The sequence below is a fragment of the Caloenas nicobarica genome, chromosome 7 (assembly GCF_036013445.1).
Source record: "Caloenas nicobarica isolate bCalNic1 chromosome 7, bCalNic1.hap1, whole genome shotgun sequence".
Taxonomy (NCBI): domain Eukaryota; kingdom Metazoa; phylum Chordata; class Aves; order Columbiformes; family Columbidae; genus Caloenas; species Caloenas nicobarica.
The window spans coordinates 9,403,636-9,547,814 of NC_088251.1; the positions used below are offsets into that span (position 1 = coordinate 9,403,636).

The 144,179-nt window shown below is 41.1% G+C and overlaps 2 protein-coding genes across 5 annotated transcripts; one reads left to right on the top strand and one right to left on the bottom strand.

Annotated features, from left to right (window-relative positions):
* The first annotated feature begins 698 nt into the window (after positions 1 to 698).
* On the top strand, positions 699 to 53,506 carry NRAP (nebulin related anchoring protein). 4 transcript variants are annotated; one of them, XM_065638718.1, is made up of 42 exons: positions 699 to 968; positions 1,234 to 1,328; positions 2,049 to 2,136; positions 5,256 to 5,360; positions 5,904 to 6,008; positions 6,665 to 6,772; positions 7,622 to 7,726; positions 8,309 to 8,416; positions 9,982 to 10,086; positions 12,815 to 12,919; positions 14,798 to 14,914; positions 16,669 to 16,773; positions 17,697 to 17,804; positions 18,498 to 18,602; positions 20,886 to 20,984; positions 21,507 to 21,611; positions 23,183 to 23,290; positions 24,082 to 24,183; positions 24,691 to 24,888; positions 25,111 to 25,215; positions 27,466 to 27,564; positions 29,454 to 29,558; positions 30,037 to 30,144; positions 30,715 to 31,026; positions 32,083 to 32,187; positions 34,350 to 34,448; positions 36,279 to 36,383; positions 36,778 to 36,885; positions 37,653 to 37,766; positions 39,186 to 39,383; positions 40,503 to 40,607; positions 41,677 to 41,775; positions 42,558 to 42,662; positions 43,021 to 43,128; positions 44,793 to 45,104; positions 46,754 to 46,858; positions 47,536 to 47,634; positions 47,747 to 47,851; positions 49,420 to 49,527; positions 50,255 to 50,566; positions 50,820 to 50,972; positions 51,923 to 53,506. In XM_065638718.1, exons 1-42 carry the CDS (start codon positions 897 to 899, stop codon positions 52,022 to 52,024), a joined length of 5,214 nt encoding a protein of 1,737 aa, XP_065494790.1. In that variant the 5' UTR covers positions 699 to 896; the 3' UTR covers positions 52,025 to 53,506. The 4 variants fall into 4 exon arrangements, with proteins under 4 accessions (XP_065494790.1, XP_065494791.1, XP_065494793.1 ...); XM_065638719.1 differs by having other exon boundaries at positions 2,049 to 2,127; XM_065638721.1 differs by lacking the exon at positions 36,778 to 36,885.
* Positions 53,507 to 53,546: 40 nt separating this feature from the next.
* On the bottom strand, positions 53,547 to 75,782 carry HABP2 (hyaluronan binding protein 2). Its single transcript, XM_065638722.1, has 13 exons — positions 75,714 to 75,782; positions 67,287 to 67,323; positions 62,124 to 62,252; positions 60,872 to 60,982; positions 60,275 to 60,391; positions 59,789 to 59,908; positions 58,632 to 58,803; positions 58,104 to 58,198; positions 57,728 to 57,974; positions 56,740 to 56,882; positions 56,258 to 56,392; positions 54,607 to 54,752; positions 53,547 to 53,708 (listed from the first exon to the last, which is right to left on the bottom strand). Exons 1-13 carry the CDS (start codon positions 75,780 to 75,782, stop codon positions 53,547 to 53,549), a joined length of 1,683 nt encoding a protein of 560 aa, XP_065494794.1.
* Positions 75,783 to 144,179: the final 68,397 nt, after the last annotated feature.

The window sequence follows — 144,179 nt, forward strand, 5'->3', positions numbered from 1 at the left end:
TATTCTGATGTATACCAGCCTACTCTCTCTGAACATTATTAAATAGCTGCTTTGTTCATTCTATTAAAAAGCAAATGGTTCCTTTCTGAAGTTTTCCCTGTAGGAGATAGATGTTTGGTTTTGTACTTATCAGGTTTAGAGCTCTTTGAGATAAGAGGCTCTGCCCGTTTCGCTGTGCATCCTCCTACACCCGGAGATGGAGTGATAAGTTGATGACATGGAAAGCCATGAGAAATGAGTGTGCTCTGCTCTGCTGCCCATGACATAAGAGGTGATACTGAGCTGGCAACAAGGGAAAAAAAGTGACTTTCCTGGGACAATGGTGGTGTAGCTCTTCTAAATCCAACAGCGGGCAGGAAGCTCCAAACCCATCTCTTGTGGTTGCTCCTTCTGATGTGAGTCTGCTGCTAAACACAGAGTTAGTCCTGTGTGAAGTCACTTGCTGTACATCAGGATGAGGAGAGACCATAATAAATTCCTGCTGCTGTATATACTTTTTTCTTCATCCTGGGCTTATGACAACTGGCTTGACAGCGAAACGGAAATACTAAATGATCAGACTCTAACGTTCACATGAACGTGATTTGTTTCTGTGAGTTCATTCTTCTATTTAGAGAAAGATATTGCTGCCCTCCCTTACGCACTGACACAGTTGCCAAAATAACCGCTCTTACTAACTGGCAGCTTTAAAAGCCAGCCTGCAGCTGACTTTGAAACAGAAGGTCAGCAAACGGAGCAACAGACTTCAATTCAGAGCTTTAATGGGAGCCATTGACCACAGCAAAAGGCCCTGACCGGAGTGTCTAGAGTGCGCTTTGCACAGGCCAAAAAGTCACTTTCATACTCTTTGAACCTTTTGTATAAACCTATATATTTTTCACTCTGTGGATTTCAAGATGAATGTGCAGCCGTGTGCTAGATGTGGCTATGGGGTTTACCCTGCTGAGAAGATTAACTGTATAGATCAGGTCAGTTCTCTTTCTTTATTATTCTGGACTATAATAAATGTATGGATTGGCACTTTTAACACAGTGCAAATCTCTTGGTTCCAAAAATTCTTTACTCATAACTGGGTTCAGAACTGAAATTGGTTTAAACAGACAAATATTTGAAGAAGAATTCTTCATATTCATGAAATGAATGTTAAGGATCAATACTGAGATTTAATACTCAACAGAATAATAATGGAATACCATATAATGTCTTTTCGTTTCTGTTTTGTGGTGTTTCCAGACATGGCATAAAGCCTGTTTTCACTGTGAAGTATGCAAGATGATGTTAACAGTAAACAACTTTGTTAGCCATGAGAAAAAGCCTTACTGTCAAGTGTAAGTGTATTTCCGTTTACTTTTCTTTTTTCTATTTTATTTTTATTTTTTTAAGACAAAGGTTTAAAATGCCAAGTCATTTTAATGTAATAGAAGATCACAATTTGGACACAGCCTGGTCCCATGTATGTTGTGCAATTATGTATTGTTGGTGACTTTGTGCATGTCTTTGGATTTATGTGAATCACAAATGATGGGAAACTCTTGTTACTGTACATAATGCTTCCTCATTTGTCCAGTGTGTTAAAAGATACTAAAGTTCCCTTTCAGTATTGTGGGAAGAAAATAAACCCGACCATAAAATTCAGTGCTTTCCAAATGAATATTTAAGAGTTAATAAGGTTGAGCTAATCATCAGGAAAATGTATAAAATGCAGATTTTGGAGTTGGTTTGTTGTAGGAAGGTTTATTTTATAATGATCAATTCTTGTCAAATTTGTCAGCAGAAAAAGGAGAGATGACAGTTGGTTTTTATTCTATTATTCTCTTTTGTTATTAGAAACACAGCATTGATATGACGATCATTAAAATTAATTTTGCTCTAGGCACCTACTCTATACAATAATAACTTCAATGTAATCTGAAATCTGTGTATGACTGGGGGAAAAGTTATGTATAGAGGGGTGGAGGCTGGTATTGTGTTTTTGAGTGCTCAAAGAGAAGCTTTATGATGGGCTGTCTGGTACATTCCTGATATCCTTTTACACTTTCCTTTTTCAGGCATAATCCAAAAAACAATGCATTCACAAGCATATTTGAGACACCAGTAAATATGAATGCAAAAAAACTGTCAGAAGTGGTAAGTGAGGTAAGAAACTTGAAGGCCAAATGTATTTAGGTTTGGTTTACATGTTGATATCATATTCATGTCTTGTTTTAGAAGTGTATTCTTTACATAATGTAGATATGTATTCTTTACTTACCCTCCTGTTTTCTTTTAGAGCAGTAAAATCTCAGCTCGGGTTTGAATCACAAGTTTTAAAATGCATTCACTCATAAGAAAGAAAGGTTTGATCTGAATTTTTTCTGCTTTTAGATAGAAAAAGGGATAGCACTTTCTTACCTGCCGTATCTGATAATCTACATGGAAGCAGTGTTCACATAAACTGCAGGAGATATTTCCCAGAGCTACGTAAACCTAGTAACTAAATCAGAGGGGTTTATAGAGCCATTTGAAACAGGGATGACCTACTTACTTATGGTCTCTTCTGAAATTGACACTAAAGGGCATGAATAAATTCTGTCTCAGTAGGATCTAGGCAAAAGTTCTCATAAATACTTTGTTAAGTATTTCTGGCAAGCTTGAGATGGCATTTGGCTTTTGTGAGAAAATATGAAGTCCAGGGAACTTTACATGGTTTTGCTGAAGATGTTTTGCTGGAGCATTTGGGATGGAATGGCTTTCCATGCCCTTTCAACTGCATCAGTCCTCTAAAAGGCTGCTGTGCTCCGGCAAACCTCCAGGGGTGCTCAAAGTCTTCTTTCTTTTCAAATGCCATTCTTTTCTCTCTTGCATTGTTTTCCTCCAGATACTTTTTTTTTTTTTTTTCCAAACTTGCATTTCTAAGAACTTAATGAAATGAGAGACTCAGGAATGGCCAATGATTGATTGATAGCTCGCTCCTATGTGTAGTACCGTTTTTTTAATGTCATGTCTTTTGATACTCTAAAATCACAGAATCACAGTAGTACTATTCATTGCGTGACTATATTTAGTAAGTAAACCAATGTGTTTCGATGTATTAACCATCATTAAAATAAAAGAAGGAATTTGTATTTCTTAGATTATAGTGTATTAAATTCATTCTGATGTTCTGTATTAGCTCTACAAAGTTAATGTACATTAATAGCCTTTATCAGACACTGTATCTTTTATCATTCTTGTACAGTATTCTTATGCATCAGTTTTTGCAATATCATGGGCAGTAACTATTTCAGCAGTGACTATCACACTTACTTTAAACTGTGTGTGACAGATCTGGTCAGGAATGAGTCTGGGATTACTGAAGGTTCTATTTCTGGTTTTAGGCAGTGATATGAGACTCTGATACTTCCAGTGCATGTGAATATACACGCCAGACAAATTTTAGCTCAAAGATCACTTTCCCTTGTTTTGTACACCTAAGGCACCTTCTGTCCTTTTCAATCACATAATGAGGTTCTGCTCCAGAGAGAAAATTGCTAAGGGTAGAAAAGAAGCTGATTCTGCAGTACATACTTAAAGGGAGTACTTCTGTAGAAATTTTGAGTGCAGGAAAACTTTTTCATTGCTAAATGTATAAAATAATGCTAACTCGGGAAAAGGTTTCAATTGCTATTGTAGTTCGTTGGAGTTTTTCAGGTAAGATTACTTTTTATGTAGAAAATGTAACACATTTCTTCAATCCTAACATGGTCTTCTCACATAAGTCATGTTGAGATACTGACTGAAATGTAGAGATAAAAATTCAGCTCGCTCCCTCCACACAAAGTTTCTATGTGAGCAGACAAATCATGCATGTCTCTGTACCTCTGTTCTTAATTCATGAAATGGGAATAAAACACATGCTCAGTGGTTTTTCTGTCCAGACAGTTTAGATTTTGCACTCTTCAGGACAGGAACTGCTATTTTTTGAGTCTCTAGAGTGAGTTGTATTACAGAGCCGTGATTTCACTTGGGTTTCTGTATGCTGTAATGATAAAAGTAACAGCAGTAAATGATGATCCAGGACTAAATATAGTAGTTATTTACACAGTCATGATACTTCATGGACACTGTGCAGTGAAATAGGAGAGTAGAGTATTGCCCACTAGGTAATAGTTACTTCATCTAATGCTGCATTGATATGTTCTGCTTAAGATTTCTTTGAGGTTTCAATCTTCAGAGATTATTTCCCCAAATGTATTATGTAAACACCAAATTATTCTTTCAGAACTTCATGCCAGATTTCAGGTCTTATATGCTGCTCCTTTACAGATGTGCAGCTCCAGTAATAGCAGAAATCTTAGGTAGAAGCTGGATGTGGATTGGAGTTTTGACCTTAGGGCTAAATGCAATCGTCCATGAAAGCTCCTTTGCCAAGAACGGGTGGCATGGAGGAAGTGCTTGGGTAGTTTTTGCATGGCAGAGAGCTACAGGCTATGCGACCTTTTTGTACATAAGCAGTGTGTAAGTGGTGTTGGTTTAAAGAGGGAGGAGGAGAAGATGGAGAATTTTGTAAGTTCTTAGAAGGTGATTGGTATTTTCTTGTGGGCTGTGGAGATTTGGTGGATCAGGTGTGTTTGTAATAGTCTCTTGCTTTCTGCATACATATAATATATATACATATGTGTCTTCAGGGTGGATTTATGAGTTGGTGCTGAAAAATAGGCTGGTCTGTAGCAATTGGAAATATAACACAGAGACACAGACAAACATTACGACAGAGTAAATTATCTTAAACTGAGTTGTGTTGATGCTGCCACCCACAGAATTGGTTCTGTGCAGACATGTTGTTAGTCTTGTGTAGATATTGATAGTTTTTGCAGTGAGGCAGATGAAGGAAATGACATAACTGAAAGCTAACACAGCAAAAGCCTACATAGTAATTCTCTGATCTAATTTGCCCCATGGCCGCCTGTCTGATGGTGTCGGTGTGTGATAGACAAGAAGGATCACCCAGCAGGGCTAAAGGTGTTTTTGGAAGAAGCCTTCCTTTAGGCTGGCTTAAGGTGCAGCCACAACTAGCAGGCACTGAAGTGGATTTGTCATGGTGGGAACTGTACTGTTTTTGTTGGTTTGTCTTGCATTCGTCTCCTTTTGTTGCTGCAGTTTATGCAGACTCCATATCACTATGGACTAAGAGACTGTTCACCTTGTTTGTCTCACTTCTTGTTCTTCTCCTAAGAGGGAGTGTGTTAGTCTGTACTAATAAACTACTAATACCAAGTCCTTTATTATATTTTTAGATAAAATATCGAGAAGAGGGTGAACAATTAAAATCAGTCTTTCAGTGGGATGTAAGGTCCAGAGAAATGGAAGCTGCTTATAAAGCCCAACAACTGGCCACCCAGGTAAGAAATGTCCCTCAAGTCTCCAAGCCACTGGCCTGCAGGAGACCAAGGACTGGCCTTGGCATTCCTGACTGTTAGGGTTTTACTTGCAGCATTTCGAGGCTAAAAAACCCATTGCTTCTCATTTGGCTAAACTTTTCAAGGCAGCATAACTTGATTATAGCTTAGGGTGCAAGAATCAGAAGATGAGGAAGGAAGAATGTATCTATACAGTTAGCTATCTGGACTGCTGCATGTACAGCCATAGTCAATGTGTCTTTTTTCTATTGGCACTGAAAGTTCAGAACAAGTGGTCTGATTCCCAGGGGGGCACTGTTTGAGTCTCACTCCAGGATCCTAGATCCTGACATCTTGATGTCAGTTTTTGTTATACAAGCTCTGCCCTGGCATTCTGAAGGTATGTGGAGTGTACACCTGTATGTCTGCAGAGAGTAAATTTCACTTCCACAGCATTGTGTGTGTTTCCTTATTTTCTGTCAGATCAGCTGTTTCTGTATTAAAACAAGGGTGAAGATTGGTAGTTATTTAATTTTTGTTTTGTAGAATGCTTACTATGCTGCCTATGAAGAGGGAAAATCATGGTACTCGGGAACCATCCCAGATCCTGAGATGGTCAGGATAACACAGGCACAGAAGACTCTGAGTGATGTAAGTGGGCTGATGTTTGGAATAGTTTATTTTCATGGGCTATCATATTCTGAAGACTTACCAGTGCATCAAAGCCAACCTTTGGTAAGATGTTACTAAAGAAGAGCCTGACATGTTTATTTCTGTCAGTAACAATATTTAACCACGTAAGTGGTTAAAGTCGTGTAAGGATGCTGTTGCCCATCCTGGAAATCATACATTTCTGTATTTATGTAATTGAGAAGGACTTCAACTACTGACCAATGTTATCAGAGGTGAGCTTGGTTATATCCTCATCTAGCAGGCAGTGCTGTTTCCCTCAGTAGAGCAGAACTCATGATGGAAAACCTGTCTTATTTGCTGTGGAGTAGACTGTATTTCCATGACTGAAGAAAATAACTTTTGAATTATGGCTGATTGTATATGCCCAAACAATGGGTTAGCGACTCAGTCAACATAGCCAATTAACAGTGGATAATTAATATGAATGAGGAATATTTTCTGTTGTATGTAGGAAATATTTCTACCTAAAAAACTTATAAGGTATAAGTTATTTAATTTGTTTACTTTTAAATAAAGTGACACATACTTTTAGGAAGCAGGCATTAGAAGAGGAATCACATTAAACTACAGTGGGTTCTTCTGTAACAACAAACCAAAAAATGTTCATTTTCTAGTTTCAATATACAGAAGAATATGAGCCACGGAGAGGCAAAGGCAGCTTTCCCGCTATGATCACTCCAGGTTATCAGGTTGCTAAGAGAGCCACCCAGCTAAGCAGTAATGTAAGTCTCAGATTTTTTTAATTGTCTGTTAGTCTTCTGAATTTGGAAAATCCTGGTTTAGGTCATTCACTTAGGCAGTAGGTTCCACAAAGACTATTTGTTGTGCTATTAATCCTACTGAGTTAGAAAACTTTGACATGATGCAGGAAACAGGGTTAACAAACTACTTGGGTTGGGAAGACAATCATAAGGATAAATGATGATATACATACTTCCTGAGAGATGTAGCAACTTTTGCTGTAATTTATCACAACCTGAAAAAGATTGTGAATCATTCTTTAATTCATTTATTTTTTTATTTAATTCATTACCTTTATTTTCACCTCATAGTTTTATTAATCTATTCACATCTGATGATTTTTGCTTGCTTTATTATTTGAAGCTAAATACATTCAATATTGAATTTAATTAATATACCTGCTACTTTGAATATATGCACAGAAAATCACTTATTTATAAAAATAACAATTCAACTGAAAAAGATTAAGTAAAAAGAAATCATGTAGAAATGATTTTAAAGTATTGCATTGTTTTCTGGAAACACCGCATTGTCATTGCAGTATGATCTTAGTGTTCTGGGCCATTAATGACTATTCTCATAATATTTTAATCAAATGTATGGCTCACATAAGTCTAGTATCATTTGAAAATTTGTTTATCTGGGGCCATTTCTATCTGCTTCTGACATGCACTTTAAGGAAATAAGACCTTAAGTATACTGATAGCTTGACTGTACAGTGGGTGGTGTCATGACTGCTGTTGCTCATTTTCTCTTGAAGCCTTCTGATAGAAAAAAGATATTTGCTGCTTATTATTTGTATTATGTATTTTATATGTTTTCTCCCTCAGGTAGAATATAAGCGGGGACATGAAGAGAGAGTTTCGAAGTTCACCTCTGTTGTAGACACTCCAGAAATACTTCATGCCAAGGCTGGAGGACAGCTTTCAAGTGATGTAGGTGAAACTGATGTAGGCTGACCTGTTTTTGACTCTGCTCTTAGGACATTTATAAATCACTTTAAAATATGAGCATAAAGAAAAATAAAAAACTAGTATTTGAAAGGCAGACTCTTGAAATGTGCATTACCTTGAAATATTCTTGATACATTTTACCATTAATATTTAATACTTCCAGTTGGAAAGACTATATTAACTTCTAGGTCACTTTAGGGACTAGCTGGCTGCCAGAACTAATGGCAGAGAACTGGTCTGTTTTATATCCAGGAGGTGGGTGCCGTGCAAAAGAAGAAGAAAGCTACCTGACTAATATAAATAGAGCAGGGATCTTGCAGGCAACTTTAGTATTTTCTTTAAAAAACTGTGATCCATCCTATATCCTAAATAAAACACAGAGGTTCTGCACAAGATGTAGTGTAGTTAAAGGCTACATTGTAAAGATTCAGACTTCATGGTTCATCTTCCTTTTGGCAGATGACAACCATTGAGTGCTTGACTTTGCAACTTTAAGAATTGATTATGTGTGCAATCAAGATGCATTTGATCTAATTGCTCCTGAACTGTCTTGGGTTTTTACAGTTGAAGTACACGGAAGACTTTGAGGAACAGAAAGGGAAAGGCAGCTTTCCTGCTATGATCACTCCAGCTTATCAAATAGCCAAGAGAGCGAATGAATTAGCCAGTGATGTAAGTGTCCAAAGCAAAGTCTCTTTTTGGGAACAAAACAATACATTCTTACACAAATTTTGGATTAAACTATTTACTGGTAGAAATTCCATGAGCATTGTGGAGTTATGCTAGCAGTATACTTCATACACAGATTTTCAAGTGACTGTCTTTTGCAGGGACAAAATTGACTCTCTGCACAAAGAGAAAATTAGGCATTTTATTTGCGAATCAACACTGTGGATTTTTGTGGGCAAAAGCCTCCCCTTTACCCAGCCTTCTCTTACATACGATCAAAAAGGAAGAAAATAAGGAGTCAGCTAGAGGTCTTTGATTTCATTCTGCCCAACCCAGTATGAGTTAAAGGGGCTGAAGTGCAGCTCTAATGTACACAGCCACAATATTTCTGGGTGACCTTGTATCAGGGGAGGACTGTGTTTGCAGAGCTCTGCTTTGCCATGACTTTCCATGCTCCCAGTGGGGCCTTACAGTTCATTCTCCCATTCTCTCTTTTGTGTTGTTGCAGGATGAGGCTTTTAAGAAAGTAACTTCTTGAATAGCAATTATATATATGAAGTATATACACACACATACAAACACATGCATACATTTGACATAGATATAGATTTATACAATATGCCTTTCTATTCCACTCATTTCACTCTTCTTATTGTTGTTTTTTATTTGTTTGTTTTGTTTGTTTGTTTGTTTTAACTCCTTGGTCTACTGATCTTTATTGGCTTTCTTTTCCTCTCCAAACACAACAAAACCACAACATCATTGTATTCTTTAAAAAGCATTGTAACAGGACATCAGTATTGCTTCAAAATGTCTGGTTGATTGTGTTTTGTCGTTGGAAACTGAAAGGAAAGCTCTTTTTGTTGGAGAACATATTGTGGTAACTCAATGGAAGTGAATTTATAACATTAAGAGTCATGGAGGAGAATAAGAAGTCTGTAATTTTGAAGGCAAAAGCAACTGACTCTAAAACATTTAAATACTTTTGTTTGCCTTTGATCTGTGGAAAACCTCTCATTTCTGTCAGCAAACACACATGGTGATTAAAGGGCAGCATCAGGTTATAGGCATTATTTTGACTTCAGCAAAGGTATTGCAAATCTTGGTCTAAACTTGAAGGTCAAGTACCTAAAATTCCCTTGATCATTGGGGCTATCACATCTTTAAGAAACAAATCCATTTATTAATAGTGGTCAGATGACCCTGTGGTAAAAGAAGTGCTCTGTGGTAACCATGAATTTACATTACAATCAGTTTGATTCTTTTAACCTTCTGGAGCATAAAGTGTTAACCACTGACAATAGGGAGTACTGAACATGCTGAACTAAAGGCCTGGTTAAAATGGCAGGTCCCATGTTCCTAGTGCGTTATTAAAAAGTACACCACTATTTTTGGTTTTGTATCTTCAAGTGACATGTTTGGCTTCTCTAGATGGGTGGCAATGGGAATTTTGGCAATATTTAATTGTCAACATATGCGTGTCATTGATGATTATTTATTATGCAGCATCTGTGTACCAGACCAAACTCATTTGGATGATTCTTTTCCTTTTCTTTTTTTCCTGTTAGGTAAAGTATCATCAAAGATATGAAAAAGACATCAAGGGAAAAGCCAGCTATACAGCTGGAACAGATGTTACTTTTGCAAGAGAAAATGTAGATCAACATGGCCAGGTATGCAACATCTCGAAGATACCCATGCTGGTGATCATTGCTATGGCTGATTGCTCAAGACTTTAGAAACGGCAGTGAGGCCTGTTTTCCCTTTGCTTTCCTATATGAGAAAGCAAGATCTCAAAGGAAAAGATGGTGTGCAACAGCACCATGCTCTGAATGCGTAATATATTTGGCATTGGCACTTACAAGATGAGACTGCAGAGTGCGTGCACTGTCACTGCATGATCCTTATGGTAGGGTCACTTCAAAAGGTGAGTCCTACCTTAGCAAATTTTATCTGTGTACATGTATGCACTGTACATTTCTACTGTGATGGTGTTACATATCTCACTGAAATGTGCTTACTTGTGGAAACTCCCATTTCATGAGAAAGAAAATGTAAATTCAGTTAGAAGAAAAAGTGAAAGGGCTGTGAAATGGTAGAAAGTTAGTAGGTAGTTAAGTGTGTTTTCCCTGCCATTATTTTTAGAAATCTTAAAGACTTTGCAGCTCTAAATATGTGCAAGTTGCACTGAAGATCATACACAATCTCTTAGATTTCAGTTATTCTACAAAAATGGTACTGTAAGCTTGACAAGTTGTAGTTCTGCTTTTGTGGAACCAAATAGACTTTAGATTTGTTTTGGTCTGTGGCATTAATTTTGCTTTTATTTCATTTTTAAGAGAATGCAATTAATTTTGTCATCTCCTAAAATGCATCCAAAGTTCTATTCCAATTAAGCTAGGGAAATAGTACAGCTAAATAGAACTCAATACAGCTAAAGGGAATTTGAAAGGAATTGAGTAGTGATTTTGTATAAACAAAACTGTATGGTTAGTCTTAGGTTTTTCATCCTACCTCCTCATGAGATTCATATACTTTGGAGAAATTAAGGAAGAGTGAATACATTGTCCTAAGACAATAGGAGTTTTAAGTTTCTTCACTTCTGTCCAAAGCTACATCTTGCAATGTGTGAAAAGCAAACCATCCTTCATGAAAATTACTTTAGAATATGCAGCAATGAAGCCTTCAGTCAGTTTCTGTCTTTTGAACTACTAGAAGTTTTAGTAAGAATAAACAAATAAAATGAATTTGAAAAAGTGCTAATTGCATTTTCAGGGATTGGAATGCTGCTATCTTTAGAATTAATTAAAGTTTTTTTTTCTTTGAAAGTATCTTTGAAACTTCAGTCACAGACTTCAAATTTAATTTGAGTTTTAATCTTCACAGATTGAATTCTGATATTTTATTCAAATAAAATTGAGCCACTGAAATTAATGGATCTTTTTGAGTGAGGCATGACTTAACATGGGTAAAGGGATTAGATCTCTAACTGTTGAGATCATGAGGGTACATCATATAGATATATATATAACATGAGACAATTTAAGGAATCTGACTGTAAAAATCCTTTGTGCTGAACACCTGTTTCATTCATGTTTAGAAATCTTAGAAGTAGCTAAAATTAATTATCTGCAACTTTGAAAATACTGTTTTGTAATATGAGCAATATTACAAATTATATAAAAATGTATTTGAGAAAGTTAGAAGAAAAAGAAAATGGCAAGTTAGTCTGAAGAATTCAGACTCATGAATGGCACTTTAAAAAACTAACTCAGCTGATTAGTCAAGGATATTTTTCATGTTTTGTGCCTCTTTATAGAATAGTTTAGACGCAATAACTATAATTACAATATATTGTTCACAAACTTATGACCTGACCTATCTTATCATGTGACATTGATGATGCACAAAATGACCTACAATGGATTGTTTTGCATTGAGAAGTTACAAGAAAGGCCTAAAATATTTATAGTCCTTTCTATATGTGCTCTCCATTATATTCTTGACATGCCACACATTCTTTTCTCACTTAAACTGGCTCTTTGCTACAAAGGATTTACAAAATATTACAGAGAAGACACATTACACTATATCTTACTTGTTTGTATCCTTACCATGTTCTCCCCAGATCTTGCCATAGAAAGCTTTGGGATGGTCATTGTATATTATTATTTTAGAAAAAGCTCCAGTATTTTGTTATTAAGTTATCAAAAGGCTTTTCAAATTGTCAAACATTTACACATAAACTTACCCGTAGATAGATTTAAGAGTATTAATCCCAAAAAGATTGGGTTTTTAAATCAAGCAAATGGGACTTTGTTCCCTAAGGAGTTTACCACTTTAATATCTAGGTATTTCTGCTTCATTAAGGAATCCTTGTTCAAAATATATCACTGCACTAGAGAAATATTATTTTGGGTCAGTTTTGATGTGAGAAATGGCCATGGAGAGATCGAGAGACTTCTGTCACATCACAGAGGAAGGCTGACCATACACTAAACTTGGAAAGTTTAAGCAAATCTCTTGGCTGCCCAGACCATTAGTAACCATATGTTTTCCAGGAAAGCATATATTGAAAAAGAGAAGTGCTAGTAGATGTCATCTCTGTAAGAACAGAGGTGAAATTAGAAGGATGTATATTGTTGTATACTCAAGTGTTCTCGTGATAACAGCTAATTACTACTTAATTTTCTCTTACAATGCAGAAAAGTAATTTTACAGGCATAGTTAATTTAATGGGTAATTTTATTCTTGCAATGAGTCATTTTGTTCTCTTTATCTTCAAAAAAAAAAAAAAAAAGCAATGAACTTTCCTAATAACAGGGACTATGGAGCTTTGTGAAATCACCCAAGGCCCCACCTGCTCATGTATAATGAGTAAACACTCTGAATTTTCTTCAGGATTATATGGATGACTATGAAGAACAGAGAGGGAAAGGAAGCTTTCCTGCTATGATCACTCCAGCTTATCAAAATGCCAAGAAAGCAAATGAATTGGCAAGTGATGTAAGTATGAAACCTGAATCAATACAATTCATAAACAATTAAAAGCAGCAGTTTGTCAGAGCAATGCCTGGGAGGAGAATGCTAAAATTACACTTGAGAAGTAAACAACAATGACATTTCACTGCATTCCTGGGAACTGGATAGCTCAGGGGATTAATAATATCCATTAATAGAAGAGGACACAGCTCTGGTTTGCATGAGGGAGGGATGGATGTAGCAACTAATGGGGATCCCTACTGTTAGGTTAACCCTCCTGGCAAATCTCCACCTGTATTATTAATGAAACCTTAATCATCCTGTGGACTACTGTGGTATTCCCAGTAGTGAATAAATGGAGGATGAATGAGCTGAACTGGTTTTGATATTTTGATGTATCGTGCCTCTAGCACGAAGCAAGTCATATGGAGGAAAAGAAAACAGAATACACCATTGTCACTTCACAAGCCCAAGCTTATTTCTAGGCTGGGAATTTTTAGTTTTGGGTGGTAAGCTAAGGAATTGGCAAAAAAGGTGTTGATGTGTGGGATTCTTGCATGCAGCCTGTTAACTATAGAGCCGCGGTCCTATTTGAATCTGTTTCCAATAGTGACAAAAAGTGGGTCGGTCTGTAGGTCACTACCCTGTTGCTGATGAGAAGGGTTCCTGCGAGTGACAGCCTTTGTAGTGTGGACACCTGTCCCCCATGGGGCCATCCGAGCTGATGGGCTCAGTCTGTTTTCTGGGGAGCTAACAGATGGTTGAGTGTTTCAGCTTGTACTAGCCTAGACTAGACACTAGCAGTAAACTAGAGTGAAAGGATAATCATATTCTCTTACTTGAGCTTATGACTGAGAGAATATAAAAACCCGAAACCTTCTGTGACCAAGCCCTATTTTGATGACAAACTCAGTGATCCTCTGTTTAAACACAGAATATTTAACCTTTTGAGATAAAGATGGCAGTTTCATAGGTTTTAAAAATGCTAATGGTCAGTAGTTTCCTTATTAATTTGTAAAACCTGGAGCAAGGAGAAAGTTCATAGCAGTAACATTTTCACACTAGAGTGCTTATCAAGCTGCTTCATATCTTTAAAGCCTGAGAAACTGTGTGCAGTTGGAAAATGAAAGACCCAAACACTGCAATTCAGTACATTTAAAATAGTTTGTTATTTTGTACATTATGAATCTGATTTTTGAAGCAGTAACATAACATGAAGAACATAAGCATCTCCTTGTACACAAGAATTACTGAAATGTATTCCCAACAGGGTTTTTGCTGGACAAAGTTTGGCAAAAGGCCAATATAAGTATTCTCTCACTTCACCCATCTGAGCCCAATTTAAGTCAATCACCTGATGTCTAAATTAATTTAATATATCACTTATTTAAAGCTTGATTTGGTACAGAAGTATAATTCCCTAAAAAACACTGCAAGTGCAAAAAGATACAGCTTTTTTAAAAAGCTGGTTTCTACAAAAGGAAAAGTTTACAGAGCACTGGATGACTATCTGTAATTCTCTGACTAGAAGTCTAAAATTAAAGTACTGAAAATTAACTTCAGCAATAGAAGAGCACACATGCTCCAACCAGTCACTAGCCAAGAATCTGCTAATTATCTGTTCAAGCTATGAACAGCAACCATTGCTGTTCAATCTATGTAAAAAATGGATTAAAAAAACCCCTCTGTCTAGTGAAGTGGCCAGACAGGGATTGTTAGGGCTGTGATTTTATATGTGGTTTATTTTGGGAAGTGACAACTTGCAGTATTTCAATTTAGCATGTTCTATTTGCTTATCAGAGCAAGAATGGGAAAAGTCTTCTGCTGACTGATGAAGCCAGTCTAAATAGCAATGGTGAAAAGGCAGACACTTATTTTATAATTTTCCCTACTTCTTTTCAGATAAAATACAAGAAAGATCTTTCCAAGATGAAAGGTGCAGCTCACTTTCACTCCCTAACGGCTGAAGACAACTTAGTCCTTAAACGAGCCCAAAGTGTTAACAAGCTTGTCAGTGAGGTAAGGGATTAAATCGATCCGTTAACAAGTTTGAGAGCAGCTCATACAAATGTTTGTGTCTGATGGGTAAGGACTACAAATAGAAAAAGCTGTTGTTCTCATTGCCTCGTATGAAACAAAAATGATCTGTGTGTAGCACAGGAACTGGAGAGAAAGGTGCAGAAACAGATCTTTGAGTGCTGTTATCTGGAATTTCCAATGATCTGTATGAAAGTATGAGAAATTAACTCCAGAAGAGTAATACTGTTCTGTCCACATGAAGAATACAAATCTAAAAAAACACCCTGAATTGTGCTCTTAATGTGCTGTGAACTTATAACCATAAATGATTGAAGATGACTTGGGTGTGTACCTTACAATATTTCAAAGAAGGTTCTACTGATAATTAAAAAATGACACAAACAGAACCAAAATTTGTACCATTCTGTTAGTGCAGGTTTCTGTTTTCTTCTATCGTGCGAAGGACTGTGAGTTATGGATAATGCATTCTTCTGCTTGGCAAGGGAAGATTGCTGGGGAATTCTCAGTAGATTCTGAATTATTAATTTATTTATAGTGTCATATCAGCTATAAAGCTATTAATAAAGGTAAGTTTCTAGAGCTTCCCCATGGCAGTTTAAAAACTTACACTCTTGAGATGTCAAAGTATAAAACCTTCAATAATGAAAAACCCCTGGAAGAAGGACTGGGAGGGGCCTCCTGGGCCAGTGATTCCTGGCTCCTGCTATTTCTGCACAGTATCATATAATCCTCTTCTTCTAATTTCTAACCTACATCTATTCCTGTCCGCTTTATTACTATTGTGTTTTATGCCAACGTTGTTCTTTAGTTTAAAAAGTTCTTCGCCCTGTGTGACTACATTTCTGAGATGTTTACAAGCAGATAAAATTTTTTTCTCTCTGCCTTTGTTTTCCTAGACTAAGCAAGCCAAATTCTTTTCATCTCTCACAGTCTTTAACTGTAGCACTTACAGGCTAAGTGCATGTTCCTTAAACAGGAATGACTGTGAAAGCACATAAATTCTTGATGAGGTCTTGCTGGAACCTGGGACACAGTACTCGCGCTTCCCAGTGCCTGCTCACAAGTCTCCTCTTGCTCCCACCTTGGGCTGCATTTGTTTTTTTCATGGCTCTGTTACTTTGGTATCTCACCATGTTTCTGTGGTCAGCCTCCATAGGAACAGTTTTCTCTTTCTTAGTCTTTCCAGTTGATGAGTTCTTATAGCTGAAATTTTTATGACTGCTCCCTACCTATATTAACTTCTACATTGCTGAATTTAGTCCCATTTCTATTAGTCCTTTTAATATCACTCACAACATTTCTACTTCAGAGCAAAGGTACTTAATGAAAATATTAAACCAGTTCTGTATTTAAACTTTCTCAGAAGAATTCTGCTGGTAAACTTGCCCCTGTTTAATCCTTCGTGTTGAAGAACACCCATGGCTTTTTCTGCTTTCCTTTGCTCCGCACTCACCTTAAAATTCCTTCATAGATCCTTGTTTTTGTTAACAATTTTCCCCATGGCACTTTGCTGAGGTCCAAATGGATGAAAATGCATTTCTTTTGCCTATAAAATGAGAACTGAGCATATTAAAATAGTCTTCATATTAATTTTCATCTTATGCCATCTGATGAAAGCCATGTATCAAAATCTCTGAAGAGTGGGTCTAGCTAATAAAGAGTGTGTGGAGGAACTTGACAGAGCCAGGTTAAGGTTTTACCGTATCTTTCCCTTGTGCATGTTTGTCTCTAAGGTGGAGTATAAGAAGGATCTTGGAAACAACAGGGGCTGCAGCATGAACTACTGTGATACTCCGCAATTCAAGAATGTGAGCAAGATCTCAAAATTCACCAGTGATGTAAGTTTTCAGTACCTTGCTTAATGCAGTAGCTACTGGAATCACAATTTATCTGTGTGTGTGTTTCAGATAAGCATGTGCTGGGAATTTGAATGTAACTGATTTTACCACGTCTGTCCAGCACCTATCCTAGTCTGTCTTTACTGATCATTTTATATAGGATTATGAAAACAGCTACCATGATATATGGAGGAGAGGTTACTTACAATGGACTGCTAATCTACACAAGTAGCTGTCAGTTTTTACTGTTGTCTATCTTAATAATTACTTATTTCATTGTGTATGTCCATTTCCTTGCTGGAGAAGGAGGCAGAAGATACTTTACCAGAGTTAATGTCAGAGAGGAACATGTTTACTGCATGCAAGTAACCAATAAAATAAGTTGTGATAAACTACTACTTGCATCTGATGATACTGAAGTATAATTTTACTTTGTACTGCTTGCTATCATTCTCTGAAATCCAGGAGGAATAAACAGAGATGAGATGGTAGAGTGGTTAATTTACATTGTTGTTGAACTTGCTACTCTGGGCTTGGTGAAAGCTGCACCAAAACACTCCAGTTTTGGTAGATGATTATGTGTTCATTTGTTAACATACAAATAACGCATCCCTGCTACTTTGTTCTAATATTTATTACTGATGAAACAATATGCAACAAAAAAACGTGGCAGTATCTCCTTTATGTGGCATCCAGGTCATCTGAAGAATATGTAAGTGACATCTTTTAAAATAGGAAACCACAGGGGGTTTTAGTTTTTATTTCTTAAAGTACCAACGTTGTTGTGGACTCATGAGTTTCTGTAGTGGTGCAGCACAAGTAGAACACAGCTGTAATAATTTGTCTCACTGCTGTAAAATAGAAACTCTTAGAAAAACTAAATACATTTTCTCAGAGTATTTTTACTTTTTTTTTTTGTACAGCTTAAATACAAAGAAACCTACGAGAATGAGATGAAAGGTCGTTATGTAGGTATCGGCATGGACAAGCGAATGCTACATGCCATGAAAGTTGGCAGCTTGGCAAGCAATGTAAGTCTTTTTTAATCACACTTGTATGGTTTCTTACTTTCTTGTCTTTAAGTTTTTTTCCAGAACTAAGTTGATAGGAAACTTTAGATCATATTGTACCAGGGATATGAAGGATAGATCTGTTGAGGGGAAATTCTGGAAACCCTTTTGTACTGATTTATAGCTCACTGTGTGGAAGAAGTTAAAATAAGCAAATTCAGTGATCTGGCAACATACTGAGCTCCTTCAGTTTTCTTTGACATCAGTAGGATGCTGAAGGTTGCTTGCCTCCACCCCCAGGGACCTTTGCTGAAAAAATAGTCTTTAATGAAGATTTCTGGATTCCAATTTAATTTACTGGGTTAGTCAAGAAGCTATTTTGTTACATACCATTCCTTCAAGTACATTATTTACAAATCTGTAAGAAGCTTGAGAACTAAGCAGAAAGATAAAAGAGATGTGTCATAGGTGGAAGTTAAGTTAATACTCCCACTGTTGGCATTGGATTAATTGAGGAGCTGAAAAAGAATCAATTAGTGGCTAAACTATGCAAATAATTTCATTTTCTTTGTCACTTATGACATTGAACTTACTTTGTTTCCTGCATTTAATATTAATATTATTGTTTCTTCTTTCCTCTTGACTGATAATTATTCAAACAGATGACAGCTTAAAAAAAAACAATGATTTTTTTCTTTTCTCCTTGTGTTTCAGATAGCCTATAAATCTGATTACAAACACGACGGTGTTGACTACAATTACCCAGCTACACTAACTCCTTCATATCAGACAACAAGGAAGTTGGTCCCTTTGAAAGATGTAAATAATTTTATGATTTATTTTTTCTATGACTTGCATGGCTCATCATCTTTCTGTAGGACAGACTGTGATAGATTGCATGTGTCAAATGATGATTTAATCATGGGAGCAAATAGGTAGCGATAGCAAAGTTAAAGCAAATAAGTGCAGGGGGTCAAGAGGGCTCAGAGGAATAGAAAGTCCTGCCACCTCCTGTCTTTGGCTTCAGTTCAGCACAGATAGTACAGTGATGTGAAATGAGTGAGTTCTGCCCCATCCCTACTCTGTGCTGTAAAACATCTCACCATCCTGCACAGTTTCAACAGCATCGTCAAGCACTGAAAGGACAGGGAGACTTAAATAGGCTTCTCTTTCTTTGTGAATTCCCTGAAGATGATATAATAGGTGTTCACATTTGACGGGAAACTAATTGGTCACGTAACCTTCTTTAGGCCTGTGGTCCATGTGAGTGAGGTGCCCTCTGTGCTTGGGGCTGAGTTGCTGGTGGAACAGTGTGAAGAAATTTGTGGACTGCTGTGGTTATATGTGCTCTACGGCTAAATGAAAGACATCAGGCTGAAGGCTTGATTGATGTCATCTACCATTGGGAACTTAACATGTGCCTTAGTTAGGAGCACAAGCACCAGGCATTCTAAAATCAACAGGAATACAGTAGCACATCCACAGGGCATTTCTGACTGTCCAAGATGTATATAACCTGTCTTTATTAGGGCCTAAATAGCTTTTCCAAGAAAAAGATCGTAGCGTGAAGAGGTAGAATTGAGAACTGTGATGTTTTTGAGGAAGTACTTGATATACTTCAACTGTAAGATGCGCTATTGCCTCTTGAGCAGCAATTTCAGCTTTGTTTTTGAAAATGCTTTAAAAAAAGTAAAGTTCACTGTTTGATTGCTTAGTGAGAGAGTTGTATTCTTAAAGAGTACAAAGTAAGCATGACTTCATGTCCAAAACGTGCAAATTAGTTTTACCCACTCTAAACATTTCAGCACTACTTATGGCTCTAAAATTCATAGTCACCATCTGGGTTTGGAGCATGTAAATCAATTGGCTACAGAGACTAGGTTGCCCTAGTCATGATCATCATCTACTAGTTTGAAACAGTCCCAGGGCTCATCTGCTCACTGCTAACCAACCTGCTTACTTGGAACTCTGTAAGAATGCAACTCTCTCACACACTAAGCAATCACAAGTAGCAGCAAATACATATTTTCAGCCCAAAAGAAATGATCCCTTTCTGTGGAAGTAATATTCTATCTCTGTAAAGAAGTAGATGAACTGTTTTAAGTACTCCATCACTTTGGACCTGTGGGATAATTCAGGCCTTTTTTTTTCTCTAGTTTTTGTCATTATGGCAGAAAGAACGAAGTTTACGTGCAGATACCTGAGATAAGAATGTTCACATTAAAATAGTTTCAGTAACTCAAAGTCTCTAGAAATATCCTCTGCTTTACTGGAAAAAAAGTGATCTTAAGAAACTAGTTTTAAGCAGTGTGATCTGCAATGTTTGTGAAGTGGTTATTAACTACAGTGAATATTATTTAGGGCCTACAGAGAATAGTAATTGTGCCCTGCAGTGTAGCACTGAGTCCTTTAGCAGTAAGAGGTCTGAAAGAAAGCTTCTCCATGATTTTTTTATCTTGCATAATTTGAGGATTTAAGAAATTTATTTCATACCTTATTATTCCTCCTGCCATGTTAATGTGTTAGGAATTTAGCGGGCTCCAGTCCTATACGTTGCTGACCTTAATATGACGTTTTTGTACCATAAATATGTATTTTTCTTCTATCATAATCCACACAAACTCTTACCACACAGGGAAATACTGTGGTTAATTATTATGTGGTAAAGACAAAGTGTGAGTTCATTTTCTCTGCACAGTACTACGGTGGGCAGACCTCTTAATAGACAATGTTACTTTATAAAGATAGTCTGATAAAAATAAAAATAGTCTGAGTGATGGTTAAGGGTATCAGTTTGATAGGAATGCTTTGGGGACAAGCTGAATCTGCATCTTTTTAAGTATTTGTGGTTTTGAGGGGAAGGAGTGAATTTCGTTTTCAAAGTGGAATGAAAACTGTGACCTCAGACTGGGAAAGTTTCAGAGCATTAACTCAGATCTCATCCAAGAGATCCTGGTGTTTTTCCTTACCTCAATTTATTATGGTTTAAGTAATGCTTTATCCAGGGTATTCGATAACAAAACCTTGTCTACTCAGTCTCTCATTTTCCAGTCTGAACATTTCTTCCTTTACTAAATTTTTTAAAATTTTCTATTAAATTAGGTAAACTACAGGCAAAGCATAGACAAGCTGAAGTACAGCTCTGTTGCCAGCACTCCACAAATTGCTCAAGCCAAAATAAATGCACAGCAGCTCAGTGATGTAAGTTTTGTCATCATTAGCCATCATTGTTTATTAGACTTATAAGATAATTTTATTTTATAGCATTTGTAGAACTTAACTGTTTTTATTGTTGATAGTTCATCAGCAGATTTACAACCAAAACAATAACACAAATTGAATTAAATCACTTCCAAAAATGTGACAAGCATACCAGTAGGTTTAATATTTTCTTCCATTTTTAAGAGTTGTATTAGTGTGCTTTTTTTAGGAATTTATTTTCTGTGTATTTATTAATGCATGCTTTTTTAATGGGATATTTTCTACTTTTAGACAATCAATAACTATTCTATTTGTATAATAATTATTCTACTTGCTAGTACTAAGGTAAAAATCATAATTGCCTTATTGCCCTCATATTTGTGTCAACCATAACTATGAATATATCTATAACATATGGCACTAATAACCTGAAAATCAGCAGCAGTCAATCAGTGTAATGGTCATATTTTTAGTGACTTAAAAATAACTGCGTTTGTTGTTGACTTTTTCAATATATGGCAGCTGAACTACCGAGCCCAGTACGAGAAGACAAAAACAAATTACACTCTACCTCAGGACGTACCTCAGTTAGTCAAGGCAAAAGCCAATGCTGAGCTATACAGTGAGGTAAGCCAAGAAATGTGGAAATATTGGTATTCATGATGCCGTTAATAGATAGAAATGAATGTAAAGATGATGACACTGTTTCTGGAAGCATTTAGTGTTTACCATTGGTCTTTAGTAAACAGCGTGAGGTATGGTAGCTAGAATAGATAGGGATACGATCTCAAGCACGGTGAAACTGAAGACTTCTTTTTTGCAAAACCAAAACCGTTTCAGATTATTTGAATTGGTTTAGTAAATCAGCATCCACAAAATTAACTGCTTCTGACGTGGCATTTGTATGAAGAACCAACGTTTGCACAGTTCTAATAACTCAAAGCCCACTGAAGTCAATGGAAAGAAACACAGTGACTTCTGTGAACTTGAGTCAAGCCTACCGTTGCTGCCATTCATAATTTGTGACAAAATACAGTGATTTGCTTAGAGACCTGGGTGTTTAAGTCAAGCACTTGCAGGAAAAGTTTAACTTCTATTCAATTTTTAAAGCATTTTTCAGGCCTCCATTGTCGTAGATAGTTTTGGAGGGAAAAAGCCCAACAGGAAAAATAAATGCAAAACCAGAAAAAACCTCCAGACTTATTGCTGGTGTGACTATTATTTTTGAGCCAGTTTCCTAATTTTTCATGGGTTTGAGTTGACATTACTCAAAGTTTTTCCTGGCATATATATACCTTGTGTTCTTCCCCTAAGTTTTATTTGAGCTGCATTGGTGAAGTGTTGTGGAGCAACGCTCTTTGTGGCTATAATGTGTTGGGATGCACGCTCATTGTTAGATATTAGTAAAATATAACCATATGTAAAGCCAAATCTAGAAATCAGGGCTTCCTGGATACTTCATTAGGTGCATGCATAGTATGCACAAAGGCATACGCGATCCTGCTCCACCAGAATTTCAAGTGGAAGCTTGAAAAAAAGCTTAAACAACTAGCACTTCCATTAATTTTCAGAAGATAAGCATGTGATTCTCACGTGTTTCATCTACGTTTGTGATATAGTGTGGCTCATGAGTGTGCTTTTGAAGCAAATCTGATCAGAAGGGTTGCTTCACTGAGCTTTGCTTCACATTCTAGGGTGGTCTCAGAGCACATGAGCTGGATTCCTTTTGAATGCAGCCCAACTGAAAGGTGCTCTCCAGCAGTGCTCATAAAGAACTGCAGCTACAAATAGATAATCAGTGCATGGGACCTGACTAGCTCTAGTTTGGTGGGGGGGAAGACAAAACCTGAAATGAGTGATGTCTGATTCTGAGCACCAGCTGTTCCGCCTTATAGATCAGCTCCTATTAATCTACAGTATTTGTGTATGAAGACGTAACCACAGGCACTTTTGAAAAATCTTCCTTTGCCCACGCCTGTTTAAAATTAGAGAACTATTGGTGCATGTGCTGGGATTTAAAGTGTCTGTAAACTCCAATAATAAAATTTTTGACTCAATCCTGGCCAGTTAATTAGCTCAAAATGATAATGAACTCTCACCTAAGAAGGTTCTACTTTGCTCTTAAGTCATTTTCATGTTCATTTGAAGATCTTGTGTGTTTATGTGTCAGTGACATGTCGCTGTCTTTGTTTTCTCAGATTAAGTACAAAGAAGGCTGGGAGAAGAGTAAGGGCCGGGGCTTTGAAATGAAACTCGATTCTCTGCCTTTACTTGCTGCCAAAGCTTCAAGGGATCTTGCTAGTGATGTATGTTATATTTAAGTACCTAGGAATTATTCTTTATATAAGTTGCTAAAGCATAGGGAAATAAAGCTTAGCGCACTTCATGTGGATTTTTAAGTCCTGCATTTGGCTGTTCATCTTTCTGAATGGCTGATGAACACTTGGAAGGTTTCTTAGACTCTGCTATGAAATTTCACTCTGTGAAAATTATTTTTTTAAATACAAGTGTACAGAAGGAAGCAAAATCTGCGAAGTGACAGTGGCTCAATGCTCCCATAGTAAAATTCAGTGTTTTGAATTGTTTATAGCTTCAAGAATGCTGTTATCATAAATACATATATATAAAATATTTTCCAAACAAATTCTTTCTAAACAACTTCTGTCGTGATCCTTAACCTGTGGAGAGGCAGAAAGGAAGAAACTTTTCCTGCAGCTGTCAAGTGTTCAGCAATAATGGTGGTTCCAAAATCCCATCTCATTAAGAAAAACAAATCTTGAATTCCTTGCTAGGTTTTTACATGATCACTTTTCTTATCTTTTGGTTTAAGAACAAGATAATTTAGCTAATCTAAAGCCTTTATAAGCATATCCACCTCAGAGGAGCGAGCCTTAAAGAATGAGGTTAGAGACAACATAAATTAAACCAACCTTGCCTCTTTGGGAATTTCTGGGAAAATCTGGGAAATCTGAAGTGACAAAGTGAGAATCAGACTAAGCCCTTGTAAATTTTGATCAGCCAAATTGCCAGTGAAAAACATTTTGCTTATCTTATGGGTAACTGGAAATGTTCTTTGACCTAAAGTATTTTTCCACAGATTAAATATAGAGAAGAATATGAAAAAACAAAAGGAAAAGCAATTGGAACCAAAGATTCAAGACTTTTGCACTCTCTGCAGGTGGCCAAGATGAGTAGTGAGGTAAATTATTTATTTCTCTTACTCAAAAGGTATTTTTCAAAATTATTAATCTTTTAGCAACTATATGAGATCTATCACTGTTACTTCTTTCAATATAAGAAATTCTTTGAAGTGTTTAACAAAGAGTGGTTTCCTTCCTCAGTCTGTTAATCTGCCATGATTGTACAGTATTTTTGTTCTCACAAGGAATTTTGGGTTGATGATGACCTTATTTTGGGGCAGGAAAATAGCATCCTATTAAAACCCCAATATAAACACTTCTACATAAAACTTTCAAACAGATAAAAGTATGTTTAAAAGTAAGATGTACTGTAATAGAGAAGATATCTCTAGAGTCTGCAAAATTCATCCTGCCATCTGTTTTGTGTATCCCTTGTAGGACCTGATTGTCACATGTGTTTTTTGCCTAATCTGCATAAGGACCCAAAGAAGAGAGGAGACTTAAGATAGCTTTGGCTCTGCAATACACTGATACAAACAATTTACTTTAATTCCTTCTATTTCTAGATTGCCTACAAAAAAGATTTTGAGGAGAGTAAGACACATTTCCATCTGCCTATGGACATGGTAAACCTGAGACATGCTAAGAAGGCCCAGGCACTTGCTAGCGACCTGGATTATAGAAAGAGGCTCCACGAATACACAGTGGTTCCAGAAGATATGAAGACCAAATGGGCGAAGAAGGCTTATGGTCTGCAGAGTGATGTAAGATGATATATACTCAGCTTAACTGTTACAAGCAGTATGAGTGTTTATAGACTTTTTCAGTTTGACATTATTACTCATTTCATCTAGACGCTTTTTGATTTGCACTATGACTTTTTAAAATGTCTTCAGAATGGATTGAAACTAGAAAGGATACGCATCTTCACATGCAAACATTGTACCTGTGTGCCTCATGCCAATAAATACCATTTTCCTCTACAGCTTCGATATAGGGCAGATCTGATGTGGATGAAAGGAGCTGGGTGTATCACAGAAGGAAGTCTTAATATACAACAAGCCAAAAAGGCAGGAGATTTAGTCAGTGAGGTAAGCAAAGTGCTCAGACTTCTGTCTGTTGTGTATTCAAAGCTTTATGCACTCTTATTCCACTAAATTATGTGGAATAGGTAAGGAATTCCTAATACAGAAAATCTGAGAAATGGAGAAACTGATGGACAATGTTTAGGTATTATACAGTTTAGGAGATCCTGGGTTAGAGGTTAAAAATATGTGTTTCCATTATATGATTATCAATTTCTGTCAAGTTTGTGAAGCAGAAGTCTCCATAACTGTGCTTCCTTCTCTTTTCATTCACCTACCCATTTTGCAGAGTAGCACTGAAAAGAATCAGAAATTCCTATGGTACATGCTACACAAAGTGCATAGAGTTTTAAGGAACAGTGCTGAAAAATTAGATATTTGTTAGCCATGTTTGGAAGTTTCCTAGGCTGTCGGTAAAGAAGGGATGTGTTTGTGCTGCTCTTTATTGCTTTCACTTGATTAATTCAGGGTTTTGCGCTACCATTAACCCTATGGAACTCTTCCTCAGCTGTGTAGCTATGATTGAGTTGTCTCACTAGTGCTAGGAAAACTAGAGGACAGGTAGAAGAATAAATTAGGGGAAGTTTGACAAGAAGGATAAAATCCCACTTAGTGTTGGAGGAAGGAACAGAAGCCAGTTAGTTACTGGAGATCACACTCTCTGATACCTTGGGTCTCTGACATGCTCTCAGTACTCCTGCAAGGGGAAAAAATACATCTTAGAAACAAAAGAAGAGCAGCTACTATCAGATCCAGTGTCTTGCTAGGGATAGACTGACATCTGCTGCTGTGGTCTGCTGTAGTAATAATCGCTTCCACAAATATTTAATCCATAATGATCTGCCTTTTCGTTCCAGTGCTGTGTAAGGCCGAGAGATGGCTGACAGTCACTTAAACTGGAGACTGGTGGATATTATTTTAGAGATCTCTATTGCCATACAGAGCCTGGCATTTTGTCATTTCTTTGCAGAATGTCACTACATGGTGTTCCATGCAGTGTGACAAAACATGCTGTTTTTAAACTGCCTCCCTCCCTTCTGGTTCCTAAAATAAATCAGTGAGCACCTCTTTGAAGTGCTGTGTGCTTTTTCAATTTGTGTTTTGTGTTCCCTGAGCAGACCCACAGCGTTAACTGATCTGTTCACCCATCAGTTCAAACAGAAGGATTTCTCTCCTGAAATGCCAGATAATGATAAAATTAATTTATACCTTTTCTAGGTGGAATGCCCCACTTCATAGGCGAACTGTTAGAATACGAATTCCACTAAAGTATCTAAGAAGTGTCTGCCTGGTCTCCTGTGTCGTACTGTGGTCTTGAAACAGGGTGCTGCATTTCCTTGTACTGTCTCAAAGATAGAAAGAGATGCTTAGTTTGCTCTCCAAGGGATGATGCAAAAGGCTCAGGCAATGACATTTGTTCAAAAGAGGCCAGATCCAAAGCCTGATTAAGTCAATGGAAGTTTCCCATTCACTTTGGTGTGCTTCAGATGTAAAGTAAAAAGTAAGATGGACTAAAAGTAAGGGAAGTCTTGTTTACCAAACTAGAAATCTTAGTCTCTATGCAAATTTGTCCGATAAAACAGATTTTATATAAGTACTAGTATCAGAGGATGAATGGAGCACAATGTTTCTTCCCACATCCAAGACTTGAGCCTTGCGGAGGGCTCTCATAGCTCTTGCTCCCAGGAAGGCTTGACTGCACTGTCTGTGCTGAGCTCTACTTTGAAAAGAACTGGGAGATGGTGGGGAATATTTTCAGTTAAAGTTGCTTTCAGGCCACTGAAATTGCTTGTTATCATTTAATTGATAATTTAGAAATATCTTAATAATTTAGAAATATCACAATAACGCACATTCAGTGATTTGAACAACATGGGCATATGCTTGAGAAGTCTCATGTAGGAATATGAGATAGTAATACTGACTCTGTAGCTCATGAGCTCTCTTGGGCCCTGACTTAAGTCATACATAGTTTGTGAAGATACTCATAGTTGGTGTGCAGCCTAGACTTTGTATGATATGTAGCTATTAATGGTACACTGGGCACCAAAGAGTATCTCTGCTTGCCATGTCAGCAGCAATGCATTTGGCAAACTCTGGCACTACTCTCCTCGCCACTGGCGTCCTCCCAGCACATGTGCTAAAATTGTCTTGGGATTCTGGCTCTATCAGTTATGTAGTTTTTGAAAGCACTACATTTTTGGAGAAGGAAAATATTGTAGTAACATTTGTGTAACCTGCTTTAATTTGATCTAGAAAAAGTACAGACAAAAGGCCGATGCTCTGAAGTTTACCAGTGTGGCTGACAGTTCTCAGATCAAACATGCCAAGAAAAGCCAGGAACTACAAAGTGATGTGAGTCTTTGATTGAATTTGTCTCTTTGCAAGTAGTTTAGTCATAATGTGGTCATTCCTGAGATACGTGCAATGGGAGGTGGTGGTGGTGGAAGAGGACCCAGTCATGAAATGTTTCAATATATGAAATCTATTGAGATTTATTTCTGAGGGGTTTTATTTGTTTATTTGATGAATTCTTCCATTGAATTCTCTGAACTAGAACAACAACAAAAAAGCAAACCCCAATACAAATGGAAATAAGCAAGTGAGGCTTCTCACAAATGATGTCAAAAGCCAGAGAGAAATGGGGATGCCTCTACAAGACAGTCCTGGCAGCAAACTTGTGGGTGATGCAGGCTGGATTCAAGCATGGCTGAAAAGCTGCATGAGAGGCTGCCTGAGTATTCCTGAGACATAACTGTCATCTACATGAAAATTGGTTATCCATGAGGTAGTAAAAGTGAGGAAGGAAGCCGGAGGGAAAAGACAGTATTCCCAGCTGATCCTCAGGCAGTGCTTCAAAGCAAGGTGGACATTAGCACAGAGACATATATATGTGTATGTATATATATATATATACACATCCATCCCAGGTTCTGTGTTCCTCTCCCCTGAGGGCCCTATCAGACTACTTAAAGCTATATGAGCCTTTTTAGACCACACGTTCTTCAGCTGTTGCTGTCAAGGTACTTTTAACAAAATTATAAAATAGGCATGTTTTCCCAGACTGGGTGCCTTCAGAATGCTCCCTATTGTTCCTTGGGGCTGGGCAACCCTGGCAGATGGTATTTCAGAACTCCTTGGCAGGACCTAGCTGACAGCAACTCACTTCTAAGTTTCCAAAAGAAGGGGAAGCCATTGTTAAAATTGCTGACCAATTAATTTTGGAACAGTAGTGACTTGCCAAGTTTTTTTAAATTACTTTCAATATGTTGTGACTTGAACTGAAGATACCATCATCTTCTCAGTTGTTATGTGAATGAAGCGTTGTTGCTTCTTGATTGGTCTTTTTCAGGCAGCTACCATGTTTCCTTTTTTTGCTCCTTTTTGTCAATAAAATCCTGGCACTTACTTGGATGAGTTTTGTATGTCTCAAAGTTGACACCAGATTGAATCAGAGGAGAACACTGGTGTCCCATGTACTGGACAATGCTGCCTTTTTGTATGTGTGTTGAAGTCAGAGTAGTAACTATGGATTTAGAGCTTTATAGTAGCGACATTTTTTTTTTCTTTTTCTGTGAGATATGAGAAAAGCAATACTTTGTGAAATGGGACCTCTTTCCGTAGCTTTTTAACAGCTCCTCCAACAGCTTTATGGGCTTCTCACAGGATCACAGAATGGTTGGGAATGGAACAGAGCAGTTCATTTCTCTGTTGACGTTGCCATAGGATATAAAGAGGAGACGTTTGCTACTTGGATCATTAAAAGTCCTTGATATTTTCATTTAAAGTTGGAATGTTAGTCCTCACTGGTGTATTATGTCAGCAATTACATTTAGGTCACAAATTCTCTCTGCAGATTCGATTGGTTAGTTTTCTTCATTTCATGCCTACAATTCACTGTTTCTGTGTCCTATTAAAGACTTTCATTCCACCTAAAATATAGCTGCAGTTTAATATTGGATGAAATATATTCTTGCATACATTTTGTAGTGTGAAAGTATCCTGATATGTACGTTGTTTCACTGCTTCCCTGAAATTTAACCATGAGTAATTTGGTCGACCTGACACTGTGGGCCAGCTTTTAAATTCAGATCTTGCAAAAAAAAGTCATGATGCTAAAGACTAACTCACCAAATAAATTAACCCTAACAAATCCTTGAATATTTGGGGTGTTTAAATCAGTATTCCTTCAACATTAAACATGGACTACTGCTGGTTAACCACGCTTTGCTTTCTGTGGACAGGTCATGTACAGGTCAGGAAAAGAGCAGTTTCTTCACCAGTACACCATCAGCAAAGATGAACCTGTCTTCCTGCTGGCCAAAGCAAATGCTGCCAATATGAGTGAGGTACTGTGTGAGACAGAGGTTGGGTTCCCTCACTCTTGTGAAGAGTTATAGCTCCCGTTGAAATGTTTGTTCTGTAGGTAAAAGTTAGGTTGCTTCTCTGAGAAGGTCCAAATGTCTTAGATGTAAAAACTTTATATCTAAATTTAATTACTTGCTCTCAGTTAAATACTAGTCGTATCTGCTGTTCTGAAGACCCTGTTCTGAGGAAGTCACTCCTGGAGTTTGAAGCTGTGTATTTGCCACATAGTTCTGGATGAGTGGCACATTGACCATTTCATTGGAACCAGTGAGATAGTGGGGCTACAGTATCCACACTTACAGTACCTAAGCAAAGACACCAAGATCTGATGATCCTTAGACATATGGTTGGTGGGCGTGGAGTGTTTGCTGGTCTGATGTTACTTGAGAGCTTTCACTGTGACTATAAAACAAATATATTGATAGTAACAAAGAGGCTGTGTTATTGTCATCTTTTTAGAAACTGTACAAGAGTAGCTGGGAGAGGCAGAAGGAGAAAGGATTTGTGCTTCGTCTGGATGCTTTGTCATTCTTGACAGCTAAGGCAAAGAGGGATCTGGCAAGTGATGTGAGTATGGACTTCATCAGTTTTCTTTATTCTTAGGATAGTCCAGGTTGCTACCAGAGTGTTCGGGATGTGTCACATATGTCTCAGTGCCCTCAGCCAGCCTCACTCGATTCGTGCTAAGCAGCAAAGGAGGAGTCATCTGGATGACTGGTATTCCATAATTAGTCAGAAGGTTTGCTCTGAGCAATTCAGAGTTTTTCCCCACATGCTGACTATGTTTTCCTATTCTCATTTTGACTCAAGGACAAATTTTGGAACTCAAAATGAAGTAGAAATCTCCTCTGAAAAATCATAATTTAATACCCGAAAGAACCTTCCGGCTTCAGTGCCAAAAAGAAAAGATCTCTTATAGCTTTTTGTGAACACATTATTATTGAGAAAGGATCTATTCTTCAAAAACACTTACTAATTTCTAAGGCATTCCAGTTCTCTTTCGGAAATGAACTTCTTACTTGCTTGTATGAAGGACCAAACATGTCACAGCACTGACAGACCGTTGCTTTGCTACCAGCAGATCTGTCAATTTGGCAGCTTAGATGATATACTCATGGTATATTTTTTTCTTCACAGATTAAATATAAGGAAAGTTACGAGAAGATGAAGGGTAAGCTAATTGGAGTAAAGGCTGTGCAGGAGGATTCGCAGTTGGCTCATTCCCTTCAAATGTCAAAGTTGCAGAGTGATCTGGAGTACAAGAAGGGATTTGAGGACATGAAGAATCAGTTCCACATCCCCATGGATATGGTTAACCTTGTCCATGCCAAAAAGGCCCAGAATTTGGCGACAGATAGAGGATACAAGACAGCTCTCCATCACTACACAGCTCTGCCTACTGACATGAAAGTGGCGTGGGCCAAGTGGGCCTATGGATTGCAAAGTGATGTAAGTCCAGAGCTTAATGTATTTTAATACCCTTTAATCCAACCCCTCAGACACTTGGGGATGAGTTTCTTCAGATGTTTATGCTTTTAATGCCGTGACATATTTATGCACCTAATTTTTCAACTATTAAGCAGTTAATATTAAAACAATAAATATGAACCACTTATTTGCTCAAGAGACATATTTAGGGTGTACAGTGGTTTTGAGGAGTGTTACAATCCTGTTTATGAGCATGGCTTCTTCAAAGCCTACTTCAAATGCTAATAAAACACTAGGATTCATATATGATGTACATTTATTATATTTACCTAATGTGCAGGGAGGTTACATAATTTATGGTAATAAAATTGGTAACAAAAATTGATATGGAGACCACGTGCTCAGCTGTAAGCATCAGATGAACTGTCTGATACTGTAAATGGTTACTGTAAGTCAGACCTTCCATTCTGAGGTTTTAAGTCAGAACTTTTCAAGAAGACTAAGATAGATACGTGTACAGGTCTTGTTGAGGTATAGGTGCTAAAACCCTTCTGGCTTCTTTGAGAACCCCAGCCGTAGTGCTTGTATAAGCTTCTGGAATTCGGTAGACTATCGGTAGGAGAGATTTTGTGAAGAAAGTGCTCAGTACTGTACTCTTCTTCCTTAAAGACACATGGAAAAAACAAAACAAAATGCTTTCTCTGCATTATAATAACACGATAGGGGTTGCGAAATGCTAAGTATCATTTTCTTATCATTGCAAATCATTAATGATCTTTTAAAAAGTACACTATGTACAAAAAAATGGAAGTTTTTGCTACATTAGAGTAAAAATTATGAACCACAGTAAGGTGTAGACCAATTTTAAAAATTGCCAAGCCAAGCATATTGCTCAAGTGCTAGTGAGTCCTAATACTTCATTCTGTAATTTTTTTGCTTTCCTTGCAGCTGTGCAATAGTGAATAAAACAAAAGCAGACACTAATTTGACTTGGTTGTTGTTCGTGAGATGTCTGAATCCTTTAATGGTATTTTAAGTATATGAACACCAACAATAGGATTTTTTTTTCTTTGTCAGAACCGATACAGAGCAGATTTGAACTGGATGAAAGGAGTTGGATGGATAGCCACTGGGTCATTAAATGTGGAGCAGGCTAAGAAGGCAGGAGAACTCATTAGTGAGGTGAGATTTCATGACAGCATGTAACAGAATTTGCTGCATAATGTGTGCAAAATGTCTGTATAAAATTAAAATAATTTCCACTCAAAGGGGAAAGAAAAAGGCATACTACATGAAAGCCCTCAAAACCAGGGATGGGACTGGTAATTAGAGAGAAACCAGATACCAAACACGCACCAGTAGGAGTCCATATAGCCTTTGCAAAAACAAAGTAGGTGACAAATGATATTATGAATAATAATGGCAATCAAACAGTGCTCAATTGCTACCCACTAGCCTACCTTTTAATGAAGCAAAACAGGAGAGATGATGAAAAGATGCAGTCATTGCACCCAGAACCTTCTTTTGTCATAGATACATGTTCCTTCTTGCTCCTTTTTCGTATAGAGTCACCTTAGCTATTGAAATTCACATAGATACCTCTGTCTGTAGCTATCTATAGGCCCCCAAGTAGTTTTCATCCTTATTTCTCTCTAAAACCAAAATCACTTGCAGGTAAAGCTGAGCTCTAAAATCCTTTGCGCCAGTTCCATGAGGCCCTCAAAGGAGGCTGTGGTGGAAGTGGTTAAAAGTTCCATAGTACTCTGTTTCTATTGTTTCAGGAGGAGTCTTACTGGCCAAATCTGCTGCAGTAAGAGACTGAATCCTGTGATTTTTTTAAGATAGCCACTGGTGATGCAGGAATCACCTGTTAATTCACTCAATGAGAATAACAGCATTAACCACTGGTGTAGTATCTCAGAAAAATACAGTCATCCTTTCACATCTGCCTGATTGCTAACACTATTTTCTCCCGTGTAATCATCTACAATGAAGAAAGATATTTTTTTTAGGCACCATAACTAGCTCCTCAGCTAGTGTAAAGTAAGGTAACTTCATAAAAGCTGGTACAGCAATGCTGGCTGGAGTAGTAACTGTGAATCTTTATGGGTATACCATTTTGAAAACTGCCAAGTAGAAATTTGACCTGCTAGGTTGCTCATCTCAACTGTTTTGTGAGTACTAAGTAACTTTACGTGGCTATGAGCCTCCTCCCTTCTTACATATACACAGTCTCTAGCCCTTGTAATATTGGTAAAAAACAATTGCCAGAATATAATTTCTAGGAATTTTATGTAGAGATGTTCTGGTTGACTCTTATTTTTCTCTTCAGCTGATCAGGACAAAGCATAAACCGTTTTTGTCTCTAGTTAAACTTAGTGAGATTGCTCATTTTTAAGGGATTTCTTTCTGAAACCAAAACATTGCTCATAAGCTTGTAATACCCTAAAAGAGTTGATGTGTTTTACATTGATGTTTTGAGTCCCCAAAGAATCAAGATGTTGCCTCAAATAAACTTCTGTGTATCACAGCTCAATTTAAAGGAGAATGACATGCCTTTAGACTCGAACACTGAGATAGAAACAATTTCCAGAAGAGCCAAGAACATGCTTATTGACTTGGGAGTTGATCACAGGCACCGGGAAAATTTAGTGTGCACTATCTGGAGGAGATATAAGAGTATTGATGGGTATAGGACAACTCATGCAGCAGGAGAAGCTTTTAGTGACCTGGCCTTATGGAAAAAATATCATTTTGCCATCAAACAGCCTTCATTTTAATTATGTATATATAACAAGAACTCTCAGAAGCTACTATGGGTCCTTTCAAGCAAGCAGAATTAATATAATTATCTAGAAAATATACCACAACAATTAGGCACAGCTTTAATGACTGCACAGATTTGCTATAGGTGTTAGGAGGAAACCTAAACCCTGAAACAATAAGTTAAATGGTTGCCATTATTAACACACTAGAATTTTATATAATTTCTTGCTTAAAGAAGTATGAATAAAAATATACTCATTCATACTGTACTTGAAGTAATCTGGAAAAAGATTTTTTTAAAATCCCGAGTTCTGGAGTATTTATGTAGGCAGAATCTGATTTTGAAATGTTTCCCTTATATTTAGGGAGAAATATTTTAATATTAATCAGCAAAAGGTTATTGTTAAATTGAAACAAATATTAATCTGAGAGTACCTAGGACATAAAGATGAGGAAAGAGGAATAATAATTATGTTCACAAATTCACTCTAATCTCCAGCAACCTATGATTTTTCTCTTTCAAATAGCATGAAAGAGCAGCACAAAATTCACAGCTTTGATCTTTTTCTGCTCAACAGAAGAAGTACCGTCAGCATCCATATGCTTTGAAGTTTACCAGTATTAAAGACACTCCTGAGATGATCCAGGCTAGAATTAGTTATAACCAGGCTGTGGATGTAAGTTATAATGTATATACATTATGATTATAAGAGTGGTATCCTCTTTGAACGACCTGATTGAAGCACTGGCTTTCTCTCTCTTTCTTTCTCTGAGATTATCCTTGGGAACCATGAAACTTTGTGTTCTGGTGTGGTGCATCTCACAAAGAGCATGTTTCTAACTTGGAATGAGAAGTCATAGGGATCCCACTGAAGTGAATGGGAGTTTCATGCCAAAAGGGCCTTCTGCCTGATTTTTTTTTTCAGAAGTAAAATTTAGGAGTAAGACTGACCTTTGCCCTTTAGAGACGTTTGGCCTTTTGAGATTCATTGAGGAAGAACACATTTGGGGTTCTTTCTCCTTTTCAAACAGATCTTTCAAATTTCAGTTTCTGCATGTTCTTTGGAAACAAAATGTAAGGCAGCATGACAAGGAAGAAAAAATAAATTATTTCAAGCTGTCATCCTGCTGAGAGAGAAATCCAGGAGGGGAAACCTTAAAGGGAAGAATTGAGGCTGTTTGGTGTTTAAACATGTTTATTTTTAATAGAAGAGCGATTTAAAAATATTGTAGACTTAACTGGGATAATACAGAAGTGAATAATAAGCAAAAGTCACTCAAAAAAGACAAGTTTCAAACATGAGAGGATGTTTTATGGTGAAAATAGATATTTTTAAAGTGAAGAAGAAGATGAAAGACACTGTGTAAAACACATGCTATTGTAATACTTATAGTGTCTATGTCTTTGGTTTAATTAATAAGATCCAAAAGGCTGACATCTCAGGCAGGATAAATATAAGTCATTTTGTTCCGCTGAGCCACAGTCAAAGTCAGTCTGCTGCTCTACTTCTTCACGTGTGGAGCTCTCATTAATTTTTCTCTCATGGAGCTGCAGTAGAAGTGGACCTACTTGCTAAAGAAGGTGGCTGCAGGGTGAAATGGAGAGGTTTGTTCTGGAGGGTCTCAAACCCTCACACAGAAATAAGAACCTGGGAAAGGCAAGTGAGGCAGTCAAGATGTGGGTCATATTTAAGGCCAAAAAAACCAGCGGCAATCCATACTCATCTGAAAATGATGGTGTCAATGTAAGAAGAAACTATAATAAAATAGGAAAGAAAGATAATGTGGAGGAGGTGAACTCTGCATGGCCGTTGTAGGGGAAGTTCCGGTTAACTGTGTAGGACTCCTCTTATGTGTCTGCAGACACTCAAATGTCAGCTAGTCCTGGGCCAACCCTATGTTCTTCCTCCAAGGACTGAGATGAGTAACCCACATAGACACCTATTTTATGATGTGATCAGCCACCTTCTGAGTTTTTTTAATCTCTTGCCATTGACTGTTGAGCAGCCCTTTTCAACTAGCTCTGGAAACAAATTTGAAGTAATTGCGCAGATAATTGTCATCGTATTTGTCTGCTAAAAATTAACAACTTTGGAAAGATGTGTTTGGGAACTTCAGCTCCCCAGATTTCTGTGGAATTTAGAAGTGCTGTTGGGCCATCATGGCTGCACATCCTTAATAAATGCTGTTTATTCTCCCTTTCCCTATTCACATATGTTGGAAGTCTTATCAAATGAATATTCAAATATCTGAATTTTCATATACATTGACTTATACACTCAAAACTTCAAGGAGTTCCTCTCAAGCATGCTCTAATTGATAGGTGCATTAGACTCCCAAAGCTTTTTAATACTTTTTGACTGATGCAATTGCGTGCCTTTATTAATGCTTCTGTCACTTTTCTGTAGTCTTTGCTTTTCATAAAACTTATTTGTTAATGCTTTTGTCTAAGCTACTGATTGAATGTATAGTGAGTACTTGCTTCTGAAATTCATCTCTTTTTGCAGAGGCTCTACAGGGAGCATGGTGAGAGTGTAAAGCATCAGTATACACCAACGACAGATCTTCCTGAAATCCTTCAGGCCAAATTAAATGCTATGAATATCAGTGAGGTATGAATCTGACCTTTAATATTTTAAGGGAAAGTTAAAATGTTGATAGTGCTTTGCTGTTTGTCCTACACAGGCAATCATAGTAAATTTCTCTCCTTTCCAAAGTATACAAACATTCTATGGTCTAAATATTTCTGAAGTAATATGAGAAAACAATCTTCTTATTAAACTTATCCTAAGTTAGGAAGATTAAGAATGAACAAACAAACACATTTTTATAATGGACATTTGTAATGTGATTTTTCCTGTTGTGTGATGATAGTTTCATTTATGTTAGCCTTTTAAGTTAGAATACAATGAAACTAGTGTGGTAACATTGCTAGGATAGCAAAAAGGCTGCAGTGTCAACCCTCTGAACAGCAACTTTGCTTCATTCCTCCTCCATATTTCCTAGATTCGCTATAAGGAGTCCTGGGGAAAGATGAAAGATGGTGGCTATCAACTGAAACTAGATGCCATTCCCTTCCAGGCTGCAAAGGCTTCGGGTGAAATCATAAGTGATGTATGTCAACTTACTGCTGATATTGTCCAGTAGGATATGTCAGTCACTCCAGACTGTTTCTGCTCTGCTGAGTGACTCTTGATGGAAAGAGCATGTCCAGCTAACTCTACGTCTGGGAAACATCTGACCTCAATCTAGTTAGTTGTACTTTTGGAGGTGCAGACACAATAATGTGTTATTGGTAACTAAGCAAAGGAGGGTTTGTGAAAACAAACACCCGTTAGCAAAGCTGACCAACTTCCCTGCTGTAGTGACTGGGCGATCACAGAGACTGTTCAGGGGCTGTCACCCACTGTTAGCTGGGCAAGTTTTGGAAGAGAGAGCTTACTAAGGAAGCTCTACCCTTCAGGGTTTGTCTTGGGTGTCCTTTACAGGTTGTGAAGATATACAGATTAATTTCAAATGTAGGAGACAGCTAGAGAGCTGAGGTAAAGAGGCTCCTTAGAGGTTGATTCTGAGCACCTGCACCAAGTTCTTGTCTTCCACCATCTGTGTAATAGTGGGTAACTAACCCAAGCTATTTGTAAGTGTTCATTGGTGCATTTTTTTTCCTCTAAATAGGATAAAATTATAAAATGTTTGCACAGGTGAGGTCTTCCTAGCATCCACTAAATGTTCATTCAGATTTATTAGCATACTGTGTATAGCCAGAATTTATTGTCCATCGTTCTCTTTCAGTAACATGAAAATCCTTTTATTGAAGTTTTAACAATCTGACTAATACTTACTTCACTTCTATCCACATTTCTGTTGTTGTTCCTTTTTAGCACAAGTATAAGGAGGCATTTCAGAAAATGAAAGGACAGATGGTTGGCTCATGTGGCCTGGATGGTGATATTCATATTGCTCATTCAGTCCATGCAGCTTCGCTACAGAGTGATGTAAGTACAAGCAAGAAGATGGGGGCATTTTGGACCTGGTTTCCTAACAGTGAGTAGTTCCTTATGGAAGATGCACTTAGCTGTGGACTAGCTGTGGAATAGCTTACTGTATAAAACTTAGGGCTTTCTCTCCCACTTTCCAGATATTTTGATATAATCATGATATTCTTACCATTTCTTTACATTATTTACACTTACTATTATTTGGCAATAAAAGAAGACTGTGCATTCTTGCACAATCCCCTGCTGCAGCCACTGTTGCCTAGCACAGAACATCTTAGTCTGTAAAAGTATCACTCAGAGGCAGGTCAAATTGTGAATTAGTAGTGGTCTTTGTACAGAACTAAATTAAATTTGATAGAGGTACAAAGTTGTTTGGCGATTATTTTCAATTTACAGTATTCCTGAAAGACTAAAGGATGAATGAGTTTATGGATGTTTTTGTTGTGGAATGGTTCCCACTCGGTCTTGGGAATCACGTCGTTTGTTCATTGTCTATAAGAATTGTAGCTATTCAGCACATTTTGAACACTGTGGCTTGATCCAGAAAGCAGTCAAATATTTCTCTGAATTCAAGCACAGAAGTAATCTAAGAACTATTTCTCTTCTTACCAAAACTGTCTCTAGTGAGCCTGATTGTGGATATAGATGGGAGAGTGTTCATGGATTTCAGTGAGTGCTGGGCTTGTCCTGGGCTTCTCCCTTGTGTGATGGTAGGCTTAGACATACAGGTAACAGTAAGGGTCTGAAGAATTCATCCATCTGTCAGCTTACTCTAAGTCAGTTTCATGATCATCAATAACTCTGGATGTTCATTATCTGGATGAACAGCCTGAACATCTCAAATTTGCATAATCTGATAGGGAAATGTCATTAAAAAAAAAATCTTTGGAGATTTCCATGGCTTTCTTTTCCCAGACAGAGACAAGAAGTGAAAAAAAAAAAACCGCAACACTAAAAATAACATTTAAAACTATGAAGGGAAACTGGCAAAATTAATAGAGACTAACAAATATTTTGAGCGAGAATTTGTACTAATTCTAGTATAAATATAGCTTTTTGCATTTTGTCCTCAGCAAGTAGCTTCACCTTTTTGCCGTGCTTTCTAGAAATGCAGTGAATTAAGAATTCATTAATCAGTTTGATTTTATAGATTCAACATATCCAGTTTTAACAAAAATAAAAATTATAAATAATATCTCAGCTTAATTGGATGTTGGATGAAGAATAAGCTGCCACATCTTCTAATTATAAGTATTGATCATTCACAGTATAGTTAAACAAGTTAGGGAACTTACTTTTAAAAAGAATAATTTACACCGGAAACTGGAAGAAATATGGAGAATGTCTCTTCTGATCAAAACCTGAATTCGTATTACCATGTTGTGATATCTGTGTGATCTGTTTTTAATTTGATAGGTGAAATACAAGCAGGGTTTTGAGGAAACAAAGAGTCACTTCCACCTGCCACTGGATATGATAAACCTGGTACATGCCAGGAGAGCCCAGTCTTTGGTCAGTGAACAAGAATACAGACAGCTGCTCCACCAGTACACTTCTTTGACTGATGATGTGAGATTGCGGTGTGCCAAGAACGCGTACAAACTACAGAGTGAGGTAACTGCAAAATGTCCCAGCAATGTTTCCCTGTTGGGTCTGATGCAAGATAGTTCTGTTCCAAATCATGCCAGCTGACCATATGTATTTGAGCAGCGGCTGAGGGATAAACAAGGGCTCTTCCCCCTTGATTGCATTCAGAAATGAGACATTTGTCTTACTGGGCAGTTGTACAACATGTGTGAGCACACTATACCAAAAGATAAGTAGTCTTTGATGATCGGGCAGAGAAGTGTTTGCAGATGAGGATGATGGCACTGTTAGTGAAATACTCTTTTTAAGATCTTGCTAATCATCCAGACTGTTTATCAACTGGTATTTGAGTTGTTTTGCACCTGGGTGAAATTCATGTGTACTTCCACAAGAAGTTTATTAAAAATCTGATTTATAAGAGACTTATAAACTCTGGCCCAAGACATAAACACTGAAATTCTAGGAAGGATGAGTTTAGCTCCCTACGTAAACATGAGTAAAAGTAACTGGATAATGCCTTACAAATTCAACATTAGGATGTGTCTGTAGGCAGAGCCTTAAGCAAAGGGGTTTTAATAGATTACGTTGCCTCCAGAGACCGTGGGAGGGGCTGTACCTTAAAAACATGTCTGGCCCCAAAATGCTACTGTATATCACTTGAGCTCTTTCAGCCAACAGTCTTAAAGCTGGCAAACTGTGTTCAAACAAGTGTAAAAATCAGCTGCCAGATAAAAATTTACCTACTTTTATTTTAAAATATTTTCATACACTTTTCTAAGCTACATATATATTTTATATATGTTTCTAAATTACTATATAGTTATGTATTATATGTGAAGAAAATTCATGTATCTAGGAAATGCTTTTTCAAGGTTACAGATGGAAATTAGGAGTCCAAGTATCATTCGGTGTTCATGGGACTTAGTGCTCCTTGGAATCTTGCATCTGTACTGTAGATTGGTCAGGGCTGTTTGCACATGAACACACACATAAACACAAGAATGTGGGGTACCATATATGAGGTCTCTGTGGTAGATACTAATTTTAATGGATTTATTGGAATACCGTTATTGTGTGGTTTTGGATGAATAAATATAGGGTGTCTCAAATGCAAACTTGTAATTACTTCTGCTTGGTTTTCCTTAGAATTTATACCGATCTGACATGAACTTTATGCGAGGGGTTGGATGTATTACTGCAGGGGCCCTAGAGATTGAAGGAAGGAAGAAAGCTTCTGAACTCATCAGTGAGGTAACAAAAGAGGGTTTTGATTTCTCCACTACAAACAAGAGTATGCCAGGTGTCTTTCCATTAAACTGGGCTGGCAAAGTGACTCACTGGATAACGCTGGGCTCCCTCCCCTTGTGTTTGATCATTCCATTCATCTCCTAACTGCAAATGGATGAACCTGATGGAGTTCAAGGTTTTTCAGACTTTGCTAACTGTTTTTGGCAATCTTTTCTCCTGTGTTTCAGACCCAGGAGGTTGTATTTTATGTTATTTATTTTAGATTTTAAATGATTTTTTTTTTCAGCTAAGAATAAGGCTATGCCTATCTCTAATAAGTACCTTGTACTGTTTCTCCAAAATTAAACTGACCTGCAGAATGCTCAGTACATTACCCTGTTCTCAGCTCTGCTCCTGCTTCACAGTCTTCATCTATTTTTCACTTGCTGGTATTATTTTTCCCCCTGTGTAACTGGATTTTTATTTCCTTTATCATGTTCGCTTCTTACAGTCTCTCCTAGTTTCAAATCTATTGCCCATAATGACACAGATAGTTTCAAATCTATTGCTCATATTGACGTAGATGTGAAATTAAGAAAAAAAGAGTACTCTTCGTAGTTGCGCTCTCATGGATGGAACCCCGCTTGCAGTGATCTTGCAGTTATTTTGTTCACAGTTCTGATAAAGGACCACAGGCCAGGTGGAATCTCATTTTTCTCACAAAAAATTACAGCGGGCTTGTGCGGCACCTTCTATCTGGATTGGGTTGCCTTTGCTGTAATTCCACTAGCCAGGGTTAATGACACCAAAGACAGAATGAATTCAGCATGGCAGCACGTTTTTGGGGTTTTTTGTTTTGTTTTGTTTTTACACCTATTTCCTATTTTACTTTTAATTTCCCCTGTGAGTCTTGATTACACCAAATTCAGAGTAGCAAAAGGTAAATTAGTCTAATGGTCAATAGACACATACCCTTTGCAAAGTAGAGTTTTAAGCACAAGCAGCACTACTGGACCACTGGTATTGGAAAAAGTCCCTTATCTGACAAGACAATTTAATGATTCTGTTCATTTTTCTTTGTGTGTGAACTCAGAGTAAATATCGTCAGCAGCCACATTCCTTCAAGTACACATCGGTGACAGACTCTCCTGGCCTCCTTCATGCAAAATTCAGCAATATGATTGCTAATGAGGTAGGCTCTCCTAACGGGAATCAGAAAATATGCTTTTCAAAATGCAGCAAGCTAGGGATGGAGAAGTGGGAAAGAGACAAACCTGTTCTGAAGGCAAAATGCATCGAAGAGAAAGCGAGCATCACTGATTCGTGCTTTTTCACAGTTAGATCACATTTTATTATTTCCAAACATTTAATATAATTTTCAATTCAATTGCTTTTAAAAAGCTTAAGTAGTACCCATACAATAGGGTCCAGTTACCAGGTTTTTATGTGAAACAGAGCCTCAAAAGATCAAGTCTGTGAGGTGTTCTTGAGGGAGCTCATTTGTGTAGTATGGTCCACTTTAGAGGGCTCCTAAACAAAGAATCACTTTTCTAATTTTCAAAAAAATAGGACAAAACCCATAGAAAATTATCAAAATCATCTTTAATAACAGGAAGAAATATGCAAGCTAGAAAATATGGCCAGTCTAACCAGAAACGCCTGCCCTTTTATTTAATACACATTCATGATGCCCTTAATGTTCCTAGGTCTACTCTTGGCCTGCTGGGAACGTAACAATGCAGGGCTAAGAATGTAGTGGGTTGGCATCATGATATATGTATAAAAATTAATGTAAAAGTTTTTTATGCCCAGAAAGAAACCTCATGCAATTGCAATTGCAATGATATATTCTTAGCTGTTTTTTGTGCTGGCTGACTATAGTTGTCGTAAGCATGAACAACTAAAGTACTGCCGTTGTATTATTGAAACAATAGAGAAGGTTAATTGCAATTGTCTTGTTGATCTCTTTCCTAGCGTCTGTATAAAGCTGCGGGAGAGGACATTCAGCATCACTATACACCAACGCTGGGTCTGCCTGAGTTTACACGGGCAAGAATAAATGCAGCCAACCTCAGTGATGTAAGATTTTTTTTTCTCAATTTCTTATGCTTATTTGAGTGAAGGATGAATTGTGCGGTGGCAAGGAAGATGCATAAGTAGAGGACTTTTAAGATCTATTTATGCTTTCCTTGATTTGATTACAATGATATTTATCTCCATTAGCATATATATGGTTGTGAGTAAATTAGATCTACATAAAAAATGAGACATGTTTTGTCTGAGTTAGTAGGCTTTCCCAAAGATAATTTTAAAAAATCTTTTGATTATGAAGAATGAGACTGTAACGCAGAATAACAAATGAAAGAGGGTTCCTTTGTTTGTTCCTTTGTGCATTTAAAAGTAAAACAGCAATCTACATGTGCCTTTCCTACTTTAGGCAAAATACAGAGAATCTTGGCATAATCTACGTGCTCAAGGCTACAAGCTGACAATGGAAGCACTCCCGTTCCAGACTGCCAGGGCCTCCAGAGAAATTGCCAGTGATGTGAGTTGAATGATTCAACCTTCCTTCTTGCCTAATTTCTGTTAACTTCATGTAATACAATGTCTAAAGCAGGTTTTACTGAATTAAAGCAACTCCATAACCATGTGAGACAAGTGTGAGACAGAATATATTACTTATGAATGAGGTTCTTTGTGTGAATTAAAAAAAAAAAAAGAGAAGAGTAAGAATCACTGCTAATCGGGAACCAAGCTCTGTTAAACATCTTCCAGTGGGAAATAGCTGGTGAATTTCAGTATTTGCAGACAGGCAAATCAGAGGGATTCTCTTCCTTTCCAGACTTTCAGCTCCTCATATTATAAAGTGCCCGCTAATTCTGTCCACCTTGCTTTGAGCTGATTTTTGGAAGTGCTTAGTGCCCTGAGTTGAAAAGAAGTCAGAAGAAGCTGAGTGTTCTTTGTATCTCTGAAAATCAGGACCTGCCTGTCTGGTTAGGGAGTGAAAATCAGTGGATGCTCCTGTAAATATGTGTCCCCTTAATTTCTGAAACAGAGGAAACAAATCTTCTTATATTTAAAATTATCTTCTTGTCTGGATCGTTGTTTGCAAAACACTCAGACATGGTGGTATCCATTTCTCAGAAAGCCCAAGTTCATCCCTTTCTCACAAGAAATTGAATAGATTCTAGGAAAAACTGACAATTAAGCTAAATTTAGTTTAAAAAGTCTTTATTTTGGGCAACATTTAGTTGCATATTTTATCTCTAATGTGATAAAATATGAATATATTTCATGTGTATTTGTTTTATGAAGTGACTATCTGTAGCTGTAATTTATAATATACACTTAACCATATTTTGCAGAGTGCTTTTGGTTACAGCTTCAGATCTGCTCTAAAGGGTACAAGTCCATAATAGAATTACATCCACTTACAACAGATCTGAATTTGGCCCTTCATCTTGGAAGCACTTTATAAACATTAGCTACTGTAATTTAATCCCCACAAGTCTCTTGTGTGGTAGATAAGTGTTATTATCCCATTTCAACTACATTATGAACTCTTCAGGGCCCAGGCCTTCCCTTTAAAGTTCCAAGCACCCTGTTGATGCTGTATAAATAATCATTATCATCATCATCATCACTATTTCAGAGAGAGGATAAATGCAAGATCATAGGGAGAGTCATAGTCCCAGCTAAAATGAGAATGAGGGGTTGCTGGTGCTTATTCTTGTCCTCAGACCACCATCTTAGGCTTCTCAACATAGTTATTGATCCAGGAAAACTGAATTTACTCTTTAAAAGAGCTGGGTGGCATTTGCAAATCTGAAGGCTACAGAGTGCATGATGTTTCTCTCTTGTATAGATTTTTTTCTTGTGTCTTTTGTTTGTTTCTCTTACGTTCTAATTCCTAGTGATAAGAATAAAATTCTATGAGAGATGATGAAAGTACATGATCTGAGGTTAAACATGATCAATGCTTCGGGAATATTCAGATAATATATTGAGATGCACTTAACTTTAATGTTGCAACTACTGTGGTATTTAAATTTGAGAGCAATGAGAGATTCAATTATTTTCTAGTCCTGCGTACCTTGGCTGTTTTTACAGAAGGCACAGGTGTTCCAGTGACTTTTCCTAAGCTAGTAAGCTAGAGTATCCAGTCTAAGTTTTGCACTTTTTCACTTTTATCATTTTATTATTTTATAGTACAAATATAAACACAACTTTGTGATGGAGAGAGGAAGGCACATTGGGGCCAGAAGTGTTCTGGATGACACCAGGTTGCTGCATTGTGTGCATGCTGCCAAATTACAGAGTGAACAGGAGTATAAGAAGGGATCCCAAGAAGTGTGGTCTCAGTACCATCTGCCCATGGACATGGTGAATCTTGTCCATGCCAGGAAAGCCCAGGCCTTAGCAAGTGATCAAGATTACAGAAAGAGACTCCATGAATTTACAGCACTCCCGGAAGACATGAAGATGAAGTGGGCCAAAAGAGCCCACATGCTACAGAGTGAGGTAAGGACTTGCCTTCTGTTAACAGCAAATTGAATTTAGCAATAACAAAGCTTTGACTGACTGGCACAAATTGTATATTGACATTGGGCAGTGTTTTTTGAAAGGGCATTTATAAACTTAGGTATAGGTAGCAGCAAGATATCTGATTGCTTCTCACATATGGAATATATGTGAATTGGAGGTTCTCGTGTTGTACACCTGACAGAAAATCACTGTGGTCCATGTTATTTATTCTAGAGCTGAGGAATATTCACAATCATCTGTACGTGTTTTCAAATAGACATAGATGTTGAGCACATGCATGAAAGCTGCATGGGTGCAGGCAGCTGTATTTGGATAGTTTATGGTAAAGTGTAGCTGGTCTGTAGCAGGAAGCTCTGTTTGGATGTTTTTTGTTTTGCGAAAAAAGAGACTGAATGATTCAGCAGGAAAGTGAAAAAGTTTGTTCAGGAAGTTATGCTACCTCTTTATAGGTCTTCAGAGAGCTGATTATCTGCTGAGCTCAGGAGTTTATTGCGAGACATAGCAATGGGACATTTGTTGGATTCAGTCAGATCTGATGAGCAGAGATTAACACATATTCCAGCTATAAAAGTCAGTGGCAATCAAAGCACCAGAGAGCTTGTATCTTTCTTTCTTACTCAATGTACTTGCTACCTGGTATCCCAGATGTGCTCTTTGTTGCCAGAACTTTCTGGAGATATTCTTGGGATGGTATAGGAGCTGTTGCTAGATGCAGTTCTTTGCCTTTCCAACTCCCTGCCTTCCTTTGTAAGGGCTAACGGATGGCATACAGGTAGGTAGATCCAGGAAGGCAGGATTTTTTACTATTTGGTGATGTGAGGTGGTGGCTCGCGTGATGGGAGAGTGACATTTCCAGGGACTTAGTCCTTAGACCGTAACAGCATGCACTTTGGAGCTTACCTACAAAGGGACAGGGTAGGAGATGAGTGAGAACCTCAACACTTGGCTTTTTGCCTTTAGACCCCACAGGTTAAGTATCCTGAGAAACTACGAAAGTGGTTTTATCTGCTACCCTCACTATCTAGTAGCTTGTGCTACCTGGCTGTTATGTCCTTTTGCATATAGGGGAAAAAAAAGACCCTGAAAAAATGGATGATTGGATTAAAGTCATAGAGTGAGCCACTGTCACTCTGAAGGAGAAGTCAGAATTGTTGGGATTTGGGCTATTTACTGGCTTTCACTTTTTATTGGGTCTGCCTTGTTTTCTTTACTGGATTAGGAGGCAGAGTAAGCTTTTAATGTGAGTAAAGAAAGAGTAATGTGTCCTCCTAGAAATGGGGTTAATGAAGAAGCGTGCACCAGATAAAATAATTAGTATTCGTGACTTGAACTCACCTCAGAAAATTATTTCAAAAGGGGTTCTTTTACACCCAGTACAAACAGGTTATTACTTACTGCTTTGAGTCATACTAATTCACTCGTGGGGCCTTCTCTTGTAACTTGCATATGATACATTATTTAATTCCTAGTGGAATGAACAAATGCAAACAGTTTGGCTTTACGATATGATACGTGCATGGCAAATGAAAAACCTCAAAATGTTAATATGAATCAGGGAGTCCTTTTAAAAAACCTTAATAGCTGTGGATATAAAACTGATAGCTAACGATTTTCATTTTTAACAGCATCGCTATAAATCAGACCTGAACTTCATGAAAGGAGTTGGTTGGATGGCTCTGAGATCTCCGCAGATAGAAAGTGTAAAAAAGGCTGGAGAGCTCATCAGCGAGGTAACTGATAAATCTTTCATGGAGTAGCACATCTGTAGGAATTGTTTACCATCAAGACTCCTCGTTACATGACACTTACGAATGTAGCTTATCATTTCCTTTTGATGTGGGAGCCTGTTTATACAAGGTGTAAGTTACCAAGAAGCAGTATGGGAGATGCAAGTCCACTGTGTGACACCTGCTGAATATTTTCCATTCCAAATGAAACACAAGAGTATAAACAAAACATGTAGCAATAAATAAATGCAGTAAACTCCATTATGAATTTCTAAGCAGGTGGTTATGGAAGTGATATACAAAGATACAACATTGACAACCACACTGAAGGGGCATTTTCCTGCTCAATATCATACATTAATGGAGAAAAATTATAAGCTGTCAAAAGTGTAGTGTTCAAAAGCTTTTTACATGTGAATTTTCAGTGGGAAGTCCTTCTTGCACACACACAAACCCAGAAGTTTAGTGCCTGGGCACTGCAGCAATGATGCAGCAGCATCCCTGTTCCCTAGCTGAAAGGGCAACAGAGACTTAAGCAAAAGAGTATGTTTTTAATACTGCGGAAGGTGGCTTTTATGTTTTACTGTAGTTATCACACTCTTCGAATTGTGATATATCATTAACAGAAACATCCTGTGGTTTTTTTTCGTTTATTTTTGTTGCATCTCTCCCCATCTCAGATAAAGTACCGTCAGAAGCCAGAAAGTTTGAAGTTCACTGCCGTGGTTGACTCTCCAGATTTGATTCATGCTAAAAACAGCTACCTCCAGTGCAGTGACGTAGGTTTCATTTTACTATAAGTGACATTAACTTATAGTTGTACTATAATGCATAAAAGAATTGATCTCAACATTGCTTCCAGTATCAGTATCATAACTTTCAACTCCACAGAGACTGTACAAGGCTGGAGACTCCGAAGCCAGACACAGGTACACCTTGCCTCCTGATCATCCGGATTTTATCCGAGCCCGCCAGAATGCATTTCTCATCAGTGATGTAAGTTAGCCTTTTACTTTGGGGAGTTGACTTGGTAACTGTCATCAAGGAAAACAAACTTGCTCGGGAATTAAAAATTTTCATGTATATGCAGAAGCCGGGTTCTCTGCGCCTGACCAAAACTGGAAAAGCCAGAGGCTGTGGACAGCCAAAATGTTGCTAGGTTTGGGCTGGAGGGATCAAGAAAAGTCTGTTGATTTTTCTTTTGAGATTCGGTTCTACTTTCTATGGCAGGAAGCTATTAAGGATTTCAGTCCTTCAGTATAGGTACAGTTAGTTACAAGTTTAAGTATTTTTACTTTTGTTTGGGTGAGGAGAAGGGGGAATCCTCTTTCCTTGACTATATAATCTACCGTCATGAAGGTGCAACACTGTGTTGAACTGATCTCTTAGGCACAGTTCATCAACCTGAATGCAACTGAATCAGTGAGTGGAATTAGTTTAAAGGGATTTTGTTTCCCCATTCTCCCAGACAGAGGCACTGATTCTATTCCTAATGTACTGTTCCCTGATTAAATAGCTATTGTCCTTAACTGTAGGGTCAGAGTCACCTTAGTTTGTAAGAAGCTTTGAGTTGCTTGTTTGGTGATAGGTGCTCTGTAGGTGAAAAAACCAACTAAGATTTATATTCTTTGAAGTGACAGAGGAAAAGGTAAAAAAGCAAAGGAGTGATCGCACACAAATGAAAGATCAGACCTAGGCCTGTTCGCAGGATGTATAGTAGTGCTTGCATTGCTTCTACCCCAGCTGTGTTGCAGGATTTCTGACATCTCAGTTTACCTTCTAATTAAGCACCACCTAGCACTAGATTCACCAGTAAAACAGAAGAGGATCTTTTGAACTATGAAATGGATTTCGTGCTTGTCTTCATATGGTTACAAACCCCAGAAAGGGTGAATCAAAGTCTTACAGAAAGCAAAGGAATAAAATTGGGAAGAGACAGCCGAAAGTGTCAGCTAAGATACCATGGCTGTGTAGCAGGACCTGCAGACTGGTAGCTGTTTTAAGAAAGCTACTAATGGAAGAAGAACCAAATCTAGCGCAATTTCTGTTCAGGATGTAAATGTATTTCACATCCTCAAAGTCACATTAAATATGTTAGAACTGGCTGTTATTCCATATGAGTTAATGAAGCCACATGTGGCTGGGGATAGAGACAGGGATCATTTGAAAGGCTTGAAATAACTGTTATTGAAATTATGATGCCATGAAACCCAAGACACTGCAAGTAGATGCATCAAAAGAGAGAATAAGGGCAATATCAATGCAATATTGATGTGACTGATGCATCACAGTTTCTAATAGAAATTAAATCACATCAAAACCAACCACATTCAAGTACAAAAGGAAACCCTGGTGACACTTTTCAGATGAGGCATTTTATCATTATGGTGAATAGAAAAGAAGTTGAAGTGCTATGGAACTGGATCAAAACCTTGGAGATGGTACTGATGACTCTTGATACAAATAAGCCCAGTAGGATAAAACATTTATTATTGCAGTTATGAGACTGCATTTAAGAAACTGCAGGGGGAAATGACTGTTTTGTTCTTTTCTTTTCAACACAGAAATTGTATAAAACATCTTGGGAACAGACAAGGGCATCTGGCTATGATTTTAGGATTGACGCCATCCCATTCCAGACAGCAAAGGCTTCAAGAGAGATCGCTAGTGATGTAAGAATTGTTTCAAACCCTTCCCAACCCTCTTCCCTTGCCACCCCACCCGACAAAAATGGTGAATTCTGACCTAAGTGAACCTTGTTCTGGGTTGGAAAATTGGTGAGCCAGTGAAACCAAATGCTGGTTAAGTGCAAAGATTTACGACTAAAGCCTTCCATTAACAATGTCCAATACCATGCTGCTCTGCTTTACTTCGAGGAGTTGTTCTTGGGAAGGAGGCAGATTATGATGTAGTTAAACAAAACAGGTACTAAGCTGTGAATAGCTAAAGCATGGTCTAGAATAAAGTGGGTCACCTTCGAACACAGAAAACCACGGTTGGCAAGAAAGCGAAGATGGGGGAGCTCCATTGCTTGAGCTGTGTATTGGGTGGGCCCAAGAGTGCAACAATAAGAGGAACTCTTTAAGAAATGAGTGTTTTGGGCTCCCTAAGTCTTTCCACTCCTTTGAAAATTAGCACAAAGGGCATTCTCCTAAAGTGTTCTTGTTAGATTAGGAGATGTATAGGGTGTTTCAAAAAGATGTATGCAATTTGACCAGGATTGGCTTTGAAATTGGGTCCATCTTTTGAAACACCCTGTAGTTTGATATGAAACAAACCCTTGGTCTTTGTGCACTAGAGGAAGCATTATTGATAGCTAGGGGAGAGTAAGTTATATCATAGCAGAATTTGGACGCAATCTGAATGTGAAAATGAGATTTTCTTCTGCACTTCCTGCAGTACAAATACAGAGAAGCCTTCCTGAGAGACAGAGGCCAGCAGATTGGATGCCTCAGTGCAAATGATGATCCCAAAATCAGGCATGTCCTCAGAGTGGGGAAACTCCAGAGTGACAATGAATACAGGAGTGGATATGCCCAAAACAGGGCACAGTTCCGGAGTCACCTCAACCAGCCGGGATTCATCCACGCTAAGAGAAGCCAGCAGCTTGCAAGCAATGTTAACTACAGGCAGCCTTTGCACCAATACACTTGGGATCCTGAGCAGCTCAATGTGAAGCATGCAAAGCAGGCCTACAAGCTGCAGAGTGATGTAAGTATAGCTGAGCAACACTGTCCTTCCAAGTGCTAGGAGCTCTCTTTGGCAATGTTCTTTGCAGACCTTCTGTATCAACAAAATCACTTTCCTGAAAGAACTACAGTCTGTTTGCTGAAAATGAACAATTTGTTTATTATCAACCCTGTTGCTCTTTATATGCCCTGTCTTGAATATCAAACGACAGGGCATGTCGTTTGATTAGAGCCAAACAAAATAATACATGCTGCTGTATGTTTCATTCTCTCAGGTAAAATACAAGTCGGACTTGAACTGGCTCAGAGGCATTGGCTGGACTCCCCCAGGTTCTTATAAAGTCGAAATGGCAAGAAGAGCTGCTGAGTTGGCGTACCTTCGAGAAATGGGATTGCGAGGTGCTTCTGCTCAGTATGGACCTGGAGTTGTAAGTAGAGTGAACTGTTCTCACAAATCCCAACAGCTCTGCTCTCTGGAAGGCAGGCAGGCATACATCCTCTTTAATGCTTTTGAATGCTCCCAGAACACTACAGTCCTCCTTATTATTTGAACAGAGTATGTATTGTTCCCTCATGAAGCTTTGTGGCTTTGTGTACACCTTAATTCAAAGGAACCTCTCAGGAGAATTCAACACTGTCATGGCTGAGGAATTCCTATAGGGACTAGGAAGTGCCATGGGACAGGATTTACTTATACTACGGGATGTGTTTCCCTTAACTTGTGGATGTTTTCAGATCTCCAGACGACTGCCAGTCTGCGGTGTCACAGCACAAGAAAGAAAAAGTCCATAAAGGGAACTTGCAGCCTCTGCAGTTAGGAAGCATTAAATTACAATAAAAGAGAAGCTCTGCACTTAAAGTACTTGTTTAATATAAGTTTTAACTTCAGCAACAAGTCAAACAATAATTCAGCCCAAGAGAAACAGGACATATCCATGATTTACATTCCCATCTGAAAAGCTACTCAGGAAATAAATTACAACTATGGTTGAGTAATGCAGGCAGTGGGGAGTGTGGGCAACATCATCTTCAGCCCTACGTGTGGTAATGATCTGATGGTCCCAGGGAACTCTACAGGTGTGCAGTCTGCCTGGAGCTCGGATGTTTGCTGATTTGCACGTTATTTAGGGCTCAAATTAGAAATCAGAACTTGAACACATTCAGTCTTTTGATAGATGTAGTATCTAGCTTACATGAGCGGCTCAATTTTTTGCACTTTTCCACTGTAGACATTTGCTCAGTGCAGTGATTTAGATTTTGCTCATTTGTTTGCCAGTTGTGGTGATTATTAATACACAAATATTTTTATAGATTAATAGCTAAAACCTCCTCCTGTCCACCAGCTGTCCTCACAATTTACTTCGGTTTGGTTTTACAGGACCAATTGCAGACAGAAGGATCTCAGCAGGTCACAGTCAACCCTGATGCTTCAGAAATTCTGCAAGTCAAGAGAAATAAAATGCAGCTGTATCAAAAGTAAACAGAAACACAACATAACACATATTTTCATCTTGTCCTGCAAATCCTGTAACTTTTCAGTTTTCTGGGAAGCACAATAAATGGCATCTAAAAACTTTTTGTTTTAAAAAGCAACCTAAACATCACAATTTCTACCTGATCGTTGTATTTTTGTGTGAATACTTTGTGATTTATCACTGTATGTATTCCAGAATCTAATATTTATTTAAAGCTTTGTACTACAGATGAATGAGCCTGACTGGTAGAATATAATCTTATTCCATACTTATAATTTTTGGAAATTTTTATGTTCCTGGATTATTGGCACCATTGGCCTAAGAGAAAACAAAAACATGATTCAAGTGGCTCAACAGATGAACAGGACAAAGTCCAGTGGAAGCAAAATTGTCATTGACTAACTAAGTGCATGCCTTTGAGCAGACATCAGACAATTTGCTCTTGGTTAACAGGATATATCAGATTGCAATTAGTTCTTCACTCTTTTCCAAATCTTCCAAAACAAAAAAATCAGAATTAGGTTGTTAGAAATTAACACAATAGGGGTAGCTATTGGTAGATTTGGTAGCTGCTTAGAGAAGATCGTAAACTGTGGAATTCAGATGAAAGAGACATTACTGTTTTGACTCTTCATAAACATGTCTATTCTTTATATCCTGATTTAATACCAATCCCCTGTTTTTCATGTCTCTGTGCAGAATCATTGGGCAAAAATTACACACTTAGGCTTGCAAAACTTAGGAAAACCCAAGAATTATCCAAGACCTTTAAACTCATATTTTTTAATGAGATTTAAGACTTCCTAGATCTCAGTGGTATTAAAGTTAAGCAAGTATATACCATTGTAGATCTGGAGCGTAATAAGTAATTATCCTCTAATCAGGAATAAAGTAGATAATTCCAATATTGATTTTTTTTTCCTTTTCAATCTGGAATGCATCACTGATGGTATTTGTGGTTTTTGCCCTACAGAAGTGCTTTTAAATATAATTCTCCTGCCTGATCCTCCTTCCTCAGATACCAATGGCTGCAGTCTTGCAAACACAGGCATATGATGATTTTTACGTATGTGAAAAAGGGTACTGGCATTAGGAGCACACAATGATAGCTTTGAGGTGCAGAAAAAAACCACACCCTTAACCAGGGACATGAGGGGAAGAAGGAAAGGGTGACAGCGGCTGAATCTGCAGAATTTTCAGAACTTGAAAAGCAAAACCAGAGACATTGTCAATTGCAGCTCTGATTGTTTTGGGGAAAAGCTGGTGTTGCTTTACTTTCTGATTTGTTTTGCCTACAAAATGTGGGCATATTTCAAAGCCCCTAACAGGAAAACTGTCACTGACATTCTAGCAAATGCTCTAAGGTTATTTTCAAGATGGTGATGAAGGATGCCCTGTATAGGCCATGAGGAAATATCAATAAATGTTTTTGGTCAAAGAGGAGGCATTTAGGGAAATAATAAAAATAAGCAAATATCTCAAGCTTACCAATTGTCCTTCCAGAGCTGTCTCCTAATGAAGTGACCTTTACTCAGACTGGATTTTGGATTTAATCCAACTGAGAAATGTTGTCACCTGGGTATAGACTCCTGGCTTGTTTTGTAACCCGCACTCCTCACCCCAGCTCACAAGGCCATACACATAGTAGAAGCCATTTACTACACACGTTAGTGGGCCTCCAGAATCTCCCTGATGAGAAAAAGCACACATGTTCAAAATATGAGGCAAAACATTAACCAAAACAAAAATCCTCCTCTCCCATCATAAGACTTTGGAGCTGTAATGTTTTTTTTTCCTATCAGATGTGCCATCAAGTGCTGCCCAGTCCCTGAGTAGGCTTGAAGTCCTGGTACCAGGTTAAACGATACCAAACTTTTTGCATGGAAGTTTTTGGGTTTTTTTTCAGGTCTGTGACATATATCTGACAAGGCCACATGAAATTTCCCAGGCACAAAAGTGCCAGGCATTAAGAACATGAGCTCAGAAAGATGAAGATGTGATCTTTGGTGTAAATGAAAACACGATCTCTCCCACCCCCCTCAAAATAACTATTCTGAGCTGGTTGGTCTCATTTTTTGTTTTATTGGTGATTTCTATTTTGAAGTACGTTTGCAGTGGTAGTTCACACTTAGGAAACATTGTGCAAACTCTTCCCTATCTTACACCAGTATAAATACAAACTTGCTTCACATTTGCACTTGCTGCGATGAAAAGAAATATCAGTCCCGAGTTTCCCTGCAAGTCTTAGCTCTGATAGCAAAAATCAGATTAGAACTGGTGCTCATGGCAGAGGCTGTAATAAAATTGAGATAAAAAAGGCAAGTTTTTAGGTTATTATGACAAACTGTCTCAGAAGCCAAACTTTCCAGGCTAGTCTGTAGCTTCCACAGATCTGCCTGTGCCTGACAGTGACAACATTAGCTCTAAGGATACACATCTCAAAGTGTACTGAAGAAAGATGATGGCTGTTGAAATACACTGATGGGAGAAACAGATACATATGCAGCACTCTGCCACAGCTATTACTCTGCACAGCCTGATTATTTACACAAAAAATTAGGGTTCAAATACAGAAAAAGCAACAGACCTGACAAGAATCAACACCGGGTCTCCGAAGATTTCCTGCACAAAACATGCTTTCATCCAGTTTGCGGTTGTGTGCTCTGGGTTCATTGCATTTCTTCTGCGAAATCAGCCTGACACTGGCATCTAACAGCCGACTAGATGCCTCACCTGTGGGATGTGCACCAAAAAAATGGAGTCACTTCCCTCCCAATCCTGTTACGCGTTGTCTTTGTCCAAAATAGGAGCTTCCCTGCCATTTGGATGGGAAGGGGGAATAGCAGGGGGAGGCATGTGCTAGCTTGGGAAGAAAAAAAATGCCTGTCTGGAGTGATAAGGGGTAGAAAGGGTGGAAGGTTCACTCAGGACACTGAGTTATTGCCTGAATAAAAGCAAAGTCAGGTATTCAGAATTTGGCCCCGATCAGCTCTACCCATGTAATCCTGCTTTTCAAAGGTGCTGGTTTTCTGCAGCTCCCACGGGTCCCCATGGGACTGCAAGCTGCTCAGCACTTCTCAGGCTGGTGCCATTAGATGTTTTAACATGCAAGCTAATGAAACAGATGAAAACTGAAATTCATACAATATTTAAGGGCAATGATTAATTACAGTGAATCTAAAGACATAACTTGACATCTAAAGGCAATAGCCAGAGTTTCAAAGCACTACATCTGTAGATAATTAAAGGTGGTTTATGAGTTTGGTTCTGCTTGAGTTTCAGGAAATATTCCATTTCTGCAGTGATTTCCTGAAATGCTAATAATAGCTCTGCTCAAAGGAGGAGTCATCTAGTTTGAACACGTACAGGGTACTTGATATTCTTTGTTGGGGAAAAAAAAAATTCCCCATACCCTTTTTAAGAGAGGCTTTCTATTTGGAACTTTTAAAAAATGTCCATTAAATTCTGTTGGTGCATTCTGATCAAATGAACACACTTGTCTCTTGTGGACTTCAATAAGAGTTACATCAGAAGGAAGAATTTGGTCCTATGTATCCTATCAGGCTGTATCAGTCACAAAGTGCTAGGACACCTACTGCAGCCTCAGTGACACATTTTCCTTCTGCTGCTTTACAGCAACACATCAATCAGAACATGAGAAAACGCATTTTTCAGAAAATTGCCATTATCTTTTTCAAGCATAGTAATTTCTCCCCTTAGGATTTACTGCGGGCAAGAAAAGTTTTGGATAGAGCTGGTTGAACTTGAAGAGCTTTGGATATTTTTAAATTTTTTTTTTTTTTCTAATTTTTAAGTTCATCTGAGCTTCTGAAAAGCTTTATCTGACCCAATGGGCTGGAAAAACCTCTGAAAGTTCTTGTCTTCCTTGGTCCTGTCTTGAAGCACACAAACTATACTATAGCCTCTCTCTTGATACATTCTTGCTTCTACTGCTGGCTTCAGATGAAAACATGACATGATGTGTCAGATGGCAAGCAAGAAAAAAAAATGCACCGGGGATTTTTTCAGAACTCTGAAAGGCTTGGTTGGTCTAGCAGCTGGAGATTTCTGCTAATGAGTATCTTCCATGGCAGGGTTTAGCTGTCCTTAGTTTTGAATTCCGTATCTTGGTTTCACTAAGTGCCCAGGTCCGCATTCGGGTTTGGCAATTGCTACTGAAAGTACCAGCCCCCTTTGCCACGGACTTGCCCACCCAAAGCCGGGTAGCCCGCCGGTACCTGTCTCTGTCATGCCCCATCCTGCGATGAAACAGTCAGTCCCAGCGGGAAGGGAGAAATTCGGCAGACACGCTGTTTTCACGTACTTTGTTTCCACCGCACAGTGACCATTAACTGGCTTCAACTTAAGTAATGCTGGAGAGAAGATAAACAACAACAATAAGTATTTTCAGCTAATGTTAATCTCTAGTCTTCCTTACCAGATTGCGGCCCAGCTCTGCAAAGCTGCATTTACCTGATGTGCTATTTGCGCTACGTGCTGGATCCATCACTATGTTTTTGCTTCCCCCTCACAGCAACTTCTCCCTGCCCACCACAATTCACATCCCAAAGATTCAAATAGATCTAAATCATAATTTGGCTTAATTATTTCCAGAATATATTCTCAATGGGAATTTTATGTTGACTTTGGTTGGAGAGAGGTGCTTCAAACAACAGAGGCTGGAGGGGAGCTACGTGAATATTCAATAAAAGGAATTTACCAATATCATTGTGTGGGACACAGTCCTTCTCTCTGTATTTGTCATGTACGATGATCTTCTCCGCATCAAATATTTGCTCTTGATTCTCTCTCTTCTCGAGGTCTTGCTTTCCAAGGGTGACTTCGAAATGTCCTGCTGGCTGACTGCAAAAAGAAAAAAAAAAAGTAAATTACATGCAGACAGTGTCTATCAGTGGTGGTGAAAACTTGCATCTTTAGTATCTGGAAGTCAAGATATTGCTTCCTCTTGTAGAGCGTGGCTGGAAGATTTCCTAAGATCGTTACAGGAGTGCTTAGTCAAGGAAGTGCTGGTGTTGGACAATACATGTGCTCTTAACTTGTCGCAGTCATGAAATAAAATGATTTAAAGCTTCATGGATACTCTTTTCTTTGCATTTTGGGGCAGAATAACCATGCACACGCAGTCTGTTACTGTGGCTGTGGTGAAGAGTGCAATTGGTTGCTGTTGTCTGAACATAAAAACATCTGTGCTGGAATGATCTCCGGTGTGTAATTTACTAATTTCCAAGGATACTGGTTTGCAACCTGTTCAGCAAAACTGTTAAAGGAAATGTCATATTCTAAGCTAGCTGGGACATAAACAAATGAAAGCAAAATGCATAGTTTGGCTGTTCTGGAGATCTTAATTATGATGCAATATGTGATGTTGCTTATGGCATCCTAATTTCTGAAGTTTTCATGGAATGCCTTCTTTCATACATTGCAAAACCTTGTTACATTCCTCCTCTTTTCCTCTCACACAACTATTTTAGCTCATTTTAGGTGAGTAGGGGGTAAGTTTGTTTTTTTCAGCAAGCACCATTTTCAAGTATATGTATATTTTCCTGTTTGTGTTGAATTTTTCGTGTATATGTTTTCCTTTCAATTTGATTCCCAGCCATTGCAAATAACTTGGATTCCAAACTGTCTTTAATAACCATCCTGTTTTTTATCTGTTTATCTACCCAAGGCATAGGACGTGCACCTACGTAATGCAGTGCGCAGCAGTAAGAACCCAGCACGCTTCGATTAGCACTCCACCACAGTGATGTTCTCTGCCTTCTGTAGTCTTTATCTGCAGAGATGCCATCCAGGGATGTTTGCCAGCTGTAGTTTTAGCTCCACCATAGATCCTCTTGAGTGTCCTTTGAATTTCTGGCTGTCCACATGTTTTGAATATTTCATTTGCCTCAGGTGGGTGTGTGAGGCTGTGTGTTAGCCACGGTCTCGCTTCAGCTGTGTTGGAAGAGACAGCAGATGTATAATGCAGACATAACATCAGACTGGAGGAGTGAAGTAACAGGGAGTCACCTGCTGCCCTGGACCACCTACATGCTGCCAAACAGCTCACTTCTAATTCTTTACCTGTTCTTGGGCAGGATGAAACGTCACAGAAGTCCCATTCCACTTTGTCATTTTTTCTGATGTAGCACCAGGGTTTTTCATCCTCATCGGGATTCCTGCAGGAAACAGCTGAGCTTCAGCCAGAGGGAAAGGGGAAATCTCCACGAAACCAGTGAAGGAGCTGAGGATGCTTAGGTGAGCAGCCCCAAGCTCCCATATGACAGCCAAACTTCCAAAGATACTCTTTCATAAGATTTGACAAAGAAGATGCCTGAGATAAGAGAGTGGGGCTTCTGGCTTTTTACTATTCCCATATCTATCTTAACCCTAAGAAAAAATGAGGGACTGATTCAGGGAAATGAGGGCTGCTTCTGGAAGCCTAACTTCAGTGCAGTGACTTGCAGAATGCACCTCGAACATCCAGGTATTTTATAGACAGGCAGTGTCTAGAAAGATGTGAGATCTTACCATCAGTTTACCCAATGCATGAGCAATTTGTCCTCAGTGTTCTTTCTGATATAGATCTCAGTTGCTTCTTCAAAATATTACCTGCAGAAGTTATGTTCACCAATGCCATGAGAGTGAGCATCCTCCATAAAGGCATTAACCGGGTAGTCCAAGAGAGCTTGGGAATTCCAGTGCAGGCAGGTCTTGCCATTCACTGTTTGGTTCACTCTTCCTCTGTAGTTAGAGGAGGCCCCTTCATAACAATCATCCAATCCTGTAGGAAGACAGTGCTGATATGAAAGTGACTTTTATGTTGTTCTTTGCTCAAAGTGGTTCCTCTTTCTTCCCTTCTTTGCCTGACATTAATTTTATGGAGGATCGGAAGGGCCTACTGGGTCATGTAATGATATTCCTTATACTACATACGCCAGAAATAAGGGTAACACCTATCCAAATTGAAGCTCGATTGACTTCAAATGCCTGAAACCTCTTTGCGTGGTAAAGATCTAGCAGCTAAGAGATGTCTTAATGCCAAAAGCAGAGTCTCTCCGTCAGTGGCCTGGCAAGAAATGGCATTGGCAGGATTAGACAGAAGTGGGCACAGAGCTGCTATCACGCTAGCGCAATGGATGTGCCAAAAGGAAGGTTGGAGAGTTATGAAATGAACCTGTAGGTGAGGTGGAGGAAGAGTCACCTGCAATATGAAGCATGTAGTGTCACATGGAATTTGAAGTGAAATCAACTTTTAAAAGAGAAAGAAACAAATCTCTCTCCTTGGAAACACATGTTGGGGGTGGTGGTGCTGTGACGGCAGAAGACTCTGCATGCAGGCCGGGGTAATCTCACACCCTTGGCCGCCCATCCATGTGTCAGGAGCCGTCCCCTCAGCCTGGGCAGTCAGAGGCAACTGGACAAGAATCTCCACTACATCAGCTTTTGAGTGTTTAAGGAAAGCCCGGCATTTCTTCTCCATGGGACACGTGCAACTTCTTGGAAATGTCTGCTCACTCATTATATACTAGTGGGACCTTGCTGAAAGACACTTAGAAAACATCAGTATGGGAACTCTTTTGAGTCCCTTTGCCAATGGTGGCTGCAGAAGTCAGCTGCTTCTTCTGACACTCTCCCCAAGGAGGCTGGTGGCCTAGGTATAGTCAGACACTTGGTGGCAGCATCAGTTAGTCTGGCTGTGGGGTGAAGCCAGCCCTTGAATGTCTGGAGGCTTCACCCCAACCCTCCCCCCCAGAGCTGTGACATACCAATCTCGCAGAATCTCCCTCTGAAAGGTTCGGGGCACTGGCAGACAAATCTTGATCGGATTTTGTTCCGTATGCAGATACCTCCATTTTTGCATGGGTTTGGCCTGCACGGTGAAGATGCTGTCAACGTGGAAAACACAGAACAGCCTTGTCACTCTGCTGAACGCTGTACAGCCACTCGCACGCCCAACGGAAACCAGGGCGAGCTCCCACTCAGCCTATTGGCTTCGAGTTCTTGAACTCTTGAAGAACCCTTATCACTGGGGGTTTTTCCAGTGACTGAACCACCCCCCTGTAAATCAAGCTTAACTCATCGCCGACCAGCCCCATGGGTGGGAGCTGTAGCAGACTCAGGCTGGACCATGAGGGCAGGACCACTCTCTGCGGTGGGCTGTGTGTGGTTTCCCACCGCTGACCAGCCATGGTGAGGTGACCTCACCGTGCTGTCCCCACCACAATTCATTCAGCGCCCTGCTGAGTGCTCACCTCGCTGGCAGTCGGGTTGCTTGTAGGGATGATGGCAGCTGCACTGAAAATGCGGTGGGGCAAATGTAATCAGGCAGTCTCCCCTGTGGCACCTCTTCTCCTGACACATGTCCTCCACTGTGGAAAACAGAGACATGAGATACTTCATCGACATTTTTGTGTTCACAAGAGCTGTACCCTCGCAGGGATCACAGGAAGACACGCTTTCTCCTGACACTTCGATGATGCTTTCATTCGGCTGGTACGAACTTGGGACTTCACTTCTTGTTCATGATATTTATGGCAAAAAATCTGCAGGACCAATGAGCAGCTCACCACTGCCCACCTGGCAGAGGATAGAGGAATGCATTCTGCACACCTGAAGTCTATTTTAACAGACACTGCTTTAGACAGACCTTGGTCTGGATGAGGAGCTAAGTGAACATGACTGTGTTCACCTATGAACATGCCTGTGACACCTATGAACATGACTGTGGTGGGCTGTCAAAACCAGCAACAGAGGTTTTATAAAGCCCCGTGTTTGCTTCCATTGACAGAGCTATAACAGTAACATTAGTTACCAAAACAAGGAGCATAAGCTGGCAAAAGAGCGATTACCTTTCTCACATGTGGTCCCAGTATATGGCTTCAAGCAGAGACAGCTGAAGTCGCTTCCTCTGTTTACACACCTACCGGAGTTCTTGCAGGGGTTGGAGGAGCATGGGTCTGCTGGGGTAAGAATGGAGATCTTTTAGTTTTACTTTCAGCTTCTCCACCTCCATCACCTGTTTTTTCTTGTCACGTTTTGTGACAGCAGAAGGCTGCCTTCTTGGGCACAGCATCCCGTGTAACACGTACTGCGCTTATACATCAGCTCGGCAGCCACAGCAGCAAGTTGTAACAGCTTACTGCAAGCTGTAATAGCTCATGGCTTTGGGCGTAGAGCTCCTCAGCTCCCTTTGTCAAGTCTATGATGCAGCTATGATGGGGTAAGTCCCTTCCTTTGCTCAGGGCCAGTTTTGCCTCCACGGCAGTGGCAGAAGCAGATGCCGTAAGAGCCAGAGCTGGCCCTGGGCATCTGCCTTCACGCACTTAGTGTGGAGGTATCTGGATTTGGCATTGCCTTGGTTGCAACATGGCACTAAATTTCCTCTGGAAAAGCCAACCACTGCTCTTACCCTGCATAATACCCCTGGGTGGCTCTTGGTTGCTCCAAGGGAGGCAGGAACCTCCTGGGAGTCACTTGAGTGCTGGTCGTTACACCGTGCTTACCCTCTCCACTCCATGCTGCCAGGAGCAATTGGTACTGGGGACAGCCACACACCAGCTCTGCTTTCTTTGTACCAGGGGGTGACCCAGGGGATGTTACAGGCAGCTTCCCTGTCTCTCCTTTTTTGTTCCCTGGGCAACCTCAAGGATCCTTTCCTGCTCTCCTGAAGTTTGGCAGAGCAGAAAAAGACAAAAAAAAAACCCAACAAAAAAAACAAACCCTGCAACTGAGAAAAGAAAAGAAAAAAAAAAAGAAACCTGCTCTACATTTGGTTCTCAGCCTAACTACAGAACATATATCCCATGAAAACAGCAATTACATCTTACAGTGTCTATAGACAAATAAGTCTGTGCTTTTTTGTAGTAGCAATCAGAAATGTTCTGCATGATCAGAATCCATCCTGTGAAACCCAGAGATAAAACACAGGCTCCTTACAAGAGAAACACAAAGGAGAACACTGCAAACAATCCTCCTAACTCATCCCTTTGATGCAGGCGTTTTGAGCGGAGGCTGGCAGCCGAGGCCTGCCACGCTCCTGCTGCAAGCGCAGGGTTGGGATTTTACCCCTTCCTTGCCTCCCTGCTTGCCCCTCAGAGGTACCTGTTCTGGTATCGCTGTAGCCATAATACTCCTCAAACCAGTCGGGGTCCTCCAAGGGCTGCTGCTGGCTCAAGGACTTCTGCTCTGGCTGTACGTACTCGTCATAGTACTCGTAGTCGTCAGCCTCATCTGCAGGGAGGGGTGAGAAGAGGGTGGAAGAACAGAGGAATTAAAGCTGCTAGAAGGAGAGAAGGCGTGAAAGAAGTTATTCCCTGGGATGGACAGGGCTTTTTTCCTTCAGTCCCTTTGGGATGTCAGTGGGTCTAGAGCTTGCGTCATCTTGAGGACCAAAGATGCTGTTCAGCTCCTCGTTGGCATGGGCAGAGCTCACCCAGTGCGGCCACCGCAGAGAACCGCTGTCCCCAGCTCTATCCTCGCTGCTGCTCCCGGGGTGCTGGGCCCCTGGATGCTCAGCCGGCTCCTGCGGTGGTCCGGCAGCCAGGACACCCCGGAGGGGACACAGCGTGGCTCTGAAGGCATGGGCGCGAGCACCCCGCTTGGCACCACAGCCAGGGGAGATGCTGGTGGCTGTTGCCAGCACAGTGAGAAAAGGCGATTTAGATTGCTACAAGAAGAAGTTTTCCTTGCCTGGCTGCTTTGATCACCAGCATCACCGCTGCCACAGCACGAGGCACGACCTCCAGCAGGCAGGTGCTTGCCGCATGTGGGGACTGAGAAACCCACGTCGAGGGAAATCGGAGGGGAACAGCAGCCCAAGACACCTGCACATCCCCGCGGCTCCCTGACCACAAAACCCTTTTCGAGGGGTGAGGACCTGGCGCAGCAGACACATGTTGGAAAGCCCGTCCTCACCTCAGCCGAGCCTGCAGGCACCCCGCAGCCAGTGTCCTCCCCGGGACCCCCCGCCAGCGGCACCCCCAGCTCTGCCCGCCCATGGTTCGGGGGGTGGTTGATTAAAGAGGGCTGGCAGCTCCTTGCACAGGTACGGCTGCTGCTGGTGGAAGTTGCTCTGGTGTTTCAAAGACAAGCTATGGTAATGAGCAAAGCTAAGTTACATACAGAGACATTCTAAAAAGCTCTCCCCTAGGGCTGGACTGATGGCCCCATGGATAATGCTCTGCCTTGAACTGATTATCGACTGCATTATCTTAGTTTTCTCTCCTCAATCATTCGCTTGCAGCCTTTATCTTTATTCTTTCCTCGCTTCTGAAAAAAAAAATTTCCACTTTTGTACAATGGGTGTTTTATATTTCATATTAAAATAGAACAGTCTTTTTTTCCCCCCTCTTTTTTTTTTTTTTCTACAAGCCAACTCTCATTTCTCACCAAAAAAAAAAAAAAAAAAAAAAAAAAGGAAAGTTTCACCTCATTTATTGCTATGTCAAGTCAAGACTCCTTTTCCTCAGCTCATTATTTCCACAGGAGCTGAGTCTCGACAGTGTGCAAGTGTTGCAGAAGTGTGTGCCTTGCTGAGGAACAGAAGGATCTCGCTGGAAGATAAGGACATTGTCTACAGTGAACAAAATTAAATTTAATGTGATGTAGTTAAGAAAGGAAAACAAAAAGAGGGTTTTGCCTGAAATTCAGCCTGCAAGCTCACTGTGATGGAGGGGAGATTTGGCAAGCGAGCTTGAGTTTGAGGGAATTGTCTGAAGTAGTCTGATTTTGTTTCCTCTGTTTACTTTCAAAATCTTAGTGGGGAACGTTGGCTTTTATTCCACAGAGGCTTTAAAGAAGTATTCTGAGGGACAGGGTAGCCCTTTTTATGGAGAAATATACCTGCTAAAAGTTATGAGGGACGAACAAGGGAGTTACAGCTGCCAAAAGCAAACTGCAAACATGCCCAGCGTGCTTTACAGAGGCTGGCGAGGACTCTCTTCAGTTGTCAGAGGAAAAGCAAGTGCTCCAAATGAGCACAAATAGCTCAGCCATTGTAGAAGCATCTACCGTGATTTTTAAACCAACTGCTCAGTGTTCAGGAATGACAGCACTGTCACTTCATTTTGTTACATTGGCATTATTTCCTAGCAATGGATTAATCATTTATTAACTACACTTACAAAGTTACTTGTTGGTTCATTATGAACTGTTTTAAGCACATCTCTGTATTAAAACCCAGGTGGCCAAGATGCAATTCACGTTTTGCATCTCTGGCGTCTCTGCCAGGCGGAAGAGCACAAACCCCTGTTTGCACTGACGTGGCAGATGACCCCCGGGCAGTTTTTGGGACAAGCTAATGCACCCCTGAGGCCAGGCTGGCACCTGGCAGCGTGTCTGGGTGTCCAGGGCTGAAGTCAAGTGGGCAGCACCGAGCGAACCCCTTTGCGGGGTGCCAGTTACCGTTGAGAGAAACTTTATGACCAAGCCATGGAGTTAAGGGCGCATGTGTAAAGGGCTCGGAAAATGTCATCAAACCCTTTTGGGTACCCTGATTCCCATGTGCATATTGGGGGTCAAGAAGCTGAGCTGCTTGGCTGAGAGACCAGCCAAGGTGACATGAGAGGGCAGCCGACCTGAGAAATCAGCAGCATCCCTGCTTGCTCCATTGCCATCCCTCTTTATGGAACTATGAAACAGAAATAGCTTCTACAGGACACATGAGTGATGCTTCTCATCATCCAACTGCTGTGTGTCCTCCCCAGCCGCATGAAGCAGTGAAAAACAAAGAACAGAAACCCCTGACTTGGATATATGACATCAAACTAAAAGAAGTCTTCTTATTTATCATTGCTTCTACACTAAATAACTACTTGGCTTCCACATCTCTTATTTAAGAAGTGCTCCCATTCCATTTTTTTAATTATTCATAACAAGCCATAGGTTTAGTAAAGCAAAAACAACACTTTTTAAAATCTGAGCACATAATTAGTGCACAAAGTCTGATACTCTGGTTGATTTAAACATATTACTAAATCAGAGTGTTCACTCTTTGTAAGTGTTGGAAAACCTTAACATGCTTAAAAAAAGCAGTGATCTGACATTTGTCACTGAAATGTGACTATTACATGAAATTAAATTAGACATCCTGCATGCAAATTTTCAAAGAATAACTTTCCTCTGTGTAGTACAAAAAAGTCCCCCCATAATTGATAGGCAGAGATTGACTTTTAAAGCTTCAAATCAGCTTTGAGGTCTGGGTGATCTTTTAAACTGCTCAAGCTTTCATCTGCAGTTTTTCACATTGCCAAGAGCTGTCAGTCAAGCGATGGATTTCTGATCAATATCCCCTTGTTCATTAGCTTACACGGGCTCTCTGTTACGGAGAGAACAGATATCCCAACACCAGCAGTCACACTGTTTTCAAAACCTTCCCTGGATCAAGTCATGACTAATGTTCCGAGTGGGAAAGTGATGCATTAGGATGCCATCGAGTGACCTGCATGGCGAGGTAACTTTGTTGGACTGCAGTTGTCAAGATGAGTGATGTGCAAAGTTAAAGCCTATTGCCAACATACATCAAGAGCGCCAGAAAGTACCCAGCATTTATTCAAGCTCTCTGAACCTCTGGGGATTGACTGAAATCTGGCCTAATATATACAGGATGAGTTTTCCTGCCACCTTTCTAAATACTTTTTGTCTCCAGCTCTGAGAATAATGTAGTGTTATTTTTATGAGGCCTGTATTTTAAATAATGAGATGTCCCCCATTTAATTCTGCAGAGACGAGACCTCACAGTATTTCCTCCCTTCCACGCTGGATGTGGCTGGGAGTAGCTGCGACTTCAGAAAGAAATTGCGAAAGAAGAGAGACCAGCTAACAACAAAGCCAGCAAACCTTTCAAATAGTTTTGTGGCTGTTACTTAAAAGTAGTTTTGCAGTGCTTTTCCCTCAGAGGGATGGCGCTGGGAGAGGTGACCGATGGCAGCTCAAGGAGCGGGGAATCGCAGGAGGATGGGGAGCGGGAGATGCCAGGGAAGGTGGAGGGTTAGAGTTGAGGACCTCAGAGCACAGGAGAGAGAATGACTTAAGAAATTGTGAAAACTCGGCCACTCAAAAGAAAATCAGCCAGCTTGCACAAAGCTCGTGAATAAAGCCTGAAGCCAAGTGCGCAGACTCTATGGCCAAATACTTGCAGAAGCCAAATACTGAGCTCAGATGCACAAATTATTTGGAAATTTGTTTTTTGCACAAATCTCATTAGAAGAGCAACATTGATTTGGTGAAAGAGGCAGTGCTGTATGAGCTACAAGGCTGCTGGACTCGCAGGTTTGACCCGGGAGCTAAAACACCACTGGAGTGACCAGGAATGTGGCTGAATAATGAGTGCATAGTAAAAGCCACACTTTTTTTTTTTTTCCAGGAAAAGAAACAAAATTAATTTAATACTTCATTAGCTATAAATTATGAACTCAGATCTAAGAGCCACTGAGATTAAGAGAAGGAGGAACAGGGCTTACGCACAAAAATACTAAACTTAGCAATAAAACCATAATCCTCCATGTGGACCAAGCTGGCTGCAAAAGGATGTAAAAATCCCCACACAATAGCTACAGATCCTCACACAACATTCATCACAGCTTTTCTCTTATCAACATCTTAACGCTACATAGCTTTCAACGATTTTTACTGGCGTAAGCTTGTAAACACTTTTTGAATCTTCTTGCACTTTGGACAGAACCTTGCAGAAATAAGTTCCACAGTTAGTTCTATTTTGCAAGGGAAAGATAGCCTTCATTTATTTGACCTTCAATTTGCACACACAGACAGACTCTTTGCTTATCCTTCTGTGAGGTTTGCAGCCCAGCACCATGACTTGTCCTCCAGCCCATGACCCACCGTGTCACCCACGGGTCCCCAAAGCTGTGTTGAGCACAAGAGGCCACAGAGTGGCAGGAAAGTCCTGGCTTGGCACAGGGCTGTGAGTTACAGGTGCAGCTGAGCAGCACCCCATGATCAGCTGCAAATTGGTACTGCTGCCAGGCCTCTGGTTTTGGCTCCAGGGTACCAGACACACTCCTGGCTGGGACCCGGTGCAGTATTGTCTCCTGCACCGACACAGAGCACTGAAAGTGCTCATCATACTACTTGTCAAACGTCACACAGACTTTCTACACGATCACAGGCTTGATTTTAAGCTCAGAAAAACTGTTCTTGAAGTTATTAAAACTCAGTGCTGGGCACTAGCAAAGGCTATTGATGGACCAGGTCACCAGCCTCCCAGTTGTATGTAGGAGTTAAAATTAAGAAATGGAAACCACTTACCTGTCAGCAGGTCGGACAGGGAGAAGAACTGGGAAGCCTGCATGAAATTAAAAAAAGGCAGAGTCAGTATCTGAAATCAAAAGCCAACACTGAGCTTGGTCTATGGCACAGTTTCCCAGTGCTGGACATCCAGATAAGCTCGTTACGCAATTTGGAGGTAAGTGGGCTGGATTTTAAGAGTTCTTTCAAAAGATTATCAAAATGTTTTAAAAAGCCCACAACCCGTGCAGGATCTCTGGTTTTTCTGAGCACCCAACCCAAGTTGCAGGGCTGGTGTTCTTCGGAAAAACCTGTCCTGAACGAGTTAAATTGCCTTTTTGCCTATTAAGAGACCACACACCAACTATTTGTCCAGCTTCTCTGAGATAGCAAGGGAGGCCGTGGTCCAGCTGGCTGCCAAAGCCAGAGGCGGGGACAGGGCAGAGGTGGGTGCTGCGGCACAGCAGCCTGCGCCTGGTGCAGCTGGTGGGATCTGGACCTCTGAGCTGGAAGGTTGTCGACAACCTTTGCACAGTGAAGAACATTTCTGGCACTTCCCATGAGGAAATGCCATGTGTCCAACCTCCAATGTGGGGCTCTAGCCTTTCCTGTTTGGCTCGTGACCAAGGGCAAGTGACAAAAGGGGACAGAAAAAGAAGGAAAACAGCTCTCAGGCTTTGAAGAGCGTGAGTGATGTTTGTCTGAAAGGAGATGCACTGACTCCACACCGGGACACATCCCCTGTATGATGATTTCAGCTCATTTCCCCTCTTGCTCTAAATGCCAGCTGCGGACAGGATTACCTGCCTGCGATGAGACTACACACGCTAACAGCAAGCGTAAAGGAGATTTGGAGCTGATATTCTTCATCCCTTACATGACTTGTCAAAATAAAACATATTTCCAAGCAATTTAACACACGTAATAATGACAGCCTACATACACACACATTCACACATGATCATTATGTGCACCTACGCACTGATACAGGTACAATTAACTGTAAATATACACCCTCTTTACTTGTGTATTATAGATCTATAAACAGCATACAGGAGAAAGACATTCTCAGTTAACTCTGGTTGCGGCTAAGAACAAATGAATCAGAAGCAATGAATAAGAAACAGGACAAAAAAAGCTCAGAACTCACATTCGTGAATATTATCTGGAATATATAAATGAGTTTTTGCTTCAGGCACATTTGTGTCCCTCTTGTGTTTGAGCCAGGGAGAACAGACACTCCAGTACTCCCTTTCCCACTGACTTTAATAACAGCAATGTCCCCTGAACCCCTCAGCAGAGCCCCTTTCCAGGTGCACTTAAGTGAGCCACACACAGATAACTAAATCCTTTGCAGCTGGGAGGACACACACACTCACACAATTGCCCCTCTGGAGCGAATGCAGAGACAATGGTAAATGAGAAGGCTGCAAAAGCTCTGCCCTTGGTGTAGCTGTTTCCTGAGTGCAGGTACAGGGTTCGTCAGATCCTTTGCCAGACTCCAATGGAGACTGTAGAAGGAAAAGGTCTAATTGCTCCATTTACAATTAGTGGTAGTGTTCATCCATAAACACAGACCAAAACAAACCCTGCAAGTGTGCTCCTCTCTTTTGGATGAACAGATGAAAGAAAGAACAAGGAAGCAGCAACGGAAGCAGGATGAAGCAAGAAATATTTCATCTCCCTCCCCAGCTCTCCGAGGTGCCCTGTTGTGTTGTTTGCCTGATGGGGTCGGAAAGGTCTTGGGGGCAGAAGGGTTTGACTTCGGCAAGATTGCAAAACCCTCCCCGCACTCGGGGCACCTCATGGGAACGCCAGTGGGTTTCAGTCCAGGCAGTGAGGTGTGGGGCATGACTGCATCGTGTTCTTCTGTGCCTCAGTTTCCCTCAGCTGTAGATCATAGTCTCACGACGCCCAAGGGGACGGCTCACACACTAAACAAAAAAGAAGAAAGATGAGAGACCTAGCACTTTGCTACACTACTTTCTTTTCCAGGTCACTCACTACCCCTCCCATCCAAGCACTCCTCCACGGGCAGAGCTGACTGCGAAAGGGCAGATACCCTAAATTCCCTCTTGCAGTAAACTGGTGCCCTAGAAACGTTCAGGTTTCCTACAACATCCTTCAGAGCAGGCAGTGGCTTGTACTCTAGGGTGGCTGAGTCCCAAATGCTGATTCCTGCTTTTGGATGAAAGCCTCTATCTGCTGCCACAGTACAAATGTTATTGGGAACAAAATCTCCTGGAGCACCTGGGACTGAGATTCCAGGAGTTAATCTTTATTCAAAGGCTCCGGTGTCTCATTTTGTTCTGGAGCTTTTCCTCCTCATGTGCCTGTCAAGAGCTCCAGCAGCAGAGCCATGGGGGATATAAAACCCCAGGCAGAGCCAATCTCTTGGCGTGGAAACTTCTCCTCCCTTCTGAGGTCCACTGGACCACTCAGCAGCCCAGAGTAGTCTTGAAGCATTTTCACCCCTGCTAGCCAGCACAGGGCCAAATTTCAGCCTTTTGGTTCCCTACATGAAGCTTTCCATGGTGTTGTGCAGCAGGGGACAGAGAAGTGCTCACCCCTTCCCTCCTGCCCGTTTGAGCCCACCCTTTCCTCAGCGCCATGAGGGGCTGTGGGATGCAAGACGCAGGATGAGGGATGCAGAATGTGGGATGGATGATGTGGGATGCAAGATGCAGGACCCGGGTTACAGAAGGAGGTTGTTAGGAGGGGGACACAGGTTGGGGACTGCAGGGTCAGAGGTCCAGGAGGGGGCTGCAGGTGTGGGGGCCGCAGGAGGGGTGCAGGCAGGGGCAGTGAAGGCAGAGCCCCCTTCTCCTGCCGTGCCGTATTGCTCATGGCCAGCAGAGGAGGATCTTGTCCTTCTGACGAGGTGCAATACTGAGCCCAGCCAGGAGCAGGATTCAAACAAAAGGAGGAGGAGGAGGAGGAAAGAGGGGAGAGAAGAAATTAGATTGTGAGGCTGGTTTCACCGAACAGTCTCCTTGCTGCAGCTCGACACCGATACTTTGTGTGCTCTCTCAAGAGGGAATAAAATCACTGGATCCTGTTCGTAGCAGGTCCGCAGAGACAGGGGATGAAGCTGGAAGAACTCGCGGAGAGCAATTTCAAATTTTATTACTTTGGGCTCATAAAAAAAGAACACTGAAAAAAAAAATCAGGAGAGACATTTTATACGGGTACTGGTGCATTGTTGTTCATGGAGTGGATTACATTTATAAGGGTCTTTAAAAAAATGGTGGAAAAATGGCTGAAATTAAAAATATCCTAATTTCACCTGACCTTTGTTGTCGTCATCATAATGATTAGCACTTCACCAAAGCTTCGTTCCTCCAAAGAACCATCAAAACTTTGCTAATTAGGCTTTGTACCAAGGTTAAACACTGCAGATACATGATACTCTCCGGTTTTCCATTTCAACTCCTCAAGAAAGAGAGACTAATGAAACGTAATAGATTTCAAACAGTAATGCCAGAACCATGAGCTTTCTTGGTCTCAGGACAGAATCCTACAGCTTTCTCAGACCAAAATGTCCAGTTAATCTCTGGCAATTCTTTCTGAATAAAGCCAGGAAGATTTGACCCCAAATTCAAGAGAAATTATTTACAGCTGCCACGGGCATTCTGCAGCTGAACTGTTAATTATGTCTCAGGTACATTTTCTACCCCTTATAACAATAAAAATGAATAATTAAAACACAAAACCAGGTAGAGAAACAGCACAAAAGCAACAACCCAGGGTAAGGCTGTGAATTTACATGTGTGCAAAACGGAATTCCAGAGAAGACAGTGTAGCTACTCAAGCTGTCTTGACAGATGGGCAGAGGGATGAAAACTACCTCTAAACACATACGCACCTTACAACAAAGCACTACAGGTCTTCAAAAATTAAACTGCATTGATAGGAATTGGCCTATTCACTTAATTGCACTAAGTTGTGCAAATTCTCCTGTAACTTGCCGCACAGTGGCCTCTACAGCAGCAAAACAAATATTTCCCCTTTCATTTGTTCTTCTGTACAGTTACAGCTTTGCAGCTGAGGAGGTGGGATGGGGATGAACTGGAGAACAAGGATGGATATTTGATCAACTTCCATCCATGACTGACATAGGGCGTGAAGGAGCCATGAGGGCAGACATAACTCCTGCCTTTTCGTAGTGAACGCCTTGATCCCACTGACAGCTCTCAGTGGGAACCTTTGTCTGGGCTTCTCGCCAAAGGAGGAGGGAATCGACAGTTCTGATGCTCTTACAATCGGCCAGATTTTTGCCTGCAACCATCTTGGATAGTGACAGTCTTTGAACTTCAAGGGAAAGTGGCTTTTCCAGCAATGACATTGTGTTTCTCAGCCAAAGCCATGGTTGCAGTATAATGAAAGCAGGGCATATTATCATCTGGAGCACACATGCAACACATGTTGTATTTTTAGCCTGGGAAACCATTCTCTGAAAGGATTCCACCAAAACCACTGAGTTCTTCACCTCTCTGCTGGCAAGATATCTCCTGCTTCCACACTGCACTGCAATGTGTGCCTCAGAGTAAATGACATGTTCTTTAGTGAATGGTCCCAGGAGACCCAGAGAAGTTCAAACGTAAACTCTTTATTTGGCTCGTCATTCAGTTGTGAACATTTCCATGGCAGCACCTGATACAAAACCCATGGGGATCCAGGAAAGAAGCAACAGCCCTCGGAGGTGCTGCTGAAACCAGCTGGGTTCATAGAATCACATAATAGTGTGGGTTGGAAGGGACTTTCAAAGGTCATCTAGTCCAACCCCTGCCATGAGCAGAGACGTCTTCAACCAGATCAGGTTGCTCAGAGCCCCGTCCAGCCTGGCCTGGGATGTCTCCAGGGATGGGGCATCCACCACCTCTCTGGGCAACCTCTGGGCCAGTGTTTCGCCACCCCAGGTGTAAAAAACTTCTTCCTCCTGTCTAGCCTGAATCTCCCCTCCTTTAGTTTAAAACCATTACCTCTTGTCCTGTCCTAACAGGCTCTGCTAAAAGTCTCTGCACAGGAGTTACCTGCTCCTGTTTTCCAAGAGATCAAAGCTTCCAAGTTAATCTCTGCACCGTGGGCGATGGCTTGGTAGCAGCTGGCTGTTTTTAAAGCTGCTCGCTGGTAGATGAGGTATGCTTGTACTCCGGGGTGGAAAGCTGGGTCAGCCTTGAATGCCACAGCAAGGAGAACCTACCAAACCTGTGTCAAGGGGGCTGCAGGCGCCAGCTTTGTCACACTAACACAAGTGCGCTTCGCTATCAAACACTTTTGCAGCCGGCGCTGGGAACGCAGGTTATACCGCTCGACTTAAAGCTTATGCAAAGTCATTAAGTGCCTTTAGTTACACGGGATATCAACCTGCACGCTTCAGGGCATAAGCTGATTGCCTTCGGGGGTCAGCGAGGAACGCTTCCCTCTCAGAGAGTGCCATGCACAATTAGCTGGGGGCACTCCCAGGGCTTTGTTGCTTTCCTGCTGCATCAGGCAAATTTAGGCGAGTGCTGCAGAAGGACATTACACCTGATGGGCCAGAAATTGAGACGGGCTTGACAGCATTCACTTCTCTTTGCGGTGATTGGTTCGTGATGCTATGGAGCATAAAACTCTCTCGTGAGTGGTGCAGCACTGCAGAGAGGGTGAGGGGAGCAAAAGTGGGAGTTTAATACAGAAATAGATCCGTTGGTGGGTAGAAAAAGATGTCAGAGAGAGATCACTTTGGGATACCCTCAAATCCTGGTCTCGAAGCATGTGAGCCAAGGAAAGACCTGTACTGCTGGTAACAGTTTCCTATCCGCTGTGGGCCAGGAGATTGGCACTGATGATAAGTTTTCTTTGCAATTGTTTGATCTTAAAGTGATGCTTTAATCCTTCCCTTTTCCACTACTCAGTGCACGTGGTTATTGGACTGGGCATGGCTGGTCACTGCAAAACACTTTCCATCACAGCTAAGCACACATCAATTTTTTGAAGTTCCAAAATATTTGGCGAAGAGCCACCTCTGCTTCTCTGACTCTGGCATTCCTTCCTCTCTGTTGATTAAAATCACCTTTTTTTTTTTTTTTTTTTTTTTTGGTGCTTTCAAGCATATGTTGAAGCACTTTAGAGAGTGGTTAAATGGGAGCTGGGGCCTGGTGTACGAGCAGCTCTTGCCTGTTTCTCCAGCTGAACTCAGCACAAGGTTTAAGCATCTCATTTAAATCTATGTGTGTTTCGGCAAAGTCGTTTCAATACAAGCCCAAGTCGTTTCAATACAAGCCCAAGTCAGGGAGGTTAGGTAGCTGAATTGCTGTGTCTGAGTGTGGATACAACTTGCTACAGCAGAGCTCTTTGGATTTCTTTTTGGCACAGGAATACTTAACAATACAGCACATTGTGGCAGGTACATTTCCACTACAGTATCTTGCTGAGTAAAAATGTATTGATTTCTCTAAAAGTTCCTGTTCATACAACGTTGATGTGTGTATCAGTGAGGACCTACTATAACTAAAAGAAGGGAAAAACAATAACAATGCCACCACAATCTGAGAAGACCTGTCATGTCTGAAGACAATCTTTGGTGCAGTTGCATCATATACGCTAAAATAAAGGATGAAATTTTGTTCTCCCTTGCACCCATCATGCAGCTTTCTGCCTTTTATGGAATTTGTTTGGGTTCATACAGGTGAAATCAGTTTCTTTTCAGGTAATACGAAAGAATGAAATGGAAATTTTTGCCTTAGGGTCCTACTCCAAACCCACCAGATGCATGAACGTCTGAGTGCTTTCCTCTGCTATTTTGACTGACTCAATATGAGCTACTCCCTAAATCTATATTTGACTTCTTCTATATTTCACGAATAACATATATTAAGCAGAGTGCTACTTACCAAAGCTCCCAAAACCAGATTCAAACAAAAATGAGAATGATAAAGATAGATACTTCAGGGAAAGGATGGTAATAGGATTTTAAGGGTATTTTCCATGGTTTCAGCAAAGTGCAATGTCTGTTCTTTTTTTCATTCAAACTATTTCAGTACAACTTTTTCTTTGGAATGAATTGTTAAGGCAAAAACGTCCTCTCATAACGTGTTTGTCATGCAATGGTCATGTCACGGCGACTCATTCCCCTCTTCTTTTATTCTGGGATCCATGCCAAGTGCTAAGCCAGAAAACCTTGTTATATTAATTATGAAGTAAAACCATGTTTTATTAAAAACTAGCCTGCTGAATAATGTGTCGTGCTGCTTTTCAGTGACAGCAGAATTGCTTTTGCATTTTAACAATGTTAATGAATTTTCAGGGGAGGAGGGAGATATACACTGCATTTTCCACAGTGATATTTAGAACAAAGTCAGATTAGGATTGTCAAAGCTAATGAATCAATCTAACACTTAGGACTAGTTAGAAAAAATCTGTGCAAGACTTTGTGTTGTCTAAGACTGCACCTACATCTTCCTCACTAAGTGCAAATTAACACAACCAGTTCATTATAAGCTTATTTATATTAGAATGGGTTCCCACAATGTCTGTAAAACTGGCACTGAACTACCCTAGAACTGATGCTCTCAGTAAGCTGCCACATTCACTTGTGGATCAAGTATGCCATATCCACTACCATCAGCAGATAGATAGTCTTGATGATACACTAATTAATAAATACCTTATTGTGTTGCGAAAAATCACTGATTGCAAATCCAACAAGCTCTTTGAAAAGATCCATAACCCATTAAAACTACTCACTATATATTTTTCATAAAGGACTCAATTTAAACATGTCAACATCTGAAATTTTGCAACGCGTTTCAGTAAATGTAAACCCGCGCCCATAGGATCCCTCAATAAGAAAGCAGAGGTTTGAAAGAACCTCAGATTCCTTCTTAAGAAATTCTACTTGATCACAGTGCTTGGAGGAACAAAATAAATGTTTAAAAAACTGACTTTTAACTTTGCTTTGGTTACAAGTAATCCTTTCAGTCTTCTTTAAAGAGGAGGTGAATAAATTTGGGTAAGTATACCAAGCTCTGCTGAAGCAAGGCTCTGGCCATCTCTAGCTGTGTCGAATCTTTTGCTGTCAACTTTCCTTCCATGTTAGTGTCAATGATAATTCAGCCATCCAAAACATATGGCTGGGGTAAATTTTATCTTTGATGAAAGAGCTTGCAAAACTGCCAAGCCAGCTTGTATCCCTGGCCTGTTTAATCTGACACCTGGTCCCATCAGCATGAGAGGAGCAGCCCACGCTGCAGCCCGAACGCGGCTGGTCACAGCAGCAGGGTGGCCATTGAGCACACCTAGACGGCCCGTTCCTTGTCACTGCAGATGTCTGCCCCCCAAAAACACGGGGCATCCCCCTTATACAGCATTTCACTCAGACATCTCGCTTGTACCGAAAAGCAGATACTTGGATAATGCTCCAGGAGCTGGCCCGTGGCAAGAAAAGGAACAGAAAAACATACTCACGCACAAATGTATGTTCCCAAGGAGAACGACCAGTGGAAGAACCTGAAGGGCCAAAGCACTGCTCACCATCCTTATGCTTGGTTTTACTTTAAATTAGCTTTTTCTTCTTGCCTACGTTTTTTCAGACACGACACAGTCATTCGAGGGTGAGCTAATTCAGTGCAAATAATTAACCATGCTTCAAATATTGTTTAATGTTCAACAGATTGCCCTGATCAAATAAGTGCATCCTGTCCAGATAATCACTGCATTGACCAGTGGAAAATGTTTCAAATCAGTAAGTATCAAAATGGGAATAGTATAAATTAACAATGAAACAGTATTTTTCTTGTATTAGAATTATTTTTTAATTATTATTGTCAGTTGGAAAAAAAGTATGAATTAGACTTACTTTTCTCCCTTCCACCGGAAAAAAATAGTGAGATCTAGTTAGAAAATGTAAGATTTTTAAAAACATGAAAGTGTGCTTTTTATTATTTTCTAAATTTCAAACATTAAGGTTCATGTTCTCAAGCATTTGTCCACAAATGTGAGAACCCAGAATCCTTTTTTTAATAAAAAGTGAGATTCTTGAGTAACCCCCAGTCTCCAGAAGCTGAAGCATTTGTAAGAACAGTAACAACTGAGAAAATTACAATATTATTGCAAGAATAAACAACCTTCTACTGTGGAAATGCTGACAAACTTTACTGATCAGATCTTGTTTGTGCTACATGTTATGAAAACAAGTGAAAATATTTTTTTTTTTTCTCCTAGATCATTTAGAGCCTGAGTAGGAAAAGGAAAGAGGCTGAGAAAAATACAGTCTTTTCAGATCACAGCCCTAATTCACAAGTAAGTCCCTAGCACTATATTTTCCTCTCTGGCTATAAACCAGATAAATAATATAATGCTGAGCATATTAAGCAACATCAGGAGGAAAATTAATACAGTTGTCTGTTCAGGAGGCCCTGGATAGTATACAGTAAATAAAATGGGTGGGAGGGGTGTCCACATATTGAAATATGAGGAAGAAACCAGCGAAATCACAAGGGCCTCACCTTTCCCATCCTGAATGGGGATTTCTGGTGGAAAAGATAAGATGCAAGTACTTGATTACAGGCTCTGTGACAAGCGCTGAAATTTGGATGTCAGGAAACCTTATTTCTGATGATTCCTTACTTTGGGGCCTGAATGACCTAAAGGAGATTTCATACATCAAAAAATTCACAAATAATTTAGGTATTCCAATTATGGCACACGTGCATAATTTAAGCAAGTGTCTACAAGCAAAATGTGTTTGAGATTTAGTGTGTTGGTGGTCACACACACAAGTTTAAGAGATTCCAGATTCTTTAACTAGTTAGAAACACAGCAAGATAAAAGGAGTTAGATAACACATGACTTTATGTAATGTGTCCTTGAGTAAGCTGATTTGCACTGAATTTTAATAGACCCCTGATTCATCAAATCTCAAACAGAATTAAGGTATGGACTGGATCCTAATAACATCATGCTTTATATCCATGAAAGATAAATTAAAGGATGCAAAACTGCTATTGACAAACATTGATTATATGTACTTTGATGGACTTTGAAGTTGTGCCAGATGCGTCTTGTCAGCCTCCAAAGTTTTCTTTTAAATCTCATTGCATAAGGCTTTTATTTTTTAATTATTTTTTTCCTTCAGCCTCTTTGATCAAGAAAAAATGTAGATCATATTTGCGTGATGCTATTTCCTATGCATTTTATTTAGATACACCCTTGTGCACAGCTCATGGTATGTAAAAAAGTTACATGGCACTTAAACCATCTCACCCTGTTATCCTGGGTGCTATTTAACACTTAATTGACCTTCTCAAGCTAGTAAGTGAGATCTCGCCATGTGCAGAAGGCTAGCACAATGCTCATACCTTTTTGTGCTACATAAATCTATAAATCTACAGAATAAAACACAAGCAACAAGGCTGCTGGTGTCTCTTTGTTCGCAGGAGAATTTTGACCAGTGAGAATGTTCTATGGATCCATCTCATTCTGACCTCTGTCTGTGGCAAAGTGGTCTTCACATCAGACCCTATGGAAGGGCAAACCTGCTTGCAACTTCTGCTGATTTTAGAAGGTGGACTAAAGTTTAAACACGTGAAATTCCTTCTTTCTCTTTCCTATATGTAGAAATGTCTTGTCAGTAGGGAGCTTCAAGAAACTGAAAAGAAGCTTTGAAGCTGTTTTGATTCTTGAAAGTTGCGAGTCCATATATACTATCTTGCTTTCCTTGTCCATCAGGATATGGCCAACCCTTTCCGGGCACAGGAGTGCATTAAGTATGTTCCTGTGCATGGCAAAAGTCTTCAAAGTTGATGCAGGATTTGGGTGCAGATGTTCTTTTTTGGGAGTGGACCCATTCCCTACATCTCCAAGCCCATCTCAGTGATGATGCCTTGCTCATCGGACATGAAGCACTTCTCTGTGACAGTCTAGGTGTTTTCAAACAATAAATATGGAGAAAAAAATGGTGAAGAATTATCAAATCCTTTAAAATCGAGAATAAATAGAAGAAAATAACTGGTTTAAGTACTGGGTCAGGACTATGGTGGACTGGGGGGTTTCTGCAGAGCTGTCTCCACTGCTTTGAACAAATTATTTGCTCTCAGAATTCCTGCACTTCCCACCTGAAAAGCATGGGTAGTAACTTCTTTCATGATGCGTTGCCTGCTTAGATAATAACCTCCTCTGACTCAGCATTTTTTCCTATATTAATGAGCAGTTCCAGGCACAAGAGGTGCCCTGCCTTGGCTGCGACATCTAGTATAAAAGAAGGAAAAGAAAAACCTAAAAGACTGTAGTCTCAATGATTTATTTGGAATTACTATCAAGTATTGTACTGTATAGTGATTGAGTAGTTTTTGTTGCCAAAATAAACAGCATAAACATTTTTTTTTCTCCTCTAAAATGGGAATTTCCACTGAAAAAATATTTCCCTTGACCATTTTTCTGCCACTGTGCACAACACTTGAATATTGATCCCACAAAGCATTTCAAGCCCTTCCTGGCTGACAATTCTTCTCCATCCTCCAAGACAAATGAATGTTCTGTACTGGATCTACCTACGTGTGTCTAGTGTGTGGGGGTTATTACAGAGTTAGATACACTAACTGCAGATCTAGTTATTAACATCGGAAGAAACGAATCAGCGTAGCTGTGAGTGATGAGAGAAAATTCGTACGGTAAAAGAGGAATAAAAACATCTACTATGCAACTTTAATGAAAACAATAGTTCTAGAAATTCTTGCCTGCATCGGCCATCAGCACCATGCCCACAAGAGCATAAGCCAATCTCTTGAGGGTTAGGACGTCTTTCTTCAGACACAAAAGCAATCCCATGGAATATAAAAAGATTGATGCTTTGACTTTGGCCTTTTCCACTGCTACCATTTTGAGACTTTCTATAATCAACCTAATAACGCAAAAGCCCTATACATGCTTATGCTTCTTTTTAAGCATTCCCTCTATTTCCATTAAATACAAGCCTTTTTCAAACAGTAAATGAAATAAGAAAGCAGAAGCCCTATTATTCCTCTTTAAACAGAAGGACTGGAATTGAGTGAGAGTATAGGGAATTGACTTTTAATATAAAATCTGGGAAGGGGAGGAGGGGTATTCTCTTTGTGAAATTCATCTTGGTGCAGAAAGCCAGCATGAGGTCTAGACACCACTTAAATCAACATTTAAAGTGTTGCGGTTGCATTTTGTTTCATAATTCTCTCTAGCAGCACATTCCCAGCGATGGTTTCAATTCTTGGGCTCGGATCAAAAGCACAGTAAAAATTTAAAGACAAGCAAACAAACAAAAACCAGAATAAGTGCAGGCAGCAGAAAGTTCTGTTGGACGTACAAAAGGGCTCTTCGCTCGTTCCTGCCGCTACAACCCAGAAGTAACTCTTCAAAGGCTTTATACAAACTCAAAGCTAGTGCAAGAAGAGGCTCAGCTAGTTAGGAAGAGAGGCAATCCTGCTCCAGCGGTACACATCAGGACCGGCAACCTCTCTCTGATGCTGATTTGGTACCAGTCTCTTCCTCTGAAGGTGAATAAACACCACTGAGACCTTGAAGAGGAACCTGCCATGGTGGAGCTTTGTTCCTGTCCTCAGTCAGAGACTGGTGTATGCCCAGGCCAAAAGGTTTTCTGTCCTTTGTGGCCTCTTGGGTGTTCTTTTAAATCTTTCCTGTCAGAGCTCTGGATATTCTTGTTAGCTGAGTAGCTTTCTAAGCCCATTTTTGTGTCTTGGAGCTGCCTGCTAAAAGCATTAAAATTGTAAAGTGGTGGACAAAGGAAGACAGTTTTGCTTTCAAGCTGAAAAACATGCATCAAAGCCTCTGTAGTAGATTTATAGAGTATTAAAAACAAACAAAATCTGACCGTAGGGTAACATCATTCTAGGAAAGATGCGATGGCCTACCTCAAAATCTGCATTTAATGTGCGTGGCTCTCACTTAAACTGCCTAGGCTACAAATCCCAAGGGCCAAATTCTGTCCAGCCATCCTGAAACAGAGATTTTTTTAATGTTGCAAAGGTAGAGCTAATATAGTCTCTCTTCTCTGGTTACCCAACCTCTCTTCTAGAGGCTCCGTTGGTCCTTCACCAGACAAAACGGGGAGCAGGGAGCACGCACAAGCCGTGCTCTCGTCAGGTAATCTCTGATGGGGCAGTTAGAGGCAGGGCTATAGTCAGGGGAGACCTGGCAAGAGCTGACAGTGCCATCCTGCTGCTTTGGGGGAAAAGGTGGGTTGTCTGAAAGGCGCAGCTTTTGGCTTTTAACCTGACAACAACGGTAAGAGCATAGGAAGGAAAGGAGAAGCTGTAACAGCAGAGACCAAGTGATGCTGCTGCTCCTGAAAGAACGTGACAATAGGACCCAGCACCACACCAATGAGGATTTTTTTCTCCAGAGGTGAGCTGCAGCAGCACAAAGGGGTGGCCTGGCTTGGTGGGGCACCAGGCAGCAGCTTGCACAGAAGTGTGCAGACCTACCCCATGCTGGTCAGTGCCAGGAGCCTCCAAAACACATCAAATAGCAGCTGGCAAGTCAACTGAAGGCAGAAGCCTCTGCTACCCTTCTGAAAGGTGACCAGCTGTTGTGGACCTCAGCTGGTCCTTGGCCCCTGGACTCATGGACTCACAAGCTACAAAGAAGAAGATACAAAATGGCCTTAGAAAGAGGTGCATGAACTTCCAGGGAAGCTCCGTCTCCTTTCTGTACCCTGAGAAAGGCACAGACAACACCGGGCACCTGAGGTTGCAAAGTTGTAATGTCTGCAGCTCCAGTGCTCCTCCAGGAGAAGCTTCTGCAGCCTTGGGTGCTGCCCAGCTGCAGGACATGTCACACATCTTTGTACCACTTCATCCAGCATCCGTGTCTTTTTTCCTCTCACACTGCAGAGTAGATGACACCATCCTCATTACTAATTTATTTTTGCAATCCCCGAACAAGCTGAATATAATGAACGTTAGGGTAACTACATTTTTCCTGTTGAAGAAGCAAAGCCATAATGAAGTCTGACCCCCATGCTATTTTACATGCACCTAGAGGAAAGCACAAAGTAGGGAATGCTTGGATTTAAAAACATATGCCTCCAAAATACATCTTAAAAAAAATATTGCAATTTCTTCGATGATTTTTGGTTTTCCCCATTCACCATACTGTTGTTACTTTACAAGCAGTCACACATTGTTCAGTGGGACAGTGAGATATCTGTTTACAGGAGCGGAATATAACAGGAGGTCATACAGTAACATATACACTAAAAATCTGGGAATTCTTTGACAGAATAATTTAGTATGCTGTTCAATTAATTGTCTAAATGACTAAAATAACAGAGACAACTTCAGGGGTAACTATGCCCAAGTGTTATATGTACAGCTATGCAGTTCTGATAGAGCCAACAAATCTCACTAGAGTAACAACTATACACCTACTTTAATCTCTTTGAGCATTTACTTTTCCTTGAGCAGCATTCCAAATAAGAATATACAAAAGATTTTCAATTTTCATCTATTTACTAACATTCATTACTACACATTGACAGAGTGAGACACCTAAATAGCCAGCTGAAAGGATGCAGAACTGAAGAAACACATGGTTTTAGCCCTTGCCTTACCTCCTTGGTTCTCATATATGGAGGTGATGAAATGTGCAATGGCTTTAGTACCTCTGTTTATCTTGGCTTTGTGTTTAACTTGACTGGCATAGCGTGATGAACAGGGCCAATGTGGTTGAGCATAAAGATGTTGACTTCATTTTAAGCCCAGCTTCCACAGGTTACAAATCCCATTTTTGATCCATCGTCTCAGATCTATGCGTTGTCCCTGGATTTTCTTTCTCAAAAGCGATGTTTCTATGGACACTGATCCAGTATTCAAGCTCATTTTTTTAAATAGTCGAAGCTGAACAAATATTTTTAATATTTAAGTATCTGAAACTTATAACAGAAGCAGCATGGCAGTGTTTGCACTTTTCTACATGTAACAGTGGTGACCACAAGTAAAATTGATCATGGTTTTTATAAGACTGTCTGGGATAAGAAAGCTGTCTCTCGAGTAGCAATACTAAGTGTGAGCTCCAGGTCAATAACTGCAGGGCTAATAGGTTGTAAATTAGTTATTGGAACTGTGAGCAGATCCTAAGGCATTTTGTGTCCTGCTCCTGCTGAATCCCCCGTTACATGCCTTTACAAACCTCAAGCACTATTCCTACCCCTTGTTCACTATGTTCAGCACCATTTGGCTGCTTCCCTCCAGCCCTCTATACTGGCCCTTTTTTGACTAAGCTCCTCTGAAATCTGTTCGTTGCCTTTTACACTGCCCAGTTTCTGTTCTCCTCACTGCACTCAGACCAGGTTTGCAAGCTCAAAAATTACACCGATGGTGGGTACCGAGAGCCAGACCCAGGAAAAGTGATGGGAGCAAGATGTTTGCAGCCCAGAGGATTTCTGCATCCACACCACCAGGGGAGCCCCCAAAGGGCCAGACTGGGAATGGACAGACCCAGCACCATGAAAAAATCAGCCTCTGGGGTTTATAAAGGGAAAAGCAAGCAGAACTTTCTGGGAAGAAGGTGACATTTTGTGTGGAAAGCAACACTTTTCATACAGTATGTTTAGACAGGCACCTAACTTTTACTGCAGATTTTGAATGCTGAGGTGCTGGTATGCGTGGCAGCATGCATCAGTGTTTACGTTAAAAGCGATTACAGTGATATTATAATAATCTCTAAGCCAGGCACTGCAAAACTGAATAATTTATTGTTAAACTTAATTCAGACATGCTCCAAAGTAGAACTGATTCTTGAACACCCTGAGCTCGGCTCTGTAGTGACATCCTGAAGCCAGCAAAGCAATACGGTTACATTATTTTAAAGTCTGTGTTCTGTGCTTAAATACACATTTTAAAAAATGATGTACTCTATTTCATCTTTTCCCTTTGCCATGGTGCTTCCCACAAGCACAAGTTTTCTCCACCCTGACATCCATTCCCAGACATCCTCTCTTCTCCCTTAATTGTCCTTGCCCATGCTAGTGCTCTCGCTTGTGCACCTGAGTGGGACTCAAAATGTCAAAGCAACTGACCCCCAGGAGGGAAGGAGCTTTCACAGCATGCAGAGGATGCTTTGGGAGAGGAGGCTCCAGGCAGGAGGACAAGCTGGAAAACCCAGCAGCCCTGGGCCCTGGGGCTGCTCCTGAAGCCAAGGTTCCCATGGGAGAGCTGCCCAGGTCCTGGTGTCACATCCAGCAAGGGTCTGACAGGCCCTGCACATCAACCCCCTCCGCATGTCTTTGGGACCATCCTTCCAGCAACCCAGCCCATAGACTCTGTGCTAAAATAAATTCCTGGGGAAGCAAGAGGTGTGCATGAAGTTACCCCTTCCTTTTCTTTCTCTCCCCTTCTCTTCCCTTCCCAAGCAGATGTATCCATTCCACAGCCCATATTTGCAAACTTTTTGTTTCTTCGAGCAATTTTTGTACTCTGAAGCAGCATCATTGAATTTTGCTTAGTTAAGGCAAGACGGCTCATGTCAGAAAATGTTTGCTAGATTAGGTCTCATTTTGTAACATTTTCCCTCAAAGGATCATTCAATGATGCATCTTAGAATCAGATTCCAGAGAGGGAACTAAAAGAAACATCAATAAAAAAAGAAACTGTGAGGAAACTAAATATAGAACAGGCCAATATGAATTAAACAACATCCTAGAAATCTTCACACAATAATTGATTTGCTCATTTGTACTTCTTTCTATTCTTTAATCTTTCAGCAGGGCTTCAATCCTCCCCCCATTGCTTTTTTAATATTCTCTGTTCGTCTGTTGTCTACAATATTGTTTCTGATCTCTCTCATCCCATCAATCATCTATAAAAAGAGACTAGTCCACACACTCTGGTCTCCAATCCTAATGACTGTAAAGAACTAATCACCTAAACTGAGTGATGTTCATTGTTGTAAGTGTCTCTTTGATTTATTAAACATCTCCATATAAATTCCTGCATGTTTTGCAAGTTGTTTCCTAGAACCTGTATGAAGGCACTTTGAAATCCTAAAACTGTCTGCTTATGGGGTTTTTGGTTCACCTAATAGATGGATTCTTGTAATGAAAAATGAGCTTCTACTTAACTGAAAGGACCACTCAATTCTAAATTCAGGTCAGATCCTCAGTTTGAGCTTTCCCTGAATACACAGCAAACTTAAAAAGGCCACTCATACGAACTTTATAATAATTTGAGAATACTGTGTGCATCAGTTCAGCACATCTGCCTGCTGAAGGAGAGCCATAGAGAGTATGGAAATACTCCTAATGATGACATTTTCCCCAGTTGTCACTTTCACATGCTGTTGCAAGCTCTTCAGTTGAGCAAGGAGACTTCTAATCTGATTTTTAAAAGTTTAATAACTGAAAATGTTCACACTCTGTCCTGGTCAAAGAGACGTATTCAGTACCACGCCATTGGTGTGCAACTGTTCCTCACAGGGACAAGGTTTGATTTGATTGCTGAAGTCAACCTCTTTGACCATAAACGAGTCATGAGGCCACTAAATACTCACCAAAGGATCTGGGTGACACCAAATTCGGGGATTCTCAAAGGGGTGCAAGATCCAGGTTCTGCCAGTTGCACTGAGGACTGCCTCCGCATCTATCCTGGTCTCATTTGAAAGAAAAGATGCTAAGGACAGAGCAGAATTCAACATAAACAAAGTGTCTCTGAAGACGGCACGAGGTTTTCAAAAGAGATTTAGACGACATTCTCATGACCTGATTGTTAAAATACCATGTCGGCACAGCTGTTGGTAGAATGACACTCAGGGATCAACACTCAAAATGGAGGAGCAGTTTGACCAACAACTCATCCCTGGGTCTGCCTTAAGTCTTGGGCTATTCATGTTTCCACCAGCACCTTAACATGCAGGACTAGAAAGAAATGGTATGAAATGTTTGAATGATGCCATTCTGGAAAGGATTCTTCATCAATGAGGTGTTTTAAAATTCCATTCCGCTTTCCCATGCTGGATTTGCACAGAATATTGAGTGCCTGCTAAAAATAAATGCATATTCCTTAATGTTCGTGACACTCTCTACAGCAGTTCCTGCTAATGAACCAGCTACTGTTACAGGCGGGTGAGTTTCATGCATTGATTGCCTTACTGCCTCATGCTAAGTAAAAAAGACGTTAATAATCATTATTATAGAAACATCGTGGAAACTCATAAATATAGATTCAACAGTTAACATCACAAATCTGTGAAAACTCTCTTTTCAGCACAGTATGGGCATAGTTATGTTGGCAGGTGAAAGATGTGGGCAAAAATTATGTATAATTTATTCTATAGGTTTGCCCACTTTTTCTGTTTACAAGATGTGCACTAATACCTTACAGCTTTGTGTTCTGTAACCATTAGCAAAACAGTTTCTCTCAGCCCTCTGGTAAGGGTGGATTGAGCCAGGCTGGTAAATCTTGGTTTGTTGTATAGAGCTCACATGGTTTTCCTTTTAACTGCCTGATCAGCAGGTTGTCTCTTAGAATGAGATTTTGCTTCCTTACATCCTTTAGCATTCAAAATTTGCTTTCTGTGCATAGCTCAGGATCTCATGCAAACATCAATGTTTTTGTAATTACAGTTGTCAGCTAGAGTAGCCATAGAAAGGGATGAGCTCTCCCTCAAGTGCACACACTCAGAAAGGGCTGCAACAGAGAAACACAGCCAAAGAGGGTCTTCTCTTTCTCTCTCTTTTATTTTTATCTCTCTATTTTGTTACGGAAAACATGGCAATGGTGTTTGGGGGGGGGGGGAAAAAAATCCCTCAAATTACTGAAAAACAAATACCGAGAAAGTAGTTTTCTGTTCAAGCAAATGTTCATGCAACTGCTTAGTGAAGTTCAAAATGTCCCTATCATCTGTGCTCATATATAAAATGTTGCTGTAAAAAGGTATTTCTATTAATATCAGGTGAGAGAACTCCATTACCCAGTCATGAGAACATAAATAAATAATAACCATCCACAGCATTGGTGTCAGCATCTTTATCATAGATGCTGATTTGGGCTAGATGATTTCCAAACTCTCAGGAAGGGAAGACTCATTTCTATTCTGAAAGGCTCCTCCTCAGAGGACCATCATGCAAATGGACAGAGATTAGGAACAACCAACAATTTCTGCACATGTGAATTCACTGCATTACAAAAAGGATTGCAGAGAGAGATATTTTTTAAAGAGCTTAAGAAGTAAAGCATAGGCAGGACAGAGGCTTTATGTTGTGAAAGAAAAAAGGCACAAACAGGACAGTTGAAAAAAAAAAACCACACATGAAGAATTTCACCCCTAACCAATTCCAACCAAAACATGTTCTTTGAGTCATATCACACCAGTCTGCAGTTGGGTCACCTATATTAATACTGTATACTTAAAATATTTGCTGATGACAGAGTTTGTGTACAAATTTGGTATCAGTGTTTTCACTGGGAAGTGATCTGTGATTTTTTTTGTGTGCAACAACACTGACAATTTAAAGTCTGTTATCTCACAACCTGACTCGGGCTTAAAAATGAGGTTTTGCTCTCTTCTCAAACAAATGATTCCCAAATCTCTGTGGGGTAAATATGATGATGATTTTACCTGTTCAGCTTTAAACATGTCAGCTCATCTAAGAATAGATATTATAAATTTTACAGCTCTGGTTTGGGAGAAAATCCTACAGCTTGAATAAAAGAAAAAGAGACTTTCCTGTTTTGATTTTTTTTTCCCCCCCCAATTTTGTTTTGTTTTTCCCAGAAAGATGCTGGCAGCTTGAGAGGCACTGAGCAGTAAAGAAGGCTGGCAGTAGTTAAGTCTTGGTGGAGGTGAACTCTACGGTTAGAGGGCAGAAAAAGAGGTCAGAGGTATATATGATCAATACAATATTGCACAGGAATTGCCACAGAGGACATCTCACACCTACTTTGTGTGTGCACTTATAAATACCTGTCTGTATCGCCAAACCCTGGCTCAGCTGCAAAAGGTTCTGTATCTTTGACGTGAGGCAAGAAGATCTCCATCCCCACAGTTCTACTGAGATTACTCAGCTGTGAACAGATAACTCAATACAAAGAAGAGGAAGAAAAAGCAAGGAAAAAAGTAGCAGCAGACAATTTCATAGAGCCCAAACCAGACAAGACTCTCTCTGATGACCAAGGGAAAAGCTTTGATAAACGGTAGGGCAGCTCCTCAAATCCAGGTCTCTGAAAGTGGGGGTGGAACACTGCAGGAAATAATATGAGAGTCCCTGCTGTGGGAGTCAAGGGAGACAGGGAAAATAGTTCAGGTAATAAAAAAAAAATGTTAATATTACAAGAGTGGAATGCATCTGAGTATAATTCCAGACTTTTAAGTTCAGTTTTTAAATCTTGGAGAAAGAAAGACACAGCCCGCTGCCATCTCACTAGTTTGTCACATTGGGTTTAAGGTGTGGAATAAATCAAAACTTTTTTTTTTTTTGGAACATGGTACAAAGAAATGCATTAATAATACATGAAAAATGTTCATCACGTTGGTGTGCATCAGTGGAAATGCTATTTTAAAGAAGCTATGAGCAACACATTAAAAGACTTGACCTAGGTTTCACTTCTTGATGTGTCGGGGTGGGGGCAAGGCAAGCATTTATTTTACCTACTGATATGCTACATCTGTGACTTCCCACTTAGGTAGAGAAGTTGGGTTCCCAAAGCAGGGACAATTCTTTTTCTTCTCACAAGCAAGCAAGGAAGTTTGAATCCTCTGAGCCATCCCCTATAAGCACATTCAAGAGGAACAGAGAAAGCAATAAAACAAAACCTCCCAGCTAACGGGTGGTTGCCATGCCTTTTCTTCCTCTGCATGCTGAATGTTTAAATGTCTAAAGACTCCGATGTTTGCTGAGAACAGCAGTCATTTTTGTGCTCAGCTCTGCTCACTGTAGTGCAGAGGACCAGGACACATGCACATGGCCACATACTATGCCTTTCTCAATGGTGTGGCTTTCCTTCCCTTTAGCTTCCAGATCTGTACCAAAAAAAAAAAAAAAAAAAAAGGTTGTTCTGATTAAAAGTATACAATCGCTATTTATGGAAGAGCATAGCTGCAGTAAATACTTGTTTCTAAGCTAGCTGAATCTATTAGCAATCAGAGTGTGGGAAAGATCAAAGGGAAGATAAACACAAAAACGACATTCATGATTTGGATTGTGGTAGCGCCCAAATGCTCCACACAAAAACGAGGCCTCCTGCATTCGATGCTGTACAGTCGCATAGTGGAATTTTCTGGTCTTCTGAAGTACTGACAGTCTCAATAGGAAAACTGTACCTAAGGGGGGAGAAATCAGATGGTTTTGGACAGCGACCAGAATGAGGAAACGCTCATGTTGCTAGGGCATCTCTGCTCCTGAGGCTAATTTGGTTTGCAAGAGCTGTGGGCACCCTCTTCCCAGCTGGTGACAGAGATTTGAGTCCTGCCACCTCCATGGTGCTCTGCACCCGTGAGGGAACGCTTTGGATACCTTGTACTTCAGGAATGCAAGAGCTTCAGTTCTACTGTCTCTTCCATGAGCTCCCTGTCCTCTCAGGGGTGGTCAAATGCAGTTGAACTGGATAATTTCCTTCATTTCATGGAAAGAGAGTTGAAAAAGGATGGTCACTCCATCACCTTCCTCTGCCTTTGAGGAGCCCAGGGGTAAGCATGGTTGCTGTCAGGCCGTGTCACAAGCCACACATGGGGATGTAGCCATAGGACCTCTTTTCAGTGACCTGCTGGTGGCCATCTCCCCATCACAGAGCCAGCAGAGCAACCCTCAGCAAACTCAAAACTCTGAGTGAGGTGTGTTTCTACATCCAAAAATTATCCTGTATTTCCCTACTGGACCCTGATTTTCAGGCTGAGGGTATGGGAAAGAGGGGATTTACTGCTCCAGAAGACTCTCACTGCACTCCTAATATATGCCTTAAGCCTGTTGTCACCATCTTCATTTGTAATTTTGTGAACTGCTTTTACCTTATTTAATAGACTCTCACAACAGGAAAAAAAGACCCTAAGGAAACAGAATAAAAATTGTTACTTTGCTAAGACCTTGCCTGGCAAGTTTCAGCTCAGAAACTCCAGAGAATGCAGAAGAGATTAATGAAAATGCTGAGAATCACCATAATAATTCCATCTACCCACACCAGTGTCAGCAGACTCAGCAGGGCCTGTCATTAGAAAGCCCTCCTTTAAAATGGGTGTCCCTCCTATTAGTTAAATTATCTAGACTGTGGTGAAGAATATTCCAAGGTGACAGAAATCAGAACAGTACAGACTGCTAAAAATGAAAATCAGATAATTGCTCATAAATTACTTCTGGGGTCTTTCAAGATCTTTCAGTCCTGCTGACTGAAAGCAAGTCATTTGGAATGCAATAATTAAAATAAAAGCTGCGACATACAGGAAATGTAGTTGGAAGGAAGATATTAAGAGAAATATTGTACCTGCATAAATTATCATCTGGTTTTCAACAGCATCCTGAATTCGCTCTTATTCTCCTTAAAAGGCAAGTATGGGTGAAAGCCTTGGCATGGAGACCAACTCTGGCTCTGGTCCCTAGTCTCCTCCCTGGACTTCACACATATACCAGCCAGGGGGAAAAAGGGATGGATGTTATTGTCCTCCTTCAGAGTTTTTCCCCAGTGCTATGTCTGGTTAATCCTCAGCGACAACCATCCTTGACACAGGCAACCAGCAGATCTTCAAGGGTGGCACAGCAGCCCTCAGGTCCTCTCGTGTCTTCAGGCTTTCTGGAGAGAAAGACTACTCTGCTTACGTGGGTTAAAGGGACAAACCGAAAAGTCCTCCCTTGGGATGGGACCTTGAGACTTCACCAGGAAATGTTTTTAACAGAAGGTCTTTTCTCCTAATCTGCCACAACTGAGGGTAAAATTAATGTCACTTGGTGTTCAGAGCAGCCACCTCCATATCAGGTGTTTTCAGTAGTTTTAGATGAAAGATGCTTAGAGACAGAAGGGGTGCTCTGGTGAGCTCAGGGCCAAGACATAGTCACCTCTTCAACTGTGTTCTCTCTTCTCTTTCTGATCATCCCACACAGCTACCAAGTGTTTGGAAGAGGACAGCAATGAAACTCCAGAAAATGTGTGTTAAAAATCCCTTTGACATTTATTTACTGCTGACCATGTTTGGTCTAAAAACATTAAGAAATTATTTCACCTCTCTTGGCATTTATTGGACTACACAGAGATTTTTTTTTTTCAGACTTTTTTTCTTTAAGCCAGACTATATTTTCTTAGTTGCCCGGAGGATTTCATGCATGGGCTACTCTATAAATAAGTCTTATTATCCCCCAGTGACAAATGTGGTTTCTTTCTGAGAAGTTGCATAATAGCTCAAGTGGGATAAACAGGAATATTCTGATGGTGTTAAGTTTCACAATTAAACAGGGGATAGTTCCTGCTGTAACAGGGATGGCTAACTGTTTTTTTTAAATGACCTTTTTATTTTGTACTAAAGCTAGAAAGTCCTCTGCCCATGAGTTACAGCTGGGCAGCAAGAAGGGGAGGACACGAGCCCCAAACTTGTAACTCTCTGTGGTTCCCCAGAGATAAATTTGGTTGCCCCAACCAAATGTATAGCTAGGAGGACGTAAGGGAAGCTGTAAAGTCTAGCACTGGGCTGGCACCATTCTGCCGGTCTCAGCAATGCCGAGGACCGTACCAGCAGCTGAAATACCCCGTGCTGTTCGAGGCGAGGCAGGTGGCAATTGTGTGACAGTGACCCTGCAGCATGAATGACACAGTCTGTTTCTGGGAAGGAAAATGGAGGATTTCTGTCTTCATGGCTGCTTCTCTTGCACATTTTGCCAAAACTAAATTAACCCCATGAACATAGAACAAACGTACATATATTAAGGGGTTTCTTTCATGAATAAAGGATGCCGGGTCACCTAACCTCCATCCAAATAAGCAGCGCAGGAAGGGAGAGAGGAGTAGTGAAGGTAATTTGAAGTTACACTGGGGAGAAGAAAGAGGTTTACTCACAGCTCAATCATACAACAACTCAATCTGTCAGAAATCAGCAAAGAATCACACAAATTTGCACAATCTTCGTCAATCTGTCCCCTGCTCGAGTCTCCTCTAGCCATCTCACAGAGACCTTGCATGGTGGAGGCACCTCAGCCTCCCAGCATCGCCTCTCCCAGTGCAAATCCTCCTGCAACACCAGACCACAGGGCAAAGTAAGGGTCAGGGATGATTTTTACAGTTATGACATAATTTCCCCACAAATTATGCTTTTCCCCAATCACATCACCTTAAGCTCCCTTAACACCTGGTGGTTTAGCACATGTTCAAAATTTCCATTAAAATGAATCTTTACCATTCTTCCTGCTCTTTAGGCTTAGGAAATACTTTGCATAGGATTCAGGGCATGCAGGTGAGAGTGTTCTTGCAGGCTGACCTTTCTATAGTCTGTAATTCTCAGTACTTGCAGTTTCACTTTTATCTGGAAATTTATAGGAAAAATTGTCTTTTGGAACAATGAGAAAAGGCTGATAAACCCATCAGTTTCTGGGATGCGTGAGAAGAGGGAGGATGATCATCCCTTACTGAATGCCTGAAATCAGCACTCAAGAACAGATAAAGAGCTCACACCCCTATTTTATAACTAGATGTCGGCATTACGTTCAAGTGAACTCAGCAATACCAACCGATACCCTGGGCCCTTCAGAGTTTGACCACAAAGGCACCGTGGAGCTGATGCTCAGGTGCACCACTGAGGCGTCTCCAGCACGTGTGTCCACTCATAGGCACGTTTAGGGGGGCAGGGCTCCTAGCTAAATCCAGTAAGACGGACCACTTACTGTCATTAGGTATGAAGTATGTGTGTGCAGCTCAACAGATATCAAATTCATTTGTACACAGGGGAACATTGAAGGCTTTCAGTGCAGAAATCCACTCGAGAGCAGAAGGATATCTGGATGCAGTGCTGGTATTTTACGGCAGGTCTCGGTTCCAGCATCACCAGTCTCACATGCTCTTCTTAAATGACCCTGCTGCTTTACCACTCTGTTTATATTTACTTAGTATTGAAAAATATTTCCATGAAAAATGTTCAAAAAGGAGAGAGGTTAGCAAAACTGTCATTTAGGCTGAAAATATTAAGCAAATCTTTTCCAGCCTCCATGAAGTAATAGATTTCTAGTGCTGCTTACCTGAGAGTTCTAGCAGGCTGCTGTACTCACCAAAAGGCGCTTTCTGAGCTTATTTTATGCGTTAGCTTCATTTAGAATTGTTTGCTTCTATAAGTGAAGAACAGATTTTCTGATGGAGATTGCCTACTTCAAGGACAAACTGAATGTAGATCTTCAGCTTGGAGAACATTAACTTTTTGTGCAGTTTAGCTAGCAAGTGTAAAAACATGCTTACTCTCAAGCTGAAGCAGATATATCCTCAGACAACACTGAAAATGTGTTGACATTCAATCTGAACTCGAAGCTGAGTACTTGAATGCATACTAGCCCAGGTCTGAGTGCTCCATTCTCACATGGTTTTTGAGAGGTACACCTTTACATTCATCTCTCTACTCAAACATTATTCCATTTTTCTCCACCAATAGCAGGAACTCTTCCTTTTCAGATAGGCACCCAGCCACCTAAATCTCTGCACCTCAGACAGATATGCAGTAATGCTGGGACTGTTCCGGCTGTCCTCCTATGAGGTAGTGCTATGTTTTCCATCTACACTGCCTCTGCCCAACTGATTAGGACTCATCCTTGCACCCAAATGAACTGGGACATGGTTTTTGGCAAGAAACAGAGAAGACAGTGAGTGAGTATCCCACTGTGCTGGCTGAAGTAGAAGGAACAGGGGAAGGAGAGGGAAGAGAGAGGGAGCAAAGCTGCCAAACGCAGCTGCAACACATGAGATGGGGACAGACAGAAGAGAGGGGACAAATACTGGTGGGATGGAGCAAATTATGCAGTTTGTTTACTCTGTGGTGATGAAATAGAAAGGTCAGTTTCTATACATCCTGGCATATACGATTCATATATATGTATTTTAAGTCTCCTGTATCTCTCCAGCTCAGGCTGCCGGTCGTTTCTAGTCTGCTAACAAGCAGGCTTTTGAACAGCATTCACGCTTACTTTTCAAGTTTTGAAAGAAGCATCTCTTTCTGCAGAGGCTGCTGCTAATGAGAGATGAGGCAAAGTGAGGAGATGGCACTACTCTAGGCAGTCTCTGTGCTGTGCCATCCTGCACTGCATGAGTAGATGACAGTGATGCTCTCCACCACGCTGGTCAGAGTCTGTGTTAGCACACAAGTAACCATTAACCTGGCCTTTGTCACTGGCTTCCAAAAACACTTCTGAGCATTCACCTCTTGTTCTGTAAATAACAGTTGCATTCAAGGAAATGTCAGTGAGTGACAAGGTAGGGCTTACTAGAATAGGAGTCACAGAAAAGCAAGGTCGTGGCAACAGACTTCACTCTAATCTAGACAAATAAAGAAACTCTCTCACGGGCTTGATCTGTGCGAAGTGAGCTGCTCAGGGTCTGGCAGAGCAATGGAGCATCTGCACTTCAACTTAAAGCCGCAGGAATGGGCTGCGGCCACAAATTGCCTCCATTTTTCCCACTGCTGCACACACACTTGACGTTTGAGTGACATGACCTGCAAGTTTGCCTGGTCTGTACCACAAAGACCTATTGAAATGGGTGCTCAGCATCTCTTAGCTCTTGGCCCTTTGAGATTTTATTCACAAAGCAGAAGAGTAACTCCTCTCTCCAGCCGCATCCACTTCAGACTCAATACTAGAGGCATTTGAAATATCGAGGTCTGAAAAGAAGGTATTCTAGTATGTACATGAAAGTGTATCTCCTCATTTCATGATTCGTAAAATACAGGATGGAGAACTACACATGCACAGTATTATTATTAATGGATGCAACAGAGCTGTCTGGCCAGGGTTGTTGGATGGTCCTGTCAGAAGTTTTGCCTGCTCCTGTAGCCCCATCTGCTCCCCATCACCCTCTTCAAATACCAGATACATTTCTTTTTCACAGGTCTGCCAAAGCTCAGGGCTTATGAAAACAGAAGAGCTGACTACTAACTCCTCTCCTCTGACCTGCACCAGCCCAGATCTTTAAGGTGTGTCAATGGTCCTCAATCCTGCTGTTTGATCCCTTCACCAGTTCTGCTTAGCAGCTTCTGCTGAAAGAGAGATGAATGCCACCAATCTCTAACTCCCAACATGGTCTGCAACTCTGCTGTGGCCCCCAAACTCACCTGCATATCCCTTGATGGTCTGTCTCCAGGAGCAAGCCAGTTGTGCAGTTTTGGGCTTCTGACAGAGAGCAACACTGTGAAGGTGCTGGCAGGGCTTTACTTATGACCTTAACCCCAAATTTTGGTTCCTGCATCCTCAGGTGAAAACTCTGCTGACTTCTACTGAGCAAAAACCTGGCAGAAGCTGACCCTGCACAATCCCAACAGAAGGGACAGGGAGAAAAGATGATCACCCTTTTCCATAGACAATGACTAGCAGTGTAAGCAGTGAGCCTGGCACGTATGGAGTCACCTGAATTTTCTCTGAGCATCCCAGGAGAGCTGAGGTGGGTGGGAGTCACAAGTGCAGGACTGGGGACCTCTCCCCCAGTCACCCTGTGAGGAATGTGATTTTCCCCTTGGAGGAGTAGGCAGAAGTGGCACCTACATGCAAGTCACTGCTGCTGTCAGGGTACCGCCTAAGGATGCCTCCAGCCATGCCTCAGTTCCACCAACACTTTATGATCCCTAACCAGTAAGAATGAGCACATGCACAGATTTCAATAACTCTCCTCCTCCTCTTTCCATGAGCATCTTTAAAAAAACCTCCCCACACCAGCACCATCAGTTCAATGTCAGTAGAAGATAAAACCAGTGATTCAGCATCATCTTACTGCTAAAATTCCCACACCTTTGGAGGATACCAGTAACAGAGGAAAAACTCTACCCAGATGTGGTCTGATTTTGATTTACTGTGTCCCTCAAAATGAAAAGTTATGTCTACACAGTTTCACAGAGACCTGAAAAATGGAGGAATGATGACTCTTGCTCAATTAAATTTTTTTCTAAAAATCAACAAGTGTTCCCTGCCTGCTGTCTCTTCCTCAGCATATGGCTCCAGGGGCTGGGCAATGCTCTGCTCAGTGAAACGGTTATACTAAACATTGAACAAAAGTCCTCCTCATTTACAGCTCTCCTACCTTCAGCAGTGTTACAGCAGGGATCAGTTTTACCTGCAGTACAGAGCTGTGCAATTTATACACCCTCCTCTGTCTTAAAATTCCCAAGCTGCACCACACAAGAAAGGAAACAATAAAAGACATGGTGCACAGACAAGACTTACAGCTTGCACTCATTTCTGCTGCTGTAAAAAATGCCTAGTTGAAACAAAGATCTAAGTTTCACATCATTTATTTAACTTTCAAACATCATATCCTAGGTTTTATGGTGATGGGCACTACAGAAAACACAATGAGAAATAGATGGGTAATTATGGTGGTGGTTTTGACTTTTACCATCATCTAAAACTGTAGTAAAGTCAGAAGACACGGGTTTATGCTTCTTGAGATATGTGTTTAAATCTAGTTTGTGTCACAAGTGATCTGAATGTAACGGTCACAGCTTGACTCCTAACCGAGCTTAGATAAGTGACTTCAATTTGGAATTAGACGGGTTTTTTCCTGTATCAGAGCACATATACCACATGGTTTGGTACAAATCAGCATGACTGGCAGCAGGTTTTGGGACTAGGATGGAGCAAAAAACTTAATTTCTACAAGAAAGTTGTAGACAGTGACATGCGAGGGATGCTCCCTTGGCAGCTGCCCATAACCTGCCTGTTCCTGAGCCTGCAGCCCCTCACACCAGCTCCGAGCACTGCACTTTGTGAGACACACTGCTTCGTTTGGGAGGAAAGCAAGCGGCAGACAGGAGCAGCTGGTGAATAAAAATGTTAGAGGAACAAAACAGGCAGGAAAGGTATTTTAAATGGCACGTACGTATAGATCACAGGGGAAGTCTGAAATGCACAATTAGGCATTGAAGTGGCCATCACACAGCCCATAACCCCTGACTGTTACAGAAACCCCACGCGGGCAGGCACCGCTCGGTGCAGCATCCTTTGATGCCCAGGTTCAGGACAAGAGCGTGAGTCATCGCACGGCGAGAGGCCAGACAGACCAGAGCCGGTCCAGAAACGGGGTCAACGGCAAGTACCCCCTGCACACCGCGGTGACAACCAGCTCATCCTCCCCAACATGGGTGGCCCTGGCCCCACAGGGTTGTGACCCAGGGCATGGGGACCCGTGTGGGACGACGGCTGACCCACGCCAGCCCATGTGGCCCCAAGGGGATGGTGGCAGTGCCCACACAGGGTTGTTGCGGGGAGCTGATTTGACCAGCCCTGCCAAAAGCACGGGGAGGGGATGTGGGGTGCTGGGGTTCGCACTCCGGGGTGCTGTGTGGGGTGGCAGTGTCCCTGCGTGGGGCTGCCTGTCCTCCGTGTCCCTGCGGCGTGCGAGCCACGAGAGGGCACTGAAACATAACCGAAGTGCTGGACCACGCTCGGGCTCCTGCGCCAAAGCGGGGTCTTGTCTGATGCCACTGCCTTCCCCGTAATTATACCTTTAGATAAAATTCCAGAACAAAGGACCGACACAAGGATATATTCATTGCTGTGTGTTTCAACTGTCCATTATGAGGTCTGAAACAAAACCAGGGTTCATAAATACCCTACAATGAAATGCATCATGCGTCGGGAGCTCGCACGATGAAATATGGATTTCTGTTGTAGTTGTTTGTCAGGCTAAAACAATAATAGTATTGAAATTCATTTTTAATTAAACTGTTCGCTGTGCTCTGGGAATCTGCACTAGCATTTATGTAGCGTCCATCATTGCTGGATCGGTGTGCTTTATCTGCACAATCAGTTAAGCTTAGTATATTTTAATTGAAATTCTTTCAGTCTTTCAGCTATTACTTCCCCCTTCAGATTATCATTCATATTATAGCTGCATTTCATGCTTATCCTATACTGAACGATTACAAGAATTATTCTGCCATTATTTTTAGTTCTTCCTTCCCCCCTCACTTTCACAATCTTTTTACTATAAACTCTTACTGTTATGAGGGAATTTAGTGCAAATCATTTCACACTTTTTTTTTTAAATCTACAAACCAGATGTAAGAAGACCCAGCATTAAAAACTTGCAGCACTGAAAAGCTGTCATTCTTCAGAACTGAAAATATGCCACTAAGATAATATGAAATATTTTTAAATGCAACTGGAATATGTAAAATATAGGCACTTCAATAATTTTAATAAAATACATACTTAAAACTTCCAGGAGACAATCTCATCAAAAAAGGAATGTAAGGAGAACCTGTTACTGTCTTTTTTGCACAACATATTTTTTTACTTCATACAAACTAAGTTTTTTAAAATTTTTGTTAAACATTTTTAGCTTATCTTGCTAGAAAAAACAGGAAAGAGAAACCAGGAGATTCAGCAATTTTTTGCACTAAAGGAAAAGGCTAAAATCAAAATTATCTGAAGAAGAGAGGTTTTGATCCATGTTTGTCCAATAATTCCAATATATTAACTTAGTTCAAAAATAAGTTCTGCAGAGAGTTAAATCAATTAATACTCTCTTAGTAGTACATTTTTTACTGAAACCCCTCGAAATGTATTTCATTGTCTCTCATCTCACTGGCATAGCACTATTTACAGTTTAAGTGTAGCAGTGTTAGAGGTAAAGCCGCCTGATCCCGAACAGCTGGCATTCCTAACCACTGTCAGAAACAAAAGAGGCAGGATGCAGAGGGAAGCTCGGAGGAAGGAACAGCATCAGAGTTTGTTTTTACTTCAGCGGGAAGCATCACATAAGTAAGAACCATTTCTATGAATAAGGTTTCGCAGGACCACAGTCCACATCTGACGCTGGCAAGCGAGAGGACTTAACCTAATATGCTATTTCCACATCTAACTACCATCAGCCTAAGTAACATCCACCATGTGCAGCCTGGACAAGGCATATTTCAGCTTCTGAGGGCTAAATGCTTCCCAATTGTAACAGCATCATTCTGACACCCCACATGGACCCACAGCTTCTGACAGCATCTGTGAGGGCCCTGGGAGCAAAGCCATTCTGAATAACCCACGGACACACGCACAGTGGGATTGCAGAGGATTTTGCCATTCGCTCAAACCTTTAGACCTCGTGAGTTTTTATACATCTGAGTCCAGATCACTTATGTGAATGTGTGTCTGCCAGCATGGTAGTGGAAAAAAATTTTCTCTCGGAATCTGTATTGCCTGGTCATATTTTTCTAAGGAAAAAATAGGTTTTGTCCCAGCTTGTGCTGTATTTCAGAAAGCACTTACTAGGGTAAAAACTCATCAGGGACACCTCTTTGTGGCTTCAGTGTGAGCTGCGGAAAATTTTTTTTTTGTTCTTCCAAACAGCTGATTTGCATCCATAGCATATTACTAAATATAGAAGAAATATACAAACACATAGGGAAAATTCTGCATATATTGGAGCAGTATATATTCTATATGATTCTCTTATATATCTGTAGACGCATGCATGAAAATTCTGCCTGCTGCAGAGTGGGAACAAAACACTGAAAATGCATCCTAGTTTGATCTGGTGAATTCCTGGTTACATTGATTAAGGAGAGTAGACATTTGTCCGGCTCCTGGGCAGATGACCAGTCTGTAATATACTCTATTTTCCAGCTTGAAATCTCCCATGGCCCACAAAAAGCTTTGCAAGTATTTCTTGTAGTTAACTGTGCTATCTCACAATACAGGTAGAGCTGATCTCTTGAATGATTTCCCCCCACTCTTACTACCAGCAAAGCAAACCTGACATCAGCACACTCATCCACACACGCTTCTCTTTTGCACTCCTGGGAAATACATCACATTGAGTGATATTCTGCCTGCCGGGAGCAAACACCAACCCAGCAGCACTCAAGACTCACTCTCCTTCAGGGAAGGGGGAAGGAAAGAAAGAAAGAAAGAAAAAAAAAAATTTCAAATTCTCTGGGAAGATTCAACTTTCTCCTCCCACATTCTTTTTTTCTCCTCTTTTAAATGTCAGACTCCTACACAATTTCTTTGAAAGTTCGAACAGTTAGTTAGATCAGTCTGGAAGCAAAACAAACCACAGCACATTTCACCTTTTGCAGAACTTTGCAAGAGACAGCATGCATTTCAGAGCGGTGACTATTCGGCATTCAGCTCTCTGGGGCTGGGGTGTAGACCTAAAATTCAAAACATTTTTTGTACATCTGTGTTGAATCAGGGCTTATTTTTGATTAAGGTGGCTGAATTCTTAATGTTAAATTCTTTATTAAATTGATCACTGTTGTATTTAGGGACATCAGATGGAAGTGGATGGTTCTGCTGTAGCATTGCTCACTCTGCTTAGGATCCAATTTAATTAGGTTGGAAGGTTTCCGATTTTTCCTTCAGCTGTGTTTTGCTTGAGGTACAGCCTGTGACAACACAGCCCAGACTCTGACCTTCTCCTAGCATTTTCTTTCACTGCGAGATGCTCAGGCTGCTGCACTTTCTCTTGTCCTGATGCTCAATGAGAGGTTCATCTCCTCCACCTCTCCCTGCTCAGGGGAGGCTGAGTGCTGGAGCATCCCAGGCTGATGGCACATGGAGCACAGCTGAGACAGGGCTTCCCAGGTAGTGAAGTACTATGGGAGATACTCATTTGGTGTTGAACCCTGAGCTTTGGAGCTGAATTGTTTCTGCCTTCAGCTTGCCATGAGATCCCAGAGCAGCAGTCTCACCATCTAAGTACTGGGAAGAGTGAGGGATGCAGTGCAATCACCCCCATCGCTCATTGTCAGAGGTCCATAAGCAGCCAAACCCACCCAAACACAGTATAAAGCAAGGGAGACAGAGGAGAGAAACAGGTCTGAGTTCTAAGTGCACCAGGAAACAAGAGGAGCTTGTGTTTCCCTGTCTTCCATACCCAAGAACCAAACTAGCAGCTAGCAACCTGCTCAAGCTATCTCTGTTATGCACTGCTTTTGCATGTGTGTCACCACCCCTGCAGCATCAGCCAGGACGTTCTTTGAAACTTTTGGGGATGCACAAGTGGACACTGCTGTGATAAAGGTACCTCACCAGTAGTGGTGGACCTGAAGGGCCCAGATAATGATGCATGGCCAAGGCAAATGACACTGCCAGCTTGCAGATCATACACACAGGCAGTGGGAAATGCCCAGCATGATGTTCCCAAGCACCATTTGCTGACTGTGGGTTAGCGTGTTTATGCCGTACCCAGGAATCAGCAGCATACCGTCTGGGCAGCAGGCTTACGTGGTCCGCACTGGAAAAGGAGAGGACGGCAGCACTGTGTGTCCAGTGCGGCTAGTGGAGTGTACAGGGCAGAGGAAGGTTCTGCCTCCCAAGCCAAGTGAAAGCCCTCCACTTGGGAGTAATTGAAGAAGGGTTGATGTTGACAGTGTTTTGGATTTTCCAAGACCTGTCATTGAACAACTGCTATATGGCGGCTGCCTGCTAAAACCAGGATGGGGGGACAAAAATGCCTCTGCCCTTCTGTCCCAGCTTCACTGTCCAAGTCAGTTTGTGCCTAGAGTTTATGGCACAAATTTAGGTGCGCTGAAAGGTAGGAGGTAGCTGTGCCAACATTAATTGTGTTCCTATCAAGTTTCTACAGATAAGCTTATGGTGAGGAAGGTGAGGGCATAAGTGGAGGCTGGCAGCAGGTAGGCAGCATGCTGGGGAGCAAAGCTGCTTTCTGGCAGAACCACTTGGGTTGCCTGGCATGGTGGGAAGTGAGTGACAGGGACGCACTTCATGTTTGTACAACATCGGTAGTCACAATATACTGCAAGTCACCTCTGGCAGCACTGCTTGCCTAGAGATGGTGGCTGAATCCACCTCCCCAGTATTTTGAGACTGTTCTATGTCTGGTGTTTGTATGTGCTGAGATAAAGAAGAATTACTTTTTTTTTTTTTAAAGGAATGCATCATAAGCCTAAACAACCTAGAAAATATTGTGATTTATCTATCTGCAGTCCCTGGATTTGCCCACCCCATGTCAAACTTTGTTATTCCTCATCATCATCCATCATGCAAATGGAATGGCCAAGGACACCCTCTTCTTAGCCCTCAAGCCTAATTCTGTGGCAGCCTAATGTTTCACCTTAACTCTTTGCTCTCCAGATAGAATCCCCTCACCTCTGAATTAAAGAGATGACAGAACACTAAAAAAAAAAAAAGTCCTTCCATAACAACTGTGACTTCAGAATAAGTGGTTTCTTCTTCTCAATATTAGTAAGACAGAAACACTCTTGCTACCAAGCTCAACCCCGTGTACAGTTTGTATGTAACCTTTTAAACAGCTTTTGCTGTAAAACACAAGTCTGTGTTTGCTGTAACAGAAGCATTTCGTTCCTCATAGTAGAATAAAGGAGTTTGCTGAAAGAGAAAGGGCATTGCAAGTCCCCGCTTTGTGCTCTGAATTCTTTTCCAGCATCTTCCTTTTAATACATCGCAAAAGGGGGGAGAGAAGAAAAAAAACACATTAAAAAAAAAGTGGTTTAGAGTGTTTTCCCAAGAAATATCACACACTGAATTGAAACACCTTATCTACAAGGAGGTCCTGGTGGCAAGTGCAGAAGCAACACAAGAAAAAAAATCAATACAGCCTGCAGAGATTAAAAACATACTGGAAAAACATAAGAAAAATGCAACAATTAATGCCAGTTGTACATATAATACGTGAAAACAAAGCAAAGAGGCATTAGTGTCTACATACAGATCTACTGGATAGGTAATGCTTTTATCTCAGCTTGGAAATGGAAGCTTTATTAGACTGCTTCCCATCAGGAGCCATCATACCAAGAAGAGTGTAAAGCTCTAACTAGCTAAAAGCCTCTTTCCCCCACACTTTCCAGCCCAATCACTTTGCATACGGGTGAAATTCAAATGGCTCAACCTCAGACTGGTGTCAAACACAGGTTCAGATTTACCAGCTTGGCTGAAATCACACACTCCCCCTTCAGTAAAAGACAAACTAGCCAACCAAGATGTCTTGTAGAAGCATTTGGTCTGTGATTTTAAAAGCCCCTCCATGAAGTTACACCTAGAGATTGCCTTATTGTCACATCGTGTTATGCCGTATCATCTAATACCATACACCTGACTTGAAGAAAGTATCTTACATAGGTTTTAGCTGTTGAGGGTTTTGTAATAAAGATACTCACACAAAAAATAAGCAAATATTTAAGGTGTGGCTCAGTGGAATGTTGCCTCAAAATTTTTCTCCAGCAGACCAAATTTTACCATTTTACCCAGTATCTGAGTGTAAAGCCCAGGAAAATGCTCACTCCACTGCCTAATGTTGAAGTACATTATAAAGCCTAAGTATAATAGAATATTTACATCCTTAGTTTTCTTAATCAGCAACAAAGAAGAAGAATACCCCCCTTTCCACAGACACACAACATCAACACAAATTTCAATAAAACTACACAAGACCACAGCAAGGCTAGATAAGAATAAGCATCAGATAGCTTGGCAATACCAGAAGAATAGAACTATAACCTTCCTTTTGCTACGATCCCATCAAAACAAAGTTAAAACCTTTCATTTTAAACCCCAGAAAAAATGACTTCTGGTTTACTCATCCCCTTCCTGACACCAGTGAGTAGAGAGGCAGATACAGACTCATATACATGCCGGTGGCTTGGATGCAAGACAGCATAAAACATCCAGGCCTCTAACCAATGTTTGGTACAATTTACATCCAAATACATCCACCATATTCTCCGCATTGCACAGAGATCAGCAATATAGAAGCATCTTTAATGGAAGTCTGTCCTGGACAGAGAGCAATAGGCACAACACACACAGAGCTACGGTTACACGCCACTGCAAAGGGAAGGATTTCATGGAGCTAGGACCTGTGTTTTGCGTGGATTTCACAAATGGCTTGCAGAGCTAAGCTCCTATTTTGTCCTAGCTTTTTGTGACAGGGGCACCTCATGCTTTGGCCAGGCTCCCATTTTAGCATCATATAAATCCAAATGGATAAAGAACATACTTGGGCACTGGTGTTCCCACTACGGACAGGCTGCTTGCCAGCATGGATAAACAAAAGTACTTTTCATTTATTAGTTACTAGATTTCATTGAAACTCCCAGAGGGCTGATTCTTTTACTTTGGACCACATCCCGTGCTTCCACTGAAGCCAGTTGTATGATTCTCCTGACCATCTTGAGAGCAGATTCGTTTGAAAAACATTTTAAAAGCTCAGCTCTGCCATTCTTACACAAGAAGGTGTAAAGCAACTTCAACGGGTAATTCCCAAGGATGGCTTTCACAAGCCAAATTTGCAAGATTTTAATGAATAAGACCACTAGCTTTTTTTTCAGTAATCCTGTCCGCTCTCAGCAATAAGTAATAAACATTCACAACACCCCATGAGGCAAGAAGTTATAGCTGGGCCTACTTTAAGATGCATAAACTACAGAAACACTATTAAGGCTTCATAGTGAGCCAACACCAGAGCCAGCACTCTGAGTGCAGGCAGTCCTGGCTCTTAATGCACATATGAACCTGCTAGTGCTAAGGTTCAACTTTGTCCTGTCAGACGTCTTGAGTGTTTACTAAATCCAGATGGTCTGAGGAAATCAATGAGATTAAAAACAATCTGTTTCATTCTCACACTTCCCAAAGCCCTCTGCAAAGTATTGAGTTGCGACAGATAACGCACGTACATGCAGGCAATGGTGCAACCATTATGAACATACTGAGGACTTCATTTAACTTGCCCTCAGCAGAGCTTAAAGGCTTTTAACACTTCCACACACATAAAGAAGAGGAACATTACATTCTGCCTTCTCTGTTCATTTTGAAAAGTGCTGCTTAATCTCTGGTTTTCAACTGTATGGCACCTGGGGAACATTTTCACTGACATCTCCAGGAGTCCCTGGGTAGCATTTCTCAAAATGGGAAGGATGGGGAGATTCTAACGACTTTGGGGGACACAGGAAGGAGACACAGAGGACATGGGCTCTGCTTAATGGAGAGGTAGTAAGTAGAAGCACTTGAGGTCAGATACTCCCCACTCATGCTCAGGATACACCAGTATACAGATGGGATGGAACTCAACAGAACTGCCTAGAAGTAGAAAAACACAGATTTGCTTAGTCTAGCATGAAATAAAAAGGCAGAGAGGGCAAAATCTTCCACATTTAAATCACTGTTACAAAAGAAGGATGACTGACAACCCTCTGTGTTCCTCAGGGAGGTAAAGAAAAGTTGAGCTTGGGCCATCAGAGGAATACCCTTGAGGCAGCTGTTAAGGAAGAGATGCAAAATAGGTCAAGTCAGGGCCCAAGAGTCCTTGATCCCACCTCAGTGAGGGAGGAAAACTGAACAGCCTCCTGAGGCTTTCCCACAGAGTACATGGAGAGATGAAATTAGCCCTGCTGCCCTGTACATGGGGTACAGAAAGAGAGATGGGGAAGTTTGCAGCCAGCCTGTAAAAGAGCACCTGGCCATGCTCCATGCTGGCCCCCAGGAGCACGACATTCAGATGAGTGTCCTTCAGCAGAGAGCAGTGCCGGGCAGGAGCGACTGCTGCTGTGCTGGTGGGCACAGCTGTACTGGGGTGCAAAACCACCAGGGAGGCATCCAGGGTGCTGGAAGAGTGAGGAAGAAGATGCAGTCAACTCGCTCGCCTCTTGCTCGGTGTTTGTGGGCATGGGCTGGACAAGGTCATCTTCATAGCAAAGATGGGCAAGATCTTGATTTTTCACTTTCAATAGCTACCATTTACTTGCAAGCCCTTCTCAAATCTCCTTCCCTACAACTCTCTTCCTTCTTCATTTTAATCTGATGAAACACTTCTCTCTGTGAGAAAAAGGCATCAGGTTGAGAGTTCAGTATAGAATGGGGTGGGGGGAAAATGTGCTCCGGGTAAGGGGTTGCAACTCGGGGAAGGCTAGATCACTGCTGCTAGAGACTTGGAGAAGTCTCCTGCTTGCTCCCCACTTCAGCTCACTGCTTGCAAGTCAGAGATAAGAGACTTCTTTTCTTCCAGTCATTTGTCCGGGAAGATTTGGGGTTACTGTACATCCAGCAAGAGGTGGCCTGGGCCTCAGTGGAGATGACGGCACTTTACCATTGTACAAACAATAGCACCTCTGAGAAGCAAGCCTTTGCTTTGTATATTTGCTTCGTTTCTTGTTCAAGCTTTGTTAGGGAACCAAGGCACTTAGGCTGGTTACTAAAATAAAGAAGTGCTATAAAAAGAGATCAGCTCTTGCAAGGAAATCCAAGCCACAGAAACATGAACAAAGATCCATTGAAAGGCAGGGTTAAATAAATACAAATTAATTTTGCATAGTTCCAAAGTCCTTCGGTCAATACACGCCTGTTCTCATTATTATTCAATAACATTTAGCTAATATATTTGGATTTGCAAGCCCAGCATTTTCAAACATTTTTCTAAATTAGCACAAATCTTCTGCTTCGTCTTTTCTTCATCTACTGTCAGTAGAGCAAATAATCAGAGAACAAATAGATACATACTCTGCTTATAAATTCTTCTTGCCAAAGACTCAGCCTCTAGAGACTTGACTTCACATTTGCTTTCCTGTAGAATTTAACAAAATTAGTCAAGTGCAATTTGTTGCATGTTTATTTCTTTTCAAATGACGGCAAAGCTCAGAAATGTCTAGCTCTTGTGATTAAAGGAAAAAGGGAGATTTTATTAATAGTGCTTAAGTGGAAGGATATTAGAATGGCAGAAATACTTATTAGCACCTTTCACCTGTAGGTAAAAGCTTATAAAATTTTGTCTTTGGTCAAGACTGAGGTCACATCCCACTTACTGCCACAAAGTTGAAAAACAAAGGGACAAACCCTAGCCTCAGATACCTCTGCATCTTCCTGGCTGGGCTGTGGGTAGGATAGGCAAAATATTAGATTTTGTAACAGAATGATGTGCAAAGCACCTGTATGGCATAGCCCTACCCTGAGGCACAGACAACCTGAGATGATTATGTATCATCAAAAGTGCGTCCTTTCCCCTCTTCTCATTAGAGCCAGAGGAACGGACTCTGGCTGAATCATTCCCTGCATTCGGTGCAAGGAGGGGGCATCTGCATTTCAGTAGAATACTTGTCAAGGTTGACAGCAGCTGGAGAGCTACTTGTTATAATGCTGTATACTAAAGTTGCCACAGCCTTACTGCATGTCTGGTTACTGCAAGCATACTCACTTGTCATTTGGAGGCCTTTAAAGCATGTGGCAATGGGGGCTCAAACACCGCAGAAATGTAGGAGAAGGAGAGGATGTGGCCAGCTTCTTGAACATGTTTGTGCCTTCATTTTTATGAATCAGCCTTTCTGGTCTCGAATGATAATAAATGGAGGGTTTGGAGATCAAAGGTAATTTGATTTCTGAAAGAAAACTAACTGTGATAAACATGCTACCTGGGTACATTTCAAGTCAGCAACTTCAGGGAAATTATTAGTTCCTGCACTGATGCTTCCCCCATAGGAAAAGAAAAAAGAAATCAGAAACTGGTAGTCCTGCTCCATTCACTTAGTAGGGGTTGTGCAAGTCATCTAACACTGGCCAAAATCAGCAGAGCAATGGGGAGAATACTTTGGAAGGGTCTTAGCTGTCAGCCTCTGGCAAGAAATGGTAGACACTCACCAAATGATAAAGAATTATTTTGCTGGAATAGAAATCATGTCTAGAAAATTTATATCAGTTACAGATCTGGCCTTCTGCACTCTATGTTCACCGTCCTATGCAAGAACTGTGTATAACAGTATTACTCCCTAACTCAAAAAGATTGACATTTGCAGTCACACCAGCTCTAGCATGCCACATATTAATCAAAGAGGATTGAGCCAGTATTCTAGTATTTCCAAGACAGAAGGTTACCCTGGAAGTAGACCTAGTTTCCCTTTTTGCCTGCCTCTGACTTGGTACTACAAGGGGCTTCAGCATGACATATGACACCCTGGATGACTAAACCCTACAAATTTTGCTTGAACAAGAGTCACTATGATGGAAAACACCACCATTCACTGCCAGATCAGAGCCCAGTGGGATCACATGCCATTTTTCTCGATGAAACTGGAAAAAAGTGCTCCATTCAAACCAGCATTAACACTTATGCTGGGTGAAAGCAGTGTCTGAAACCAGTATCCAAACCAGCAGCTGTAGTCAGTTGCTCTCTGCATAACTGGAGCAGAATGGCTAAAAAAGACGCTTCTGGAAACACATCCTAATACCAACCACTTAGTACCAGCTGCCTGACTACCCATATTTCTCTTTTCATCTCCATTTCATCCATCTTCCCACCTGCTCACCTCTTCTTGTAGTCTTATGCCCTGCCTTTCCTTCTACCCCTTGCTTTTGTGTTACTTTTCAATCACCACCTTTCGACATTGTTTGCCCCCTTCTAATTCCACTCAGGGAAAAATAAAAGTTCATGAACAACATGCCTATAGGCTGCTTCAAATATGGCTTATCTCAAGTGGCACATTCACCTCTGGTCCATTAAGTAATACCTTTGTAAACACAGCTAATTCACTCTCTGAAAGATTAATATCTGAGGCGAGAATACAGATACTGTCCAGTTAGTGCATGTCCACATCTATGGGCAGCAAACTCAACAGGGAAGGCTGCCCTGTGGGTCAGCTCACCAAGGCAGGACAAGCACAGCATTCTCCTGTGTTTCTTGTACTTTATTCCTTCTTGTGCCTGACTACAGGAAAGTCCTTGGACTTTCCAAATAATGGTATCTGTAGGTGACCATTCCTTTGCTTGACACCAACCCTTCTTTCTTTATGGAAACGTTATTAATTTCTAGAAGTTTTATAAAGAAACAGCCCCTCCCCTTCTCAAAAAACACAGGGAAAAGAGACTTCTTGTTCTCTTCAAAAGGCACTGCTGAGCTGCTGATGGGGCAAACAGTTGGGGTCAGCATTACTCAGATGGTAACAAGCAAGCTGGCAAAAACCCACGCTTTTTTACTCTCCATCAAGATAAGCATCTTATTTGAACAGACTTGACCATTTAAGAGTCAAATTATGGGAGCACCTGTTCTTGTGCTACTTGGAGAAGCATAGACCTAGATAATTATTTACCGTAGCCAGTTCACTACGCCACCAGTAATTCAAAGACTTTTCTTTGAAAGACAGAGCACAAGACTCACACAGTGAAATGAGTCTTCCTGACAGTAATCCAAGAGTCAAGATGTGTTGGTTGTTATATTCTACACCCGCAGCCCAGCCCTCTCCAAAGACACAAGTGCTTGGTGTAAAACAGGTGGCTCCCAGGTACCGCTGCTTGTGTCACCCCCATGACCAGCAGCATCCCTGTGTGCTGGACCATCTGGAAATGCTGCTGGAAGGAGGAAAACAAGTACAGGAGCTCAATGATGACTTCACTGATCCTCTTCGATACTGAGAAAACTTATCGAAATCAAGTAAAAAAGCAACGGGAACCTTATCTTCATCCAACAAGCAACTCCCTCGGTGCAGACAGAGCTTTTTCAAACACATCTCACAGTCCCCAAGACAAGGTTTATGGGCCCTCCTTTACTTCTGTTGAAGCTCTGGGATTCAGCAGCTGCCATAGCCCAAAATTAAGCCACAGGTTAGCCCAGACCTGCCTTTCGCTGAGTTAAGACCTAAATAACTGGGTCTTCAAACAACTCCAGTACCATAACACAAATAAAATGTTCAAAAGCATTTCAATAACTTTCTGCAGCTGGAAGATTAATTCACATTAGTGGTTTCGAGAATTTCACCCCATGTTTCAGGTGAATTCAGAAGTTATTGGATCTTCTTGTAATCGAAACAAAACTTTGAAACTGGGACTGTTTCCACTGGTCGCAGCAAGCTTTGGCTCAGACTGACATTTATGTTTGAAATAACATTTAAGAGCCTGTACTGAGTCTGTTTTGAATATTACCCCAATCATGCATTTATATGGAATTATTGGGCTCCTGTTACTTCACTGAGCATCCATTTATGATGAAAACAGCCCTTTTTCTATGATTCAAGCTGTCCAAGTCCTCAAGGTAGACAGAGGTACCTCTTAACCTAAGAGACAGTTGCAGATGACTCAGAAAAGATTGAACTATTCTAAATGTTTTCTCTTCAAGGATGAAAATCACTTGTCCTCATTCTTTTAAATACAAGCTTTTTTTGGTTGTTGTTTTTTGTTTTTTTTTTTTTTGTTGTTGGCTTGTTTGTTTCTTATTAATGGCATGATTTGCCACCTTTATCCTAACTGAAAAAAAACCCAAACAAACCAAAACAAAAAAAATCCACCAAACCTCAAACTTAGAGAAAAAAACCAAGATGAAATAACCCACACTGTAAGCTTCAACGAGTATGAAAACCCCAGAGGCTCCGCTGCTCACAAGGAGTTAAGCCTGCTTGGAAGAAATTCCTAAGCACCTTCCAAAATAAATAAATAATAAAAAATAAACAAAAAGTTTGTGTGTCTTAATCTTTTGTGTTATCACTGTGTTTGCCCAGAAAGCTTCTGTAATTTTAATAATGCGAAAAATAATTTCTTTGTCCTTATGGACAAAAACCTTTTTCAGCTCATTGTAAACTGGAAAAATATCAACTATAAGGTGCTTTGTAATTTAGTTCTGATATACACCTTGGCTCACAGGTGTAATTAAAAATCCATTATAATCATCCAACAAGCAAACCAGAGCAGTCCCGAGAGAAGCTGAGCTGTGAGAGCCTCTATTTATAAAATCATATTTAATGTAGTCTTATCTCTACACTGAAAAAGCATCTGTTTAACATACTGTAAACAAAAATATTAAGGTTCCCTGGCCTTTTTGTCAGAATGACTTATGACATGATCTGCAACACATGCAATTAAGGTGTAGCAGAAGAACTGCCTAATTTCTATGGAAACAACTACAAAAACATTGTACGTTTGCTCCTGGTTGATACTTTTCAGCTCAAGAGTAGAGAAAACAAGGGCTGATATGGGAGAGGGGGGAGCTGAGGGGATTTAAGGGGGACTTGGTCTTATTTTGTCTTGAGACTGCAGGGAAAAAAAAAAACCCACAACCAACAAAAACAACAAAAAAACCACAACAAACCAATATGTTGCCTCAAGAGTTAATGAGCTCAAATTAAAAAAGAAAACCACCAACCACTACCAATACCATAACAAAGTGATAACCATATTTGCATAATCCACTCTCTCCCATGCATTTACAGATAACCATGTCTTATATTCAGAAGATGAGATGCAGTTTGTTCTATCATGAGGATAAAAATGGGAATCTAAGCACTTTATTATTTAAGAAGTTAGACTAAAATAACACAAAAATACTAACAGAAATTGGCCATCACCTATTGTCAGTGTCATTCTAGGAAAGTCAAGCATGAAGTTAAAATATTTTCCCTGGTGAAATCATGTCCCCAGAGTGAATTTAAAATTGGTGGATAGCCATTAAGCTAAGTGCCAGGATCAGGATGGACACTGATGAGCGGTGCTGTGCTCAGATGCTGCTCTCCCTGGGAGCAGGACAGATCCTAGCAACAGCATAGACCAAGGTCTTCTGCTTGTTAGTGGGAAACACACCAGCATGGGCAACAGTGCTGTGTAGTCAGGTTTCCTGGGGAGCTTCATGGACCAGAGTGGGATATCACACCTGAATTTGCATGTACAGCAAAAACCAGAATAAGGGTGAATGCTGGATCTGGCCATGCTCTGAGCAGGCAGACTCCAGCGCTGATGTCACAGGCAGGGATGGATGGAGCCGTGCTGACAACACCATGAAGCACCCATTGCTTTATGCTAGCCTGGACCAGTTGCATCCAAACCTGGTGTGTGGGACTTTCTTCCAGCCCATGTGTAGTGATTGTCGTCTTCTTGCTTCATTTTTGTCCATTTGTTAAGTAGTCAGAGAATCTCACTGCAACTGCACCCCTAGAATGAATGAACCTCTCTTTAGGAATGAAGCTTGGTTTGCATAGTTTATTTACTAGAGAGAGTGCAGAGGAGGGAATGGAGCTGGTGAGGGGCCTGGAGCACAAGTCTGATGAGGAGCAGCTGAGGGAACTGGGGCTGTTCAGCCTGGAGAACAGGAGGCTGAGGGGCAACCTTATTGCTGTCTATAACTACCTGAAAGGAGGTTGTAGCATGGAGGGTGTTGGTCTCTTTTCCCAGGTAGAAAGTGGTAGGACAAGAGGAAATGGCCTCAAGTTGCACCAGGGGAGGTTTAGATTGGATATTGGGAAAAAATTCTTCACGGAAAGGGTTGTCAGGCATTGGAACGGGCTGCCCAGGGAAGTGATGGAGTCACCATCCCTGGAGGGGTTTAAAAGGTGTTTAGATGGGGTTCTTAGGGACATGGTTTAGTGCTAGAGTTAGGTTATGGTTGGACTTGGTGATCCTGAGGGTCTCATCCAACTGAAATGATTCTATGATTCTGTTTCGGCCAGGCTTCTAGAGAAGTGAACATTACTCAAAAACATAATTATTGCTGCATTTAAACAGATAATTGCCCATGATTACATGTTCGTAAAGCACAAGATACCAATGAGCAGCACCAAGAACCTGCAGAAATCAGATCAGAAAAGCCTTCACAGCAACAACATTGCTAAAGGCAGAGAAAGGAACCGAGACATTCCACACTACTCTGTTTGTTCACTTCCATTTTCCACTTGGAGACAATATTAGGTTGTCTGTATGGTTTCTGCTTGCTAGAGACACATTTTTTGCATGTTAACAATGCCAGCATAACAAATAGGAAGGCGAAGTGCCCAAATCTGCTAAGCGTGTAAGGTACACAATTGCCTGCCCGGGCAAAAAGGTGTCCTTGACATCCAGCTTTCAAGATCACGAAGTTCTTTATTAAATGAACAAAACAGGAAACCAAACCCAACACAGGGTAAGGCAGCAGCATGTACCCGTTCATTGGGAAAACATCTAATTGTAACCTTCCCCAAACCCAACAGCAGCAGGTATACTTTGCTATCGAAGCTCTTCATAATCAATCCCTTGCTAAGTGCACTCAAAACCATAGCTGAAACTCTGGGTTTACTGAAATCCTTGAAAAATTTCTGACCCATGTGATGGCAAAGGGATCTTGTCCAGCATGAGGCACCTGTGTTAACACCACACTCCTGTGCAGAGGACTGTTAACTGTCAACATCTGCTCTCATTGTGAACTGGTGCAGAGGGTATCTTAATTATCAATTGCTTCCATCTGAATTATTGACTCTGGAGGTCTCGTGGCTGATCCACCTACAGCAGCAGAATTACATGCTGCATGTTCATTTCTAAATGGGTAAGTTGGCAAACGACATATGGCTTGCTTGAGATGATACAATTACGGTTAAGAGCAAAATATACATAGTTAATGTAAACTGGATTGTCCTGTAGTTTCTAAGTGCTATTTTTCCTTTGAAAACACTTCTGTCTGTAGCTACAAAACTGAGCCATTTCCCTGCTCTTCTCAATAGCCCAGCTGAGAGAAAAGAGAAGGTTTTCCTCTGATATTCACTTGAGCCAAAAAAACAAAACAATCTCAGCACTGAATTTACCACCCTTTTGCAACAAGTAAGTATCAGAAGGGACTGTCTGAGATCACAACTGACACACAAAAATTAATTTGGTGTTGACACTTTGCAGTGCTTTGAGCTGGTAAATCAGAGGCTGCTTGGCAGGTGACAAACACCACCTCCCTTAAACACAAGGACACAGCAGCCGAGGAGACCTTTCTGAGTCATCAAGCACAATCCCCCACTATCATAGATTGTAGCATCCAATATCCCTGCTTCCTTAATAGCCCTCATTATCACAGCAGCTAAGCATCTGGCAAAGTACACAACACTGTCACTGGCCTCCCACAATGATCTGAGCCTGTGTGCGTGCTAAGAGGAAAGAGATATTTGTTCATACATTTTATATATCTGCGAACTCCTGAAACAGACAATAGTCACTTATAGCCCAGTGGAAACCTGGACAGTAAAGACCTTTGAAGTATTTCTCAGGTGGCTGAGAAGGACAGAAATAAAGCAAATTATTCTATCCCACTCTTATATCTGGAAGGGTCAGAGTATATTTAGGCAACACATTCTTTCCACGCACAAATTTACTCCCAGGCATTAAAAAAAAACCAATAAATCTTTCTAGTCTTAAAGTCTGTGTACTCAGCTTAGATGGGCACATGGCACTGTCAAGTGGAACGTGTATTCCCTATGATGATAAATCTCATCAGGGAAATCAAAGCCAAGTTGAACTGCATGTTAGGCATTAAGTGTCCCAAACTGCTCATCTCACTAAACCTTCATAATAAAATAACATTACAGTCTATAATTACATGGCATAATGATACTGCAGGAGTAAAGCTCAGGAAAAGCTTAGTTTTCCAGGCTTTGCAACAAGTGTGAATTGGTGTGAGGCTTAAAAAGAATCCACAGTCTGGATCCAAGCCTAGGTGCAAACAGGACTATCATACATGACATAAACCAGATAAAGGGTATGAATTCATGCTCAGAGTTTCTAAGCAAGCACTGGGGAGGGAAGTTCCCAAAAGCCACCCAGATTTATTGGTGCAGCATTGCAGCAACTGCTGCCTGATGCACCTATGGTGGTGTTTCTGACAGGTCTGAACAGGGGGACCCAGAAAGGCTGAGAGACTTTTTGCACTGTTGCTTCTGGCAAACTGTGAAACAGCAGCAGCTAAAACTGGGAAATAAAGAAGAATTTCAAAAATACAAATTTTACTTGTAAAAGGATCTTTTTTCCTGAAGTCCCCCACCTGTATTTTTAAAATGCAGGGCACTTTTCCAAGTTCAGAGAACCTCGAGACTCTTTTGGCCAACGATGATCTGGTACTCAGAAACAAAACCACAGCCAATTACCTGTAATTACCCTGACAGCTCATGGTGGCACTGGGGAGTTTCCAGCAGCCAAGGAACCACCCCAGGTACTGTGCTGGAGTGGGCTGCTTCTGCTGCAGTGATTCAGCCACTTCCCAGGCAACACATCCTGCAAGTGAATTCGTCTTCCCCTTTTTCTTCCAAAGTGAGCAATCACTCAAAATTTTCAATCCTGTCACCTGATATTCTCAAAAAAAAAAAATCACCTGAGCATTGGTTTTAAATCTTAATGTCATAAAATAGCACTTCAAATCACCTTGCTCAAAAAAAAGAGATGTGCTTTTTTTTTAAGAGTGTGTTATAGCTAACTGAAAGTCTAAACACTAAAATAAATGGATTACCTCCTATTAAAGCAGCAGTCTCAGGGGCAAGATCCCATTTTGGCCATGCAGACTGGCTGTTTAAAGAAAGCATAAGGTTCAAGTCTGCTGAGAAAAACTGGAAGGACATGCTTTAGTATTACAGAATAATCTAGGTTGGAGAGGATCTCTGGAAGTCTCTGGTCCAACCTCCTCCTCACAGCAGGGACAGCCTCAAGAGGTCAGGTTGCTCACAGCCTTGCCCAGTGAAAGTCTCCAAGGGTGGAAATTTCCCAGGCTCTCTTCTGGGGCTTGAACATGCTCGCCTTGACAATGACTTTTCTTCCATCCAGCCCAAAACTTCCTCTCAAGGCTTCTGATCCAACCTGGTAATGTTGCCTCCCTTTACCATTAACAAAGATGGAGACAGTCATCTCCATTCTGGTGGAGAAAGCCCACAGTCAACTGCTTCAGCATAGGACAAACCATCTTCTGGAATGAGGCTTCTTTTTGTCAGTGCTTGTAGAGGGACCCCAGAGGATCTGGGTGAGATGTTCAGCTTTCAGACCACTGAAGTTTAGTTAAAACAGTCCTTTTGCTCAGCTTTTCCTCCACCTTCTCTTGAGACTTCTAACCCATGAGATAGATACTCCAGTGTTGCAAAATCAATACAAGATGTTGAAATATCACCAAAAAGCTCATGGAACAAATTGTTCAGAAACAAAGTCAGAAGTAGTAAAATGTTTCATTTCAATATCTGACTAAAACAGTATTTTGGGGATTATGACAACACTTAATTTTTCTTTTTTTCACTGACCTGAAATATTTTGAATCAAGACATGCCAAAACCAAAATTAGATCAGTATTGTACTAAGCTGAGATAAAATGTCTTATTTAGACTCTCCAAAGAGAAGACGAGCCTTTCAACAGAAATCAAGATTTTTTCCAAACATTTTGATTTTGTAGTAGCATCACCTTCCCATTAAAATGATCTCCAGAGTTCTCTGTCAAGAGCTGTGGCACTGTGAGATGCTGAAGTTTTAGTCACATCTGCAGATTTTTACTTTCATTATACCCACAGATCAGAATTTAACCCTGAAGTCCCACTTTATATCAAGTACCTGCAAGTATTTCAGTAGCCAACTTTAACACCAGAAGTAGTTTGTTTGTTTTAAACTGGACTTAAAAGTTTCCTCTTAAAAAATGCAGACTTTTTTATACAGAGCAAAAAGATAATAATAGAAACAGATTTGAATAGCCAGCCCTTCCTTTTCTATGATGTAAAAATGCAGGAATTACACATAAAACAACAGGTTTCATTTGCCATTTGGATGCTTTCTGTGTATCCAGTGCTGTTTTTCTATACCAAACTTCTTGAGGAATGGGTGCAGAATAAGCAGTAGATACGAAAGATGGCCAAGATCTGTGCTGCAGATCAGAAAGTATCATTTCAGCCTGCCCTGCTAAGAATGACAGAAAGACACCACAACAAAGAACAGACCATCAGACCTAAAGGCTGAGGGTTTGAACCCAGGCTGCAGGGTTGGAGGAGTCGTGCCTGCCTTTCCCTCCAGCAAAACCGCAGCAGTATCACCAATCTGCCTCCCTCAATCTGTTCAAGACTTGTACTAGCAAGAATTAACAAATTAATTTTTATGTGTTCAGGTGATTTACAAGGCAAAAGTTGATAATTATTTCTGTTTGGGGAAAAAATTCAGACAGCTGTAGTTTCATTAATTGCTTATACAGGTTACAGTGGAAGCTGTATCTCCTATGTATTGACAGAGACACATTATGCAGCATCTTTCTAAGGCTCTGAATGCTTTTTATGGTAATCACTCAAATGCTTAAGTCCTTACTTATGATTTGGTTTTGAATGCAGACAAGGAGTGCACCAAGAATTTGTATGTCTATTTATAAATTACATATAAGGATGTTTTTAATAGTGATTAGATTCACCATTCCTCAGTTCCTCTACAGTGGCTGCTATTTTTCCTTATGTCGCATTAAGGGTACAAGCTGGTGGATCTCCTAGCTGGATTGGGGTCATAGCGCTCACCTGGTTCCTTGCTCTGCCTAGTAATGACTAAAGGCACAGGCGGACAAAATCCTGACCTTAAAAAGTCCATTATAAAAAACATCCATTGACTTCAAAAGGGCCAGGATTTCACCTCTTTCTTTCCCGTGGTGCTCAGGTATTGCCGCAAGCGCTCTCAGACATATCCAGGGACCTAGGTCTCTTGAGCACTAGTAACTATTTTATTTACAGACATGTAAGACCCATAAGGGTCACATAAATAGCAACAGGGGAGTGAAAAGGTCATGGCTCTCATACAAAAATTCTATCCATTACTGGGAACATGGCATTAGGTCAATCATGGTGTCCCCTGAGCCATGTGGGAGCTGCATTTAGGTGTCTGTACAGCTTCCTCACAAAGTCCGGCTGGGGTGGAAAAACTACCCATTATAACATCTCTATAAATGCTTTTGTATAATAGGATGACTATAAGAAGTTTTCCTACAGACTTCTCTGATACACTCTTCTCCTACCCACTCTTCAGATGCCTTTGATAAACACTAGTGAAAACAGACTCTTGAGGTGTAGGGTTAATTGTTCTCCCTTTTCTGTTTACATATGTATTCTGCAGACTGAGAATTGCTATTTCCAGAAATACACAAATCAATTAAAAGTTTTATATCCCCACCTCATGGATCATTTCAGAGCCTGAATCATCTGGTTTGCAGCAATTAAAACAAAGGACACTTGTTCTAACGCATTGTTTTCACCATAGAAAGCCCAGTCTGCCTTCAGCTGTCTTTACCAACTAGGAATTCAAGAAGAAAGAAGCTATTAAAGTTTCCTCTACCCAGTTTAAATGTGGCACAACACACATTCCTGGCCAACTTTTCAGACTAAACATCTTAGTAAATTCTTCCTGACAATAGTTAGTGACAAGCGTGTCAAAAACAACAAACTCAGTCACATATAAGGCTTATCAATAATTTAGTCTTTTCCCCCCATGAGAGACTGTGTGTTTTGCAATAATGAAATATACGATTTTAAAAATAAATAATAGGCTGTTGTCAGGCGGATTGTAGCTAGAAGTTATGAATTTGATTGATTGATTGAACATTTGACTTCATTCTCTCTAGCAAGATCAAAGCGAAACTCTTCCATTTGCCCAAGGCCACTTGCAATTTATTTAGAGATTGTGTTCATATCCCAGCAGGTAGCAATATTGGACTGAGGTACACAGAAAATCAGCTCTTTGAGGTTTTTTCTGAGTCCAAGGGATGCAACAAATGAGATTTTTTTAGTTCATTAAATCGTTAACCACTTAATCACTAAAAAACACAACATTAGTTGCATTTTCCCTTAGCTAGGTATAACAAGGAAGCAGTCATGGTGTTGAAAACCTCCGTTTTAACATCAGTGCCTTTGTCAAGTATGACAAGCCTGTATTTTCTATTTGTATGGCTATTTACCCTCCCTCCTTTTTGGTTTAATTAGCATGGCAGGAGGCAATGACACCCAAAAGCGACAGGCATATGAATTCGAAGAGAGACGTACACGTGCATAAAAGCACAAAGATGTTTGTATAGCAAATATTGCAAATACCCTAGGTAGAAGAGCCCCAAACAAGTCATCCCAGACTAATGTGAAACCTTCAGTCACCATCAGACATAGCCAATATCAGCTGCATTTTTCCCCCCCTCTCCAGATACCATTCACATGCAGACTACAGACATTTGTGAGGCTTTCTTGCCAAAAAAAGAATCATTCTTTAGCTGTCCTGTATTTGTCCTACATAAGATTTGGGGATTAGCAGCATTAAAAGGAACAAAATCCAAACCCAACTGAGAAGGGTCAGTTCAGGCAGCCAAGCGACAGCTCTTTGGCAGCGATGCACAGGGATGCAAATCAGCCGCGGCTGCACACGTGGGACCTCAGCAGGGGCTGCCAGCAGCAAAGACCGAACAGCCCCAGAAAGCCTGAACAGACACCAAGATAAGGATGAACGAACCAGGGAAGGAGGACTACCAGGATACAAGTGAATCCACCTCAGAAGGAGGGAGAGGGTCCATAGGAACCATAGCAGGTCCAACCTGAGCCATCACTAGCCGAGAGGAGCACAACGCTGCAGGTGTTCAGGATGTCTGGTTCAAGTCGGGAACAAATCATTAACTTGTGGTCTTAATGCCTTTTGCCAACGGGCAAGTGGCAGAAAGACATCTCTTGCACTGGTTGCAGATGGGCTACTCTAGACCAGGGGAAGGCGTGGCATCAAGGTTTATCAGGGAAAAGTGACATCTATTATCTGCTCCTGCTATCTGGAAAAAGAGGGAAGAAAAAGCAGAACAAACACAGCAATGCCAGAGGGGTTTCTCACACACAGTAGCTTTAATATAAGTATGGAACTAAAAGGAAAGAATAGAGAATGAAGGTTTTCTCAAAAACCAAATTTCATTAAAGTGTCCCAGTACATACCAGTACCGTAAGTGGACAAAGGTCCAGCCAAGTAACACTTCAGGAGAGACATACAAGTTTTTACCGAAGAATACACAGGCTCAACAGAAAGTACAGCTCCTCACAGTGATCACCAGTCACTAGAGGGCATTTATGTCCATGAAGCTGTCAGACCCAATTTTTTCACTGAAGGTATGATTAGTTAATGAGGCTTGACAGTTCCTAGAGTTCAGCTAAACATAATCACATGGAAGCAAACACATAAGCATGATTAACAGAGTTCTTCACTGACTTGCAGAAACATTGACAGTGAGTTACAAGAACAAGCCTGGCTAGTTTTCTTTGTCACACAGCCTGAAGGTGAGAAAGACCAAAAGGCTTGAGGGTGTCAAGGCAGAATTAGTGAAGGTACAACTCAGCCAGGATAAAGGAATAAGAGCAGAAACTCAATCTGCCTACAAAAAATACCTGAAAGTCTGCCCAGCCCCTGATTCAGAAACAGGAGCCTATTGTGAAGAATAGAAATAGGCATTTGGACCTCAATGGGTCTCTCTGGGCACTTCATCAGGTAGGAAGTTCATCAGCAACTTACATGCATGTTCCAAGGTGTCATGATTTGGATATAAATGCCTCTTGTATGAACCAGGTTCTATTTAATAACAGATGAGAAGAACAAAGCTGCAAGTAAACCCAGTAAAAACTTAAGAACTATCTAAGAACTGCCTTGAACAATATGATGGAAGCACAACAGAAGCATGCCAAAGTTATTACTTTCATTAAAACTGTATTCCCATGCCATCCAATCTGCAAGACTTTTTTTTTTAATAAATGCTAATGCCCAGGTGATTAAGAGAAGAAAAGGAATCAAACCAGATCACTGGCACACTCTGGGACATATGAAAAAACTAGATATGTTTAGAATAATTGATGGAGAGCTAGATAACATGTTTTTTCTATAAAAAAAATAAAACAAACACTACCACCACTTTTCTCCAAACACTGTTTTCCCACCATTAAGATAAACCATGGTTTGGTTCTAAACCCTTTGCTGGCTTCAGTGGCAGATTGCAAAAAGGTGTGAAACACAGGCTGATCTTCTATACCAACACAAATGGTGAAATGAGTATTGTAAATCAGAGTCTAAGTCACAGAACTGCAGGGATTCATTCAGAAAGCGAACCTTAAGGTAGCAGGCAGAGCAGATGCTATCCTTTACAGACAGGAAAACTAGCAACTTATCCTCACAGAAAGTGACGGAGTGACCGAGCACATCTCTATGGAAGACTCCAGCATTCTTGCCATTTGTGCTGGAAATACAATTGTTTAGGTTAACAAAAATATTAAACAAAATGTTCTAAATACACCAACAGTCTTCAATCAATGTTTTAAATTAGCTCTCAGTATTATTAAACTTGCTCATCCATTATTTGTTCAAATATGAATAAATATTCTGAGTATGGAGAAGGAAATCAACCACTGAATCATGGAGCAAATCTGAGCAAAAACCCTGTAACCTTCAAAGTCACCACCTAACTAATGAACAAAATAATTAATGTATTGGTAATGACAAAGGATTAACATCATTGTAGTCCTGCTAGTCTAACAACAGAAGTAAATTTCTTCCTTACTGCTGCTGTCTTGCTTTATGTGATGCCAAATGGGTTTGCCTCTCCTTGTAGACCTTGCTTATACTTAGGCAGTGACAGCTACAGCATGGAAGGTAAAGTCCACCATTTGAAAGGGTCAGATTAACAATATCTGCTTTCTAATTCGTTTACTGAAAAGCTTTAGTTACTACCACAAATAACACCTTATTAATAACACAATGTCCTCTTCTCCAGCTGGGTAGTTTTATCTTCTTTCAATCCAGCTTTCTGCACATATGTCCCATGGCCAAGGAAACAGCAGCAAAGTTTGGGGTTGTGGATTCCATGCCTGATTCTGAAACTATCTATAAATGCAAAAAATAAAAAAGTTCCAGTGCAGAGAAGGTTTTACTGTCACATACAAACAGCTGAAACTACACAAAGGCTGTTCAGCATTTGATGCCCAAGAAGGTCCATACAAGTGTAAAACAGAACTGAAATAAATGAGACAATTTCAACAAAAAAAACCCATGTAGGCCTAAGGCCTGATGAAAGTTCCTGGGTAAAAAGATAATTTGAAGTTTTTTAACTGAGAAAAAAGAAAGAAAAAAAAAATCACACTGCACATCTGTGAGGTGGAAGAAAGTTCTGGTTATCTATGTTGGCAGGGAAATGGTAATTAATGACAATCATGCACATTCTCTGTCTAATGCCAGAAATCGTTGACAAGCTAAAATTGGCATACAGCGATAGGCTGGAAAATGCTGCATGTATTGGCAAGTCTTACTTTTCCTACCAGTATTCCCCAGCTGCTGAATTTATTTTCAGTTTTAGAGATTTTGGATTTTGCCACCAGTCTCCTGTTGTTGCTTTGGTACTGCAGCATGGTGGGGTCCTAATATAAGTTCCCAGGCATTTAAAAATGAATAAATAGAATTAGTGGTAGCTGTAGTGGGAGGGCTAATTCAGAGTAGCTATTCATGTTTATGCAGTGACAACAGCTGGATTTGCTTAAGTAGTCATCTTAAGTTATGGTGAGACAACTTGGAGCTAACTCCACAAAGAAAATTAGGTCTCAGAGCTGGAACTACTAAATTCCTAACCATCTAATGAAGGTAGTAGTCCAGAGCTGAGCCTGTAGGGAACTCTACCTGTTTGAGAGCACGAACCAACAAAATCAGGGCTGTGATCGTGAGCCATTGGCAAGTGCCAAGGAAAGGTAGAAGAGCCCTATGTAATATGGTCAAGGAGTATTTCAGAAGAGTACTTCCCCTGTGTAACTACTGAAGCAGGAGCTTCTCATCAGGTTTGCTTACCATTTCCATCTGCACACTCTGTATCTTTCCTGTTTCTCATCCTACATATCTGCATAGTTTGCTTTCCAAGTCACACAGCTGCTGGTGGCTGTTCCTCCTAAGAGCATCTGGAGATGTGGTAGCATGAAACTTCATTTATTGGTTCAACTCAGAGCCACAAATATAGCTTTCGTGAAGGAAGCCTGTGTATGTATGTATGTAACAGAGCCAAATTTGCCTCTTAACATCCATAAAATGCCCTGGAATATTCAAATAAAAGGCTTTACAGAAGTTGGACGGAGTGATAATTAAAGCTGACTGCTCCTATCTCAGCCAAAGACAGCCTGAGCTTTAAGTTCAGGTGTGGAAAAGCTGATAGTCAAAGCATACCTAGTTAGGTGCTGTGCTGACCGTGAAGCTACAGCAATGTGTCACAACAGCAGAGCCCACAGTGGAATTAAAGGGTCTCTCTTTCCACCATATTGTGCAACATAAAGCATGTGGGGCTGGAAAACCAGCCACTGTGCTTGTGCTGGAGACCTGAAAGGTCAGCGACAAATCACCATGTAGGATACAGCTCCTGTCTCTCCACTTCTGTTTTGTTTTCCAGAGCACACTGAAAAGAAATCAGTGAACCTACAAATGTGCTGTTACAACCTCTTACATTGTTCCCTTGGGCTTAGACACTGGTGCTGCTATGAAGCAGCTCTGTGCTGGCATGGTATCGTGGCATTGACATGCAAATAAGCAAAGCCCATGGAATATCTTCCAGCCCTTGTGAATGCTTGATTTTTCTTTTATAGGTTCTATTTACTTCTTCTAGCATTCATAGGTCCCCAGAATAACTTAGATGTATTCCTACTTCGACTGCTACATTTTTTTCCCCAGTAGACTTAGAGCTTTAGTGTGTGTTTGTTTATATATACATATAGATGTGTGTAAATTCAGCTTACTTTAGAAACAGGAATATTTTAAGAATTTCAACTACAAGAAAAAAACATATGATGATTCTTTGAAATTCCTTAGTGTAAAACAACCACAGCTGCCTTGCTTTAAAATTGTCAGAAAAATCTGAGACCTAACGCCCAGCAATAATTATTCAGCTCTCATGAACTGACAGTCTGTGTGCCATTCAGCAGAAAAAAAAATTTCCCCCCTCCTATTTTGGCTCATCCCTGATGAGACAAAAACCCAACAAGTAAAACCTTGACTGAAAATTTTACTGCAAAATTGTTCCAGAAATGCACTTTTTGCTTAGTTTAATTGTCTGGGTTTAGATCCCCCAGAGCCGAAAAGAATTCCCCTGACCCCCTTCTAGCAGATATTTAAAAGAAAAACACTGAAATCTTCAGTGGGCTTAACTGGCAATGAGGATACAGAGCAGGGTTTATCTGAGCTTCCAAATAGTTAAATCTAGAGTTCTGGCTGATGTCCGAGGAGACACTGAAGTTCAGGGTACAGTTTACCTTGGAGATGCACAGTAGACAACCGCATCTTTTGCATATAGGCTACAGGAGAATCAAGAACACATTCATCTAGTATGGTTGAGTCAAAAAACTTGAGCAGATTCTTTCTTCCCCCAGCATCACACATCAGAGGACCCTGGAAACAATGAAAGTAATAGCAGGGCTCTTCTGCTGCAACAGCTCACTCATTTTCAGATGCCATCAAGACATACGTTGCTATAAGATGTGCTGAATGCTGTTGGGTGCCATTTCAAAGATAAACGGCTTTTGCACTCTCCTACATGGTCGCAGAGTGCCATTTCGACTTCCTTCCACCTATACCTTCCCAAATGGTAACTTTTTTACTCTTGCCTCAACTATCAAAAGTGAAACCTGACAAACATCAGAGGGAACTCCGGGCCAGGTTTCTCACATGATGTATTACTTTGTGCAAAGTTAAGGAAGCATTTTTAGAATTTGGCCAGCAAAAGGACCTTGTGACTAAGACACTTATTTTAAGACTTTTCTGTGTGTTTGTTTTTAAAATGTATATAGCAATAGATATTAGAGCACTCAGAATAGCTGAAAATTCTACCATTGCTTAATAATAGCATTTATTTTAACATCCTTGGCTATATATAGGACCTTGAGGTTCACATCCAGAGGGAGGGTTTGTTTTGTTTGAGCCACAGAACTGTGGTGCAGTGGTCCAGACGTCCCAATTTTATTTAGCTTAGGAAAAAAACAGGAGACAAAGTGTTTTCATCTCCAAACATCTTCAATAAAACCATGGTTTATTGCTAACACCAGACCTCTATAAATCTCATCCCCAGGCCCAGTACTGCCATTGATTACCCTGAGGTTTTCAACAAGCTAAAAGCCCACGATTCCTCCAGAGGATGAGAAGAGTCAAAAAATAAGGTGGGTGGGGTAAGGAAGAGGGGGATGTTTCAGTTCAGAGGATGCTTTACTAAGCACAAATTGGCTTGAAAGAACGGGAACGTAAACAACACACCACCCTTGGCAATGAGCAAGTTAGCAAACAAAAATACCCCAGGACTTTTTGTAACTGTGCCTGATAAATATCAGAATGGCCCTAGATTTCATTTAAATGTTACAGCTGAATTTGGATCTGAAAACAAAGGATAAACATATTTCTCCTGTCATTTAATGTTGTCTGATGACATACAGTTTCATTGCTTTTTCTTTATGATGTAATTTTTGTAAGTGATACCAGTTGTCATCAAACGTCATAAAAGCCAGACTTGCCTCAAGTCATCAATATTTATTGTTCTCTTATAACAGAGCCTGTTTTGAGTTTGGTGTGCATGGATTTAATTGTTTAATGGAAGAGTTAAGCCCAGCCTTTCCTAGTATAAAGTATCAGTCTGAGATGGATCTGTTGACATGATGCAATTGAGATATTCTGGCAGCTGGTGCAGCAAATGACCTTTAAGGCGAAAAAAAAAAGTGGGAAGAGATGGGGATCTGGCCGGATGAGGGGATTAGTAACACTATCCTGAGCCTTTTGCCTCTGGGTCCGTCATTCAAACCCTCCCTGGGTCACGAGCACCCACCAGCTCCCTGCCACCACAGGGTCATTGGGCCCCTGCAGGCCAGGCTGGCAGGTGTCCCCAGCAATACACATGGCATTAATTCACACCATGCGTCATGAGTGAAGCCAAGAGAGAACAGTGGGAAACAAACCTGCCCTGGAGGGTTCAGTGTGTTGAGAGCTGAGACCAGCCTGAGCAACGGTTAGACCTGCGATTGTCATCATCCAGCAGATCTCCAAGCAGATCCCTGCTCCTTCAGCCTCCATTTTGGGTCTCATACCCTGTATCTGATGGGGTCATGGGGAGCAAAACCAACAAAAAAATCCCCAAAGCAAACCCACACCCTCTCTTCACTATTACTTGTTCTTTTACCATTGTCCAAACCCTACGTATTAAAGGAAATCATGCCCCGTCCTCAGAGGTACCACAAGGGTTGCTGACCTGGAGGGACATCTCATCCCATGGGCACCCATAGCACCTGCCTCCCACAGACCCATTCTGTCACTTTATTCTCTCTTTTCAGGAGATTTCTAAGTCCCTGTGCCACTCTCCTTTTGTAACAGGGAAGCAGTTTAACTTCACAGCTGTTGCAGGACTGACTTAAAGAAAAAGCTTTCAGCTACATGCAGTCACTAAAACACAAAAATGAAGACCAGAAGCCCATTTAAAAGAGATGGAAACTAGAGTTGTGGAAGTTTGACAAGGAGAGAGAAGTAACAGAGAGAGCAAAGATGACATTTTCGGAAGGAGCTCTCTGAGCTTGTGTCTCTGGGGAGCTGCATAAAATTCACTGGAGCAGCTGAAAGCAAGGAATAAAATTCACCTGACTTTTCAGGAGAACATTGCTCACAAAACCCTGCTAATTTGGCTCTTATTATAAAACTCACACATGCACAGGCTCAGATGGAGGCACTTCTGCTCTCTTGCCACATTTAGTTTAGCTGGGTGGGTTTTGTTTATTTATTTTTTTTATTTTGCCCACACGGCTGGTAGAGGGAGCCTGTAGCAGCTTCAGCTACTTTTGTCTTTGTAAATATTTTATGTTAGCACCCAGGATATCAGTACTAGATCACCAAACCACAGCACAGGTGCTGTACAACTCAGATATGCCTAGGAGTACACATCCTAAAAAACCCCTCATACTAAAACCAAACAAACCCCAACCAACCAACAACAGCAACAACCACAAAACAAAAGACCTGAAATTTCAGGACTTGGCTCACAGCTTTAATTGCCTCTCCAAGCCTCCCCACACATGACATGAGGCAGACTGGATTTTGCTCACCAGCCTGCAACATAGGGAAGTTCGGTCAGAATCTGTTAAAACCTGCTTTCATCACATGCTCAGCTTCCTTTAACAGCAATCTGAGACTGTGTGCTTTTATTTTTTTGTTATTTTACATTTGTCCACCCTGGGTCCTTCATGCATGGTCATTAAGGAGATCTCACAGCTTGTGTATGAATTGTGCCACTACTTCTGCTCATTGCATTTCATACACAGGTAAACCAAGCTGAGTAACATATTTGGGTGCTTGGGAAGATTTCTGGCAGCCATGCAGAGTGCCTCCAAGAGGGACACCGGGCTCCCCAGTTTAAAAAGGATAAGGAATTACTGCAGGGAGTCCAGCAGCGGGCTACAACTATGATGAGCAGCCTAGAGCACCTTTCTTATGAAGAGAGACAGAGAGCCGGGTCTGTTCAGCCTGGAGAAGGCTGAGAAGGGATCTCATCAATGTTTATAAATATCTAAAGGATGAATGTCAAGAGGATGCACTAGACTCCTTTTAGCGGTGCCCAATGATAGGATGAGGGGCAGTGGACACAGACTGAAGCACAGGAGGTTCCATCTGAATACGATGAAAAACTTCTTCACTGTGAGGTGCCAGAGCCCTGGACCAGGCTGCCCAGAGAGGTTGTGGAGTCTCCTTCTCTGGAGACATTCCAACCCGCCTGGACACATTCCTGTGCAATCTATTCCAGGTACACCTGCTTTAGCAGGTGGGTTGGACTGGATGATCTCCAGAGGTCCCTTCCAACCAAAACCATTCTGTGACACAGTGAGGAGTCCAGCCCTTTAGAGGAGGATTTTGGGAGAACAGAGAGACTTTGACAGTCACCTAGGTGCCACCTTCCTAGCTATGCTCAGGGTGCTACTGTGCCAGTGGGAACTAATTAAGCCACTATGTTGCTTACTGTTGTCTCTCCATCTGTTTATGTAGCTATAAACCCCATCAGGGGTGTGATGGAGCAGGTCTGTGTCAAGCTGAAGTTGGGGACCCCTGCCGACAGCCAGCCACTGACAAGGACACAGGGCTGATCCAGGACATTCATGTGCTAATGCGGTGCAGGACAGACAACGCTCAACTCAAACGCAATCAGCCTGCTGTCTTCTGTTGACACATGCAGACCAGCTGTTTTCATTAACACAAGGTTTCTGCACAAGGGGAGGGAAGCTCAGAGCCCCAGAGAAGAGCAATGTGGTTGCCAGGCTGATTACTTAAAGCATCAAAGGTGATTACATGGCTCTAAACTTACATTAACACCTCTTGGGGTTCTGGTGGGCAGCAACCATCTACTATGCTCCCACAAAGGCTTCCAGCTCAGGGCAGAAAGCATCGTGGCCACTCTACTAAAAGGCCCTTAGCAAGGCTTCCCTGAATAGTAGGAGCAACAGAACAACAAAGTTCAACAGAGGAAAGAGACAATGTGCTCTTCATTAGTCTGTGTGCCAGTAGTTAATATGTGGAATTTCCCTTCCTTGCCCAGTTCTGGGACAAGGTCTCAGCTCAGGATGCAACCTAGTGTAATTTCAGCAAAGTTTGTACCATGAAGTCCTAAGCTCCCCACTCCGCTATTGAGCCCAAAAGTCCTTACCCTCAGAAGTGATGCACTCTGAAGCCTTCCTCCAGTAGCAAGTCAGCTTCCTCCAAGGCTCTCTTATATGTCTTCTCTGGAGCTGTGCCTCACCCCAGATGATGAACAGCACCTGCCTGAGGGTGGGACCCAACCCAGGTGGGGGTCTATATCAGCTCACTGGCTGATGTTACATGAAGAGGTAGTCTGGAGTAATTATTTGCAGCTGTGCCTTTTTGTCTTCTGCTTTTCAGGGTCATCTTGGATAATTTCCATTTGTTATGTGCTATGTATGTTGTACTGCTTGAAAAAAAACCAAACAAACTCTATTTCCACCCTTGTCCAAACTCTGTGATATGGGATTGTCTCCAAGAAATTTGCAGGTGGGTGAGAACTGAGTACAGAGGTGATGATACCAGCTCTGTTGGGATACCAGCATAAGGCTGATTTTTCTCAGCTTGGAGCCTGGGTGCAGTAAGCTTGCATCTGCTTTCAAAGACCATACAGGAGTTCTTCCATCTACTCTCAATTTCAAGTTTTGATCAAGAAGCCAGTATTTTTCTCACTAAGAAGTCCTGCTGCAGAACACAAGGCAATATATATCTTTATGTTCTTTACACTTCAAATCTGCACATTTTTAATAGAAAGAGAAAGAAATGAGCAAAAACCATGGCCTTTGCTAAGATTGTCTACTCTGGAAAACAATGTAGTGATACCACTTTTTCTTTAAATACTATAAACCTTAAATATGGTTCCCAAGAGGAATGAAACTTTTGTCACAATTTAATTTGAGTTTTGGCTAAAACGTTCAATTTCCCATTTCATTGCCAAACAGAAGTTCTACTAGCCTAGAGCGAGATGAAAAAATGGCCCCCTTTCTGGTGCATGGGATTTTTCATTTAATTTTCAAAGTCCAGGCTTATCTCAGTTGTCTGTCTGTGTAGCTCTGTCACCTTGGAGAATGCTCTTTCCATGACACTTGAGGATAATCTCAGTGGGTAAATTGCTTAGTAAATTAAATGGAAGAGGCCAGATGAGGAACTGGAAACATGTGGATGGCCTTAAATGTAAGTTTGAATAAAAGCACGAATTAGAGGATGAAGTGAATACTGGCTGCTCTTTTTTGCAGTGTGTTGTTCTGTCCTAATGCCACCATTCACTCTGGTTCCAACTCAGGATTTCTAATCATGGAAGGTCGTTACACAGATTTCTGGTAGCTGCTGAAGCATCATCCAGCAAAGGCAATATCTGGTGATCTTTCATCTGTTACAAAGATCTGAGTGTACTAACCATCTGCATGGAATAGCACGTTGAATTTTGGGTTAGTGTTACACAATGTAAGGACTCTTAGTTTTGATCTGTAAAGATTAATAATGTAGCGACTGGAAAAATTGTGGAGCACAAAGGGAAGTAAAGTACATTGACTGCTTTTACTTGCCAAAAGAAATCAATGTTTTCCCTCCTGTTAAGAAAATTTGGCAGCGGAGGCAATGTGAGGAGATGTTATGTATGTATCCTGCACCCCCACTGGTGCATTCAGTCATTTGGAGTGAGGGTGTACAGCAAATCTTTGCTTTATAAAAAGACAAGAAACCTCATACTTACACAAACCTATTCAACAAAACACCCTCTGGCAGGTGCAAAGAAACCTGTTTTCAAATAGGTTTTTCATCTATTTAAGCAACATTAGATGTCACCTGTGTGTAAGGAGACAGGCTGCAGTGTCCATGGGGGGGTGATGCAACATTTTGGGATGATAATAGGCCTTTATGAAAACCTTTTCTTAAAAAAATGTATCTACCCAGTGTCAGTTTAATATTCCTTGCTTAAGAGAGCCTGGGTATGACCAAAGACAGTGGTATTTAATCAGGCTAAAGGGATGTTTAAACACACTTGTGACTGGAGTACAGCACAATGTGGCCAGCCAGCATGGAGAAGGCAGGGTCATGCAGTGTGTCAGCTGGATTAAGAAGCAAACAGCCCCTTCTTCTGCTCCACTCTTGCAGTCCAGGGCTGATCTGGGGCTCATTTAGCTCCTGATCCAGCAGTGCTTTTGAAACTGGGTCCTGTGGGCTAATTCCCAGCTGAGCACTGGAAAGTTTAGCTTGTATTGGCAGCTGATGGCTCTAAAAGGTAAACTGTGTGCCCTGCCTGCTTTAATAAAACAGACCTGCCCATATGCACGTAACCCTCACAGCATCTTGAGATCCTTTCAGTTCCTTGGATGACACTGGCTGAATGCCAGACCTTCACTGCCCAGTGGGCCTGTGGCTAAACCCACAGGAGAAGCTGGAGCACCTAGCACTGTTGATAAAGCCAATTCTGCTGAAACATCCAGAATTTGGTCTTTATCCAAAGCATCAGTGTGCTGGGCCAAAAATACCATCAGCTATTTCCATCCTTATCCCTAATATGCACACAATGTGAAAAGAAGTGAAACATGACGTTAAAAAAAGATTTTTTTTTAACCATAAGACAAGATTTATTCTGGGAAGGGCTAGTCCTTGTTGTCATATCCATCTCCTGTTTTGAGGATTTGATCCTGCAGAGCCTCTGGCTCATGCTCGTGTAGATTTTTAGATGCATAGCAGAGATGAGTCCATGTGTGCTCCTCGATACTAAATGCAACTACAATACCAACTGAGATAAAAACAAAGAGGAAAAAAAAAAGTCAGCAATGCACACAGCTGAAGATGAGAAGGATAAATCAAGAAAAGTCAATGATATCGGTGTTGAACAGAGTAATGTTTCCAGGCATTTCAAGCCAAATGGTTTTGTGGAAGTGAGTGGTGTGTTCTGTCAAAAGAGATGCAGGACAGAATTTATAACGTGAATCCCAGGAGTACACGGCTTACCACTAATAATTGATTATCTCTTTCGTTCCTCCACACAAAGACACGGGGCATTCCAGCTAAATACACTCCATGGCAATATCCACTCCATGGCAATATCCACCTTCGATAAACAATACACAATGTAGTGTAGCGTTCCTATAAACTCTTTGGCCAAATGATTACTGTGGCTTCTTGTTAGTCGTCCAAAGAGGGGGGAAACAGGGGCTTCCATGAAGAGCAGGAGACACCTTCATCCAAATACTTCTTTCTTATGCTTCATTTTTTGTTGGTTGGTTCGGGTTTTTTTTAGAAATGTCTGTGTAATTTCACAATTAGCCTAGAGCAAAAATTAGCCCTTAATGTAGATTCACACAAAAAATAGACTATTTTTGCTGGGCCTGTAGTAAACATTTCTAAAACAGACATAGCCTGAGGTGAAGCTATTCTTGTACTTGTGTTTAGAAAGCAAGGGATAAAAAATTATGAAATGAATCATTCCTGAGTGGATCAAAACTCTCAATGCCTGCTAAAAAAACCCACAGTCTCTGATCATGTGGGCAGATGGTGCATCCTGCTCTGTGACATTGCTACCTGGCAAAATGAAGTGCACTTTAATTGACAGACATTTTTAAATCCACAGTAATACACCTTACAATGAGTGAGTCGGAGCCTGACTGTATAGCCCTTATTCTTGGGAGTAATCTTTACTCACCAGGCCAGTGTACTATTTCACCTTTTACCAGCTTTAAACCAGGGGGAAAATAAAAAATATCCATGGCTAAGTTTTTATCTTTGTTAAAATGACACATTCTCTTCACCCATTCAAGAAATATCATCCTCTCTTATCACTCTCTCAAGGTCTTCAAGTACCTACATGGGGAAGAGATTTCTGATGGAAGAAGGGACTTTAATCTGGCAGGAAAAGGCATAATGAGATCCAGCAATTGAAAGCTGAAGTTAGACAAATTCAAACTATCTTATCTAGGAGCTTGGTAGATTCCCCATCACTTTTGAAGTCTTTAAGAAGATATCCAGTCTTGATGTAAAAGATATGCTCTAGATCAAACAGAAGTTATGGGTTTGATGGGAAAATTATTGGGTGAGGTTCTGCAGTCTGTGTTATGCAGGAGGTCAGGCATGGGAATCATAATAGTCCCTTCTGGCTTTAAAATCTGCGAAGCCCAAACACGACTTCAATAAGGAAAAAGCAAGCCACCCTGACGACCTCTTCTGCCCACAGAACTTTAATTTTGGAAACAGAGGCTGGTTAAAGCAGTTCATCAGCCTTACCTGGACTCTGCTTAGCAGAGTATTGGTAACACCTCAGGTTTTTTCAAAGGAAGAAATTTGAAAACAGTCTAGTTTCTCTTTAATAAAAGTAGTTGGAAAATGCTGACTGGTTTCTCAACCAGCATATAGCTGTTTCTTTTCAAAGTATAACAACTTTTTTATTTTAAATTTTTACATCAGGTCTTTTACATTGTTTCACATAATTTGCAGCATCTATTTATTTGACAGTCTTTATGACATATCTCTGCAAATGAAGAGAATTGAACTCAGTCGGTAAGATTCCTATTTTTAATGACATTCATATAGCTCTTAAGTGGGGAATAATTAATGTCTTATAATCATACTATTTTTATTGCTTTTTTACCATGTAGCTAAGTTAAGAAACAGATTTCAATATGAGTTCCAACAATACCAGCTTTCACAGCTTTATCTTGAGTCTTGGATAATTTTCCTCAAATTGCCAGCTCTGGGTGTCATGTGAATATATGAAAATCTTGTAATCACTCGTGGTGGTTGCTAGTAAAGTTTGAAAACTCACTCCTCAAAAGACCTAAGCAAATAGCGAGGTAAATAAACATCTCTATCTCCTTTTTCATCCTATAATTTTAAAGTAAAATCCCCTGATTCTGAAATTTAAACATATTGGTTTGGCTATCGCCAGTTGTATCGAGAATGAACTTCTCCCATGTGGCAGGAAAAGCCAGTTGGGGGAGAAAGGGTCACCTTGGTTTTCATGACAGGGGCTTAAAAATCTTTATTTTTGATAAATAAACCCTCAAAATTCAAGTGCCAACAAAGAGCAAAGACCTGAAGGCATGAACACGTGAAGATGCTGACGGCCTGGCCCAGGCTCAGGGAGAAGACAAGGCTCTGGGGAGACCTTATTGTGGCCTTTCAGTACCTAAAAAGGGCCTAGAAGAAAGATGGGGCCAGACTTTCAGCAGGGCCTGTTACGACAGGACAAGGGGCAATGTTTTTAAACTAAAGGAGGGGAGATTCAGGCTAGACAGGAGGAAGACTTTTTTTACAATGAGGGTGGCAAAACACTGGCCCAGAGGTTGCCCAGAGAGGTGGTGGATGCCCCATCCCTGGAGACATCCCAGGGCAGGCTGGACGGGGCTCTGAGCAACCTGATCTGGTTGAAGACGTCTCTGCTCACGGCAGGGGTGTTGGACTAGGTGATCTTCGAAGGGCCCGTCCAACCCACTGTATTCTGAGATTCTGTGTGGCTGTGCAGGGGCTGCCCAGAAAGCCCTGGTGCTGCTGGGAGCCATCATCAACTGAGGAGGGGTCTGTGGGGCACAGAAGAGGTTGGATGGGGTGAGAGGGAGTGGGAAGGGGACTGTCCCCACCACAGGGTGGCGTGCACAGCCATTGGCATGGGAAGGTGTGTGGGGGTGCAGGGCTGCAGGGTGGGTGCCGGGGAACTGGGGGCAGCTGCGGGCAGGGAGATCAGGCAGGTCATGTGGGATCGGGTCGGCTGAGGGAAGCACATGGGCTGCCTGATCCCCCTGGTACCTGACAAGCATTCCAGGCTGGCCATTTCAAAGCCAAAGGGGGTGAGCCAGCCAGTCTGACTTTGCACTGGGACAGAAGAAGAGCATTCATGTAGCTACAGCTGAGCATGAGCCTTGGAGAAATCTGACCCTCACTTTTCCTCTGCTTGTCCGAGATTTTCTGTCATTCATGCACACCTCATGTAGATGGGAACTCAGGCTTTTACCAAAGGAATTTCTCTGCTCAGACACTATCTCAAGCCTTAGACTGTCATACCTTCACTTGAAGAGTAACAGTATGGATCAGCAGCAAAGTGGACAGAAACTTGGGGCTTAAATGTGATTAAGTGACCACGTGAACCTGCTCACACTGGCAGCAGCAGGGTCCACAAATGATGGGCTGTGGTGCAGAAGGCATGTGACAAATGACAATAACATGTAAAAGCCTCTTTAAAATCTCCAGTCCTTAAATAGGCATGGACACCCTGCAGGCTCTCCAGCTCTTTTCTATTGTCATCTCACTCCAAACTGTCACAAGATGTCAGTGTTTTCAGATACTCCTGCTATGGCTGAGTAAACAGCCTCTCCGCACTGCCTGGCTGGCTTTCAATGGCATAAAATTCATCCATAAAATTGAGCCATAAGGTTCACAGCAGAGTGGTGATACCACAGAGAAACTCGGTGTAGGGAGCACATCCAAGTTTCAGCCTCCAGCAGCAGAATCAAGGCATAGTCACTGTTTGCCCTTGACCCTGGGGTAGCTCTAAGGCACCTGGTGCTTGAGCTGAGGTCAGTGATGCTTATTTGGAGCTTGGTGTCAGCCTGGAAGTCCTCAGATCATTAATGCAGCAGGGTGAACCAAGAGGAGAACATGGGGCAAAGCAGCAGACAACTTTGTCTTTCTTAACTGTGGTTTGACATGTGCTACAGGATTGTCCTTTTGGAGGGATCCTAGAGACTCAGAGACAGAACATAATCTTGTTGCAGCCTCCCCATGCTGGCAGTGTGACAGACAGAGGGACACTGCATCTGACTTGCTCTTATCAGGCATGATGCAATGAGAAGAAATGATGCAGGTGGGAAAGGAAGCAGTTGAGACTGTTAATGTGATATTATCTAGCAAGACAGTGCTTGGGCAGGTCTTGGGGCTAATGCATTAGAGGTAACAAAGACTTGATTTTGAAGCAGACCTTGATGGTTGTTGGTAGGTTTTGTTGTTGTTTTTTGTTTGTTTGTTTTGTTGTTGTGGTTTTTATATTGCTGTTGATTTGTTTTGGTTTGGGTTTTTTGTTTTGGGTTGTGGGGCTTTTTTTGAGGGGGGAGATGTTTGTTTTTCTTGAAAAATCCTTTTAGAATGCTCTGAGATGAGATGTTTCTTTTAGCTTGTAAATTCATCAATCCCAGGTTTCCTTGCATGGTATGACAGCCACAATGACCTCTGGTGGGTAGTTCAATATCCTGCCTACTGGTATTTTCTAACATCCTTTTACATACAAAGATCTTCATCCAGACCTCTTTTCACCCATGTACACATAGAACAATTTGCAGGGACCCAATGTCATCTGCTCTTCCCACCAAACACAGAATATGTGATTTCCTGTCTGCTGCTGATCCTGCTACTCTGAGGCATGCGGGTTATAAAAAATGATGAAGCCTTGTACTGGGAGTCCTGGATTTTCTCCCCTCAGTGACTTGTAATTCCTACTAATGGGAAAGTCCACTTGAAGAATGTAAGAGGGGCACCTTAATGTGAAAGACATTTACATTAGCAGAGCTATCTTCAATGTCCCTATAGAAATTGGTTATAAAATCAACATGGGATGCCACTTCAGAAGCTTTGAATTGCTCTTTCAGAGATTTACTCATTGGCATCAATTAAATAAGAGTAGGATGTTATGATGAAAGTCCACCAGTTGGATAACATTAATGTTTCCTTGTCCCACAGTACCTTCCTGGCAGCATCCAGTGGCCCCTCCAATGGGGACAAAAGGTATTGTATAATATTTTTTTCCCATCTTTTTTTTGTGGGGGATTTGCACTCCCCAAGGACTTTTTTTTTTTTTTTTTTAACAGGGACCTTCGCAGAGTCTGCCTGTGAGGCCATGAATATTAGCATGATTTCAGATAATGTGTTACTGGGAAAAATCCTGGTCCCATTGCACAGAAAACTCCTAGGAAAAACAAATAGGTTCTAGTCATGTTTGTAACTCATACAATTTCATCTGAGTTGAACCTTTCATTTGAATTCCAAGACATTTATTTCAGAGAGATGTTCTAGGTTGGAGGTTTCTGTATGAGAGGACAGCTGATTTATGACATGACTATTTGTCACTGAGCTGTCCTGATGCCTCACAAGCTGCACCCTTTGCTGCTGTCCCAAGGTTTGGAATTAAGAAGCTTGTGTTCACATTCCACCTGTGTTGCCTCAATACAGCATTGTATGTTTCCTTCTTTTTTTTTTTTTTTCCCCTCCCCTTTCCTCTCCCCTGAATTTGCTCCCACTGAATGGCATGAAGGAAAAAAAAAAATAATAATAATTAAAAAAAAAAAAGCCCACCTCCTACTAAGAGGACTAAGACTGGGGAGCCAGCGAAGAGGAGAGGCCGTTGCCTCTAAAGTTCAGAAATAAAAAAATGACTTGTTCTTTTGAGCTTGCTGTTCCCTGATGTGACACTGTGATCAGTATCAAATGCTTGGTGGCAAGGATTTTTGTCAAGCTTTCCCAGCTAAAATAGATTTAACCTACCAGTTGCTCTTTGTGGGTTTAACAATGTGTGTGACAATAAAGGGTTGCTGTCGCTGCATTGTTAATACATGAATAGTCCTGGTTCTCTGTATTTACTATTGTGCGCTGCAGATTTCCAGGAAGGAGCGTTTGGCTCTGGCTATTGATACAGGTCCTGTTTTGCAGAGGGAGCTGAATCAGCCCCTCTATGATTAATCAATGCAGAGGCGCAGATAGGATTTAACTGAAATTAAGGAAAGCACCCGATTGCCTTTGAACAGCTCACTGGGCATTCTCCCCTGCTCAGAGAGGGTGCATCTGGGTTTTGCACTTTGCTGTCACTGCCTCTGGATGTGAGGAGTTCACCCTGTGGGCAGTAAACTCACAAAAAAATGCCAAAAATCAAGGAAGAAGTCTGCTCCTTGATAGCAGTTTGTGGTCTGCTCTTGGCCGGAGCCAGCCAGCAATGCGATGGACAAGAAGAATAAGAGGCAATGAGAAGGAAACCGATATTCTCTGGCGTCCTGGAAAAGCACGGTCAGATGGATCTGAATGATGGGGGAGCTGCGCAAGCCCCTGGTGACTTCTGTGTTTTTTCTCCTTTTATGTCATCCAACACCTTGAACATCCAGCTGGGACTGGGCTGCGTGGGGCGCAAGAGGATGGTGAAAGCAGGATGGATTGTTGGGCAGGGTGAAGCAGGGTGCTGGCAGCAGCTCTGCAGGTCTGGCATGGAGACAACTGACTCCTGCACGATGTCAGAGGAGTGTCCCCATCACTGTGACACCCAAAATACCCTCGCAGCCTCCACAGGTAAAGGGGGCTGCCCATGAACCTTGGCCAGCCCCATGAAAGTTCCCCCAGGGGCAAATCTCAGTGATGTCTTTGCTCCACCAAGCCCAGGAGACCCCTTCTGGGCAGTACCCTCGATGGCAGCTAAACTTGGCTCTCCCTTGGATGGCAAGAGCCCCCAGTCATCTTGGATGACCTGGAGCTGGCCACCCAGCCAGGAAAGTTGTTCTCAGGTGCTGGAAAAAAAAAAAAGGAAAAACCTCCAAAGGGTCAAAAGCCCTTCCATCCTGGAAGCGATCTTTGCTGGTGTTTCTCTTGGTTTCATTTCCGTAACAATCAGCCACTTATTATTAAATCAGAGCTGCTGGGGAAATGGAGTTAAATTAAGGGAGATCAGAGGCAGGAACGGAAGCTACGTCTATATAAATATCTGCCTATGTTATATAGAGTACTGTAGTTAATCAATCCTGAGAACAAAGAGCTTGGCTTGAACTAAGCAACAGCCCCAGCCAAGTGAAGGAGTCCTGCTGTGGTAAGCAAGCAAACAGCGCTATCAACAAGGAAAATGTTTCTAAAGGCCTCTCTCCCACTGAAGGAGTTGAAAAACAAGGGTTTTCAGCCCTTGGGGCAAGCGTTGGTCCCCCGGCTCTTTGGGCAAGCGCTCCTCTGAAGGTTGGTGAGCGCAGGAGCCAGATGAGGGGACAGCAGCATCTCTTAACTGAGGCAAAAAACTTATTGATTATGCGTTCAATGAAAGGTCAAAACTCCCTTTGAGGGTCACCACAGTTGCGGCAAAGCTCTTCCCAGCCCCTTCTCCCTGTCTGCTGAGTGTTTCGTGCCAGTCTCTCCAGGTGGACACCTGGGGTAAAAGTGAGCTGCAAATGAGCTAATCATCATTAATGTGTCGGTAGAACCTGCCAGCCTGACATCCCTCCTAATGGCTGACAAATGTCAGGGTGACTTGTATGCTTTTTTTGTTAATTGAATTGGTTAATTAGGTCCCAGAGGCCTGGCTGCTAATTATGAGCTGCAGTGGAACATGGGTTTAAAAAAAAAAAAAAAAAGAAAAAGGCACACCACAACAACAACAAAAAAACCCACCAAAACCCCCCATAAAATCCGATGTAAAGGAAGTTAAAACAAAAGGGAGCGATGGGGGAAAAATAGCACCCCCCACTCACTCACACACAAAACCTCCTTTGTGTTCTTTACAATCTGTACAGTTACCTTCGCTTAATTTCTGACCTGCCACATGCTACTGCCTTCTTGATGTGTTTTTAAAAGAAGGGTTAGAGAAATTCCAAATCTGCCTTTTTTGACGGGAGCATCTGCTCAGTCAGAAACACAGTCATTAATTTTCTGCCAATTAGCAAAAAAAAAAAAAAAAAGGAGAGCGAGAGAAAGAGAGAGAGGAAAAAAAGAAGAGGGAAAAAACCCCTCCAGATTTGCATCTTAATTTGTTACTTTGTAAAGATGTTGTTTTTTTTAAAAGTTAAATACTCCCTCCGGTTTGCCAGTCAGAGAAAGTGAAGAGATGATAGCAACTTCCCACCAAGAAAAGGCAATTAATCATTATATTTTGCACTTCTATAGCAGCTTTCATCCCCTGATCTCAAAGCACTTTGTGAAATTATTGTATTAAGTCTCCTGCCAAGCCCCGGCAAGGGTGGCAGTGTACCAGCAAACTCCTTGGGGCCAAGGTGGTCTTAATCTGCGCCTGCCGAAAAGCGCCAAGGACACTAATAAACTTTATCACAAATAATTACTAGTCTACCTGTTTCAGGAAGGGGTACACAGATGCACAGGGAGCGCTTGGGGCTTCCTGCACCAATACGGCCTGGGAGCTGGAGAGAACATCTTGAACCACCTTCCTCTAGTCTCAGCATTCCCACTCCTGCTTTAATAAGAGCCTCAATTGGCAGCTACATGCAGAAAGATCTCTGGCATTGTTGTAATTAAACATATTAGAGCTAGAGCTGGTTGGGAACCAGCTTTTCCACTGTGCAGAATACCCCACAGACCATGAAAACTGCATCCGCTCCATCCTGAAACAAATAACTTGGGAATTCAAACATTTCCTTCCAGGCAAAAGTTGAAAGAGAAACACCCCACCACTTGAAACATCTTTTTCATACGCCATACCACCTTGTACCACGTCTCAGCACTGTAAATTTGCTCATTTCTACCCTCCTAAAAGAAAATCTATTTTGCTTCAAAAATCAAAACTATTTATTCTGAATGAAATGAAGGTTTTTTCTGTTGAAAAAAATCAGAAGCTTCCCAGCTTTGTGCAATTTTAAAGCAACACGTCAAAATCCATACATTTCCAAAGAAAAGGAAAACAGGTCCAATTAGCCTGGAATGACCATCGCTACCTACAAGAGCCACTTGCTGAAGCCGTACTGGCATGGGAGGCTCAGCCTCCTGCCTCTTTCCGTGTGTATTTTGGATTGCTGGGAATTTTTCTTCCTTCATAGAACAGAGGGATCTCATTGTCACAGAAAGTGGAAACCCAGGTGGTTGATTCCTGGTGTTATTTCTGCTGCAGACTTGTTGCAGCAGCATGAGCCAGTTTGCCTCAGTTTCCCTTTTCTCCCCTTGGCCAGGGACATGCAGTGCCCCAGGCACATGCCCTCATTCCTCCTCTCTCTCCTCACCCCAAACTCTTATGGGCACCGCAGGGGAAATTTGTGGGTTCTGGTGATGGACTTGCAGCCCTCAGGTGAAGATAAAATATGACGATTATCCCGCTTGCTTCCCCACCCCCCTTCCCGTCGGATAGCAAAGTTGCCTTACGAGTTAAAATAAATTGCCTCGCGCTCCCTACTGAAAGCATTTTGACTTTGTCTTGAATCGCGTATTGCAGTAGTCATTATACTTCAGCTGCTTCTTCTTCTTCTTCTTAGCATATGACATATATAGCAGTTCAAAAGTTGCAGTGAGCTGCTGCCAGGTCACATTCAAAGGAAAGTATCTGGGAAGCTGGCAGCTAAAAGTATCTGATAAGTTGGCACTGTTAGTGCTCAGCGGGAGGAGGGAGAAGTGAAGGAAGGAAGGGGAGGGGGAACCAGGCATGGGGGAGCAGGGAAGGGGAGCGATTCAAAGGGCTTTTGTTTCTGGATCAGATTCTTCCAGACTCTGAAACTTTTGCAGAGATGTATGTGCCAGGTTTTTTTTTTTTTTTTTTCCCTTCTCTTCCTCCTCTCCATAGTTTAATGCAGTAAAATAACCTATTAAAAGACCTATATTTGCTTTCAAGTAGACTCTGAAAGGCGCTCAAGATGTCACTATTAAAAACGGCGCTGCGCTTTGCAGGCGAGGGTCTGTGGCTAGGAGAATAAAGCAGAATTGATTAGCTGCTCTGACTTTGCCAGCCATACAAAGGCTGCGGTGTGCCACAAGTTGCTAGAGAACAGCTCAGCAGCTTCTAACCAGTATACAAGGGCGCATCACTTCCAAATCCAACTTGGTTTTGCAGAGCCTGAAGCTGGTCCGGCATTCCCATGGTGTTCCCTCATTTCCCCCTCGTCCTGACGTCCTTTTGCGAGTCATTTGGTGAGAGTCAAAATTAAACTGCCATGAAATTCTCTCTGAACCCAGAGAATAAAACACCCCCTTGGGAGGCTACGGAGGGTGTTCGATTCGAGGAGGCCACGGGACCCCAATGCAAACACTGCGGCTCCTGCCCCGAGAGGCTTGTTCCTGGCTACTTAATTGTCAATGGATATTAGAACAAACAGACTGGAAAATGTCAGCAAATGCTGCAAATGGCCAAAAGTATAAAGCCAAGGCAAAAAGGTAAATAGAGGATTGAAGACCTTACGTTCTACACAGAAATTCTGTACTCCGCAGCTTTGAAATTAAGGAACAGAGTTAGTGTCACACTATGCATCAGTCTGACAATCCAGCCCTGACTAGTCATTGTCATTAGACCATGGGTCACATGTGCTACAACTCTATTAACGTGTATGAAGTTACTCCCAGTCTAACACTGGTTTAAGGAAATCGGGCCTAATTAGATTCTCCTTGTAATTAAATGAAATTTATTCTTATGCTTTGTGTTATGCTTCTGGCTTGCCCATACTATTGTCTGCTGATTATTAGAAATGTATTTATGGAAGGTGTAACAACTGTGTAAGAGCCGTGTTTATAGCAAACATACAATTAGCTATGCTCGTACCATTCCCAGCACAGCAGGGGCTTGGTCCCTGAATGCAGCTCATGATGGGAGTATTCTGCAAATACATGCTAGGCACAGGCAAGCCTGATCTCATTTGCCTTGGTAGGCTAAGGTTATATCATATAAAATTAGGCTGAGGCTCTGTGTTCCATGTTTACACCTATGATTCTTCCCAAGAAAAGCTCCTACTAGCCCTGACTAGCGACTAACACATTCAGCTCTGCTCCTTCACAGATATTCATGTGATTAACCCGACACATTAAAAGCTGGGCCACTGACTTTAACAGAGACTAATTCTAGAGCAACTGGGACTCCGTGTTACTCATACCTGTGCAACTCGGGTGGAAAACACCCTTTTATCCCTTCAGAATATGCCAATAGATGCCCAAGGTACAAGCAGAAGGTCCAAGGAGAAAAAAGGCTGCAGCAGTGGGCTCACATCACGAGCCACTCCCTGTGCACCCCCTCACCAAAAATTACTAGTCATTGGGGTTTCATACTTAGTTTTCAAGGCAACATCTTCTAAATGCTTCTTCCATTCCTGATGAAGTCAATAGAATAAGTGGAAAATAATGCAATACCTTCAGTAATTTCAATATAAATCAATGGTAAACTAAGTCCAGAGAGCAAGGCAGGCCTTCCTTGTTGTTACTTAAAATATTTTAATAGAGGTAAACGCCTTTGCAGGTGAGCCGGCTCAGAAAGGACAAGAGTCCAGAGCAGATTGTGGGAACAGATATTTTCCCCCCCGCCACGGATGTTCTTGAATAACCCGATTATTCTCATTAGCGCTCCATTTGGATGGCTGCAACTAAACAAAAGCAAGCAGGGGTGGGAGCGGGTGGTAAATCCTCCGTATATGAATATGAAGAGGAGTTTAGGCAGCTTCCTCCCACTCCTGCTAAAAAAAAGTTTTAATCTTGGCTGCTCCATGAATATTGACTGGCTGCATATTGACATGCCACCTGCTGGGGCTGCTTCAGCTATTGATAACCAATGCCATCACGTCTAAAGTTCAAAAACCAACAGGCGGCTTTCATGTTTGTAAACAGTATTGATCTGCATAAATAAGCTTGCCATTAGACTGCCGGATTAAACAAGGACGAAGACAGAACATTTGTGAGATTAAATCCGGAAACAGTTAATTAAAAGCCGAGCAATAAACCCAAGCTGTAAACAGCAGCCAATTAATTCAAGCGTCTGTAGATCTATGAACAGCCCTTCCCTGCGCCGGTCCCCTGTCCCCGCACCCGCCACACATCCCCAGCACCGGCATCTGCTGAGCTTTACCTGCTCCTTCACCGACTACCAAGGCCCCTGCTGTGCCACCCCATCACCACACTGCTGCAGAACGGGCTCTGGAAAATAATTTTGAGACGTAGGGGCACTTTTTTTTTTTTTGCAAGGGAAGCCCTCTGGGATCTCCTTGTGCACAGCCTGGCCCTGTTGTAGTAGAAGACCTCATGTAGGTTCCTTGTAAGCAGTGATGGTGTGGATCCGGCAGAGGACCCAGGGATTCCTGTGATCTAAATATCTCTTCTGACACTGGCTGCAGCTTTATGGCCTTGGGGTCATCACTTTAGTGCTTCACTTCATTTTTCCCAGCTGCAAATGGAGAAGACAAGGCCTTGGGATGTTCAGCCATACTTTACAATGAAAAACAAGACATTTCATTAAATAGAAATGTCTGGGGTTTACACAGATTTTCATTTTTGAAACAAAACCCACCAATGATCTCAAAAAAAGCAACCAGCAAAGTTTGAAGATTTCGGGGGTTTTACTCTTCCTTCTCTCTTTGCATCCTCTTTCTCCACTTTTCCTAATGGCAATATGAGAAAGAGGTGGAAAGAAGGAGAGAATAAAAGCTGCTTAAAGGAAGAAAGAGAAGTTTACTTAACTAAAAACAAACAAAAAAGCAAAAGTTGTTTTAAATTTTCCCTTGAAAAGATCCCCATACTTTCTAACCAGTTCTGTTAGGTACATGTCCTCAATCCACACCTTATAGAATTACAGTTAAATTGGCTGCATTACAGATGATTTAATGGTTATTTTATACTGCATGTGGAGAACTTGTAGGCTCTAGAATGCAGCACAGCGTGACTGAGTCTATAACCATGTGGAATTTCTAGGGCTGCTGCCCTCCTCACATTCAAGAAGGATGTGCAATCCCCAACCAACTCTGCTTTCAGAAGTGGGGAATTGGGGTACAGAAATATTATAGAAAACTGGGAAACAAACCTCTCAAAATCTTGTCCAACACCATGAGCACTGAGCTACCGCTAGTCAGGGGTTTCTCCAGCAAGAAGTGTGAACTGTCAGCAGATCTGCACCATCCCAGGAGCTATTCTGCTTGGCTTTTTCTGTCCTGGTGCTCCCTCCACAGTCTCATGCCAGTTTTATTGAAGGGAATTGGATCCTCTATTTGTAAATGGACAGACTGTATGGTTTCATGATGTTTTCTTACACTGGCTGGCTGTACTCCTATGAGTGGTCCCAGTGGACTAAAACTGACAACAGTGGATGACAGAAACATCTTAACTTCCCCAAAGGTGGATTTATGATGGTACCAAAGCCAAGAGTTCAGCCCAGATGAAGGCACCATGTAACCCTCCAGGAATGCGGTGTGCTCTGCTAGGTAAAATACCTGTGGCTTAGTTCATCCATCCATTTTTCAGGCCTAATCTTAAGTTACAACAAGCTGCTCCCCTTGGGGTATTCCATTTACATCATTTTCTCTCTCGTGGGAAGAGCTCAAGAAAAAAAAATCTGATGAATCACACTGGAAATCAAATGCCTGTCACTCATCTTTTTGCAATAGTGTTCCGATGTCATGTCCTGCATTCTGGACAAGATCTGACAATGACGAGAAAATAGTAGGCAAAATATTTTCATGTGCTGGCACTTTCTAGGGATGACAGTTGCTTATCAAGCATGTAAGCAAATAGCTCGCAAAAGAAGGTTTGCACAGAAAGGCGAGTGAGAGCCTTCTGTTTGAAGCCCAGTATCAGGAATTTGTATTATCAGATCAGTACTTTTAAATTGATGAACTGCAGACTTTTAGGAGACCATGGACTGCTCCTAAGAGGGTGGTTTTTTAATAAAATTATTTTTTTTCCCTGCGTGCAGAAATCACCTC

Coding starts and splice junctions, on each gene's coding strand:
- NRAP (XM_065638718.1), top strand. CDS start 897: ATGAATGTGCAGCCGTGTGCTAGATGTGGCTATGGGGTTTACCCTGCT. Junction 23,291..24,081: donor CAAGGGATCTTGCTAGTGAT/GTATGTTATATT, acceptor ATTTTTCCACAG/ATTAAATATAGAGAAGAATA. Junction 41,776..42,557: donor GCAATATGATTGCTAATGAG/GTAGGCTCTCCT, acceptor TCTCTTTCCTAG/CGTCTGTATAAAGCTGCGGG.
- HABP2 (XM_065638722.1), bottom strand. CDS start 75,782: ATGGTGAGCAGTGCTTTGGCCCTTCAGGTTCTTCCACTGGTCGTTCTC. Junction 58,804..59,788: donor AGGGAGATTCTGCGAGATTG/GTATGTCACAGC, acceptor GTCTTCCTACAG/GATTGGATGATTGTTATGAA. Junction 56,883..57,727: donor ACTGCTGCGCACTGCATTAC/GTAGGTGCACGT, acceptor TTCTTTTTGCAG/TCAGCCAGCAGGACATTTCG.